The sequence below is a fragment of the Muscardinus avellanarius genome (genome assembly GCF_963383645.1).
Source record: "Muscardinus avellanarius genome assembly, chromosome: 7".
NCBI classification, from domain to species: Eukaryota; Metazoa; Chordata; class Mammalia; order Rodentia; family Gliridae; genus Muscardinus; species Muscardinus avellanarius.
In genome coordinates, this window is record NC_137793.1 from 30,548,372 (window position 1) to 30,692,550 (window position 144,179).

General features: G+C 38.6%; 1 protein-coding gene across 1 annotated transcript; it reads left to right on the forward strand.

Annotated features, from left to right (window-relative positions):
• Window positions 1–31,843: 31,843 nt before the first annotated feature.
• On the forward strand, window positions 31,844–111,049 carry SPINK5 (serine peptidase inhibitor Kazal type 5; the record flags this gene model as incomplete). Its single annotated transcript, XM_080699222.1, has 34 exons — window positions 31,844–31,898; window positions 33,151–33,176; window positions 41,861–41,988; window positions 44,312–44,387; window positions 60,019–60,149; window positions 62,358–62,421; window positions 63,778–63,905; window positions 65,780–65,846; window positions 71,077–71,204; window positions 73,650–73,737; window positions 75,052–75,179; window positions 76,931–77,012; window positions 78,054–78,181; window positions 79,135–79,216; window positions 79,571–79,698; window positions 83,127–83,175; window positions 85,626–85,753; window positions 87,746–87,839; window positions 89,876–90,003; window positions 90,654–90,717; window positions 91,632–91,759; window positions 93,314–93,392; window positions 95,047–95,174; window positions 95,824–95,890; window positions 97,007–97,134; window positions 97,335–97,413; window positions 100,202–100,329; window positions 100,892–100,964; window positions 101,654–101,743; window positions 101,852–101,979; window positions 103,979–104,078; window positions 106,084–106,214; window positions 107,637–107,727; window positions 111,019–111,049. The coding sequence occupies 34 exons, from the start codon at window positions 31,844–31,846 to the stop codon at window positions 111,037–111,039; spliced, it is 3,273 nt and encodes a 1,090-aa protein (XP_080555348.1). The 3' UTR covers window positions 111,040–111,049.
• Window positions 111,050–144,179: the final 33,130 nt, after the last annotated feature.

A 144,179-nucleotide genomic window follows, 5' to 3' on the forward strand; every position in this document is an offset into this window, starting at 1 on the left:
TATGGAATCATTTGTTTCTGATACAAGTACTATAGTATTATTATGTGGCACTTGGGATGGACTCCAGGGGCATTCTACCGCCGGGCGAGCTATCCCCAGCCCTATTTTTTATTCTTTATTTTAAAACAGAGTTTCACTGAGTTGCAAAGGGCCTCCTCACTAAGTAGCTGAGGCTGGCCGCCAACCCAGATCCTCCTGTCTCAGCCTCCCAAATACTAGCATTACAAGTGTGCACAAGATTTTTTGGAGTAGAGAAATCTTTTCAATTGTTTGTCTCTTCATTAATCAGGGTTTTAAAAAAATTTTATTAAAATTAGAAAAATTTAATGGAACCCAGGGACAGTCTACCTCCAAGCTATACCCCCAGTACTATTTTTTATTCTTTATTTTAAAACAAGGTCTCACTAAATTGCTGAGGGCTTCACTAAATAGCTGAGGCTGGCTGTAAACCTACAATTCTCCTGTCTCAGCCTCCCAAATACTAGCATTACAAGTGTGCACAAGATTTTTTGGAGTAGAGAAATCTTTTCAATTGTTTGTCTCTTCATTAATCAGGGTTTTAAAAAATTTTTATTAAAATTAGAAAAATTTAATGGAACCCAGGGACAGTCTACCTCCAAGCTATACCCCCAGTACTATTTTTTATTCTTTATTTTAAAACAAGGTCTCACTAAATTGCTGAGGGCTTCACTAAATAGCTGAGGCTGGCTGTAAACCTACAATTCTCCTGTCTCAGCCTCCCAAGTACTGGGATTACAAGTGTGTGCCACCATACTTGTCTTCATTAATCGGGATTTTCAAGCTTTCAAATAATATAATTCGGACTTCCGGGAAGATGGCGACCGAGAAAAGCGGGGCTTAAGAGCCCCGGTAACAACAAATCTCCATTACCACAAAATCAGCGCCTTTCATAGCCAGAAAACACCATCACCAGTGAAACAAAAAATCACCAGGCTCCAGAGAGAAAGCGGACTGAGAACAGAGCCACAGAGGAGATACACCGGCCTCACGCCCGAGGACACGGAAGACACGGCAGCAACGCCATACTGCCGGCGGCACCGGTGAATTCACGGGACAGCTACAGCAAGCCGAGGTGAGCCACTGCGGAACAGCCAGGCGGAATTTCTCCGTGCAGAGAGCATCTAAAGCTCCCAGTGGCCGAGCTCAGCACACGCTGCAGGTATTCAGAGTGGAAATCAAAACCAAGAAGAAAAACACCAGCCCCACAGCCGAGAGCGTAACAGCGGCGCCATATTGCCACCGGCGGCAGCAGCACCGAATTCAGCGAGGCCAGTACAGCTACATCTGCGTACTCAAGAACAGTGAGTCAAATTGCGGGACACAGAGGAGAAATCCCAGTACTGTACTCCCTGGGTCTTGACCCAGTGGGGGAGGGGCGGTGGCAGAGATATCACACCATAGGAGAACGTGCAACCTGGCACCCCCCACAGTCTAAAGCAGCCTCTATCGACTCTCTGGGTCAGAGACTCTGTGATAAAACCCAGTAAAGGAGTAGTAGGGTCTGAGATACTACTGACTCGAGATCCAGAACACCTTAAGTGAAGTCATAGTGACCCAAGGGAAGAACCCAGAGAAGGCACAAACATCCGAAATCATGGGAAAGAGGAATAATACTGGAGGAATAAATGCTCACAACCCCACAACATCAAAACCCGATAAAACGGAAAATCAGAGATTTCTAGAAGATCAAATCAGGAAAATAACTGTAGAAATAATAGAGGTGCTTCGAAAAGAACTCAGAGAGAGCCAAAAAGAGATAAAGGATGCAATTAATGAAGTAAAGGCCTCAATTCAAAGCACAAACAACCGATTAGAACATATGGAGAACAGAATCTCGCTCTTAGAAGATGAGCAATCCAAAAATGAACGCATAGTTTCTAATCTAGAAAAAAATATCCAACAGCAGGAATCTGATATTGAAGAAATATGGGCCCATTTTAAGAGAGCTAACCTAAGAATAATTGGAATAGAGGAGGGAAAAGAAAGTGAAACCAAAGGGATCAACAATCTCTTCAAGGAAGTAATAGCAGAAAATTTTCCAGACATAGAGCAAGAGGTCGATACACAGGTCCAGGAAACTTATAGAACTCCCTTTAGACAGGATCGGAGAAGAGGATCCCCATTCCACATAATTATCAAAATGACCAATGTGGAAGCCAAGCAGAGAATCTTAAAGGCAACAAAAGCAAAGGGCCAAGTGACATTCAGAGGCAAACCAATTAGAATCACTCCAGACTTCCCAAACCAAGTTATGAGAGCCAGAATGGCTTGGAGTAACATATTCCAAACTCTGAAAGAAAACAACTTCCAGCCAAAAATTTCCTACCCAGCAAAACTTTCTATCAAATTCGATGGAGAAATAAGAAGCTTCCATGACAAACAGAAACTGAAGGAATTTATGTCTTCAAAACCAGCACTAGAGAAAATACTCAAAGAGATTAACTACAAAGAAGAAATAGGTAACACACACCAGAACTAGAGAAACAAGATTTTCCATCCAATAGACAACTAAGATTGGTTATCTGTGGAGATTCATTATTTATGTTAGTCTTTTACCTATCTCTAAAGGGTATTGTTTGCCTTTATTGTTAATTTTTAGGATTTCTAGTTGGAATATTAATATACCTTCAGATATAGCAATTGGAAATATTTTATCCCATTCTATTAGTAACTGTTAACTCTGTTTACATTGTCTTTGGATATACTATTTTTTTTTTAGGGAGTCTGTATACTACTCTGTTGCCTGTACCATTGAAATCATAACCAAGAAATCACTGCCAATTTCAATGTTGTGAGGTTTAATGACCCAGATTTTCTCCTAAAAGTTTATAGTCTTAAGATTTATATTTAGGTCTTTTATCTATTTTGAGTTAATATTTGTATATGGGATTAGGTAAGGGTCCAATTTTATTCTTTTCCATGTAATTATTATTTTTTTAACAATATTTAGTTAAAAGATTAATATTTCCACCACCAAATGTTCGTGGAAACCTTGTCAAAAATAACTTGACAATATAGGGAAGAATTTAGCTCTAGGCTTTTATTTAACTTCAATGGTTTATATATCTGCCTTTAGAATAGTACTACACTGTTTCAATTATTGTAGCTTTATATGGTTTGAAATCAGAAAATATATATCTTCTAGCTTTGTTCTTTTTCAAGATCGTTTTGGGTACCTAGAGTCCATATTCCATATTAGGATAGATTTTTTTCTGAAAAATAAATATATAAATATATGATAGTTTCACCTAAAAAATAGAAAAAAATATTCTCTGGTAAGAAAGAAAGCAAAAAGAAATATTGAAATGTTATCTTTAAGTCATCAAAAGCTTGGTATCAGACAAATGAAACTGTTATGTGAGATTATCATTTTTAATTTTAGATAAATTGCCATAATACTAGATGTCAACTACTAAGCCAAGCATGGGAGGGAGGGATAGGGAGAGAATGGGGTGGGGATTGGGTGGGGGCTGACTGGGAAAAGTGTGCATGTATGTCTACAAAAGTATGTATCCTACTATGATGTATGAATACAGTGCACCAAAAAAAAAAAACAAATAATATAATTCAACATGAAATTCAACATGATTTCTATAAACCAATATTGATTTAAATTTTTGATTGGCACTAATTCTTACTAGAATATAACAGTAAAATGTCGAATTTAAATCTCTTTTTTGACCATTTTTAATCCCATTTCATCATCTTTACTTGTTCTGATTAATTTCTACTTAATATTTAAATTTTATGGTTTAAAATTTATTTATCCTACCATTGGCCCAGATATTAAACCACCCACTAACAGGATCTGTGCCACTTACTGTTTTGCTTCTGTCTCTAGGAACATAAAACATAATCTCCCTAAGACACTGACTTTCTTTCTTCATTTTCTTTTATTGATTCATTGTAATCATACATTTTGATGAAGCTCAGGGTGGTAGAGACATGCATGCACACAGCCCTCATTTAGCCCTGCTCCACCCCTGGCCCTACTTTCCAGTCCTCCTCACATTTCTGTGTTAAACACAGTGATTGGCTTTGATACGTCTGTGTGTGCATCTTGTCCAGTGAGGTGTTTTCCTCTTCAAGCCTTCCTTCCCCATCCTGTCTCCCTCAGGTCCTTCTTTCACTAACGATTTTTCTCCTTTTTCTAACATCCCTCTTGTTATGGTTTGGGGAGAGTATGGTTGTGGGGAAACCCCTGCGAGGGTCCCGGACACACTTTCCCCCAACCCATAACAAAACCCCAAAAAACCCAAACACAAAAAAAAAAAAGCGGGTTCTTGTCCTAAGCTAAGAATAAATATACATAGCTTGGACAATTGCTGAAGATATAAAGAAGTTTATTAAAAAGATAGAAATACAGAAAATAGTTACAGCCCCATGCCGAAATGGCATGAGGGGGGAGGGTGGCCCAGGCCAACTCACCACTCCCCAGATATAGCACGTGGACCAGAATTTTTATACCCATGACCTCCATCTTGTTCATGTAATTCTGACTAGTAAACCTCCCTGTAAGTTTCCTCCCCCAGCAAGGTGTGGCAAGGTGTCTCCTTTCAGGAAGGTCAACCCCTCCTACCATCCTAGCTAGATTGTATCTTTTAGAAAGAGGAAGCCCTAGCTCCCCTCTCCTATTGAGTTGTTAATTACTTTTATCTAAGTCAATTTACATTGGAATAGTTGCCTGCTTTTAGGCAGAAACCAAGTCCTTTCACAGATTTTTGAAATATAATAATCATAGCTTTCTCACATCTTCCTAGGCCATTCCCAATACTAGTACATTCCCCCCTCGGATGGCATGGCTTATGCCATTTATAACTCCCCTTCTCATCATCCTTGTCACTTTACTTTTTGGGCCATGTGTACTAAATTATATGGTGGATTTCATTTCTCATAGGCTGGAAACTTTCAGACTTCAGATGGGATTACAGACAGACCCTGACAAAAACATCTATCAAAGCCCTTTGGATGGTCATAGACACATACCACACAGACACATCTGATTCCCCCATGCCAGTTACAAACACCTGTACTCTAAGCCGGGGCCCCCTTACAGCACCCCTGTTCAGCTCAAAGAAGCTTGATGAGTCATTGCCCTTATTCCTTTGCTATGGGTACATGTATATAATAATAATAATGGGAGAAAATTGATGGAAATTGGCTCATGTTAAATGTTTGTAAAATTGTAAAATTTTTTAACTTTCATTTAAAATACATTTAAACTTTTTGAAAATGAAGGTTAGCCGGGCATGGTGGTGTATGCTTGTAATCCCCGTGCTTGGGAGGCAGAGACAGGAGAATCATGACGGTTTGAACCCAGCCTTGCTGGTTTAAGAGATCCTGTTTCCAAATAAAAAAAAAATAAAATAGGTCTGGGAATGTAGCCTGGAGGTAGAAGGGTCTCCAGGAACCCCACTACCAAAAGTTAACATGTATTTTCTGTATCTACGTTTGGCTTGACAGGCGTCAGGAAGTCATTCCCATTCTTTAGAGAATCATCTACACTGAAGTGGTTGCACTAATTTGCAACCCCACCAACAATGTATCCGAGTTCCTACTTCACATCCTCATCAGAATTTATTATTATTTGTTGTTTGTGTTTTTAATGATTGCCATTCTAATTGGGGTTAGGTGAAACCTCACGGAGGTTTTGATTTGTATCTCTCTGATTGCTAATGATGTTAAACCTTTATATATATTTATTGGTGTGTTAAGTTGGGTCCTGCACTCATGTGACTTTGTGTCACATGACCTCTGCAGGGCAAGGGAGGGGCTGAAACCCCCGCGAGAATTGGGCGTTCCCGCGAGTAAACCCTCCACTCGCAAGATGCATACCTTGAAAAGGAGACCCCGCGTCCTCAAGCTTCGGACAGGCGCGCGGGCCCCATGGTGCCTCGCCCTGATCCCCGGGAGAGCCGTGCCATTAAAACTTTACATGCCATGTGTACCGGACCTCTCTCGTGTTTTTCACACTCCGCCGTACGCACATTATTTTTTATTTTACTCGCATTTAATTTTTTATTTTACTTATCATTTGGTGCCGAACTGGGAGAACTCTTGGGTTCCTCCCCATTTTTTCTTTTTTTTTCGTTTTTTTCCTTTTTTTCTCTTTTTCTTTTTACTCTCTTTTTGAGCCCCGGACTCTCCGACCCGCCAGCAGCTCGACTGTGAGGTCCCACACCAGCACTCCGCTTGCAGGCGTTGCTCCCGCCACTGCCGCCACTGCTGCCCCGTGCCTGCCTGGACCGTAAGCCTTCTTCCCCAGCCCCGCGCTCTCCGGGAGAGCTGGCGGCCTTTTTCCCGCCCCAGGCTCTGCTGAGAGTCTGCGGCCATCTTTCCGGCCCTGAGCTCTGCTGAGAGCTCACGGCCATCTTTTCGGCCCCGCGCTCTGCTGAGAGCCGGCGGCCTTCTTCCCGCCCCGGGCTCTGCTGAGAGCTCGCGGCCATCTTTCCAGCCACGAGCTCTGCTGAGAGCTCGCGGCCATCTTTTCGGCCCCGCACTCTGCTGAGAGTCTGCGGCCATCATTCCAGCCCTGCGCTCTGCTGAGAGCCAGTGGCCATCTTTTCCTGCCCACGTGCTCTCTTCTGGAGCGCCGATGGCAATCTTCCACTGCCACTGCGGCCGCAGCCACCACCGCCGGGGCGTGCAGGCTCCGCCGGCCACCAGGCTGCCAGTTCCACCCGCCCGGAGCCAGGCTCCTTGGGTGATGCTGGCACCTGTTCTACTTGCTGACCTCCTGCACGGTCCAGGACCTCTGCCTGCCACTTGGACCTCCTAAAACCGCCGTTCCCGCCTGCCCACGCCGCCCGCCGCTGGAATGGGACCGCGCCGCCCGCGGACTGCGCCACACCGCGCGCCTATGTCTTCTCTGCGCCTGGCGTTGCTTAGACCCGCCTGCCGGGTCCGCCTGTCTCCTCCATCTAGGTGGCCGCCACTCTGCTAAACAGCCCCCAGCCCGCCAAGTCCAGCCCGCGCTCCAGCTGGTTCCTCCACTCGGACTCGCGCCCTGGCGCCCTTCACCCTGTGCCTGCCCACCCCTGCTGCCTGGGCCTGGCCATTCCGGAGTCGGCGGCCATCTTTCCGGCCCGAGCCAGGCAGCTTGGCACTTGCTCTGCCTGCCAACCGCCTGCGCGGGCCAGGACCTCTGCCTGCCGCTTGGACCTCCTAAAGCACCGTTCCAGCTTGGTTCTCCGGTCACCGCCGGGACCTCTGGCCGGTTTGCCCCACCCGCCCCGAGCCAGGCTCACTGGCGGTGCTCCTTGGGGCCCAGCCTCAGCGTCTGGCGCGTGCCTGGAAGCCATTTTGTCTCCACGCCGCGGGCCCGGCAAGCCATGCCGCCTGCGCACCCCCACTGATCCCACCTGCGCCAGCCGTCAGTGCCGTCCACACCAGCCACCGGCATCCGCGCGCCCTGGCTCCACCGCGCCCCCAGCAGCTTCTCAGCGCTTCTGTCACAGCCAGCGCTGGCCGACATCACTATACTCCGGTAAACTGCCTCCTTCCCTTGGTTAGCGGGTTCCGGACTTGGGTCTTCCGGTCCACTGGGACCTTAAAATCCAAGCGCTTGGTGACCCATTGTCCCATGGTCCACTGGGACCACGCTGCGGATGACCAGGTCATCCTCCGGTTTTGAGAAGGAATGAAGACGTTCTTCCCTATCTCTTAACCTCCGTTTCCAAACGATTGAGCAGGGAAATCGGGGACGCCCATTTCCTGTTCTTCGTTTCCGCCCGCGAACCAATTATGGGGAGTCGAACCTTTATACTAGCAGATGCCCTGAGAGCCTGTCTGCCTTGATACGAGTTGGGAAATAGGTTGCGGTGGCCCAGGAACAGTTAGGAACTTTTCTAAGTGGTCTGGTATCCCTCCAAATGCTCTCCCCCATCAGCTTCCATTTATTTTCCCGTCAGCTGCCATTTTGTGATGGCTCATAGTCGCTGCCTGGTGATGTCACAGTCGCCATCTTGGCCCGCGCCAGACTGCAATTTTGCTGGGCGGCCCGCGTGGGCGCGCCCTAGGTGCTGTGGGAAACGCCGGGGCTGGGGCGACACCCTCTGCCCATGGGGAGTCTGCGTTGCCATTCTTGCCGGACACCAGCCCCGGGACGTGCTCTTTGTGAGTATAGGTCCGTCGCAGCTGACAGAACCTTATCATGGCATCTAAGTTTTAATTCCAGAGAGAAACAGGCGGAGATGGAGTGTACACTCTTGACTTTGCCAAAAAGCAGACCCCTGGTAGCTGCCCTTTGGCTGGCGGTGGCGGCTCAGCCCCCTGGAGCGCCACCTAGGTGTGGAGGACTGCAACAACAACTACCTCCAGGAGCCTGCCTCAAGTGGGGCAAAGCCACGCCTACCAATCAGACTGCTCGGTGTGTGGCCAGGAGGGCCACTGGAACAATGCCCTTGGAAAAGGGTGAGCCCCAGGTGCCTCAACACAGGGGGAGCACCTTTCCAGATCAGGCCCCGCCACTGGCCCTACTCAGCCTGGCTGAAGACTGATGGCTCCTGGATCCCTCAACCTCCATCCTCTTTGCCAGCTCAGGGTAGCTCTCCAGGTACTGAGTAAACCAGTCTCCTTTTTGGTCGCCTGCTCAATCTCATGATTTGTTTTATATATCTGTAGGCTCTTTGTATTTCTTCTTTTGCACTCATTTTATTTCTGACCAGATTTTGCTGTGGAGAGCTGTTTCTTCCAATGCAGTCATATCTGCTTCTAATCTCAGTCAGGTTCTAGTTTTGCTTCATTGGGTTTCAAGGAGTAAAACTTTTTCCCCTGCTTGATAATAAATAATTTCAAGTCTTTTCTATGACAAAGGGCAAAATATTCTGGATTAAAATGAGTTAAAAGCAAATATAAAGAATTGTATATTTAATATAAAAATGGTTTGTTTTCATCTAACAAAATGACAAAAATAGTCTCTTAGCCAATTTTATAAACTTATTTGCCATTGGTTAGGTATAAACCATTTAGAATTGGAATGTCATCTTGATGAATCAGTTTTTTGTTATGATAGGATTCTTTTTATTCCTGGTGATATTTTTTGCTCTGAATTCTTTTTGCCATATATATTATATATGCCATATAATATATATGATATATATGATATATATATATATATATATCATATATATACATATATATATATAATATATATCATATATATCATATATATTATATGGCATATATACCCAAATATATACCAAAAATACCCAAGTGGATATATATATGATATATATATATATATATATATATATACATATATATACATATATATATATAATATATATCATATATATATCCACTTGGGTATTTTTGTTTTTACTTAATATTATCATTTATGTCTTCCCTTCCTGTTAATTTTAACCTATATCTTCATATTTAAAGGTATTTCTTATAAACAGCAAATAGGAAGTTTTATGTGTATGTGTTTTGTGTGTGTTTGTGTATGTGTGTGTTTGTGTGTTAGTAGGAATTGAATCCACAGGCATTCTAATTTTGCTTTATTGAGTTGCTATATCCCCCAGCCCTATTTTATTTTTTTATTTTGAAACAGGGTCTCCCTAAATTGTTGAGGGCTTTGCTGAGTTACTGAGGCTAGCTGTGAATCTGCGATCCCCCTATCTCAGCCTTCCAAGTACTAGGATTACAGATGTGTGCCACCATGCCTGGCTGGTAGTATTGTTTTTTTAAAAAATGCAATTTAACAATTTGTCTTCTAACTTAAAATTGCTACATATATTACACATATTTTTATGTAATACATTTGCATAAAACATGGGTTTATAGGTGATATACAAATTTATATAATAAAGATTTATGCATTATAGGGATTATCAATATAGTCAGATTTGAGTCTACCATCTTATTATTTGTACCACCTATATTCTATTTCTAACATTTGTTTTGTTGTTGTTTTATTTATCTCTTTTCTTTGTTCTTTCAGATGAGTTATTTTTTTCTATCATATGTTTTTTTATGTTTACTATCTATAAATCATTGGTTGTTATTGTTTAAACAGTCCATCATTTTAAAAGAAAATTTAATTGTGAGCTACATATATTAATCTATGCAGTTATTCTTTCTAGTTATTTTCTTTCTTTTATGAATATTTATATTTCTCTCTGGCTTAATTTTTCTTATGCCTGAAAATCCTTTTTTATATTTCTTCTCGTGCAGGTCTTCAGCAAGTGATGATTTTTTTTTTTCTTTTTTCTTTTTGGTGCTGGGAGTTGAAACCAGGGACTTTTTTTTTTTAAACAAGGACTCACTGAGTTGCAAAGGCCTAAACTAAGTAGGTGAGGCTGTCCGTGAACTGCGATTCTCCTGTCCCAGCCTCCGGAATGCTGGTATTACAAGCGTGTGCCACCATGTTTGGCATAAATTTTTAACTTTTCTTTGCAAAATAGTCTTTATTTCACCTTTTTTTTTTTTTTTTTTTTTTTTTTTTGGTGGTACTGGGGTTCCTGGAGACCCTTCTACCTCCAGGCTACATTCCCAGACCTATTTTATATTTTTTTATTTGGAAACAGGGTCTCTTAAACCAGCAAGGCTAGGTTCAAACCTTCGTGATCCTCCTGTCTCTGCCTCCCAAGCACGGGGATTACAAGCATACACCACCATGCCTGGCTCACCTTCATTTTCAAAAGATGATTTTGCTGGACATAGAATTCTAAATTGAAGCTGGGTGTGGTGGCACACACTTGTAATCCCAGTACTTGGGCAGTTCAGGCAGTGAGATCAAAGGTTCACTGCCAGTCTCAGCTACTTAGTGAGGCCCTCTGTAACTTAGTGTGACCCTGTTTAAAGAGTAAAAGATAGGTCTGGGAGTGTAGTTCAGAGGTAGAATGACCCTGGGTTCCATCCATATTTTGAAAAAAAAAAAAATCTAAGTTGACAGGTTTTTCTTTCAGTCCTTTAAAGATGTCGTTTCTGTGTCAGTATTGGGAATGGCCTAGGAAGATTTGGGAAAGCTCTGATTATTAATATATTTCAAACGAAAATAATTGATATATTTCAAAATAGTTGTGTCAAAATGGTGGCAGACATGGGTAAAGAAAGAACTTGTTTTCTGCCTAAAAGCAGGCAACTATTCCAATGTAAATTAACCTAGCTAAAAGCAATTAACCAGTCAATAGGAGAGAACTAGGCCTGTCTCTACCTAAAGACAGATCTTAGGAGAGAACTAGGCCTTTCTCTATCTAAAGACAGATCTACGTGATTGGATAAGCCAGCTAAGGTGGTAGGAGGGGTCGACCTTCATGAAAGTAGACACCTCGTCACATCTTATTGGGGGAGGTACCTTACAGGGTTAAGGGGAGGTACCTTACAGGGACGTTCACTACGTCAGAATTACATAAACAAGATGGAGGTCATGGGTATAAAAGTCCTGTCCACATGTGATCCCTTTGGTGTATTCATTTCTAGTCACCCCTCCATGCCAGTCTGGTATGGAGCTGTATTTTTATCTCCTTTATTTCTATCTTTTCCTCTTTTTCTGTTTTTTTGTTTTTTTGTTTCTTTGGGAAGTTTTTGAGAAATTATTCCCAGGGGTCTAACAAAGATCCCTGGGGACAGTTTCCCAAACAGTAACAATTTCATTGAAATGTTGTGTTACCATAATCTTTATTACTCTGTAATATAATGTCCCTACTGGTTACTTTTAACATTTTCTGTCTTACTGTTTTGATCAAATTGATATAGGTGTGGTTTGGTAGGGTTTTCTTACATTTTTTTTTTTGACCTTGAAAGTCATCGATATTTTTGTATCTGCAGTTTATAATCTGAAAGTAGTTTAGATGTTAACTTTAAATATTTTTTTCTGCTTCTCAAGGTCCAGTGTCAATAGCTCCAATTACATTTTTATTAGATGAATCTGATTATAAGTGTGCCACAGTTCACTGCTTCTTTTATCCTTTTACATTTTTCTCTGTTTTATTTTGCACAGTTTATTTTATATGTCAACACATTCATAAATTTTTTTTACAAGGTAATATTTATTGTTAGTCATATTGTTCATCACATTCAGTGTATTTTCATCTCAGACTCAAAGCTTAATTTGTGTTCCATTTTTATATCTTCCCTCTCTCTACTTATAGTTTGAACATATAAAACATTTTAATAACTTTTAATTTCCTTTCCTGATAATTTTGACATCTATAGAAATTTTGAATCAATTTGGATTGTTTTTTTTTTCCCTTGTGGCCGTATTTTCCTGCTTCTAAGCATGTGCTATAATTTTAGATTGAATTCTAGGCATTATTAATTTCCTATTATTGGCAGTGAACACTTCTGCATTTCTATTAATATTCTTAATTTTGGTTCTGGGACAGAGTTAAGTGAATTGGAAATAATATAATCATTTGGGGCCTTTCTATTAAGTTTTGTTAGCTAGAACCTGAGAAATATTTAACCTAGGGTAATTATCTCCTGTTACTGAGGCAAGACCACTTTGAGAATCCTACCCAGTGGTTTGTGAATGTTCAGATTGTCCAGTGTGGGTGGTAAGAATGCAATATTCCTGACCCTGTGTGAACACTGGATTTTCTCTAACCAATTCAGGTAAGATAGGCCTTTCCTTGGTCTCAAATTATATCCCCATATAGATATGATGATCAGTACTCTACTGGATATTTAGGAAGTATTCAGACCTCTGCGGTTCCCATTCTACTTAGCTCTCTATATGCAGTATTTGTTCTGTGAGCTCTGACTGCCTGGATCATCCTGGAATCTGAATTGTCTTCTTGGCACGATCTGTGTACCCTGTGCGACTAGACCTGGGTTTCTTCTCCATGCTCTGTGGCTAGGCAATGTTCTCAAACCAGTACACTGAAGCAATTTCAGGGTTTGGTTTGTTTGTTTCTTGTCTCTCATCTTCATTTCAAAAGACTGATGTCTGCAATTTTGAAAATCATTACTTAATATATTTTATCTGTTTTTCTCTATAATTATTATTTTTGTTTTCTTGCTGCAGGCAGGATGGTAATTTCAAACCCTGTTACTTCATGTCAGCTAAAAAGTAATTCTAGTGTGTTTCTCATGATGGTTCTTTCTTCTTCTTATGAATTCTGTTTTCTATTTCTTTGTATGTCTACTAATTTTTTTTACTGGATACTAGGCATTGTGTGTTTGCTTTGTTTGGTAATGAATAGTTTTGTATTACTGTTCATATCTTAAAGCTTTGCTTTGGGAAACAATTAAGTTACTTAAAAACAGTTAGATCCTTTGAAGTTTTTCAGTTAACTCTTGGTTGATTAATTCAAACAGTATTTGTGTTAATTTTGCTCCAGTACTAGGGCAATATCTTTCTCAGATCTCTAAATAAATGACAAGGCAGTTGTGAATATGTGGTTATGAACGTAGATACACATGCATTAGGTTGGTAGTTTGATTTCTATTCTTCAGGGTAGATACCCAGAAGTGGTACTGCTGGATCAAACTATGGAACCAGCCAAAATGTCCATCAACAGATGAATGGATTACAAAACTATGGGATATGTATATATACAATGGAATTTTACCCAGCCATAAAGAAGAACAAAATTACATCATTTGCAGGGAAATGGATGGAGCTGGTGAACATTATACTAAGTGTGACTAGTCTCACAAAGTAAAAAATCAGATGGTCTCCCTAATATGTGGATGTTAGGGAGAAAAAGGGTCATAGTGGAAACTTTAGATGAAGAAGGAAACACCATAAATGAGCAAATAAGGTGGCCTAATTGAGAGGTATGAGAGGGGAGAAGAGATAAATTCCCTAATGTGCATGATGTACATTCACAAACATATCAAAGTCAATCACTAAGCCAAACATGAGAAAAAGGGAGGAGAAAGAGAAAGGGGTGGAAATTGAGGAGGTCTAAACAAATTATGTGTGCATGTATCCTCTACCATCTGGTACCCCATTAAGATGCATGATTACAATGCACTAATAAAAATATGAATGACAAATTCATTTAACTTATATAACGTAAACTGTTTCTCCTCCTGAGTAAACTCAATTGTTTTTTCTTTTGAAAATTTTTAAAATTTTTATTTTTGTTCATCTTTTAAAACTTTTTAAAATATTTTCTATGTATGTTACACTATTTTAACTGTATGCAATAAAATAAAATCAGGAGCATAACATATTAAATGTTAAAAATATTCAGGAAATTTATGTGCCACAAATTTGACAATTTTTAAAATTTCTTCTATTTGTGCATTGTAGTCATATATCTTAATGGGATACAAGATGGTGGAGACATACATGCACATATCACCCAATTAGCCTTTACCCAATTCCCATCCTATTTCCTCCCCCTCCCTCCTCATGTTTGGCTTGGTGATTGACATTGATATGTTTGTTAAACATATCAATGTTAAAGTATATCATGTGCATTAGAGAATTTCCCTCTTTCTCCCTCCCATCCCCTCAGTTAGGTTGCCTTATTTGCTCATCTATAGAATATTCTTCATCTAGAGTTCCTCCTATGACCCATTTCTCCCTAGCTTCCACATATTTGGGAGAGTATCTGATTTTCTTATTTATTTTGTGACTGACTAATCTCACTTAGCATAATGTTCCCCAGTTCCATCCATTTCTCTGTAAATGGCGTAATTGTGTTTTTCTTTCTGGCTAAGTAAAATTCCATTGTGTACATATCCCATAGTTTTGTAATCCATTCATCTGTTGATGGACATCTTGGCTGGTTCCATACTCTGGCAATGGTGAATTTAAAGCTATGAACATAGATACCCACCCATTAGTTTGGTAATTTGGTTTTCTTTCTTTTGAGTAGATACCCAGAAGTGTTAATGCTGGATCATATGGTAAGTTTGTTCCCATTCTTCTGAGGATCCTCCATACTGTTTTCCAAAGTAGTTGCACTAAGTTGCAATCCCACCAACGATGTATTAGTTTCTACTTCTTTACATCTTCGCCAGAATTTGTTGTCTGATCCTTAGAGTGATGCTTTCTCCAGCTTTTAGTAGTTCTTTTTAACATGCATTTACTAATCCATACTCAGCTGAAGGCTTTGGGTAGGCTATTTGCTGTACATTTCTGAAGGTCTCTCTTTAAAGGTCTTTCTTACTACTTTGCCATGTGAATTGTACCTCCCTTGGTATTCCAGCTTTGTCTCTTCCTCTCAGGGACTCTTTCTGGTTGTAACTGTTTTCTCCTTGTCTGTGCTTTCATCTAGAAACTCTCTGCAAGAAGGAAGCTGTGATTAGGTAGAACTAAGTTGGTTTGTTTTACCCCTTCCAAGGATCACTGTCCTATAGGTTATGATCCACAATCTAAGAAAACTATTGTCTATTTTTGTGAGTTTTATTTATTTATTTATTTATTTATTTATTTATTTATTTATTTATTTATTTTTGCCGGTCTGGGGATGGAACCCAGGGGCATTCGACCTCTGAGCTACACCCCCTGCACCCCCTGACCTATTTTATATTTTATTTGGAAACAGGGTCTCACTAAGTTGCTGAGAGCCTCACTAAGTAGCTGAGGCTGGCTTTGAACCTGTGCGATCCTCCTTTCTCAGCCTCCCAAGTACTGGGGTTACAAGCGTGTGCCACCACACCCGGCTTTGTGAGATTTTTGGATTCTGTTTTTTATTTATTTATTTATTAGGTAGTCTTTTCTCTGTTATTGCATTTCAGCCAGAAGCAGAAATCTTATTTGCTATTTAACCTCATTTGTCATTTAAAATTAAGGTGATGTGTCCCATTATATCATATGTTACTTCCCATTTCTGTCTTCGGGATATACATTAGGTGTTTAAATGTTCTTACCTTCTTTCTGTGAGCCCTCTTATCATTACCTCCCTAATACAATTATGAAAGTTAAAACTTCAGGCATCTTTCACATTGAATGAAAACCTAAAAGGCATAGGAAAAAGACATACTCTTGATTCTATAGACTTCTAATTTCAAGTTTCTGCACTTACCATCTGTGTTTCTAAGTATTTTTCTATGAATCTCTAAATCTTAGTAAGCTAGGAAAGGTATCAAAATATATATGTATGGCTACTCAACAGCATGATATATAGAGAAAACTCTTAAGAATTTGTAATACATTTTACAAATGTTAGTGTTTAGCTTTATCATCAAGACTGGTTTATCTCTTTCAATCTCTTTGATGTTTTCACTCTCTGTGTGTTTCTGAAGGTATGCTGCTCTTTTGTACTGTCCATATTCATTATTTCATATCCTAGCATCACTGAGTTTATGTTTGTAGTTCCGTTAATATGAGAAAGTAGAAAAAATAAATCAGAATAGGAATTGGAAAGCCTTATTTTCTGTGTCAGCTCTTTCAATTACAGCTAACAGATCTGAGGCAAATCATTTAATCATACATATCTTGAATCTTCCTGATAATTTCTACTTAATTTTAAATTATTTTGAAGATCAAATACAAATACAGTCCCTATGTATTATAGTTTAACTCATGATTTTTCAACTTTACAATAGTATAAAAACAATATACATGCAGAAGTAACCATATTTTGAGTTTGGATTTTCATCTCTTTTCCACATTAGTGATATGTAGTATGACACTCTCAGTATGTAGAAGGCAAGAGCAAGCCACAGATCCAAGTTAAGCATGTGGTCATGTTGGCAAAAAGCTAATACTTTATATTATACTGTGTTTTTCAGTAAGGAAGGTGTAGTGAATAAATGTTTGATATGTGATGCTTTTTTTACTTTATTTATTTATTTACTTATTTATTTTTTAATTGGTGCATTGCAGTCATATATCAATCACAATGGAGTACAAGACTTGAGAGGACATACAAGCACACATCATCCAATTAGCCCTCATCCAGCTCCCATCCCATTCCCTCCCCTTCCCTCGATCCCATGCTTGTTTGGTGATTAACTTTGATACATTTGTTTATGTACCTCCTGCGTTTTTTTTTGGTTTTTTTTGTTTTTTGTGGTACTGGGGTTCCTGAAAGCCCTTCTACCTCTGGGCTACACTCCCAGACCTATTTTTACATTTTTATTTGGAAACAGGGTCTCCTAAGCCAGTGTGCGTGGCTGGCTTCGAACCTGCGCGATCCTCCTGTCTCTGCTTCCCAAGCGCGGGGATTACAAGCGTGCGCCACCACGCCCGGCTACCTCCTGCGTTTTAAAGAGGCTCCATCCTCCCCTATTCCATACCCTCTGATTGGTCACCTGAGTGGTTTCAATTAGGGCCCTTTCTATAGCTCGACCTCTTTCTGTTGCCCCTTTCCTCTTAGTTATTGCTGATTAGGGGAAGCATCTGATTTATATTTTCTGTGATATTTCTCTGTGCATGTGCGTTGCAAGTACTGATCCCACTCTTGACGGCCCCAGTAGTATCCTGGCTACCCTGTGGAATGATCCAGACCTCGCTGGCTCAAGCAACAGCCTTGCCTCATGGGAGGCCCTGATTCTGGTCTCGCTGGCCCCAACACCAGCCTAACCACTCAGCTGGCTCCGATCCTGGCCTCGAAGTCCCCAATACTGGCCTTGCCTCACGGCAGGCTCCAATACTGGCCATTGGCCCCGGCACCGGCCTAACCCCTCGGCTGGCTCTTATCCTGGCCTCGGAGGTCCCAGCACTGGCCTTGCCTCACGGCAGGCTCTGATGCTGACCTCGCTGGCCCCAGACCCAGTCTAACCCCTCGGCAGGCTCCGATCCAGCCTCAGAGGCCTGAGTAGTGGCCTTGCCTCATGGAAGACTCCTATGCCTACTGCTGGTCCCTGCACCGGCCTAACCCCTCGGCAGGCTCCGATCCCAGCCTCGGAGGCCTCAGCACCGGCCTTGCCTCACGGCAGGCTCTAATGCCAGCCATTGGCCCTGGCACCAACCTAACCCCTCGGCAGGCTCTTATCCCGGCCTCGGAGGCCCCAGCACCGGCCTTGCCTCACGGCAGGCTCCGAAGCTGGTTGCTGGCCGCGGCATCAGCCTAACCCCTTGGCAGGCTCTGATCCCATCCTCGGAGGCCCCAGTAGCGGCTTTGCCTCAAAGCAGGCTCCGATGCTGGCCATTGGCCCCGGCACCGGCCTAACCCCTTGGCAGGCTCTTATCCTGGCCTCGGAGGTCCCAGCACCGGCCTTGCCTCACGGCAGGCTCCAATGATGGCCTCGCTGGCCCCAGCCCCGGTCTAACCCCTCGGCAGGCTCCAATCCTGGCCTCGGAAGCCTCAGTAGTGGCCTTGCCTCATGGAAGGCTCCGATGTCAGCCATAGGCCCCGGCACCAGCCTAACCCCTTGGCAGGCTCTTATCCCGGCCTCAGAGGCCCCAGCACCGGCCTTGCCTCACGGCGAGCTCTGCTGCTGGCCGCTGGCCCCGGCATCAACCTAACCCCTTGGCAGGCTCCAATCCCAGCCTCAGAGGCCCCAGGAGCGGCCTTGCCTCATGGCAGGCTCTGATGCCAGTCTAATCCCTCAGCAGGCTCTTATCCTGGCCTTGGAGGCCCCAGCACTGGTCTTGCCTCATGGAAAACTTCGATGCCAGCCTTGCTGGCCCCAGCACTGGCCTAACCCCTTGGCAGGCTCCGATCTTGGCCTCGGAGGCCTCAGTAACAGCCTTGCCTCATGGAAGGCTCTGATGCCGGCTGCTGGCCCCGGTACCGGCCTAACCCCTCAGCAGGCTCCAATCCAGGCCTCAGAGGCCCCAGCACCAGTCTTTCCTCAAGGTGAGCTTCGATCCTGGCCTTGCTGGCCCTGGCACCGGCCTAACCCCTCGACAGGCTCCGATCCTAGCCTTGAAGGCCCCAGCACCGGCCTTGTCTCACAGCAGGCTCCAATCCTGGCCTCACTGGCCCCAGCATCAGACTAACCCCTCGGCAGGCTCCGATCTTGGCCTCGGAGGCCCCGGTAGTGGCCTTGCCTCACGGCAGGCTCCAATGTCGGCAATTGGCCCCGGCACTGGCATAACCCCTCAGCAGGCTCCAATCACTGTCTCGAAGCTCCAGCACGGCCTTGCCTCATGGCAGGCTCCGATCCCAGCCTTGCTGGCCCCGGCACTGGCCTAACCCCTCGGCAGGCTCCGATCCTGGCCTCGAAGGCCCCAGCACTGTTCTAACCCCTCGGCAGGCTCCGATCCCGGCCTCAGAGGCTCCAGCACTGGCCTTGCCTCATGGCAGGCTCCAATCCCAGCTTTGCTGTGTCCATCAACGGCCTCACCCCTTGGCAGGCTCCAATCCGAGCACCCTCTTCGCCCAACCAATTGTCCCACATTCTCGAGGGTGCGTGGTGGTAACATTCTGCCTCTGGGGTTATTATTTCAAAGGTTCCAGGTGTAATGCATCAGATCTCTGCCTCCCCTGAGTACTGGCCACTGCCATTGCCACTGCCTCCACCATTTCAAATCCTTCCCAGGCTCTTTTTCCACTCCGAATGTTGTCCATTGTTCCTAAGCATGCATGACGGTAGCATTCGACATTTGGTGTAATTTCTCCAAAAAAATAAGGTTGGTAGGATACGATTTCTGCTTTTCCTGAATACAAGTCTCCACCACCATCGCGGAGACCGCTTTCAATATCACCTTTCTTCTTGGTCTCCACTAAACTCTCTCCTTATAGGTGATGTCCAAGATTCTTAACAATATAGAGAAACAGTAGTCCTCCTTCACGGGGAATTTTTCCATAAGTTCCAGTGCATTTGGATAAGTTTTGTCTGCATCTCCAGTGTCCTGGCATCCTCCACGGCTTTCTTAACCCCTCTCCAATATTATTCCTTTTTCTTTTTCTTTTCCTTTTTTTTTTTTTTTTTTTAATAAGAGAAGACAGTATATGTGGTTTGAGGAGGTAGTGGGATCAGGCACTCAGTATCACTGTGACCTGGTCGGTTTCTCCATGGGTCCAGTGTGCTTCGCACTACTCCACCTGGGGCCCAGAGTACTGGGCCCGGTTTGTCCAGGGGTCTGGCGTGCTACGCGCTGTCTGGCCCGGGGCCCAGAGTCCCGCGACCCGGGCCCTGGTTGGGGTTCCCCATGCGACCCCTGCCCGGGACCCAGGGTACTGGGCCTGGTTTCTCCAGGGGTCTGGTGTGCTACATGCGGTCCAGCCCGGGGCCCAGAGTCCCACGACCTGGGCCCCACTAGCATGCCCTGCGCCACTCCCGCCTGGGACCTAGCGTCTTACTGTGCCCAGCTTCTCCAGGAGTCTGGGGTGCTACATGCGACCCGGGCCCCAGCTGGCATGCCCTGCGCGACCCCCGCCTGGGACCCAGGGTACTGGGCCTAGTTTCTCCAGGGGTCTGTCATGCTATGCTCGGTCTGGCCCGGGGCCCAGAGTCCCGCGACCCGGGCCCTGGTTGGCGTGCCCCACCTGACCTTCGCCCGGGACCCAGGATACTGGGCCCGGTTTCTCCAGAGGTCTGGTGTGCTATGTGCAGTCCGGCCTTGGGTCCAGAGTCCCGCGACCCAGGCCCCGGCCGGCGTGCCCCGCGCGACCCCCACCCAGAACCCAGGATACTGTGCCCGGCTTCTCCAGGAGTTTGGCGTGTTACGTGCAGTCCGGCCCGGGGCCCAGAGTCCTGCCAATATGTGATGCTTTTAATTTGATATGAGTTGTTCAGAATGTAGCCCCATCACAAGTAGAGGAACCTCTGTATAAAATATAAATGTTTCTATACATATATATTGTTTATAAGTTGGCATTTACAATCAATAAAAATGCATTGTTCTACAATAAAATATGTTATATTACTAAAATATACAGGTGGATGACTTAACTAATGCTAATAACTATAAAGAGTACATAAATAATTTCCTATCCATTTTAAAAATAATTTATTGGATACCATAATTAGAGTTTTTCTATTTAGGAGTCAAAGAAACAAATTTCTCTTTTTAAAATTATTTTTTCTTTTTTTCTTTATGTTTTTGGTGCATTGTAATCATACATCATGATGAAGTTTAGAATTATAAAGATATACATGCACCCAACACGTGGTGAGCTTCCCCTCCCCATAAGCCCCAGCTCCCACCCCACTTTCCTCCCTTCCCCATACATGAGATTTAAATTGGCAATGATAATTTTGGATGTGTACATTGTGTCAATTGAAATGATTTCTTCACTAAATTCCTCTTTTATACTGTAGGTTAAAGCTTGTTACTGCATTTTCCAAGGCCGTATATGTAGTTTTCAAATATTATGATGCATACAGTTTATTGATCAGAAATATTTAAATTATTTTCTAGAAAATCAGTCTTAAGCAGTTTTACAGTAAGGATTTAGTAATGAGATACATTAACATCACTTGGGAAATATCAAATAAACAAAATATCCAACCTAATTTCCGTATTTAATTTCCATTCCTCTCTCTGTCCCCCAAGTACTGTTAGACAACTAACTAGTGATATAGTGGGCTGAATCCTGTGTATAGTGGATGATTTACCGGGTAAACTAAAATGTCAAAAGAAATTATCAAAGCAAAACTATGGTTCTCATAATTATTTAAGGAATGTTTCACTCTAATTAACTGACGTTTTCAGGTAAATTAGGTACTTTTTAACCATCTAAAGTAATGTTCTACATGTCATATACATTGCCTACTCCATCCACTGAACTTCATCTATTAGCCCAGCAAGAAAAAAAATCTACTTGTAGGTTATATGTGTGTGTGTGTGTGTGTGTGTGTGTGTGTGTGTGTGTGGTAGTGGGGGGTGAACCCAGGGGCATTCAATCTCTGAGCTACACCCCCAGGCCTATTTTATTTTTATTTTTGAAACAGGGTCTAAGTAGATGAGAATCTCATTACTTGCTGAAACTGTCCTTGAACCTATAATCTTCCTGTCTCAGCCTCCCAAGTAAATTACAGCTTTGTGCCACCATGTCTGGCTTATTTGTAGAATATAAAGTGATATAAAGACTTAAACTAGGTTCTTGGAAAGTTGCCAGTAGGATTATTCATATTGCACACCATCCTCAAAAGAATTGTCTAGTTGCTACTAATTGCTTCAAGTTGTTTTGAAGAAGAATGTGAGATTGTTTTCATCATGGGTTGTACATTCCTCTACCTGCTTCAGAGAGGGTAACTATCATTCATTCTACCCTTTTTCTCACTCCTTGGTCAAACTACTTTAGACTTCAGTTTCTTGTAGTAAAATTCTTTCTTCATTGTAGATGTTTGGGATGCTGTCGCTTCTCTTTAAACTAAATTTTATCAACCAATAATAATTCATTTTTAAAGTAATTGAGCATTATTCAACCTTGGAGTTTGGAGATTGAACCTTTTTTGCTCACAAGTTTAACACTGGGCTCTAGCACTGTGCCAGGCCCTTAGTAAATATTGGTGGTGTTCATGCGAAGAAGTGTTCTGGAAACCATTTGGAATACCAAGAAACTTTCCTAACATTAAGCTTATGTCTTTAACTTCTAAAACCACATTTTAGTAACTTAGTACGATGCCTGAGAATTCCCTCATTTCATACTTATTATTCATTCCTTTCTTCTCCTTTTTATGTTGAGTGAGTCAAGATTGTCATATGACACAATAATTAGGGTTATTTAACTTGGTATATTCTTAATTTTTAAGTCTTAATCCCTAGATATGAGTCTCAGCTTGAGCACTCACGAGCCATGTGGCCCAGTGAGTCACCAAGCCTCCTAAAGCTTCGTGACTTTCTTTTCAGTCTAGCCTTCTTTCTTAAAGCAATTGAGATCAAATGAAACAGCAATTATGGAAGTTTGTTATAAATCATTATGATGCATTCAATTCTCAAGTATTATTTTTACTCATTCAAAAATATTATTTACCTAATTGGAGAGACAAGTCAATGGGCCATTGCAAAACTATGTCACAGTACGCTGTGTGGAAACAAGTACTGGGAACTATAGGAGCCCAGAGAAAGGAGGAGCATTGTGAGAAAGGGCAGGGAAGGAGTCCTAGAGAAGGTAAATCTAGACTGATTCTGACAAGTAAAGATATGGCCAAGTGAACAAGGAAAAGATGATTCCAACAAGGAACAGAAGCAATGTGCAAATGCTTCACATGTGGGGAAGAACACTGAGGGAAAGGCAAGTGTGGATGATGTTTGGGCTACATACAACAGGGAAAGTTTGGGCACCTGCCTGGCTCTGTTATATATCTATGACTATAGGCACTGTAACGTTGAAATTGAGCTGTGAGTCGCGAAGGAGGCAAATACCAACCAGATTATTAAAAGTGGCTTTAATCAGCCTAATCAACCAGCACCTTTGGGGAGTCTGCTGGCCATGGGGGAAGAAACCAATGAGCTACCTGTGGTCTGGAGAGTCGAGTGTAGTCCCAGTCGGCCAACAGAGTCATGTGGCAGAGCGAAAGTATCGATGTTTTAATGGGGAGGGGGGTTGGGGGGGTAGCAGTCTAGGAATGCTGATTCTCTCATGACTTCCATAATCTCGTGACCTCTAGAGTCAGCCTCGTGATGCCTGGAGTCTTGAGGCACCTGGATTCTCGCAATATCTCTCCACTTCTGGCTGCTGGGGTTTCAGAAGCTTCCTGTCCCTGCTGCAGGGTCCCGTGGGAGAAGGAGTGGTACCTGACCTATCATCCCAGCCTTTTGGTGATATTGGCGAAGACCGAGTCCATAACTACTTCCTGCAGATTTTTTTCATTAGCCATATTCATTAATGTACTAGCAGCTTTTTCCCAGAGAGACACATGCCACTCTTTTCAGCAATGAGTGGGTATTGGTCAGTCTGGTCAAATGGAAAACATGCTATTGGGTCAGGAGCATTAGTAATGTATTTTAGAGAACTTAATACTTATGGCTTTCTGACATCCAGAGAGAGAGAGAGAAAGAGAGAGAGAGAGAGAGAGAGAGAGAGAGAGCGCGCACACCATACTATGTAAACAAGTGGACCTGCTGAAATAAAAGTATTAAAGAGAATTATGCTGAGAAAACTGAGCTTAGTGGGCCCCAACACTGTACAGGAGAATTTGTCATTGAGGTTGCAGTAATGGAATCCTTTTTAACCGAGTAAGGTGATGCCAGTTGGGGTTCCCCAGTAATTTGGCTGTAGTAGGTGTGGTGAGGATCATTGTAAAAGGCCCATTCCACTGTGGTTGGAGATGTTTTGGTTAAAGTGACTTAAGGACAACTTGATCCCTTGGATTAAGGGCTTTGACTGCCCGGTGTGGAGATGCTTGTTCAGTTCCAGGTTGGGGAAGATATTGGTCAGCATGTTCCCTAAGGAAATGCTTGAGAAAAGACAAGTAAGGGAGATAGGAAGCCAAAGGAGAAGGGTCCAAAGGGAGATCGTGATAAAGCAAAAAAAGGGCAACCATACAGCAAATCAAAGGGGCTCATGAAGGTGGGACTTGAAGGTGTGGCCCTTACATGGGCCAGAGTCAGTGGTATGAGTTCAGACCACGATACCCACAACTCCAGTGAGAGTTTTGTTAAATGTAACATTGAAATTGAGTTGGAGTAGTGAGGAGAGATCCCGTGGATCAGGATCCTCAGAAAGTAGTGCCTGTAACCTAGCCACTGACATCCATGTGTCGCCACAAAATGGCGACTGTGCTAGTGTCTCAGCAAAATCGTGGGCTGCACGGGCCAAGATGGTGGCTGTGTAACATCACAAGGTGATGATCAAGATAGCGACTGTGACATCACCAGGTAGCGACTATGCACCATCACAAAACAGTGGCTGACGGGAAAATGGCAGTTGACAGGGGAGAGTGGTCGGAGAGATGGGAGTGCAAGAAAAAGAAAGCTTGGACATAAAGGACTTTCGACCATTTACCAGCCCATTTACAAAAGTTGCTGACCGTTCTTGGGCCACTGCGGCCCATTATCCAACTTGTATCAAGGCCAGACAAGTGCTCAGGGCATAAGTCCTCCACTAGTTTGGAGGTTTGACTTCCCATAATTGATCTGCGGGTGAGAACAAAGAACAGGAAACAGTAGTCTCCATTTTCCTGATCAATCGTTTGAGAATGGGGGTTCTCGGCCCAAAGAGCCCAGTGGTCACTGGGGTCTAACAGGCGAGTAGTCCCAGTGGACAGGAGGACGATGGATCACCAAGTACTTGGATTTTGGATCCCAGTGGAATGTCAGAGGACCCAAGTCTGGAGAGGCAAAGAGCGGGAAACTGCTGACAATTGAAATGGAGGGAGCTAATCCTGTGCAGGAGCATGGAACAAATTGATGGCAGCAGCTGCAGCGACAGTCTGTGCATGACAAGGCCCAGATGGCTTCAGGGAGCCGAGTGACAGAGCGTGGTGGTGGCGAGCAGAGCCACGGCTTTGGGGCTTAAGTGGCAGTGCTGGCAGCTGCAGGGTACGATCGTCGGTGCTGGGGCTGGGCCACAGGGCCTAGGCGGTGGGTGGCATGGTGGCTGTGGGTGGCGTGGTGACAGCCAGGCGTGCACCGCCCTGTGATCCTAGCGCGGGACCTCATGGGCAAGTGGCTGGTGGGTGCGTTCCGCCCAACAAGCCTGGCACAGGAACTCTGGTGCACCCAGTTTGAAAGAAAGTACTTGGTCCAATTCAGGGTCAGGTCAGAGAGTCTGGGGCTCAAGGAGGAGTATAGCAACCAAAAAAACAAAAAAAAAAAAAAAAAGAGAGAGAGAGAGAGAGAGAAAATACAAAAATCCTCCTGGATTTTGTGCACCAAATGTAACACTGAAATTGAGCTGGGAGTTGCAAAGGAAGCAAATATCAACCAGGTTATTAAAAGCGGCTTTAATCAGCCTAATCAACTGGCACCTTTGGGGAGTCTGCTGGCCAATGGGGGAAGGGACCAATGAGACACATGAGGTCCTTAGAGTCATGCCTAGTCCCAGTTGGCTGACAGAATCATGTAGTGGAGTGGAAGTACCAATATTTTAAGTGGGAGTTTGAGGTGAGGCTAGCAGTGTGGGAATGCCACTTCTCTCATGACATCTGTAATCTCATGACCTCTGGAGTCAGCCTTGCAATGCCTGGAGTCTTGAGGCACCTGGATTCTCTCTCTATCTCTGCTTCTGGCTTCTGGGGTTCTGCCTTCTGTTCCCGCTGCGGGGTCCCGTGGTGGGAGGAGAACCCAACCTATCAGGCACCAAACAATGCCTGAAATAAGTTGGCTGCAGATGCAGGTAATGTTTACTATGGTCGGTAATGTCCAAGAGCTTGGACAATATAGCTTAACTCCTTTTATTTTGTTGATGGTTGTCATGCGCAGAGATCCCTTACAAGCTGAATGACCCTGGAAAAGTTATAGGATCTCAGAAAACCTCAGTTTCTTTGACTATAAGAAAATAGTGAAATTATACATACCCTGTATTGTTAAACTTGTCACTAAGTGTAATGTTAATAAATGATATATGTTTTATAATTTTAAAATAATTTTTCTTATTTCTAATGTTATTTTTATAAACATGGAGAGATCCTTTCCTAATATTGCTTATAAATAAGTTTGTTCTTGCTTACTGTACACATATGTGTTATACATATAAAATAATGCAATGCTCTTTTGCCAAAATTCAGTATACTCTTAGCTCCTTCAGAATGAATTATTCCTCTCTTTTTTGAAAGACAATAGCTCTGAAAACCTTTGTTTTTAATTTTCAAGATAAACCTTAGGTAAGTTTAGGATGCACTAAATTTTTAGGTAATGGACAGTGTGGGACCATCAAACAGAGGATCAAGTAACATCAGCTATAGGGAGAACATGGATGGTGTATTTGAAAACCAAATACTATAATTTAATAAATTTAACATTAGACATTGTAACTCTCCTGTTTTCAAAATCCTAATCTAATAAGAGCAACAACTATATCTATAAATAGCAGAGTCTATATGCTCAGCAAACAAATGTGGCCCATCCCATTCTATTCTTAGATAAAATGAGATGCTTATCTCTACAGTTTCTTAGTCTTTCCAGACAAACAGAAAGGAATTCTCTCACAGAAGGAGTCAAGTTAGTTGTTCATGAATCATTTTGAGATAAGGAGGCCAGTAAAGGCTGTTTTCCAGTTACTATCTTTCACCAAGGAGAATAAAACAACAAAGAAAATATTAAAATTATAAGAAAAGAGATTAAAAATTAAGAAAATAAAAATTATTTTATGTTCTAGGATCTTTTAGATGATGCATAGTTCAGATGTCCCTCAGTTTGTGATAGTGTTACATCTGATGAGCCCATTATAAGTTGAAAACATCATTGAGAATATATTTAATACACCTCATCTACCAAATATCACAGCTTAGCCTTGCTGAACTTAATTGTGCTCAACACATTCTCATCAGCCTACTGTTAGGCAATATCATGCCAACCCTATTTTATACTAAAGTGTTGAGTGTCTCATGTAATTAACTGAACAATCTACTGGGAGTGAAAAACAGAATGGGGTGTGTTTGTCTATGCTTTTGCATTAAGGTCAAAAAATTTTAAGTTGAGCCTCATAAAGTGAGGACTGTCTCTATACTTTTCAGTCATGGTCACAATACACCTCGTTTTGCCCATGGGATTATGGGTGTGTGAATATATGAGCACAGGGCATCAGTCAAGAATAATCTTAGTGGTCAAGTGTTGTACCTGGTTTTGAATACCGTTATTCCTGCATTCTTAGCACTGTGTGAAAAGTCTGTGAAATAGTCCCATTCAAGGACTCAGAGAGGTTAAAAGTATAAACAGTAAGAAAGCAGCAAGGCAAAGACTGCCATCTGCACTTGCTCTAACTCCAGGGTTCTGTAATGCTAACATTTCAGGTAGGCAAGGAAAGGCCATTGATACTTGTTTTACAACCTCACAAAACAGCATAGAGTAGTGAGAGGAACAAAGGAAGAGAAGATCACTAGGAAAGCTGTGGGAATTGCTTTATTGATAAGGGGCTGCAACTATTTCTTTTTTTAAAATTTTTTATTGGTGCACTGTATTCATACATCATAGTGGTATACCTATTTCTTGATTATTATCATTATCAAAGGGACTTTTTAGAAAAGGAGAAGATGGACTGGATTTTGGAAATATACTTTGTTTTTAGTAAGATTACTGGTCTCCAAAAATCGTGTTTACTTTTATTTTTTTGTGTGTGGTACTGGGGTTCCTGGAAACCCTTCTACCTCTGTGCTATACTCCCAGACACCCATTTTTTTATATTTTTATTTGGAAACAGGGTCTCAAGCCAGTGCACACGGCTGGCTTTGAACCTGTGCGATCCTCCTGTCTCCGCCTCCCAAGTGCAGAAATTACAAGCGTGTGCCACCACACCTGGCAAAAAATTCTGTTTACTTTAAAAACTTTTGTCCTAGCCAGGTGTGGTAGAGCATGCTTTGTAATCCCTGCTTGGGAGGCGGAGACAGGAGGATCGCGCTGGTTCGAAGCCAGCCTTGTTGGCTTAAGAGATCCTATTTCCAAATTAAAAGTATAAAAAATAGGGCGGGAGTGTAGCCCAGAGGTAGAAGGGCTTCCAGGAACCCCAGTACCACCAAACAACAACAACAACAACAACAACAACAACAACAACCACAACCACCTTTTATCTTTTCTTCTCTCTGTGTCACTATCCTTCATGTGATTTCCAAGTCTCAGTCACTTGCTAAACATGACTAATGTAAAATTCAGTGCAGTATGCCTGGTGCAGTGGCACATGCCTGTAATCCCAGTACTTGAAAGCTGAGCCAGCAGGATCATAGGCTCCAGGTTAGCCTTGGCAATATAGCTGAGACTCTCAGCAACTTAGTGAGACCATTTCAAAGTAAAAAAATAATAATAAAAAAAAGAACTTGGTATATATAGTTTAGAGATAGAATGCCTCCAGGTTTAGTCCCTAGTGCCAAAAATTAATTAAATTCAATTCATAGATTTTATTATATAAATCCTTTCCTTTATAATGAGAGCAAATAGGTTCTACACGTTTGCTGCATAACCAAACAAGCTAAAAACAAATATGGAATTTTGAGTTTGAAGAAACAACTCTAGCCGGGCATGGTGGCACATGCTTGTAATCCCAGCATTTGGGAGGCTGAGACCAGAGGATTGTGAAGAAAGATAAAAGAAAAAAAGAAAATGAAACAATTCTGATAACATAACCCAGATCCAAGTTCCAATTCTCCAAAACTTCACTCAGATTTGTCATTTGAACTTAATAACTGCGGTGGTTTTCAGACTTAGGGAGTGATTGTCAGAGCATGTGACAGCCACCCACAGTTACAGCTCTCCTGAAATGAACTGGAGAAAAGCCCTGGTAACACAGGCTGGCCAGTGAGGACCGCCAATCTAGGGGGTGCTCCTTGGGTTTTCTGTTGGCCAGCTTCTCCTCTTGGAAAATATGATCAGTTCCAGCCTTCCTATTCATCCTTTAAAGACACTGGCAGTCTAGGAGTATTGGCCCATAGGAAGGAAACCAGTTCCTTCCACATTTCCTCATAGCAGAGATTCTTCAAAGAGGAAGTCACCTGCTAGTTCTTTCGTTCCTCCCTAGCAGAACTTCCATTCCTTGGAACACTATCCATTTGGGCTAGATTTGTTATAGCATATTACAGTCATGCTGATTGTGAGGCATGAAAATTTCCTACCACCCAACGCAGAGGGTAGGATGAAGATGCATTTCATGAGGTTTGACAGGGCAGATCAAAGGTAAAAAAAAAAAAAATTAGTATCGGTATGTCAAAGTTTAGAAGAGGAACCATGATCAAAATTATGAAATGAAGAAAACATATCTTTTTGTTTTAATTTTACTTTCAAATATAGTTAAGGAGGTATTCTATGCTGACTAGACTTCAACCTGTTGCTGAGATTCATATACAAGAGATGTTGACTTTTATTGGAATCATAGAAATTATATAGTACAACCACATCATTATAGAAGAAGATGGGCTATCATTAACTATAAAGCTCATCATATATACTTGCATTGTTATAAGCAGTAAATACACACACACACACACACACACACACACACACACACACACACATAGAAACACAACACCTGAATTACTTTTAAGCCTTACAACAATGGTACAATGTAGGTATTATTATCTTTGATTTACATATTAGGAAACTGAGGCTCAGAGAAAATAAAGTGACTTGCCCAAGGCAGCATAGCAATTGGTGAGTCAAGTCTAGGACCCAGAGTTAACTTTGCTCCAATGCCTGATTAGTTTCCATTATACTGTGTAGTTGCAAAGACAGGAATAAAACTAGCCTGCCTGGCTCCCATCCCATTCTCTTTCCATTAAACTCCAATGGACTTAGATTTTCCAACCTGCAAAAGCAGTTTGAATTTACTTTCTGTGGTCTCTACTTTTATTGAACCATTGCAATGTAACAAAGATAGAACAGAAGCACCAGCCTTGAAAACAATAATTATGTCTTTGTAGAAAACATTTCCTGGGAAAATAAATGAAAGAACACATTCTTACTCTGATAGGTCATGAAATATTGGCGTGTTCCTAAAGTTGATTGGCCTTAAATTTCTTGGAACAGTTATAAAAAGTCTATACTTTTCTTCTATGAATCTGGAGCCTCTGAGATATACTGGAAACATTTGGTTTATGCTTCGATAAATTTTGCATGTTCTTTGGGTTGTAATGAAAAATAAATGTGTAGACAAAATATATTACTTACAGAATGAAAGAAAGGACTATGAAGAGACTTCCTCTAGAAAAAATTAATACATTAATATATTTATCATCTTTAATATTTTATTTTTATTTCTTGTGAGATTAGATAATAGGAAAATACAATGATAAACTAAATTCAGACAAAAACTAACTAAACCATATTTTTAAAACTATTTTATTGGTTCATTGTAGTCGTACATCTTAATGGAGTAGATGGTAAAGGCATACATGCACACATTACCCAATTAGTCCTTAAACCACATTTTTTTTGCGTGTCTAAAACTAGGGATTGAATCCAGGGGCATTCTACCTCTGAGCTACACCCCAAGCCCTATTTTTTATTCTTTATTTTGAAACAGGGTCTTGCTAAGTTGTGCAGAGCCTCACTTAGTAGCTGAGTCTGTCTGCACACCTGTGATTCTCCTGTCCCAGTCTCCCAAGTACTAGGATTAAAAGCGTGTGCTACCACGCCCAGCTCTAAACCATGTTTTTTCAAATAATCATTTAAATAGTTATGGCCTGTGGAAAGCTGAACCCTGAGTCTACAATATGTATGAATATGATGTTTGATTATAAAATTAGGCTACAGGGTAGAAAAATATTATTCAGGTTGAGAAGTTTTAAAAGCAATTATGCACAAGCTTTGTTTTGATGAACTTGTGGTCTTGTGAGTGCCACCTTTCCCTCTCCCGTGTGTTCTTACCTTATCTGAGTTTGTTTCCCCAAGTTAGCATTTTTCTAGGTTCTCTCTTAGGATAATTAATCCTTAATGTATGTCTCGAATTTGTGACAATTCAGATATTTCTGAGCATCTATGAACGGAATTAACAGGAACCCTAGGTTCTCTTGGTATGAGCAACTTTCTCCAGCTGTAGAAATCTTTACATCTTTACCTAATTGGTAGGACAACCAACCTGTCTTCTTTTCCCCACCCCTCTCACTTATGAAGGGAGTTCAGTTGAAAACAGCTTCTCTATGAAACCATACGTCTACTGTTGCTGAGGAACGCAGCTCTTACCTAAGCCTATGGAACATCTGACTTTGAGTGGGTCTGTGGGTTCAGTGTCTTGCCTTCAGGGGGAGCTATCATAAAAACCCATTACCACCTTAGAAACACACATTATCTGCTCAAATCCGCCACCTTGACAGGATCCTAAAGGATGGAAGCGAGATTGGTGTGGTAGATGTTGAGTGAGCCTGAACAACTGGTTTATGTGTCACCATATTGCTGAATATAAAAGTGAGCTGCAACTCACAGGTTCAGTCTCAGAGCACCAGCTGAGCAATGCACGGAGCAGATCAGTAGCCAACCTATATCACCATTAACATGAAGACTGTCGCAGTGGCCCTGCTTCTGACCCTGGCTCTTTGCCTCATACAAGGTGAGCAATTTGCATGCAACCTAAGCCTCTTACCACACATCAAAGCCCTGGGGAGGGGACTTTCCTCCCCCACCCCCACCAAAAAATGTTTATATATATGTATATATAAATATACATATATATGCATATATGTATATCTATAAATATGGATGGATAATTCTGAAATACCTTGTCAAACACAGAGTTTTGAAGATTTAGACATATGGGTTTACAACAATGTTGTGTTTAGAAATAGCAAGTAGTACAATATCTGAATTTACCCATAAGAAATTCTCCCATTTAGTCTCTATTAGTTCTGACAAACTAATAGATTTCTCTGCATCTTCCCTTTACAAAGCCTATCAGTTCATACTACCTGTGTATCTATTTATGCATTTACAACTTATCTGTAAGTAATCTATATAGTTTAATATCATCTGTAAATATAAAATGTTGATCAAATAAAGATCTAATTATTCTTGTTTTAAAGCAGTAGTGCCTTCTGGCTTATTTTATTTTTGTATTTTCAAATTCAAAATGAATTCAAAGTCTTGTTCCTAAAGTGTGAAGGACTTTTGTAAGAACTAGAAGTTAGATTTCTGTATTGGCTTTGCTATTTGGTTGTGAAGGGACCAGAGTTGCCTATATTTATCTTACTCAGGAAATCATTAAATTTTAAAAATAGAAAATGTCAGAGAAAACCTCAGGTAAATCTTTATATGTAAATGAAGCCCACTAACCTAAACTAAATGTTGCTACAAGACAGTCCATTAATGAATGAATGTAACAGTCTGTGATTTGGGAATTTTTTACATATTTCTAATATTTGTACCTGTAACAGGGAGGCACAATTGCCCGAATTCAGAAAATAAAATTTTATGTGTATTTATAATAATAAACTTCATGCTACAGTATACTTACTTTCAAATCACATTAAACTGATATAACCTTTGGTCTGTATGTTATGTTATCATTTATTAAGTGATAGTGCCATACTTTACTCTGAGAGGACCTTAGGACCTTTTGGAAGTTAAATATTTTGAGGAGGTCAGGAAGCACATGAGTGTTATTTTTCAAAGCGATTGTTCCTTTCTGAGTGAGTGTAAGCTCTGGTCTCCTGGTATGGTATGTAAACCTTAATGTGTTCAAAAACAATTTGTGATTATAAAGAATACTGCAATGAAAGCAATCACAACCCTGCATTGAGTGAACATGTTTGTTTTGTTTGCTATTTTACGTTCTCTTAACTTTGGTTTCTGTATTTTTGTCCCAGATGCTGTCAGTGAGGATGTGAATCAGGTTAGTCTTGTTTTGTTTTTGTTTGTTTTATTTTTTTTAATTGAATCTGGTCCAAAGTGCCTAAAGAAAAATGGTTTGTGGCCAAAACCTTCCTCTTAATAATTATATTCACTGATAAGTGGCAATGGCTTTTGCTAAAAACACAGAAACAGGTCTTTATGAATCAAGACATGAATCTCTCTCTCTCTCTCTCTCTCTCTCTCTCTCTCTCTCTCTCTCTCTCTCTCTCACACACACACACACACACACACACACAATGTATTTAAGATTTAAGATGATGGACACCTACAAGAGGTAATTTATTATTCTAAAAGAATGCTTTAAAATCCCATAAACCAAGTACAAAGTACAAAGTTTTATACAAAGTACAAAATAAATCAACAACATTCTATTATTCCATGTAACCACTGAATAAGTCATTAGATACCACATAAAGTGCTATATAATGTTTTCTGTTCATCATTGTGCAAAAGGAATTGGCTGCATCTTGCATATAGTCCAGTGCTTATATTTCATCCAATAACTGTTATTGAGCATCTATTATGTGTCAGGTCCTGTTTGAAATGCTGGGAATATTCTAAAGTAAACAAAGTAGATGAAAATCCTTCCTTTCCTAAACTTAAATTTGTACGGAGGAAAATAGACAAGGAGGATGTAGGACTGGAAGTCCAAGGAGTGGAGGTGTTATCCATTCCTGCTGGGATGGCATTAGACCCAGGATCTGGAGACCAGGAGGGCCCTAGAGGATGACCAAGCAGACCAGGCAGAAGCAGAGGCCTTGGTGCAAGAGAAGGGAGCTATGCCAACCAGGAAAGGTCTTTTTTATTAAAAAAAAAAAAAAACATGATAATAATTTTCTATGAAAAATTAAAATTTTCTGTTTGGAAGACAAATAGAATAGTTCTCTCTCTCTCTTTGTCTCTGTCTCTCTCTCTCTCTTTTTCACACACACACACACACACACACACACACACACACACACTATGTCTGCCATTGACTGAGCATTTAAAGCGGTGTAATTCATATAACAAACTTTGCCATATCTCTCCAGCACCATGAACATTAAAAGAATAAAAAAGTAAAATAATTATTCTATACACTGGAATTCTTTGAACTACGGTTAAAATTCTTTTTTGTTGTTGCTGTTTTGTTTTACTGCAGCACTTGTTTTAAAAGGAAGCTTCTTACAGGAATGTCCTAGAGAATTTCATCATAATCTCAATTATTTCATCTAAGTTTGCTAGTGAAGGAGAGAAACAGAAAGTATGTTAGAGTAGGTAAAAAAAAAAAAAAAAAGGCTTGATTTTAGGAACCAGAAAGCATGCTTCCTTGGACATGTTATTCTGAAACAAAGAAGGATGTGGTATAAGTCTTACTGACCCATGAAGCCATCATTTTCCTTTTCAGAGTCCATGAAAATGGCTGATGATTGCAAATTTTGCAATGATATTTTTTTGAAGTACTGAGGATTGAACCCAGGGGCATTCTACCTCCGAATTACACCCCCAGCCCCATTTTCATTTTTTTATTTTGAAACAGGGTCTCACTAAGCTGAGGAGGGCCTCACTAAATAGTTGAGGCTGGTCACGAACCTGTGATCCTCCCAAGTACTGGGATTACAAGCATGCACCACCATGCCCAGCTTGCACTGATATTTTTATATCATTAAGTTATATTTCTTTGAACATATTTTAAAAATACATGTTTAGCCAGGCATGGTGGTACAGCCCTGTAATCTCAGTACTTGGGAGGTTGAGACAGGAGGATCAAAGATTTGAGGCAATACTCAGCAACTAGTAAAATCCTCAGCAACTTAGTGAGATCATGTTTCAAAAAATAAATAAAAAGGAGTTGGGGGTGTAGCTCAGAGGTAGGATACTCCTGGGTTAAATTTTCAGTATCATAAACAAACAAACAAACAGGCTTAATTATGTGTGTAGATATAAAAAGTAAGAACCACACAAAGAAGTAGTTCTTTCTGTGGAAAAGTTTCTAATCATACGCTTTGGATACTGTGCCAGGAAGTAAAACTATCGATGATGATAAATTTTTTGTTGTTTCCCAAATTCAGTATCTTGGGTTCTTTTTAGCCTCATTAAAGCACGTTGAATGTTAAAAACATGAGCTAGAACAGCATAGAAAAGCACTATAGTAACCTAAAAGGACCTTAATCACATCATGCTTAAATCTGTTGTCACAAAGGGGATATGACAAAACCAAAGCAAGCTCATTAGTCCTCTAATACCAACATGAAGCTGTGCCGGAGCTGAAGGACTTGATTCTGAGGCCGGTGGATGGGCAGTGTAAGACAGTATGAAGCACAACCTGCAGAGAGCCCTTAGCCCAAGAGGTACCCATGTTTCTGAGACAAGGAGAAAAAAGGACAGTAATAATAATTACAAAAAGCTAGTTTTTGTAATTATTATTAATTACAAATAAGAACAAAAATTAAATTAAAAAATAAGAACAAAAACTAGTTGAGTGCTGGGAGGTATAAGGCAAGGAATAGTTGCTGAAAAGTCATTTCCCCACCCCAGGGTGTCTTACTGGGCTAGACCTTTGCTTGCTTCAACCATCTCTCTACGGCCCTTGGAAAGATCATTCATTTTCCCAAAAAGAAACACAACTTCTGCTTTCAATCGATGTGGTCTTTCCCTATATTCCAAGAGAGTATACTAAGTCATTTCTTAACTCAAAAACATAGTATCAAACCTCATCTTAAATAATTAAATACCAAGAGCAAATTTTTTACCCTGTTCTCTAAATTTTTGATGCCCATTTGTAAAAAGTGATTCTTTCTAGGACTTAGACTCTCATCTAATTGTAGAAACTCAATTCAGAAGTTATCTGAATTGATGCTATTCTTTTATAATTAAACATTAAAGTGATTTAGATCATTGTGGTATTATCGTGAGTCTTTGCTCTATACATTTTATTCAAGAGCAACCTTACATGGGATGTGTTTTTATGGTGAAGATATCAGATATTATTTTATAAAGTTTTTAGGACTTTATAGAACCATTGCATCTGGCAAGCGAGGCAGCCATTTGCAAACTTGTCATTGAATACCATAGCATCAGAGAAGAGAGATGGATCTCAAGATGTATAGTCACTATTTTGTCTTCAGAAATGATTGCTGTGCTACTCTGACAAGATCGCTGGCCAGTGATGATAATCAGAGTGATACTTTTTATTTTTGTTTTTAGTGGTACTGGGGATTGAACCCAGGGGCATTTTACCTCCAAGCTGCAGTTCCAACCTTTTTTATTTTTTTGTTTTGAAACAGGGTCTTACTAGGTTGCCCAGGGTCTTACCACTAAGTTGCTGAGACTGTCCTCAAATTTGTGATCCTCCTATCTCAGACTTCCAAGTACTCGGATTACAGGCATATGTCACCATATCCAGCTCTGAGAGATATTTTAACAGCTCATCCTTAGCAAAATTATACAAGTGTGGTCTCTGAAATTAAAATTATTATTCTTCACCACTAAGTGAAATAAGTGCTGCCACTGTCCACCATGTTTATGAGGCTAGATTAGATGCATAGTTACCCATTAGACTGTAAGCACTGTTTAGAAGGGTACTTCTGTCTGATTTGCTATTGTATCTGCCATCTAGAGAAGAACAGTAAGATCATAATAAGTGATTGTGGATTGATTGAATTATTATAAACATATAGGAGGCTCAATAGAATCTTATAATCAATCCTTTGGTGAAAGTTGTGCTCAGCAGAGTTGGAACAAAGTCCCCCCTCTCTATCTATCTCTCTCTCTCCCTTCTTTTCTGAAACAGGTAGCTCAAAGTAAGACATTTTTTTGCAAAATAGAAACAAAACTTTATATCCCAGCAGCTTAGTTGAAAGGCCTAGTGGATATCCAAAGATAATATGAAGCATAACATTTTGACTCAGTACTTTACTAGAAAGCACAAATGGCCATTAATTTTGAAACTCCTAGAAAGAAGGGAGTGATAAATATAGCAGGCCTTCAAAAAAACATAATTAATGAATGAGAAGAAAGAACACTCAATTTCAAGAGATCATTCTACTGTTCTTTTCCCCACCAATTCTAATATTCAAAATGGTTTCTACTATCCTCTCTAAACTTGAAGTACAATCATTGATATTTACAAAAATAAGCCCAAACCAAGTATAAATGTATCTTTAATAATTTTGTGCAGAATAAGAAAATAGTAGTAGCACCGAGTATAGGAGAAAGAGAGAGAGAGAGAGAGAGAGAGAGAGAGAGAGAGAGAGAGAGAGAGAGAGAAAGAGAGAGATTCATCCCATAGATTCAAAAGCTTTCATTCAATTGGAACGATCCTGCTGATGACATGATAATATCAGTTGTTCGATGGGAGGAGAGGTAATATACTTGATCAACCTACATTCAAAAATCTTAATAAAATACTGACAATTTACATTCAAAGCAACTTTAAGAAAATTGTACATGTTGGTATCATTCCAGGCTACTTCAACATAGGCAAATCAATAAATGTAATTCACCACATAAATAAAACCAAGGACAAAAATTATGTGATCTAAATAGATGCTGAAAAAGCATTCGACAAAAACCAACACCCATTTAAGTTAAAACATGGAAGAAACTAGAATAGAAGGTATTACCTCAACACCATAAAGGCAATATACTGAATGGGAAAAGAGAATTATCTTTAAAATCAGGAATGAGAAAAGGTCGCCCACTATCACTACTCCTTTTCAATATGAAATTTGACATTTTAGCCAGAGAAATAAGGCAAGAGAGAAGAATTAAATGGATACAAATCAGGAAAGAAGAACTGAAATTATCTTTGCTGATTACATAATTATATATTTAGAAGATCCAAAAAATTCAACCAGAAGCCTTCTAGAGCTGATAAATTTAGTGAAATATTCAGATACAAAATCAATTTACACAAATAATTAGCTTTTCTATAAATCCACAAATTAACTGAAAAAGAAATTAAAAAAAAAATCCAGAGCCAGCCGGGCGTGGTGGTGCACGCTTGTAATCTCCGAGCTTGGGAGGCCGAGACAGGAGGATCGCGCAGGTTCATAGTCAGCCTTGCTGACTTGAGACCCTGTTTAAAAAAAAAAAAAAAAAGGTCTGGGAGTATAGCCCGGAAGAAGAAGGGCTTCCAGGAACCCCAGTACCACCAAAATAAATAAATAACTAAATTAATTAATTATAATAATAATAATCCAAGCTAGATATGGTGGTGCATGTCTGCAATCCGAGTACTTAGGAGGCTGAGATTGGAGGATCTCAGTTCAAGATCAGCCTCAGCAATTTAGCAAGGCTCTCAGCAATTTTGAGACTCTGTTTCAAAATAAAAAATAAAATGAGACTGAGGGTTGTAGCTCAGAGGTAGAATGCCCTAGGTTCTACGTCACCAGTACTTCCAAATAAATAAATAAATGAATAAACAAATAAGTAAATAAATCCATTCACAATAGTCTGAAAAAATTACTTAAGAATAAGTCTAACCAAGGGGGTCAAATATCTCTACAATAAAAATTATTAGCCAGGTGTGGTGGTGCACGCTTGTAATCCCAGTGCTGGGAGGCTGATACACTTAGTGAAGCTCTCAGCAACTTAGTGAGATCCTGTTTCCAAATAAAGTATAAAAAATAGGTCTGGAAGTATAGCCCTGAGATAGAAAAGCTCCTGGGTTCCATCCTTATTACTACACATGCAAAAAAAAAAAAAAAAGGAAAAAATTATTGAACACTAAAGAAATTAACGAAGACCTTAGGAGATGGAAAACCCTCACATATCCTTGGATAGGTATAATAAATGTGATCAAAATGACCATACTATCAAAAGCTATCTACATATTCAATGCAATCTCTATTATCAAAAGCCATCTACATTCAATATAATCTCTATCAAAACACCAATATCATTATTTACAGAGCTAGAAAAAACACTCCTAAATTTATGTGGAAAAACAAAAAACCCAGAATAGCCAAGCATTTCTCAGCAATAAGAGCCATGCTGTAGTTATCACAATATCTGATTTCAAATTATACTATAGAGTCATAGTAAGAAAAGCAGCATAGCACTGGAACAAAAACAGATACATAGACCAATGGAATAGAAGACATAGAAACGAATTCTGTTTATAACTAGTTGAATTTTGACAAAGAAGCCAAAATATACACTGGAGAAAATATAGCTTTTTAACAGGTATACTTAAGTGGTATTGGGAAAATGATATAAATATGTAAAAGAATAAAATTAGACTTCAGGCTCTCACTCTGCATATGAGTCAATTCAAGATGGATCAAAGACTTAGAAATTAGGCCAGAAACTTTGAAACTGTTATTACTAGAAAAAGGCAGAGGAGCAACCCTCCAACATAGAGGCACTAACTGAGACTTCTTCAACATGATCCCGGAAACCCAGGAAATAAAACTGAAAGTAATAAATTGAATGATAACAGGTTGAAAAGCTGCACAGCAAAGAAAACATCAAGAGTCTGAAGATGGAGCCTACAGAATAGAAGAAAAAATTTTCAGCTAGTCCTCTGAGAGAACTAATATCTAGACTATATGATGAAGTGAAGAAACTTAACTAAGGAAAAAAAAACCAAATAACAGAATTAAAAATGGATAATTCAACTGAAGGAACACTTCTCAAAAGAAAAAAATACAGTTGGCCAATAAATAAAAAATGTTTAATTGGCAATCAGGGAAAATCAAAAGTATACTGTGATTCTATCTAACTCCAGTTAGAATGGCAATCATAAAGAATATAAATAAAAATAAATGATGATGTAGATGTGGGGAAATAGGAACTCTTCTATATTGTTGGTGGGAGTGCAAATTAGTACAGCCACTATGGAAATCAGTAAGGAGGTTCCTGGAAAGACTATAAATAGAACCACCATGTGATCCAGCATACTACTCTACAGTACTTTTCCAAAAGAAATAAAGTCAGAATATACTATAATGATACATGCGTACCCATGTTTTTTTAGTAACACAGTTCACAATAGACAAATTATGAAACCAGTCTAGGTGTCCATCAACAGATGAATGGATAACAAAATTGTGGTATATATATACACAATGTAATTTTACTCAGCTTTAAAGAACAGCAAAGTTATGTCATTTTCAGGAATACTGATGGGTATCGAGAACATCATGCTAAGTGAGATCAGCCAGTCTCAGAAAGATAGGAGCTGATCGACAGAAAATAGGAAAGAAGAGACTTTAGGTAATTGAAGAGAGCGAGGGGGGGCAGGCTCATAGAGTAGTAGGGGAGGATGGGGGAGGTCATGTATGTATGAAGGTGTTTCATACATGTTTCATCCATGTAGGAAGGTGTCACTTCCAATCTCACTAGCATGTATGGGGAGTGGTGGGTAGATTGTTGCGGCCTTAAGGGAATCACACCAGGCCCTGTATACGTGTTTGGTTTTTTTTTTTTTAGTATGACTTTGAATTTTACTATGATGTAAATTGTAATGCACCAATAAGTGTATGAGAAGATAATAATACAAACATGAAAATGCAAATTTTCTAGGCCTCTCCCCAGACCTCGGGAGAAGGCTGTGACAGTGAAAGGCCCTGAACTTTTCAGTTTTATCAGCTTTAAAATAAGTCTTCCTGCACCCAAAAGGCAAATGGTGTATCAAAGGATCTATTTTTGTTTCTTGCTTGCTTTTGCTTTTTCAGAAAATGAATCAGAGTGGAAATGTGTTTTCCAAACATACTTGACTAAGGAGAACTCTTCTTCCTTTAACTGCTGTTAACATTTCTTGGAGCTGGTATCTTGCAGTTAATGCTTTGGGGAGTGTGGGCAGAGGCATTTTACTTTTTAATGCTCAGTGATCATGCATCTTGGCTTGGTACTCCACACCCCTTGGGTATCCCCTTCACAGCAATTACTCCTGGCTTATAGTGTGCTACGTGTTTAATGTGTCACTTCTGAATATTCCGATAATAATGATCACCACTATAATAATAATAATAATCTGCTATGTACCAGGCATTCTTTGATGACTTTATAAACTTATAACATTTATTCTTTCTACAACCTCTATAATATATAAATATATTTATACCTCCTATTTTAGGGGACCTAATTGAGCCTTTGAAAAGTTAATGCTAAGGCTATTGAGGTCATACATTAGAACTATGAAATATAAGTTCAGTCTTTAGACGCAAGATCCTTCTTATACCTATTTCAATAAATGCATCAGGTAAATGTCCATTAGGTGAATTATCTATCTCTAACTGGAAGGTCAGAGTCATTATTTTTGTTTGTGTTATTTGTATCAGTTGACTGAATGGCTTCTGTACAAGGTTGATAGTAGTTATTAAAAAAAAAATACCGTTCAGCCGGTCATGGTGGCACATGCTTGTAATCCCAGCATTTGGGAGGCTGAGACCAGAGGATCACAGTTCAGGGACAGCCTCAGCTACTTAGTGAGGTCTTTTGCAACTCAGTGAGACCCGGTTTCAAAATAAAGAATAAAAAATAGGGTTGAGGGTATAGCTTGGAGGTAGAATGCCCCTGGGTTCCATCCCCCATACCGGGGGGGGGAATATATATATATATATATATATATATATATATATATATATATATATTGTTCAAGAAAGTGTTCCTTACAGAAAGACTTATTTTGATAAAGTTACAACAAACACAACTTTTTCTTCTTTTTTTCTTCTTCAGGAAACATGCAGTGAATTTCAAGCGTTGATGAAAAATGGAAAATTATTCTGTCCACAAGATAAAAAACTTTTTCAAAGCCCTGATGAGCTTATGCTTATCAGCAGATGTGTAACATGCAAAATGATATTGTAAGTAAAGCTAATCTTTCTTTTTAGGTATTTGGGTTACACAGTCTTCTCTGAACTAGGGAATATTTTATTTTGTTTTCTTTCAAATATATTTTTTCTAAACCTGAATAGTTAAATAAAAATGCATAAAAATCATCAAAAACCATCCCACACACATACTTGGATAATTTGTACCCACCTAGAATGATTTTAATAGTCACTCAAATGGGAATCCAGAGGTGTTTCAGAGGACCCACTTTTAATATCTTACACAACACTCTATTGGTTTTCGAGGATTGAGTCCACTTTGAGTTTTCCTAATTCTAAGGGGGGAAAAGAATTTAAGACAGAAACTTAGATTCTTTGAGCCTATTAAAACTTGAATCTCTTGTAGCAGAGAGGTTGAGAAGATGCCTTTGAGAAGATGCCTTTGCTCCCTGTGGCAGCAAACTTTCAGAAGGATCAGAGCAAATACACCCTGACTCTGGAGAAGCCCTTGTCCTCAAATCTCTGGGAAGATACGAGGATGAGATGGACGAAAGGGATTGTAACTTCCAACTCCCTGTAGCCCAAGAGAGAATGAATGTCCTAGAAGGTTACCAGGATACTATCCAATGCTTCAGCATCCATTCAGTACTTCTTAACTAGAGTTTCTTCTCTCCCACAACACCCTAAATGTCTAAGAAACCTCAGTTATGAATTATGAGTCCTCAAACCAGAGTGTCCTAGAAAATGAGTCTCTAGATTTTTATTTTTAATTTTGGAGTACTAGGATTGATCACAGGCTCTTGTGCATACCAGGCAAGCACTCTACCACTGCACTGAGTCTCCAGTTCCTTAGTTTGTTTTGAGAAGGGAGGTCATGTTCATTTCTGACCATCAAAATTTCAGCACTGTTAGTAAGACAATGCTGAGCTTATCCATTTAAGATAATTACGTTATAATTGCCTTTTAAAATGCCAGGTTGGTATGTGTCAGGAACTTAATTTGCCATGTCCAATAATATTAGGATAATGAAGCTTTGATAATATACTGTCTCTAGTGAAGAAATTGTGGGATGTTGAAGGAATGCAGGGTTGTTGGGGGGCCCCGGGAAGGTTTGATACCCCTCTATCATTCTCTTAAAAACTAATGTTAACCAGCATGCATATTATTCACTCTAAAATTTCCTTTTCGTTGCATGAGACCGTTTAGTAGGAGACCAAAACTATAATTATAATAGATTTACTGAAAAATAATTTTAAACCATAAAATACCTTAAGACTTGCAAGGCACATGATCACTTTGGAGTCATTCATTCCCTTATTATTAATTATTATTATTAATAATAATTATTATTATTATTATTATTATTATTATTATTATTTGTGCGTCTGGAGATGGAACCCAGAGGCATTCGACCTTGAAACTATACCGCTGCCCAATTTTTTATTCTTTACTTTGAAACAGGGTCTCACTAAGTTGCAGGGGGCCTCACTAAATAGCTGAAGCTGTCTGTGAACCGAGATCCTCTGGTCTGAGCCTCCCACATGCTGGGATTACAAGAGTGCACCACCATGCACAGCTCATTCTATTATTTTTTTATTTTACTTTATTTTTAGTACTGGGGTTTGAACTCAGGGGTATTCTGCTTCTGAACTGGAAACCCAGCCCTATTTTTTGTTTTGTTTTCTTTAGACACAGGGTCTTATTAAGTTGCTGAGGGCCTCACTAAGTTACTGAGGCTGGTCTTGAACTTGTGATCCTCCTGTCTCAGCTACCCAACCTGGTAGTATAGGCATGAGCCCCCATGACCTACCAATTATTATTTTATTACTTATGTAAATTGTGTTGGAATAAATTTATTATCTTAACTGGAAAAAATGAGACTTTACAAGGTGTAAAAGTTTCTTCAAGTTACTGATTGAGCAGTTTGATTTGCTCTGTGAGGTTCTAGGGATGAGAAATGGGAGCAAACGGGGTGATAAGAATTTTGATTTGGTTTAAATATAGTCTTCTAATGACTGGTTTCAAATAATGTTGTAGATATCTTTTAGAATTGGTGACCTTTTAAAGTTGGTGATGGCTTTTAGATAGCTTCCAGATAGCTTTTAGACATGGATATCTGTTGAAAGTATTCAAGGGAGTTGTCACAGTTAAAGGCAGAAATTCTTGCCTATAATAGTCCATATATGATATATTTTCTTCAGGATCAAGGGAATATTTATACTATCCTTCCCATTTCCACTTCTGACATGCCAGGTGGAGTTGAGGAGAACAATAAAAATTGTTTCTCATGTAAGTTTTTATTCCTGAAAGTTGGGCAAGTGGTATCTAAATTATACTATTCCTTTTTCTCTCTCAGGGAAAAAGAAGCAAAATTCCAGAAAAGAGCCAGACATTTAGCAAGAGCCTCTAAGACTGCTGACACTCGAGCAAAGGTGAGAATGTGGAGTCAACCTGTCATCTCTGCTCTCGGGATGATGTTCGATTCTATTTAGAGCTATTTATTCATTTTAAATTACCAGGCTAAACTTACTGTGAAGCCAACTGTGTAGAAGGAAGGGAATGTGGTTTAATCCAAGGGTGGGCTAAATATCCAGTACATCTTGTCCATAGACCCAACCTATGACTCAACTTTCTGACATTTTGGGCATTGACAGATGCTCAGAGGTGGAGTAAGCCAGGGTGATGTATGCGTCCCTGGCCATTTCTTGTAATTCCCATTTTGTTTGGCTCCAATAAGAGTTATCAAGGGACTGCCAAACAAAGATCAAATTTCATAATTCTTACTGTTTATGTAACTTGGACAATTAATGTGTCTTTGAGTCTCAGTTTTTTTCAACTGTGATGAGTTGTGTGATAAATGAGAAACTCAGTTTAAAAAGCCAGCTATACTATTTAACATGTATTAGGGGCATTTGGTTCATTATGCTTCTCTTGTCTTCTTTTGCTTTCTACTACATAGCTTGTGAGTGTGTGTGTGTGTGTGTGTGTGTGTGTGTGTGTGTGTGTGCGTGTTTTAGTTACAGGGAATTTAATCCATAATATTTCTATCTTTGAGATACATCCCCAGCCCTACTTTGTTTTGAGACAGGGTCTCACTAAGTTGCAAAGGAGGTCTTCCCTAAGTTGCTGAGGCTGACTATGAACCTGCAATAATCCTGTCTCAGCCTCCTAAGTACAGGGATGACAGGCATGAACTACCATGCATGGCTTACCTATATTTTCTAATACCTGGAGAGTTCTCTGGGTTCCAGTAAAGTTATTTTGTTTATATATACTTTAAAAATCAAGATTCAGGCTAATTGTTTGAGAAAAGTGTTCAATGATAAAAAAAATTAAGGAGTAAAAGAAAAGAAATAATCAAAATTGTGTTATTTGTAAAAAAAAAAAAAAGGATGGAACATTATGTTATGTGGGATTAGCCAGTCACAAAAAATGAAGGGTTGTGTTTTCTCTCATTATGTAGAAACTTGAGATAATCAGGAAACAAGAGGGACTTAAGATAACAGAGGATAAACAACAGTGGAGTCAGGGAGATGGTCTAGAGGAGGATGGGAGGGGAGAAAACACTTCCACTGATGTTATGTCTATAAGCGAGAATACCAATGCCAATCTTAGTATCTTGTGTGGGCAGGGGAGAATGTGGGGAGGAAGCCAGGGAGAAGCTCACCAACTGCTGTGTGCATGTGTTTCTCTACCACTCTGAACTACACTGTGATGTGAGACTACACTGTACCAACAAAAGCATAAGGGAAAGATATTAAATGTGAAAAACATAAGCAGTATATATTTAGACTACCACACAACCATTTGTGTGACATACGTTCAATCTATGCATTGTTTATTTATATAAAATATAAAAATAAATTTAAAAATAAAGGAGGCTCATATTGGTGGAAGTTCCTGGCCTACGTGATCTGACAATCATGCCAACACTGAGGGTATCACCAACGGTTCTGACAACTACTCACTCACCCGTACCTCCAGGTCTTCTATGTGGCTTCTTCTCTAGTTGTTGTTGTTTTTTCTCTTTCCTTTCTCTTCCTCCTCTCCTAGCCCTGACACATAATTAAAATGAGCAGTCAGGGCGGGCACACCCTGTTCACTGATAACATCCAAGGTCTAACCAAGCTACCATCTTCCTTGGCAGCATTACTCAGGAATGTCTGAGAACCTTAGCCTCCAAGTAAACATAGTAGACTGCATTCCTGTCCTGGGTTCAATGAATCTCACTTTTAAAGCAATGACAAAGTCTCTGGGACAGAATTCCTTATCTGTCACAAAAGAGAGTTGTCTTATGGAGGCCAGAAAGGTTTGGTGGCAATTTTTAAGTCTGCCTTTCTTTGCCATATTCAGAAAGAGGGAGACTCTGAAAAATTTATTATCTTTCTATTCTCTCCTTTATTAAACAATTCAGTAGTGATCACAAATATAAAACACAGCTGGGCATGGTGGCTTGTAATCCTAGTACTTGAGAGACTGTGACAAGAGGATTGCAGGTTCTAGGACAGTCTCAGCAGTAGTGAGACTCTCATCAAATTAGTGAGACTGTTTCCAAATAAACATAAAATAGAGCTGGGGGTATAGTTCTGAGGTAGAATGCTTCTGGGTTTAATCCCCAGTGAGACACACACACACACACACACACACACACACACACACACACACTCTCTCACACACACAGAATAAATGACACACAAAAACACATTTAATTTTAACAAACCTATTTTTTTTCTTTTAAAGCTACTTTAAAAATATTATGAGTAATATGTTTATATCTATAGAAACAGATTTATTTAATTTTAATCAAGTAGAAGTTTAAACAAATTATAGAATGATATGTTTTGTGCCTGAGTTATGATTTTTGTCCTTAGATAAAATTATTATGCCTATATGATTTATTGCTTAGGAAACTACTTACTATAAATTAAGGCAGTTAATATTTGACGGTTTGCCTTGCAAGTGATTTCTGTCTAGATTTTGAATGGATACACACAGCTGAACTATGCTTTTATTAGTGATGATTTTCTTTTCACTATAAAAGAGAACAGTCTACCTATTTTCTCTGCTTCAATTCCTCTATCAAAAATCAACCCTCATTCTAAGAATGAGGTGCTACTTATTCCAGAAAGTTCCTCTTTCCAAATCTCTCTCCCTTTCTTTCATCATTGGCTTCTTCTTCATTAGCATGCAATCCTTTCATTTCCAGATTCTGATGTTCACCCCATCAACACATTGTGCTGGGTCTTCCTTCGGAGCATATCCCAAATAAGACTCTTCCTATGTCATTTCTATCTCTACTACCTCAGTCCAGTCATCCACAGTTTATGATCTGATGTCTTTGGTCCACATGGAAACCTTTGCTTTTTAATTCATGGATTTGTTTACTTAATGTTTCCCATAATTTAACTTGCTAACTTTACAGGATATTAAGTTTACTTGAGGATATTCGTGTATCTTTGTGTTTTCCGTTCTTTCCATATTGGCTCATCACTTCAGTAACTAGTAAGGAAAGTCCTATTTCTTAGTTCATGCAATTGAAAACTGACTAACCCATGCCTAATTTCCATATATATTAAAAATAAAAAATTACTGAGACATAAAAAAATCCAACTTGAATTTGGATACTAAACATGAGTAGAGTTACAAGGAATTAATAAACTGATTGAGGGAAAATTGACTTTTGTCTATTTTTAATTAATTTGTTAATTAACATATTTTTGCACTGCTGAGAATTAAATCCAGGGGAATTCTACCTCCAGGCAATACCACCAGAACTATTTTTTTTATTCTTTATTTTTAAACAGAGTCTCACTGCATTTCAGAGGGCCTCACTAAGTAGCTGAAACTAAAATTGACTTTTAAATTGTTAATTTTCAGAATTCATGAAGGTAGAATAGCTTGTCATTATTTCACATATTTTTTGGAATTTTATAAACTTTATAAAATATTCTCCATGAAGATTTTTATAATTGTTTTTAATTTGTAGAAAATTTACTATTGCATTGCTATTTTGAATATTATTCTGATTTTCATGATATTTCTATATGGTCATTATCTGTATAGACAAATTCTATTGATTAATGCAGGTTGATCTTATATCAGACCATGCTATGATAGTATCTGTTAATTCTGGTATCTTATTTGTTAGTTTTTTCTTGGTAATTAATAACTTTGGAAGCACAAAACAAGTGTTTTGTAATTTCCTTTTGATTTTAGTACTCCTCTACTTCTCTTTCTTTCCTTATATCATTGGCAAGGATCTAGGATAGAAAAGTTAAACAATAGTGATGATAGTGAACAACAATCTTCCCTCTTTCTCCCTATATTAAAGAGATATCTCTAAAGTTTCTCCAGTAAATCAAGTTTGGTGATGCATGCCTGTGATCTCAATACCTGGAAGGATTGCAGGTTCAAGTCCAGCCTTTGCAACTTACTGAGGCCCTCAGCAACTTACTGAGACTGTTTTAAAAAATTAATTTTTATTAATTGTAGTATTTATTATTTTAATTATAGCATTTATAAAGTGTTTAATATAAATTCAGCAAGTTTCAGGAAGATTTTCTATTCTTAATTTCCTGACAATGAGTTGGTCATTATAAAATGCCTTCTCTACATCTATTAAAATAACCTGATATTTCTTTTTAGGATATTAATGTAACAAATTTTTGGATAGACTTCCTAATGTTAAACTATAACTTTTTTCTTAAGGCAAATCATACTTAATAATATTATAAATGTATGTTATTAATATATATTATGTAATGATATTATATATATACATATAATTTATACTGGGCATGAACAACTGAACACAGGGACATTTTAACTCCAAGCTATAACACCGCCTTTTTTATTTTGAAACAGAGTATTCTTAAGTTACTAAGCATCTTGCTAAATTGCTGATGTTAGTCTTTAAACTATGATCCCCCTGTCTCAGCTTTCCAAGTACTGAGATTACAGGTGTGCACGATCATGCCTGATAATTATACTATATTTTTAATATTCTGTTGGATTTAGATAATAATATTTTTCTTAGAGATTTTGACATTATGTTTATCAGTAAAAGAAATCTATAACTTATATTTTTCTAGCTTTTATGTGGTTTGGAAATGCATATGAAATTTCCTTGATGAGTAGCACTTTAAGTAATAGTTGATGAGGAAGCTCACAAAAATCTCTCCTCCAAATTCAATCACAAAGCCACACAAAATTCATCAAAACAACCATCCTGGCACTCTGAAAACTGACTGACAGCCTCTGACCATTTGAAAAGCATGTGCTTAAACTTTGAATAAGAAGAATGGGAGACTGGGATGTGGTTGCTTGGATGTAGCTCTTTCTCGCCCCTGTCCTGGTTGGCTTAGAGATTTATGTTAGCCAGGCTATGAGCCGACACTACTGAAGGGGGTTACCTAACTTAGAATAGGAAACTAGCATCCCCAGAGTTAATTCTGGTAGAAGTGTGGATCTTCATCAAGAGCAAGAAGGATGGGCCGAGGTTGGAGTCATAGTTGGGGCAAATGTCAGAGACTAAAAATGTCCAAGCAATTCATGGTCAGCTCTAAGGCTGTGTCCATGCACCAAGAAGACACACAATCTCAAGATGGAAAACAAATGTTGTAGTAGATGTAAAAATGGCCTGAACTTTACCTGTTCTCACACATACACAAATGTCCATCTGCAGAGGAAATCTTATCAGCTTTAGGTATCTTAGCACAAAGTATATCAAATTATTGGCTAGCTACTAAGCTGCAAAGACATAGAAGAAAAAACCTAGAAATCAGACTTAAAAAAATAACAACATGAGTTTGGCATGGTAGAGCATGTCTGTAGTTCCAGTACTTGGGAGGCTGAAACAAGAGGATTGCAGGTTCAAAGACAGACTCAGCAATACAATGAGGCTTTCAGCAACCTAGTGGGACCATATTTCTAAACAAAAAATAAAAAATAAAAAGGGCAGGGGGTGTATATTGGAGGTAGAATGTTCCTGGGCACAATCCTCAGTACCAGACACACACACACACACACACACACACACACACACACACACGCACGCACGCACGCGCACGCGCACGCGCGCGCACACACACACACACACAGCATTTTTTTTTTTTAGCAGACATACATCAGAAGCTACAAATTATGGGAAAGCAGAGGGCATACTGGTGCATCCCTGTAATCCTGGTATTTGGGAGGCCGAGACAGGAGGTTCCCAGGTTCAAAGTTGGCCTCAGCAATTTGGCAAGATGCCCTTTCATCACTTCTTTCTGAGGGTGTAGCTCAGAGATAGAATGCCCCTGGGTTTAATCCCCAGGACCAAACACACAAATAAACAAACATAGCAAGATTGCAAAGACCTAGAACAGCCAAAGAAGAAAAGATGCAGCAAAAGTAAACTTTAGACTGTAAATCACAATCTTGAGTTCCTCCGTTAACTAATATGTCCAGTTTCAATGAAAATTATGAATGCAAAGGAACAACAACGTTTTACCCATGCTCAGGGAAGAACACCAGCAGAAACTGTATCTGAATGTCTGCAGATGTTAGATGCAGTAGACAAAGTTTTGTAGCATTTACTTAAAATGTGTTCCAAGTACTAAAAATGAAAAAACATGTTTGAAGATTTAAAGGGAAGTATCAAGAAATAGACAAATTGAGAATTTCAATTAAAATAAATCATTTTTAAAAATAAAAATTCTGTACAAGAAAGGTATAATATAAAATAAAACCTTAGTAAAGAAACTAAAACACAAAGCTTTGGTTGCATAAGAGAGAATTAGCAAATGAGGGAAAATTAATAAGTACTAGAACGTAAGAACAGAGAAAAAGTTTAAGAAAAATTAACAAAATTATGAAAGTGTTGGGACAACAGTCGGCATGCTGACAGATGTGAAATAGTTGTAACAGAAACAAAAATGAGAGAAAAAGGGAGAGAACTCTTCTTTGGAAGAATAGTGCCTGACTTATCCTAAATTTAATAAAAAAAAAAAACCTCAATCTGAACATTCAAGACACTTGACAAGAGTTAGATACAATAAATTCAGAGATCTACACAAGGCCCATTGATAAAAATGTTGAAATGTAAAAGATAAAATTTGGGTTGTGAAAACAGACAAACAACACATCCTGTATAGGGAAGAAGTGGCTATATTAACATCAGACATGATAGACTATTATTAAAAGCAAAGAGGATCACTTAAGAATTTTAAAAATGTCAATACATCAGGAGATATAACACTTATAAGTGTGTATGCACCTAGCAATAGAGACTCATAATTTATAAAACAAAATATGCTACAACTCAAAGAAGAAATGGATGATGGTACAAATTACAGATTTTAATACTTCATTCTCAAAATTTGGTAGAATAACTGGATGAAATATGGTCAAAGATACAGAACACTTGAACAACAGTATCAACTAAATCAACCTAAGCTGAAATGTAGAAGGTACTCCAATGACTGACAATGTACATGCTTTTAAAGGGCAGAGGAGTATTTGTCAAGATATATTACATAGTAAGACACAAACATTTTTCAATAAGTTTAAAGGATTAAAAGCTTACAAAGTATGTGATTTGACTGCAGCAGAATTGAATTTAAAATCAGCAGAAAAAATAAATTACAAAAATCTTTAAATATTTGAAAATTATGCAATATGCTTATAATTGATTAATAATTAATTAGTTATTTAATTAATTTGTGATGTTGGGGATTGAACCCAGGAACATTCTACCTCCAAGCTATACCCTCGACTCTATTTTATATTTTATTTGGAAACATGGTCTTACTAAGTTGATGTGAGTCTCACTGTGTTGTTGAGGCTGGTTTTGAACCTGTGATCCTCCTGTCTCAGCCTCTCAAGTACTAGGGTTACGGACATGTACCACCACACCCAGTGCAATATACCATTAAATAACTAATAGTCCAAAGAAGCAAGAATGAGTAAAGTTAGAAAATAATTTGAACTGAATGAAAATAAAAACACAACTATTCAAGACATGGAGTTTTGGTAAATATCGTTAAATATTTCCATCAGAAAAGAAGAAAAACTCAAATCAATAATTTAAAATTTTCCTTTAAGAAACTAAGAAAAAGGAGAGCAAACTAAGTTCATAGTAAGCAGAAGATAGGATATATAAAATTAAAAAAGCAGACATTTATTAAACAAAAGTTAATTAAAAAATAAGATCAAGGTTGGTTCTTTGAAAAAGTAAAGGTGAAAAATTCTTTACCTAAATTGACCAAGAAGAAAAAGAGAGAAGACAAAAATTACCAAAATAATTAAATAATAGCCATCAATATATGCTAAATCATAAGCTGCCATTTTAGAGAGTAGGAAGAATCTATGTTTATGGTTCTCAGATAGTTTATGGTTTTCAGATAGTTATAAAGATTAAAATGGAGTATTATGAACAATACTATGACAACAAATTAGACAACTTGTATAAGATGGGAATGTAGCTAGAAAGAAATTATTAAAAATAAACCAATGAAGTCAGGCATTATGTCACACACCTGTAATCACAGTTGTTGAGAGGTTGAGATAGGAGATTGCAAGTTTAAGACCAGCCTCAGCAACCTAGCAACACCTTGTTTCAAAACAAAAATAATAGGAACTGGGTTTGTAGCTCATAGGTAGACTGATTCTGGGCTTAATCTCCAGTACGAAAAGCAAATAAACAAAAACTATCCAAAAGCTGGGCATGGTGGAGCACACCTGTAATCCAAGTACCTATGAGGCTGAGACAGGAGAATCCCAGATTCCAGGCCAGCCTTAGCAACTTAGCAAGGGCCTCACTAACTTTGTGACACTCTGTTTCAAAATAAAAAATAAAGTTGGTCTAAGAGTGTAGCTCAGAGGTAGATGTCTTTGGATTCAATCCCCAATACAAAGAAAACAAAATAAAACAAAACAAAAAAACTGACCAAAAAGAAATAGAAAATCAGAATAGACCTATGTAAAGGAAGAACTTGAATTAGTGATGAATCAAAGAGAAGCCCAGCCCAGATGACTTCACTGGTAATTTCCATCAAGTACTGACAGAAGCAGTAATACCAGTGCTTTACAGAAAAGTGAAGGAAAGTACAGGAAATTAGGGAGGAGACAGTTCCCATATCATTTAGCAAAGACAGCAGTATGCAGATACAAAATTCAGATGAAGATAGCATGAGAAAAGGAAACTCTTCAAAAATATCTCTCATAAATGCAGTTGGAAAATCTTTAACAGAATTTTAGCAAAACTGAATCTCCAATATTATTATAAAATAACAACCAATTAGGAATTATTTCCAAATGCAAGTTTGGTTTAACAACAGAAAATTTGTATTGATAGAATAAAGGGGAAAACCATATGATCATGCCAGTAAATGTTGAAAAATGATCTAGAAAAATCCAACACTCATTCAAGATAAAAATTCACATAGTAAACTTTCTGCTGTAGTAAACATTCTCAATCTGATAAAGAATATCTATGAAAAATGCATCATTATCAGCATGCTTAGTTATCAGAGTGGATATTTTTGCCCTTAAGACTGAGAAGGGCAGAAAGAGTGACTTATTCTTAAGGATTTTTCAATAAACTGGAGGCTCAAACCAATATAAGTCAAAATTACTTAATTACATACATAGTAAATGAAGAGGAAGCCACCATCTCTAATTAAAGAAAAGTTATATTGCATACAGAAAGTCCTTAAGGATCCACAAAAAGAAAAAGTTACTAAAACTAACAGATTAAGTTTACTAAGGTTTCAGTGTACAAAATAATTAATACAAAGTCGGTTGCATTTTTATATAGTAGCAATGAATAATCCAAATCCTACATTAATTATTTCACTCACAATAATTAATAATTCCACCACAACGGTGTAAAATATGTAGGAATAAATTAACAAAATAAGTTCAAATCTTATACTACAAAAAAAATTCTGAGATAAATTTAAATACAGTCGTACTACATAATGATGTTCAAGTCAGTGGTGAGCTGCATAAATCACAGAGATCCTCTGTGAAGAAAGTTAGAATTTAACAATTACATATTTCTAATTCCATTCATATGATTGTTCAAAAATAAAAATTTATAGTTCTGTGGTTACCTAAGGAAAGGCTGGGAGCTAGGTTTATCTACAAATGGCACACAGGAATCTCTTTGGGAAGGAACATATTATTTTTGTTTTGGTACTTGGTATTGACTTCGGGGGCATTCTACCTCTGAGTCACATGCCTCAATATTTTTTATTCTTTATTTTGAAACAGAGTCTTACTAAGTTGTGGAGGGCCTTACTATATATAGCCAAGGCTGGCTATGAACATGCGATCTTCCTGTCTCAGCCTCCCCCAAACTGGAATTACAAGTGTGTACCACCACGCCTGACTGTGAGAAAAATATTATAAAACTGGTTTCTTGTGATGGTTGTATGACTCTATAAATGTGCTTAGAATCATTAAATTGAACACTTAGAATGTGTGACTTTCATGGTTTCTACTTTATACCTAGATAAAATTGCTTAAAATTTTATTTTTCAGTTTACATACTACTTTGACTTTTGGAATAACTTATAAATTGTTTTTATTTGACTATAAATTTTTCTAAAACTTTAGAAAAATACATTTTAAAGCTATTCAAATTTGGTCATTTTAGGGAGAAAATATCTTAAACCAGTATGTCAATTGTATTTTAATATTTATTGATCAAATTAGCTTAGTTCTTGCTTAGTGCACCAAGATGAATATGCTCTCTCTATATATAGAGAGTATGCATATATATATATTTGTAGTAGTAAATCAATTTTGATTTTCAAATACATTAGCTTGTAAACATACTATACTTGCATTGTTTTTGTCTTAATTTAATAATTATTTTTATCATTTCATTTTTTTCCATTTTATTTCCTCTCTCTTTCTCTCTTTCTATCTCTCTCTCTTCAGGGATACTCTACTACTAAGCTATATTCTTAGACCTTTATTTTTTCATTTGAGACAGGATCTTGTTATGTTACCCAGGCTGGCCTCAAATTCGAAATACTGCTTCAGCCTCTTAAGTAGCTGAGATTACAGGCATGGTGTATACCCGATTTCTAATAGTTCTACATGAAACTTATTCTCTTAGGTTTTTCATAAATTTTCTGTATTGATTTTTATTCCTATGGCTTTCATTCTTGGTTCTTTATGCTTACTGTTTCTCATTTTACAGTGGATGGAGGGATACCTAGTTCTTTGATTTTTAAAACTTTTCACATAGATGTGTTTAAAGATATTATCACCAGTCTAGGGGTTTGTACTTGAAATGTTTCCATTTATCAGTTTTTTGGCCAAGAATCTTTTTTTTCTTTGTAGTACTGGGGATAGAACTCAGGAGCATTCTATCTCTGGGCTATACCCCTAGACCTAATTTATTTTTTATTTGGAAACAGGATCTCACTAAGTTTCTGAGAGCCTTACTTAGTTGCTTGAGGTTGACTTGGGACCTGCAATCCTCCTGTTTGAGCCTGTTTGAGTGTACTATCACACCTGGGCAGCCAAACACTTTTTAATCCTCTGTCCTTCAGAGTTACTGAGTAATACAATATTTGACTTTTACATATGGAACACTTTTCATTTTTTATAGTATCTTTAAATTTTAATGAAATTTTGTTAGAAAATTTGATCATATACTATTGGTCATTTGGGATTTCTTAAAACTCACATTGTTGCTATATTCTTTTCTAAATGCTTTCTATAAACTAGAAAAATTATTATTTCTCTTTCTTAGGTATAATTTTCAGTAAAATTTTAACAGAAACAAATTATGTTTTTATTTAATATGTCAGCATCCAAGAAGTGTATCTGAAGGTCTCTAACTCTACTTCTGGATTTACCTGATGCTATTACTTACAATTAGTTATTGTTTGACATACATCAAGCCTGTGTTAGGTGAATATATAGTCATGATTGTTATACTTTTTTGTTTTCTTCTTCTTTTTACTTTATACAGTGTCCTTCTTTGCCACTTATGATACATTTTAGACCATAATCTTTTTTATTTATTTATATTTTGTTGGTACTGGGGTTCCTGGAAGCCCTTCTACCTCCGGGCTACACTCCCAGACCTATTTTTATACTTTTTTATTTTTGGAAAGAGGGTCTCTTAAGCCAGCGCAGCTGGCTTCGAACCTGCGCGATCCTCCTGTCTCCGCCTCCCAAGCGTGGGGATTACAAGCGTGTGCCACCACGCCCGACTAGACCATAATTTCTTTTAAGTGTTAATATTGCTACATTTGCTCTCCAATTAAATTTCTCCCTTATATTTTTCTTACTGCTTTCATGTATGAAAACTTTTTCATTTTCATTTTCCCTTATGATCAATACTTGGTTTGATTCTCTTTTTAAAAAAATCCATTCATTAACTTCCGACTCCTTTATTTAGTTAGTTATTTTCATGGTGCTTAGGATGTACCCAGGGCCTTGTGCATGCTATGTAAAACGTCTACTACTGAACTGCACATTAAGTCCCTAGTTGTCATTTAATTTGTCATTTAATTTGTGAGCATTTCCCACTAGCAATGTTATTTTCTGTTGTATTAAGACTTGTTTATTCTAATTTCAGCTGCTGATCTAGTTTTTAAAAATATTTTAAAAGTCATTTTTTTATTTCCAATTTTTCCTTGGTGATTATTTAAATGTAATATACTTATTATTTTTACTAAAACTATTATGAACCAAAATGTATACTTGTATTATTTATTTATTATTATTGTTAATTTATCTGGATATTGTTAGTATTTGTGTGTTCAACCCTAATATATGTTAGCTCTCTCAGTTTATTTTCTGAAAACACTATATATATATATATATATATATATATATATATATATATACACACACACACATACACATACATATGTATATACACACATATATGCCTCCACCATAACTAGATTTTAGTGTTTAGCTGCTATGGCTATTATTATTTTTGTTAATAGTTTTTATTAATTTATGAATTCCTCTATTTTGTTCAGATATTGCTGTCTACATTTGTTTCTTTCCTGGGGACTTTCTATTCCCTGTTTTTTGTTTGTATGTTTGTTGTTGGGGTTTTTTTTGTTGTTGTTTTTCTTTTCTATTTCAAATTAGTTTTCTACTCTTACTGCCTTCTGGAAAGTTTATTGACCTGACTCCCTGGTTCACAAATTTGCTATCTATGTGTACCTACTCATTTTTTATTATTTCTTTTGCTTTGTTTATTAATATTTGCTTTCTAACTGCAAATTTTCTACTTTGTTCTTCACTCTTAACTTCTGTTTTCTTTTTTCATATTGCAGATATATCTTTTGTTTCCCTAACCCATAGTTATCCTTTTGATAAATTGTTTTTCTACTCATTCCAACAGTCCTGCTTGACCTGATACATGTTATTTAGTATATCAGATTTCTTTTATGTTGTTTTAGTCCTAAGATATATAGCTATTTTTACTGTAAGATTCTAGAATGACTTCAGATATTTTCTCCTGATAAGTGAGTTAAACAAGGTTCAAAGTCAAGTTTCTGATGAGTGTAGGAATTGAACAAGAGGAAGACTCAGAACTGAAGGTTCTGGAGCCACCGCTGCCTACTCCAATCTGCTGCCACTGCGCCAGGTCAGGATCTGCCTGTGCGCTCTCAGTAATCATCCCTAAGGGGGGAATGTGTTTTCTGGAGGCTGTGATTCACCAGCTCTTGGAGTTTGGAAAGGAAGGAGGTGGCGTAGTGGAATGCCTGCGCCTCCTCTCATCTCCTCCCAGCTGGCCTTTTCATTCTCCCTGTCATCCCCCAGCCAACACCTGTGACCTAGTATGTTGCTGCTGATTTTCTGCTGAAGGGAAATAGCAGGGATTGTCTCCAAGTAATTACTTTAATCCAATCTTTCCTCATATTTCTGCAGTTTCCTGAAATGACTTTTGAGATGACACCAGCAGCGCTCCCTCTTTTTTGACTTTGGGCTCTAGCCACACTTCTTCCTACTCTGTAGGCAGAACAATCCAGCTACCTCCATAAATCCAGGGCAATTGTAGTTCTCTGTGCCTAGAATGTTCTTCCCTCAGATCTCTAGTTGTTGACTCCTTATTTTATTTTTATTTTATTTTGAGACTAGGAATTGAACCCAGGGGCATTTAAACTCTGAGCTGAAACTCCCAAGCTTTATTTTAGTTTTTTTTTTTGTTGTTTTTATTGTTGTTGTTGTTGTTGTTGTTGTTGTTATTGTTGTTGTTGTTGTTTGGTGGTACTGGGGTTTCTGGAAGCCCTTCTACCTCCAGGCTACACTCCCAGACCTATTTTATATTTTTATTTGGAAACAGGGTCTCTTAAGCCAGCACAGCTGGCTTTGAACCTGCGTGATCTTCCTGTTTTTATTTTTGAAACAGTTGCTGAGGGGCTTGCTAAGTTGCTGAGGCTGGCCTTACAACTGTGGTCTCAGCCTCTGAAGTACTGGAATCACCAGCATTTGCTACCATGCTCAGTTGGCTCCTCCTTAATCTCACTTCACTATTGCAGAAAGACCTTTTTGCCTATAGCTATTTAAAATCATCACTATTCTAGGCACCATAGTACTGTTTGTTTATGGAGCACTTAACTATCTATAATCTAGTATTGTATGTATTACCTATCTCTTCCTGTCAGAAGGTGATCTTCTGAGAACAGTATTCTGCTTGACTTATTGTTATTTGGCTGTGGTTGTCACACAATCTAGCAGAAGGCCTGAAGTCTCATAAACATATAACGAACTTTGTAGAATAAATGAAGAAATTAATGAAGAAAATAAAATATAAATAAAGCTCACCTGTTACCTGATTTTCACTCTGTAACTTTCTCCCAACCAGGTGACAGGGGTGATGGGATGTTGTTACAGCTTTTTCTTCCTTCTTTAAAATATTCTTCCTTTTTCATTGCTTTCTACGAGAGTTCTCCAATCTAATCTGATTGACATATTCACTGTATATTTGTACCAATCCTGTTTCTATTTATATATCTGCGGCATAGTAAGTCATTACAGGAATATATTCTAAGTGTTCCATATCTGCTATTAAGAATTTAATAACAATAATAACATTTAAGATTTACTTTGCCCTATGATATCTTACAGAGAAGACTCTCCACCTTTATCCATTTGGTTTTAGATAGAAGTTCAAATTGACTATCTTCTTTAGTTAGCTTATGTCACAATAATGGTTGCCAAATAATATTTCATAAGTATTTACTTGGTCCTTAACACAAATCTGGAATGTGGGTGGGGTGTGGATCCCCATTTTTTACGGGAAGAAAGTATGGTTCAAAGAGGTGAAGGGAGTGGGCGACTGACGAGCACTGAACCCTAGTCTCCAGTTATTACCTGGTGCAATGTTTGCTCACCAGACAAGTTTCACTCTGAGTCTATGCCATATGATTCAAGCAGAGGTTTTAAGGTTTCTCCTGCCATCCCTAAAGGATGCTTAGTTTTTTTGGCTGAACTGTCAGTAGAGAACACATTTAAAATATCATCATCAACAACAACAGCCGTTGATTATGATGTATTAGAACTGTTCAAATCGCCCAATACGTATTAACATGTTTAAAAGTCCTTCTGTCTTGAGGATGAGGCTGGTGAAATGATGTCCATTTTACAGGTGAGGGGACTTATTCACAGCAAGGTTATTTGCCCAAATTACACAGCTAATAAGTGGTAGAGTTAGAATTATGATCCTAGAAAACTGACTTTTAACTACTTTCCCATCTATGATAACAGAAACTTTAGTGTAGTTTCAAGTTTACAGAGAGCTTTCACATCTACTCCCTGTTGAACTTTGCTACTTCTCAATGAAGAAGGCAGGCAGGATTTGACAGGTGGTGTGACCTACCCCACCTAGATAGCACATGGCTGAAATCATAATGACAGCTTTGTTCTCAGACTCTGTTTTGCTCTCCAGGATTTTATTAGCTCACTGATTTCCCTAATATGCCCCCACCCTGTGATGAGTTACATTATTCTGGGATTAAGATGATAACTTCTTCATGTATCTAAGGAATATTTTATTTCTTATGTTTTAATATACCTTCATCACATCTCTTCCAGCTAAATTGCGATCATTTCAGAAAAGGCTTTAAAAAAGATGGGGATTTTATCTGTACTGTCGACGAAGCTGCTGTTTGTGGCACAGATGGGAAAACATACCGCAACAGATGTGAGCTGTGTGCTGAGAACGAGTGAGTAGTCTCTGGAGCAGGCAGTTCCCTAAAGTGAGTCAGTAGAGTCACACCACTCAGTTTCTCTTACAGTCTTTAACATCATTCAGTTTGCTGAAACCACCAAAGCATAAACTGTAAATATCACTTCTTTTACTACTCTTCAGAAAAAAATGGTTTGAATGGTATAACTTTATAGCTTACAAAGCACCTTTGTGCCCAGTTTATCACAGTTTCTATGAAATAAATTGGACAAGAAGATTATATATGTGGGGGGTATACGTGTATGTGCACACATGTAGACACATACACATTTAAAGACATAGGTGCATACACAGATGTTATTTATGCACAGGTATGAACTTACATCTGCCTATCTCCTATCCTCTATTAATCTTTTATTTATTTATTTATTTATTTATTTATTTATTTATTTATTTTCAGTACTGGGGATGAAACCCTGGGTCATTCTACCTTGGAGCTACATCCCCAGCCTTATTTTTTATTCTTTATTTTGAAACAGAGTCTCACTGAGTTGCAAAGGGCCTCACTAAGTAGTAACTGAGCCTGGCTGTAAACCTGCCATCCTTCTGTCTCAGCCTCCCAAATGCTGGGATTACAAGCGTATACCACCACGTCCAGCTTCAACCTATCTATCTGATATATTATTTTAAGCAGAGAGTGATTTCATAATCAAATTATATTAAAGTATTTAGTAATTTAAAATATTCGAGTAGGTCACTGGAACTTTAAATGACAAACTTCTCATCTATTCAACCTTTGCCAAACAGAAAGAAATCTTGCTGTCCTATATTTTGCTCCTGGTTTGCTCTTTCTCTGCCCTCTGTGCAAGTTTTGATTATGGATTGTCTTCTTCCAACAGTAAATGCAGACCTGCTTTTCAGGTCCTGGCCTGTCTCCTCCACCTTGACTTATCTGCTCTTTAGTTTTGCAAATACAATAACTCATATTTGAGAAGACTAGTAAGGTAGTATTCATTTCTTGAGATCCTTCAAGATTTATCTCTTCTTAAAGTATCTTTCACCAAAATAAAACTGCATTAAACTGTCTCTGATCCTTCAATTGTTCAGAAAATACTAAGATTATGCTTTCAATTTTCACCTAGAGCCAACATACAGAAACAGAAATTTTAAAAATGGACATATGAGAACGTAGAGGTTTTTATTAGCTATGTATTTTGTAACACATCTATGAACACATTGTGCATTTAATACTTATTATGTCTTAAGTGAGGAATCTCATTACATATCTCTAAGGCTCTAATCCAGGTGAAAGTTTCTGTCCCCAGATTTCTGGTATACGGTGAAAATCGTGTGTTTTACCTCTGGCCTTGAGGAGACTGCAGTAATATTGGATTTAATTTTATTCATATATTTATTTTGTGGTACTGGGGATGGAACCCAGGGGCATTCTACCTCTGAGCTACACCCCCAGCCCTATTTTTTATTCTTTATTTTGAAACAGAGTCTCACTGAGTTGCAGAGGGCCTCACTAAGTAGCTGAGGCTGTCCACAACCGTGATACTCCTGTCTCAGCCTCCCAAATGCTGGAATTACAAACATATACCACCATGCCCGGCTATTGTATTTAATTCAATAATTTTCTTCAGCTGATATTTTTGGAAAAAAAAACCTTTTCATCATTCTTACACAGTTTTTTTTTATTATATTTTGATTGTAAGTTGCTGTCTTAGAAAGTAGAAAGTATCTAATATTTATGGTTCTATGTTTTCAGATATTCTTTAAAGCTCTACTGGATTGAACAAAGTTAATTATTAGGACTTTATATCTTTCTATTAAATATAAAATACTATCAGGGTAACTCAAATAAAGAGTAGTATAATGGCATGTTACATAATAGAAACTCGAATTTTTTTATATAAAACAAGGGCAAGAACAGCAAAGTTTCCAAGGGGCATCTACTATATAGCCATGAACCTTGCTTCTACCATTTTTTAATGCGGACCCTCACCATAGACACAGGGTGAAAAAATTCCTGGACATTACATTAATCATTCAATGTTTTCAGACCTCTGACATGACTCCATTTATTTTATTTCAAGTTTTAAATTAATGGCCTGATGTTAAAGGAAGAACTGGGATGTGACATTGTTTTCGAGAAAGCAAAGAAGAGTCAAAAACAACAAAGGTTTGAACAGTAGGGAGTTCTTTGATATTAATTGCTGTGTTTACTAACTTTTGTTTTCAGGAAAACCAGGTCCCAAGTTGGTATAAAAAATGAAGGAAAATGTGAGAACAGCAATGCAGACCAGGTGAGGACAAGAGTCAGGATGGCGGGGCCTGGGACAGGTTGGGGGCTAGGGGCTGGGGGCTGACTTCAGAGGGGCAGGCACACTCCTCCTCATCCTTCTGAGACCCAGGCTTGGAAGCAGGTGATACTTTACTTGGATTGGAATGCTCTATACTGCTATTTACTACAAAAAAGCAATCATTGATAGCTCCTGAACTGGAGTCAGTTTACTTCGGTAGTTGACCTTTATGCTTTGATTTCTATGAAAGAGAGAGAGAGAGAGAGAGAGAGAGAGAGAGAGAGAGAGAGAAGAGAAGAGAAGAGAAGAGAAGAGAAGAGAAGAGAAGAGAAGAGAAGAGAAGAGAGAGATGGGGGAGGGGAAGAAGAAAAGGCAGGCAGGCAGGCAGGCAGACAAAAGGAAATAGCATGCACAATGAAAGGGCACTGAACTTGAGTCATTTAATCCAAGCGAAACCCCAGCACTGTCACTGGCTGTCAAGAGTCCTTGGGACAAGTCACTTGAGAAAAATGAGATTGAACTGAATAGGTACTTTCTCTGCTGAGATCCTGTGAGTCTGCAATGGTACCAGAAGGAAGGAAGGGTTTCATTCATGCCCTACTTGTTGAATGACCTTCCTCATCATCAAGGTTTGCTGCCTTTGCTTTGAACCCTAGAACACCTGAGGTTACAGGCATGTTCTGTTTTAAATACGTCTTTGTCTCCATCATCCAGGAGAGTGTGAAGAAGTTGAAGGCAGGGACCATTGTTAGGAAAGAATTTTAGTGAAGCTACAAAAACAAACAAACAAACAAACAAACAAAAAACAGCACATGAAACCAAAAGTAACTGGGCAAGGCAATTTACTTCTGCACAGGAGGTGCAAGCACCCTGGGCGGGCAGTCCTTTCAGCCTTTTAGCCCCTAACGCCTGGGCATGCACTGTCCCCATTGCCAGAGTAAGACTTCACAATCTAATCCAGATGACTGGTTTTCCCTGGGTAGGCTTTTACAAAGGGAGAAACATAAAACCGGTACATTCAGAGTGGAATATATAGACTCCAGTACAAAATGGATACCTAAGCTACAGCTACAAAATGGAAGCCTGCCAGTTTCTATGTGATCTCCTAACTTCAATAGAAAAGATGGTTCTCCTTTCTTACACCATGCTGTCCCTGGGTTCTAGCACAATCATTAATGTCTCCTGAATGCAGAGGGGGATCAGTAACTGAGTCCTATACTTACACATAAGAATCCTGCAATACACATCAGCTGCCTCTGCATGAGGGCAGAGGCACTGGCTTCTATAAAACTTCTATAATAGTGTCAGAAGCTTGGCTGTATGTACTGATGAATCCAAGTTCCTTTCGCTGTTCTTCAGGATGTCTGTAGCGCATTCCGGGCTTATGTGAAAGATGGAAGACTTGGATGCACCAGGGAAAATGATCCGGTCCAGGGTCCTGATGGAAGGACACATGGCAACAAGTGTGCCATGTGTGCTGAGCTCTTGTAAGTACCACCATCCCCCAAGAGCCCGAGGATGCTGAGCTGGCCCTTTGGGAACCCCACAGAGCCCTAGTCCATTCCTGGAAGTGTGCAACGTAGTCCTTTCTCTTTACAATGTAAAATAAGGCTTACTAAGAAAAGCTTTCTTTTCGTTTTCATCTCACCTACTGACGTTTCTAAAAAGGAGAGGGTAAAATGGTTACATTTTATTAAATTTAAGACATTTATTTACTTATTTATTTAGTGCTGGGGATTGAACCCAGGGGCATTCTACCTCTGAGCTATAACTCCAGTTCGATTTATATTCTTTATTTTGAGACAGGGTCTTACTAAGTTGGGGAGAGTCTCACTAAGTAGCTGAGGCTGGCTGTGAACCTGCGATTCTCCTGTCTCACCCTCCTGAGTACTGGGATTACAAGTGTGTGCTGCCGTGCCTGGCTGAGACTTCATTTAAAAGAAAATTATAATGCCTTGAAAACATCCAGCGTGATATAAGGCATAGTGTCTTAAAATTTAGAAAGCAATTTGTTGTTGTGTTGTTGTTGTTGTTAGTGGAGATTTAACCAGGGACATTTTACCTCCAAATTATAATCCCCCGGCACTTTTTATGTTTATTTTGAAGCAAGGTCTCACCAAGTTGCTAAGGGACTCATTAAATTGGTGAGGTTTCTCTCAAACCTGTGACCATCCTGTCTCAGCCTTCCAAGCACTGGGATTACAACTGTGTGCCACTACACCTGGCTTCAGAAAGCAGCGTTATAGAGAATAATATAGGTCAGCTATTGGCACGCATGGATCATTTGGGTGTCGAGATGCTTATTGAATGACAGTCTGAGCACTCATAATAATGTCACGTGTCTTGGTTCACTCTTAGTGCAGAAAGCGAAGGGTATGAAAGGGAAGAACTATTGGGTGAATTTTTCTCTGAGTGCTTGGCACCAGTTCTGTCCCTGAAGACTCGGATATGAATAAGAGACAATTAGTCTTTCAAATTCTGGCGGCTAAACTAGGGGTGTAGACTCTAGTCCTCCTAGCAGCAAGCTTTAAAGTGCTCTATTTGTATCACCGGATCTTTAAATCAGAACAGGAAAAAAAAAAAAAAAAAGATTTAACAGGTTAATAAACTCCACACCTGGTTTGAAAATTACAGTTATCTGTGTAAATTGAAGGGCATGCCCTATCCGGTTCCAGATACTCTGATTATTCCTGGCTTTCAGACAGGAAAGTGGATTTCCTCTTTCTTACCTGGGAGGCAGGTGCTTGCCATGTTCCAACCTGCCCTAGATTCTGTGGTTTTCTGCATGTTTGGAGCACTGGCTGAGAGAGTTTGAGCTTCCTAAACTGGTTTCTTTCTCTGTGGGACCGAGATAGTAATGCCTGTCTCCAGGATGAGCCCATAATTAGATAGTACATGTGAAAGGGTTTAGAAGCTCAATTTGAATTTAGCTGTTACTAACAACTAGCAAGGCAAACAAATACTTTGCAAGGCTTACCAAGTTTTAAGTGGGAGGGTGTGGATGTTAATGCTGTGGAGGCTCAGCTTGGTTTCACCTGTCACGGCACTGTTCTGGGGCTTTCTGTGCTGCCAGCTAAAGGGCATTTTCCTGACAATCTTCTGTTTGTCAGTCAAGGTGGCACACCCATCCAGTTTTACAGGACAAAGCTTCTAATTGACTGTCCTGAATCAGTTTCCACCCTTCCTTATCTTTGGCAATTCCTTGGGCTCCCACCTCCAAATCAGGGAAAAGCTTGTCTCCTGCTGGAAATCAGTCTCAACAGGTTATGGTAGAGGGCGGGAAAGTGCTTCTTCGCACAGGCCTGGACACTGGAAATACCACTGAGTCACAAACCCACCAGCTGTTTACTTTGCTTCACAGTTTAAAAGAAGCTGAAGACAATGCCAAGAGAGAAGGTGAAAACAGAGTTAGAAGAAATGCCGAAAAGGTAAAGGACTCACCAAAAGAGTTTCAATTTTCTGGCCCTAAAATATGAACCATATTATGCTTGAACCTTTGAAGGAATGCAGTCATGCCGCGGTTTCTCGTTACCACCTGAATTCTTATAAATATTAAAATTCCTCGAGTTAGCTATTCCTAGTCTATTTACCATTAGATTTGGATTTAGGCCAGCATCTCCTGCCTATGGCTCAAAATGTGAATTTTAATTCTTTTTTTGCTTTTCCCTCTTCCAAAAAGGAGAATATAAGACAGAAAGTTTATGCACACTGCACAAAATCCAGCTCCTTTCCATCAGCCTTCTTCCTGGCAATAGTTTGAACTATTTTGCTTCCAATATATTTTTAAAAAATTCTCACACAATATAAGTTGGGGGTAACTCTCAAATAATTCCTAAGTCTTTTCCATCAGCACACATTGGAGTTCTTTGCTTTCCCCTCTGGTTAATACATTCAGCCAGAGCTGTGGTGACTGAGTATTTCTTCTGTGTATCACATGTTAAGATGACAGTTTAAAAAATATTCCTAAATTTCAGCTTTTCTCCAAGTTATTTGATAATTTAAAGTTGGGGTCTAGTGCAGCAAGCTATCCCTTTTGTTAACTAGATGGTAGGCGGTGCGGCCTGGACTCCTGAAGTCACCCAGGTTAAGTTCTACTTTCAGTGAGAGAGATGGCTGTTAGCCTGCTAAGTGGTTGGCCTTTCACTGGAAGGCTGAGCACTTGAGTTTTAATCTTTTTTCTGTCATCCTGTGGGTGTGTGAGACTAAGCAAATCATCCTCTCTCTGGGCCTCAGTTGTCTTGTCAGCAAAATAAGGAGGTTGGATAAATGACCTGGATTTTGCCTTGCTCTTGGTTTGCAATTGAACCTGTGCCCTGAACTCTTTTGTACTAATGCTAATAGACTATTTTTTGTGTGTTGCTGGGCTTGTGATTTCCTATGGGAAGATGAAAGCCCAGTGTTTGGACATCAAGAGCTGACCTTTGACTTCATAATGCTATTTAATGAAAGAAAGTTTCCAACCCTAATAAAGACTTAGAGTTTTAATTGAGGAAAATGGAGTATTCAAAGCTGTTTATGGCTTATTCTATATTTGCCAAGAAGTGAATGAAGCCAGGAGTGGTGGCGCACGCTTGTGATCCCAGCATTCGGGAGGCTGAGACAGGAGGATTGCGGTTCATAGACAGCCTCAGCTACTACTTAATGAGGCCCTTTGCAACTCAATGGGACTCTGTTTCAAAATAAAGAATAAAAAATCAGGCTGGGTGTGTAGTTTGGAGGTAGAATGCCCCTGGGTTCCATCCCCAGTACCATAAAAAAAAAAAAAAAAAAGAAGTGAATGAAATTCCTCTTGGTGATTGGTAAACTTTAGCTTGAAACACTGGGTCATCCTGCATTTTAATAAATTATTCCCTAAATACAGAAGGCTGTTTCCCCTAGCTGCTCATAGGTCTACACTACCATTGCCTCTTCCACTGTGTGTCTGGGTCATTAGGCCTAATTGTGTCGAACAGGACTTCTTTAGCCTGATGTCTCAATACTGCTCCATAATTAACCTGTCAGTGGGTTGCTCACAAAAGTGTTTCTTCAGAATCTTCATAGGTGAATCACCACTTATAAACTGAAATTATCATTGTTTCTTTTGTGAGAATCATCAGGCATACTTGTATTACCATGCTGTGATTGTCAGGTGACTGTCTTTTGCATCTGTATTCCTAGATTGTTAACAACCAGGAAGTTTGGAGCACACCTATTACACAAAAACAAGTGTCTTTTTATTATAAGGAGACAATTCTCTTTTAAAGCTCTTTAATGACATTTAAATTATATTTTTAAAAAATCAGGTAATATGAGTCTAGAAAAAGCGCTAAAAAGCATCTATTCCAAAAATGTCACCATGTGAGCAGTAAGATTGAGGTCCTTACTGTGACCTTTGTTATGGTCTCCCAAGGAGTTAAAGCCATAGTCAACCGCCTAAGTCTTCCGACTCCCAGCCATTTCTTTATATTTGTATTTATTTGTTGAAAGGGAAAGCTAAGGGCTGCACAGTTGAAATGAAGGTTATACAGAACAAAAATGTTACAGTTCATGTTACAGGAACACATTAAATCAGAACCCAAGTTTATTGACATGGAAATCTCAGGTGTAGCGTAAGTGGGGCTATGTTTAGCTCTCACCAAATAGTCAAATTTTCAGAACAGAGAGAAATCTAAAACTCCTGAACCAAAGCAACAGGAAATCTGGGAACAGATTTCTCTTGAATTTTTTTAATTATTCGCAGATTTCTAAGTTATCTAAATAGATATGAGTTTTGATGATCTACCTTTTTGGGGTGGAGAAAATTAGATTCATTCTCTCTGAAGTTTTCATCTAACATGTCAGAAAGAAACATAGCTATGGAAGGAGAGTACTCATAATGCTGTTGGGTGTTATCTCGATGTTCCTTTTCCTTTGCAAATGAGGCTGGATTATTCTTGACTAGATCTGTATTAAGTAAATTTTAAGCATCTAATTTTATGAATTCTATCTTCTGACTGTTGACAACTTTTTTTTTCTTCTTGGTAGCTACATTTTGTTGAGTCTGTGTTAAAACCTTCCGAAAGGTTGTTATTTTGTCATTCTCCTGCTGCCACCACCAACTTTCTCCCTGGATTAGGCAGTTGAAAAGAACTATCTAGTTTTAGTTTCAGGAAATATGAGTTCTGCCTTATGTTTTCCTAGGCTCATTTATCCTTCAATAAACAAACCACACCACACAGAAAATCAGTCCTAAATTTCATATGGATAAAACAAAAACACAGAATTGCCAAAGTAGATATACAATAAAAACCATGCATGAGGCATCACACTGCCTGACTGTAAATTATACTATAGTTGGGCATGGTGGCACACACTTGTAATCTCAGCATTTGGGAGGCTGAGACAGAAGGACTGTGGTTCACAGACAGCCTCAGCTACTACTTAGTGAGGCACTTTGCATCTTGGTGAGACCCTGTTTCAAAATAAAGAATAAAATAGGGCTAAGGGTGTAGCTTGGAGGTAGAATGCCCCTGGGTTCCATCGCCAGTACAGCAAAAGAATAAAAATAAAAAAAAATAAATTATCCTATAGAGCTATATAGTAAAAATAACATGGCAATGGCATAAAAACAGACACATAAACCAATGAAACAGAAGAAACAGAAACAAATGCACACATTGATAGCCAACTGATTTTTCAATACAGTTGCCAAAAACATGCATTGAAAAAAAAACCAGCCTTTTTAATAAATGACGTTGAGCCGGGCATGGTGCCACATGCTTATAAGCCCAGCATTTGGGAGGTTAAGATAGGAGGATTGCAAGTTCGCGGCCAGCCTCTGCTACTTAGTGAGGCCCTTTGCAACTCAGTGAGATCCTGTTTCAAAATAAAGAATAAAAGATAAGTCTGGGGGTGTAGCTTGGAAATAGAATTCTCCCAGGTTCCATCCCCAGTACTGGAAAAAAAATTATATTGGGGAAACTGGTTATCCACATGTTAAAAAAATGAAATTAAATTCTATCATCTCATCCTGCACAAGAGTGAACTAGAGATGAATCAAAGACCTGGAAATTAGCCCAGAGACTTTGAAAGTACTAGAGGAGGGCATAGGTCCAAAACTCCAACACATAGATAGGCACAGGTAGAAACTTTCTCAATAAGACTCCAAAGTTCAGGAAGTTAAAACAATAATTAATAAATGGAATAGAATTAAACTAAAAAGTTTCTGCTTATCAAAGAAAACCATTAAGAGTCTAAAGAGAGAACCTGCAGAATGGGAGATCTATCTAGAATATAAAATACTTAAAAGACTTAACACTAAAAACATACAATAAATAAGAAATAGTCAATTGAACTAAATAGACACTTCACAAAAGAAGAAATATAAATAGCCAATAAATATATAAAAAATTGTTCGTCATTAGTAGTTAGAGAGATAGAAATCAAAACTACACTGATAGTCCATCTAACCCCAGTTAGAATAGTAATCAAGAAGTCAAACAACAATAAATGCTGGTGAGTATGTAGGGAAATAGGAACCCTTATACACCATTAATGGGAGTGCAAATTAGTGCAGCCACTATGGAAATCAGTGTGGGAATTCCCCAGAAAGCTGGGAAGGGATCCAGTATATGATCCAGCTCTACCACTCCTTGGTATCTTTCCAAAAGGACTGAAATCAGAATATTACAATAATACATGCATATCTAGGTTTATAGCAGTACAATTCATAATAGCCAGTTTGTGAAACCAACTTAGGTGTCCATCAACAGACAAATGGATCAAAATGACGGGATATAAAAACAATAGGATCCTATTCAGCAATAAAGAAGAACAAAATCATGTCATTTGCAGGAAAACGAATGAACCTGAAGGACATTATGCTAAGTGAGATTAGCCAGTCACAGAAAGTGAGGAGTCATATGTCTTCTCTCATATGTGGAAGATGGGAGCAACTGGGATACTTGACGGACATTAGGCGATGGAGGAGAAACCTCAGTGGAGCGAGGGAGGTGGTCGAGGGTGAGGTGGACGGATGGGAAGAATTAATGGACTCACTTACTGACATTCGGTACATACATGAGAATCTCAATGCCAATCTCAATATCATGTATGTATGGAGAAGGAGAGAGTAGAGAGGGAGCTGGGGGAAAGTGCTGTGGGGATGTATGTCACTATCACTCTGAACTACATTATGATATGAGATTATAATGCACCAACAAATATATTTTAAAAAGAAAAAAATAATAAAATAGGTTTCTTTTGTGTGTGTGGGGGGGGGGTCTGGGGATGGAACCCAGGGGCATTTGACCTCTGAGATATACCCCCTGCCCTATTTTTTTTTCTTTATTTTGAAACCGGGTCTCACTAAGTTGCAGGGGGCCTCACTAAGTAGCTGAGGCTGTCTGCAAACTGCAATCCTCTGGTCTCAGCCTCCCAAATGCTGGGATTACAAGCATGTGCCACCACGCCCGGCAAAAATAAAGTTTCTTAAAAAAAATTAACATACCACACAGCAAATTCAAGTGCCAAATAATTTAATAAAATAGGTTATTATTAATTCTCATCAATATGTTGTTTGTATTTTCCAACATTTCTAGACTTGGGCTTCTGTGATTATAAAAGTACCATTACAAAAGTTTAATATTTTAAGATTAAAGAATATAAAAGTGGCAAATACAATTACTTGTCTTTTTAAAGGATCTTTGCAAGGAATTTGAAAAACAAGTGAGGAGTGGAAGACTGTTTTGTACTCGGGAGAGTGACCCTGTTCGTGGCCCTGATGGCAGGATGCATGGAAACAAGTGTGCCCTGTGTGCTGAAATATTGTGAGTACAGAAGTGGTTTCTTGTGAGCCTCTTCGGCGGTGGAGGTGGAGACTGATAAGAATCACGAGGGAGAAAAAATAGGCAGCACAAGTTTTGATCATTGAGAATTCTTTGAGCAGTTTTATGTTTTCCACAAATCATGATACCATATAGCAAGTAGGCACTAATGAATTTTTTGGGGGGATTGAACCTAGGTCCATTCTACCTCCAAGTTACCCCTACCCCCAGCCCTATTTTTTATTCTTCATTTTGAAACAAGGTTTCACTGCATTTTGGAGGGCCTAAGTAGCTGAGGTTTGCTAGGAACCTGTGATCCCTCCCAAGTATGGGATTAAAGCGTGTGGCATTACACTCAGCTACGATATGTTATGGATTTCATTTTCCAGTTGAAAAGCTGGCCTACAATATTAATCCTAACATTTTTCCCTGTGACCTTCATGATTCTCTTTGTTAACTAGTCAGAGTATAGAATAGGTACGAAAGCAAATACTAAGACTTTGTTTTCCTTCTGTAATTATCTCATTGTGACAGAGTTGATGGAGTATCTTCCAAAAAATCCATGTTCAAGCTGGGCACGGTGGTGACACTTGTAATCCCAGTACTTGGGAGACTGAGACAGTAGGAAAGCAGTTCGCAGCCAGCCTCAGCTACTTAGTGAGGTCCTTTGCAACTCAGTGAGACTCTGTTTCAAAATAAAGAATAAAAAATAGGGCTGGGGGTGTAGCTCAGAGGTCAAATGCCCCTGGGTTCCATCCCCAGTAAGAAAGAAAGAAAGAAAGAAAGAAAGAAAGAAAGAAAGAAAGAAAGGGGGAAAGGAAAAGGAAAAGGAAAAGGAAAAGGAAAAGGAAAAGGAAAGGAAAGGAAAGGAAAGGAAAGGAAAGGAAAGGAAAGGAAAGGAAAGGAAGAAATGTTCAATGTTCATGCCAGGCACAATGATGCATGCCTGTAAGCCCAGTGCTTGGGAGACTGAGAAAGGAAGATCAAAGATCACAGGCTCAAGGTCAGCTTTGATCAGTAAGACCCTGTTTCAAAATAATAATAAATTAAATAAGGCTTGAGTTCTAGTTCAGAGATAGAAATTCCATGGGTTCAATTCCCCAGTATCTCCCGCATGTGTGCGCATGTGCGCACACACACACACACACACACACACACACACACACACACACACAGAGACAAATACACACATGCGCGTGCACACACACACATACAACATACACATACACACACACACACACACACACACACACACACACACACTTCATTTTCACATGTTAATTTATTGCCCTTACTTTTCATTTGGGACATGGGATCTTGGGAAAAGGGCATATCCCACAACATACTAACTGTGGCATCATTGCACTGTTTTTAGATCTTTGAGTTACATAAGTTTTTCCTTGCACACTGGTAGTAGTCAGTATCTCTAAGTCTCAGCCAGCTAATGCTCTCTACTCTGGTAGATTGCATTTTAAAATCATCTGCCTTGGATAAGACTTCCTGAAGTCCCTAATTTAAAAGCATTCCTCATAATCCTTGGTAACCATCTTTCACAACAATCATCACAGTTGGTAATTATATAATCATTTCTATGACTATCTGTTGACATGTCTCTTCTCTACTAGACTATAAAAAGAGGATGGGGGACAGGTTTGTATTGCATGCTGTTATACAATAACATACTAGATACTATTGACCTAGGCCAAATCTTGCCCCTCAAATAGTTACTAACTAAATAAATGAGTGAATGAACGGATATATAAATGAAGATTCCTTGCTTTCAAGAAGCTTACAGTTAATAGTAGAACTAATCCAGACACATGCACACACCCACCCACACATTTATATATTGCAAGACAGAATGAAAACTATTTCAGGAGGAAATATATTGAAGTATGAAAGTACAGTGATAGATGTGAGCTTATTACTATTTAGGATCTGGGATGTCTTCTTTTTTAATTTTTAATTTAATTTTATATTTTGTGGTACTGGGGGTGGACCCTGGGGCTTTTCTACCTCTGGGCTATACTCCCAGACCTATTTTATACTTTATTTGGAAACAGGGTCTCACTAAGTTGCTGAGAGCCTCACTAAGTAGCTGAGGCTGGCTTTGAACCTGTGCGATCCTCCTGTCTCAGCCTCCCAAGTGCTGGGATTACAAGCGTGCACCACCACATCCAGCTGGGATGTCTTCTTTTAAAAAAATAGAATTTAAACTGGGAAGGTTTAGAAGGAGAGATGAGAAAGAAGATCATTTCAGGGGAAAGAAACTATGTAAGAAATACAGACATGCAAAATTAAGAGAACTTTTTGGGAAATTAAGCTAATTAGAAAGTGTTCTTACAGAATCCAGGAAAACTTACCTGTTTACCACCTGAACCTAATGACTATTTTGCAACAGGGAAATCAGAAACATCCATACTTATTTATATATTTCTTTTTCTCTAGTATGCGGAACTTTTTAGAAGAAAAAAGTAAAGCAGATGAAAATCTGAAAAAGGCAGAAGAAAAAGTTAAAGTCAAAAGAGAAGCTGAGGTGAGGATTCATCTCATCCATCTGGTTATGTCTTGTGTGTATGAGGTGGGAGTATCTGGGTATATCTTGAGTATATTACTCAGGTATGCCTTTTCAACCTTGGTTAGAAGTTTCCCCGGTGCTAATAGACTAAGTAGAATAATTATGAGTTACAATTTCTAGCCCAATTTGAAGGGAAATAGTGAAGATGCATTAGTAAAAAAATAATTCCACATTCTCATATGAAAGTGATGTGTCAACAAATGATCTGAATTCAAAGTGTGACGTATCCTCTCCTATTGTGTGGCAGCTGTTAAAACAATAACAAGTTAGAACTGTATTGCATTTGCTTTCTGAATGTCTGTCAGCCTGTTTTCCCAAAGCTAGCCCTTACCCCAAGCAACTCACAATTTTCCTGTGTCTCCGCATTAGCATCCTATCTTGTCTATGTCCTTTCAGTCTCCATCTTCCTCAGTCCTCAGAATCAACTAATCCTCTGGGCTGTTTTCATAGGCATGACGAAAGTCCAGCGTTTGAAGGCACCCTAGAGTATGTCTGAACCATTGCACATGGTGTGGAAATTCTATTCAGTACTTCTCACAGTGGTCCATTCTTCTAAGATGCAGAGTTTACAGGGTGACAGAGTAGCCTCCTCCACTCTGTGTCCTCTGCCTTTAGGCAATACCACGGTATTGCTTAAACCTCATTCTCAATTTCTTCCTTTCTTCTAATCCTGGGTTACCAAGTTTACCAAGCCGTGTGTGTGTATTCTACCTCTCAGCTGCATTCCCAGCTTTTTTATTTTTTTATTTTTATTTTTTTTGTTTTGAAACAGGGTCTTATTAAGTTGCTGAGGGCTGTCCTCCAACTTGTGGCCCTCCTGTTTCAGCCTCCCAAGTAATGGTATTATAGGCATGTGCCACCATCCCCAGCCTACTAGTCAAATGTGCCTCAACTATTCTTTTATTTCCCATTTCCAATTTCTTCCTCCTTCTCTCCCTCCCTTCTTCCCTTGCTTTCTTCTATAATTCGGTTGGTTTTTCTAATTTCATTGTCTATTTAATCAACAAATTTGGCTGTCAGTCTTTTGGAAACAAACATTCCATTCTATGCTCTATGCTATAAAGATTCGTCATGTTCCATTGCCTAAGAATAAAATCCAAATTTCTTTTAAAGTCTGATTTTGGTTAATTTTCAAGTTGCATGGTCCTAAATTCTAAAAGTTGTGTGTCTTCATCCTTAACTCTTTCTTTTCCTCCCAATGTCTTTGATGAACAACTAGCACACTTTTTGAATAGGAACTTATGTCTAAACTATTGCATTTCCATTCCTCAGAAACTCTGCAGTGAGTATGAAGGTCGTGCAAGGAATGGAATGCTTTTCTGCACCAGGGAAAATGACCCTGTTCGTGGCCCGGATGGGAAAATGCACGGCAACTTGTGTTCCATGTGCCAAGCCTTCTTGTGAGTACAGAGTTTAGAATGCCAAAGGAGGAAGGATGCCCTGGTAGACACAGCTTGCTTCACAGATGGGGAAGCTGCGGTGGCTCCACGTGAGACGGGGAGTGGAGTGAGGGGCATGGAGAACAGTCGAGTGGCCCCGGGAGTGGGTGCCCACAGTCACTGTTTCAAGATGCCTTCTTTTTCTCAGACCCACTCTCACAGCACCAGAACCTCCTGATAAATATGAACATGCACAGCTATTACCTGCTGATTCATGACTGCAGTTTTCCCTATTTTAGCAGTTATAGGCATTTTACATTCTATGGGGGATAGGGTCCAGAAATTGCCCATAAAACACCCAGAAACTCCCATTAAAATTACCTTAAATGTTACTTTATATACTGATAGACTTTTTTTTTTTTTTTTTTTTTTGCGGGTCTGGGGATGGAACCCAGGGGCATTCGACCTCTGAGCTACATCCCCTGCCCTATTTTTTTTATTCTTTATTTTTTTGAAACAGGGTCTCACTAAGTTGCGGAGGAGGGCCTCACTAAGTAGTTGAGGCTGTCCGCAAACCTTGATCCTCTGGTCTCAGCCTCCCAAATGCTGGGATTAGAAGCGTGAGTTGATAGACATTTTTTTAGCAAGTTAAAACTAACAATTTTATTTCGGTACTTAGAATAGCTTTCCGGCCTGGTGACACCCGCCTGTAACCCAGTACTTGATAGACTGAGGCAGGAAGATCATAGATTTGAGGCCAGCCTCAGCAACTTAGTGAGGCCTGCTGAAACTTAGTGTGACCCTGTTTCAAAATTTAAACAAATAATAATTAAGTGAGGCTGGGGGTGTAGCTCAGAGGTAGAATGTCCCTGGGGTTCAATCTCTAGTATAAATAAATAAATAAATAAATAAATAAATAAATAAATAAATGGAAAACTCTTGCTTTATTTGGTTGAACTCATATTAAGTATCCCATACAACTGCATTATTCAAACCAAACTTAGGCTCATTTGGCTTATATCATACAATAATTATTGGCTTCTATCCTCACATTTCACCTCTTGCCTTTTAGATAAAACAATCATGCCCGGAAGCAGGGGATGGGGTTCTTGGCTGGGTCCTTCTGCTGCTCGATCTTGCTGAGGACTAAGAGAAAGGCAACATGCTCTGCTAAGGCCTTTTTCCACCCTCAAGTGTTACGGAACCTTGATTCTAATTTTGATACCTGCCTTGTGGACTTCAGTGATCTTTTTTCACCACAGACAAAAGAGAATTTTTTTGTGGAGTGAGGGGCATAGAGAACAGTCGAGTGGCCCCGGGAGTGGACGCCCACAGTCACTGTTTCAATATGCTTTCTTTTTCTCAGACCCACTCTCACAGCACCAGTACCTTGCATCCCAGTACCTGGTTTATATCCTCTTACTTTAGTGTGTTTGTTCAATATGTAAATGAACAGATTTACACGGAGAGAGATACCACGCATCTTTTGCATGGTCCTAAATTCTAAAAGTTTTGTAATATTCACAGAAAGCCAGTTTTCCAGAACCCTATTGCCATCTTTTGACTGATGTTAAGCAGAAACTATGAAAAAATCATAGTATCATGTCATGTTGAAAGCTGTTTCATTACTCCTCATTGATACACAGTGATTGATAAAGAGACAAAGATGTTCTCTCCTAAAAAAGGAGAAGAAATTAAAAGTGCAAGAGTGTGGAGAAATCCGAGCACGCGTTCATTCATAGTGGATCTCTCTTGTCTTCTTTTTCATTCAGCCAAGAAGAAGCCGAAGAGAAGAAAAAGGCTGAGGCCCAAGCAAGAAACAAGAGAGTGTCTGGAAGAGCGCCTTCCTATTCAGTGAGTGGGATAAATCTCAGAGAAAACTCTCACCCTTCACTCTTGGGCGACACTGAGACGGCCTCTCCTGGCCAGATCAGGGATTAACCCTGTGAAATGAAAAGAACTCTTGAATTCTATCTAGTGTCATCACTGACAGATGGTGTTAACTTTTGCTAACCACTTCCCAAAAAGAAACTCTGCATGTGTACATTCTATAAATGAATTACTGAAATTTCACACCTGAGTTGAGATTTTTTTTTAAATAAAAACACCTTTATTCCACAAAAAGCATGGTTTTTGTCTTTGTAATATTACAATTTTTATTTCCAAAGACTTACCCGAGTTATTGGCACCTGTTGTGTTGATGATGATAATTTTCCCCCTGGATTCTATCTTTTCCCTTATTCTACCATTTGGGCCATCCCAACGTTAGCCTAACACAGTCAAAGTGGTGTTTTAAAATGTCAGTCAATCAGCTCATAACAGCACTCTGCTCAGTACCCACAGGTCATCAACTACAACATACATTTTAATCTCCATGTTTCTCCTCTAATTCGCCTCCTTTCCTCTGTTCAAAAGTTCATGATCTGCTGTGTGCTGTGTTTCCTATCTATGTCTCAGCCTATTTTCACAATGTACCATGCATGTTTCCGAAACCAGTTTTTAACTAGGAAAATCCTATTTACTCTGGACAGTCTCACTTAAATCATTCTTGGCATCTTTCATGGATTCCACATCAGGTTTCAAGATCTCAACTTGAGTTGTCAGACATTTGTGTACATGTCTGTATATTTGCATTTATTTTATTCTGTTTGGTTTAGAGTAAGGTTTGCTTGGGTGCCTCTTCTACTATATCCTGACGTCCTATTATGTCTTATTTGTTCTCATTTCTTAGCAAATGATTTTTTTTGTTGCCATTGAATTAAATTGTGCATATAAGAAAAATATATTTAATCTCCTGGGCTCCAAAGGACATAACATTAGTTTTTGCCAGTGTAGATGTTTGAATTTTCTGCTCTGGTCAGGAATAAAGTCCATGTCCTATCTGCATCTTGGCAGGAGCTTTGCAGCGAATACCGACAGCTTGTGAGGAATGGAAAACTCCCTTGCACCCGAGAGAATGACCCCATCCAGGGCCCAGATGGGAGAATGCACGGCAACACCTGTTCCATGTGTGAGGCCTTCTTGTGAGTAGAGCAGCAGCCAGAGAACTGACAGAGGGTTTCGTCCTTTCTATTTTATGTCTACGTTCAATTATGAGAAGACCACTTTGACAGGGAAATAAAAGAACTAAAGCATATTTAGAGAAACTGCCTGATTGGAGAAAGGCATAAAAATATACCCTTTGAGAATTAAGGATAGAGGAGAGTCACAATCTTGAAATATCCATGGGGTTTATTTCTAAGTGTGGAGATAAGACTGTGTCTGGGTTACATCCATGGATAAAAGTGAGGCCCATGGGTGAAAGCTCTGGAAGACAAGTTCTAACTCAATGCCAGGAAGAACTTTCTAACAATCTGATTATTTAAAAGAAGAAATGACTTAACCAATAATATAAGTAAAGGCATGATAGATTAAAGCAAAGGTTCACTAGAGATATAACACTGAGCATTGGAAGTCTAGAAAATCACCTCTGAAATAGGGTTTAAATCCCTACTTTGAGCCAGGAATGATAGTACATGCTTGTAATCCCAGTACTTGCAAGGCCGAGACAGGGTAATCACAGCTTCAAGACCAGCCTCAGCAACTTAACAAGACTCTCAACAACCTAGTGAGACCCTGTTTCAAAACAAATAATAATAATAATAATAATAAAGTATGGGGGTATAGTTCAGAGGTAAAATGCTTCTGATTTCAATCCCTAGAACAAAAACAAAAAATCCTAATTGTTAGACAAGTTAGATATTCTGTTATCTTTTCAGCAAATTGGGGGTTATAATACTAGTTAATACTAGATTTAGATACATTTAGTTGTGAAGATTTCATAGTTTGAGCACAGGGTTAGGCACGCAGTAAGAACTGAATAAATGTTAACTGTAATCATTAAATTATATTTGAGATTACTTCCAATCTGAAAATTTTACAATTCTTTCTCATTTTTCTTTTTTTTCTTTCTCATTTTTCAATCACTCTCTTTTAGCCAAGCAGAAGAAATGGAAAGGAAAAATAATGAAAGTAATTCAAGAAATAAAAGGCAATCTGCAAATTCCACTTCTTTTGAGGTGAGGGCACCTCCTTCAGTAAGGCAGAGGCACACAGGCCTGGGGATTCGCAGATGGTAGGCAGGGAACATGTAAATTCCCCTGGATTCCAGGAAGCATTTGTGTGGTTTGTGCTTTCGTATGTGTTGGCATTTGTGCATATACACATGTACATATGAAATTATTTCTTCTTTGAGGGTCTATTGCTTTTTATCACTTAACCATATCCTTGCCAGCAAAGTGAAGAACTGTTCGAAACTAGGCCAGCTGTTGATCTCCATTGTTCAAAAAAAGAAACCTAAATTTCAGTCATTTTGCAATCCAATCAATCCAACTTGTGGTCAACCCGTCCAACGTTTCTCCTTGATTTTCTAGGAGCTGTGTAGTGAATACCGCAAATCGCAGAAAAATGGACAACTCCTTTGCACCCGAGAGAATGACCCCATCCAGGGTCCAGATGGGAAGATGCACGGCAACACCTGCTCCATGTGTGAGGCCTTTTTGTGAGTGGAGGGAGCAGCGGCCCTGAGCTTCTTGGGGCAGGGGGAGGGGGCATGGGTGCTGCAGGAAGTGTAAAAGAATAGGGATATTGTTTTCCCTCTTCAATACAGCATTCAGTTCTGTGTGTCACATTTAAAGGAACTAAAAACCAAACAACATTAACAAAAGCAAGTGGAAAGGTTTCACACTAGAGCCACGTAAGAGATTCAAAATGAGCAAGACACAGAAATGAAATAGTTCACCATCTCATTTATATGTGGAGTCTCAAAAATCCCAACTCATAGAAGTAGAGAGTAGAATGCTGATTACCAAAGGCGGGGGTCGGGTAAGGCTGGAAGTTGGACGGAGATGTTGATCAAAGGGCATACTTTCAATTAGGAGGTTAAGTTTTGAGATCGACCGCACAGCATGATGACTTGTTAATAATATGTCAGGTGATTCAAAAGAGTTAAAAAATAGAGAGTGTGTGTGTGTGTGTGTGTGTGTGTGTGTGTGAACCTGGGGGGTTGAACCCAGGGCCATTCTACCTCTGAGCTATACCCCCAGCCCTACTTTATTTTTACTTTAAAACATTATCTTGCTCGGGTTGCTGAGAGTCTTACTACTTGCTGAGGCTGTCCTCAAACCTGTGATCCATCTGTCTCAGCCTCCCAAGTACTGGGATTACAAATTTGCACCAGCACACCTGGCTAAAAGAATGGATTTTAAATGTTCTAATCACACAGAAAAGATAAGTGTGTAATGTGATTATGCTCATTAACTTGATTTAATCATTTTATCATGGTATACCTATATAAAAGTATTCCACTCTATCCCCTAAGTAGATGTAATTACTTGTCAAATAATAATTTTTGTGGTACTGGGGATGGAACCCAGGGCCTTCTATCTCTGGGCCACATCCCCAACCTATTTTGTATTTTATTTGGAAATAGGATCTCACTAAGTTACTGAGAGCCTCACTAAGTAGCTGAGGCTTATTTCAAACCTGCATGATTCTCTTGTCTCAGCCTCCAAAGTACTGGGATTACAAGCAGTGCCACCATGCTCAGCTAAAGTAATTTTAAAAAAAGATATGTAGAATAATTTCTTCTATGGCATCAAAGAGACAACCTGGAATTTTTCACCCAGGAAAGAAATATTTTATTATAATCATATTAATTGTTTTAGTTTTCTGAAAATAAGAAAATAGATAAAATTATAGGTAAAATACCATGGTTATACATAGAAATTAATGAGATTTTTCTTTCCATTTTTTTAGTTCATATTTTTTGTTCCTGCTCATTCTGTGTATATTTAAGAAATAGAACTGAAGTGGGTAAGAAGTCTAGAGAGACAGATTTGGGTATAAGAAGAATGACTATAATAAAATGGAGTCAGGAATGATTATTTTTTAGTGTGTAGGAGAGGGATGTCTACTTGTAGAGGTCTTACAATGTCACTTTAGAATAGATAAAAAGATAGGACTCCTTAAACAAAAGATACCATGCTCCAGAATCTCTTAATATTTTTAACAAAAATATTCTCCAACTTAATTTCTATGTGATAATAGTCTCTGAAAAGCCTTAATTATTTGGTTTTCTCTGATAAAGAACAATATAATTAGGCAGATTTCTCCCATAGAGTCTGAACCATGGAGCACTAAATATCTATTAGATGAAAAGTCAAAAATGATGATCAGATAATTACTGTAATTTACATGTATTGAATGGACATAATTGGATGGTCTTTTCTAAAAGCCTTGCTACTTAATCTAATTTAATTACCATTGCAGTCACATGTAATAGGTTCTGTATTACCACAAGTTACAGATTAAAATCTAAGGTCCAGAGTAGTTGAGAATTCTAGAAAAGTCAGCATAGGATTTGTGCCACGTAGGTAAAGAAAATGATATTTCTCACTATAGTCTGTAGACAAGATATAATCACTTATCAAGCCTTTTATGAACTGGTAGGCATATTTTCCTCTACTTAGGCTTGTTTCAGTCTATTTTCTTTTTAATTTTCCTCTAGAATTAATTTTCCAAGATAGTGAAGCAAATCTGCCACCTACTGGCCAGTTCCTTTCTCTCCTGATAATTTTTGATTAAGGAAAAAAAAAAAAAAACTTCTTAAATGTTCTGGTCAACTTAGACTTGTAGTAAAGTTTCGATCAGTTTTCATATAAAGAAAAATAAAAAATTAAGTATATTTCATTAGTTTCTCCCATAAATATAAAAATTCCTTATAAAAACAATCCTGTTCTCTCATAGTGTATGGGTATGTTCACCAAGGCTATTTATTGAGTTTCTCGAGAATCATTCTTCCCACCAAAGACATATTTTGTATACTTTAATACGATGTGAGAAACAGCTTTTTCAACTTTCTAACATGTCTAATTTGCTTGATAGTCAAATGTTTTCTTGATTAGAACACATTAGACATCTTCATAAATTATGTATTTTTTTTTTTTTGTCTATCCAACAGGGTTGAATGATTTATCATGTATTCAGTTATCCTATAGGTTCACACCACTGACCTCAGTTTTCAACACAATCAACCGGTTATCCAAAATTGTTAGAGGTAGCCTCACTCTGGCTTCCCCTCCATCATATTGTGTGTGTGTGTATTATTGGGGATTGAGCCTAGAGGCATTCACCTTTGAGCTACACCCCTAGCCATTTTGTGTGTGTGTGTGTGTGTGTGTGTGTGTGTGTGTGTGTGTGTCTTGAAACAAGTTCTCACTAAGTTGTTGAGTATATGGTTAAGTTGCTGAGGCTGGCTTTGAACCTGAAATCTTCCTGTCTCAGTCTCCCAAGTATGAGGATTTCAGGACCACTGTGCCTGGCAATCATTTGCATATTTTTGGAAGGTTTGCTTGAGGAAGTGACAATGTGATATCAGTCCCTTATATCACTATGTCAATCAGTTTATTTTGTACCAGATGCCATTTTAGTTGGTTTAAATATATCAACTCATCTGACATTCCTAAGAGAAAGGCATTCTTACTACTCCTCTCCTATGCCAGCACCACTCCCCATTTAAAGATGCGGGAGGCACAGATCTCAGATAGGAACTTCTTATTTTCTTTTCATAAGCCGACTCCAGGGTGCTTCCTCTTAACCATCACGTGTTACTGCCTCCCAGAAGCCAAATACTACCACTTTGTAAGTGGTGATCTCAGAAGCAGATCAGAGGGTATTACTGGAGCACACATTCAGGGATATATGCAGGCTTAGGCAGTATGAACGGATGTTCTCTTGCACAGCATTCTCTGGAGGTCAGGTGAACTAGTCTAGTTCATCATATAATAAAATGACAGCCTGCTATGGGTGGATCTTTGGGGCTGCTTGAGACTCGTCAAAGCAGAGAATGAGCAGTCTGTGTGTAAAATATCCATTCTATGGGATTAAAATATATTTATTTTTCCTCTTTTCCTCCCTTTTTTCTTATAGTAAACAACAAGAAAAAGCAAGAGCAAAGGCTAAAAGGGAAGCCGCAAAGGTAATTTTGCCAGTAAGGCTGATGCTGCATCCTGATATTATTTCCCTATAATATTCTACTTTCAGTACAGATGTGTGAGAGTAATGCAATTGTTAGCTGAGGTTAGCCTCAAACCTGTGATCCCCTTGTCTCAGCCTCTATAAGTACTGAGATTAGAGATGTGAACCACAGAGCCTGGCTTAGTCTTACTAAGCTTTTAGTCTCAAATTAGTCTCAAATTAGTATTAACTTGTGCAGTTTAATAATTTCAATTTATACCATTTATTCTGGACACCATTCTGACTGTTGTAATCCAAAACATTTTTTTTTTTTTTGAGATTTCACTGGATGTCAAGCTGGGTTTGTGGGCTCAGGACATGGTAGTAGGAAGTGGAAAAAGGGACAGAACTAGGTTCTGCTTTCATATCATGGATACCAGAAGGAGAGACAGAGGGAGAGGGAGAGGGAGAGGGAGAGGAGAGGGAGAGGGAGAGGGCAGGAGAGAGAGAGAGAGAGAGAGGGGGGGGGGAGGAAGAGGGAGAGGGAGAGGGAGAGGGAGAGGGAGAGGGAGAGGGAGAGGGAGAGGGAGAGGAGAGGGAGAGGGCAGGAGAGAGAGAGAGAGAGAGAGAGAGGGGGAGAGGGAGAGGGAGAGGGAGAGGGAGAGGGAGAGGGAGAGGGAGAGGGAGAGGGAGAAGGAGAGGGAGAGGGAGTAAGTAGAGAAGAGAAGAGGAGAGAGAGAAGAAGAAGGAGGAGGAGGAGGAGGAGGAGGAGGAGAAGAAGAAGAAGAAGAAGAAGAAGAAGAAGAAGAAGAAGAAGAAGAAGAAGAAGAAGAAGAGGAAGAAGAAGAAGAAGAAATAATCCCAAAGGCCACTCCCCCAGAAACCTCTCCCTAGCAATCAAGCCCTGCTAACAATCTTGTTTGTTGTCCCGAACAACAGCTTGTTCCACAACCCTGTGAGGCCTAGGGGGGCATTCTAAATCCAAACCATTACATCTTCATATATGTATTATTTCAAAAAAAGAAAAGGAAGTATAAGATCCCAGTTATTACAATTTAGAGAAAAAATGTGTATATTACCATATTTAATCTTTACCACCAACAAGCTATGAAAATACTTGTTTTCTTGTCCTCAATTCTCATCATTAAAAGAGTCCTTTTACTGTCCATTATTTTTATCCTACCCTCCATGCTTTTATGCTTTCCTAATGTTATCGTAGAGAGCAGAGCAGGCTCATTTTGTGCATAGATACTGCATTACTCTCACACAATAGCCGTATATACGATTTGTTCCCTTTATTCTATTTTTCTTAACAATAACTACAAAAGTCCAAAACTAATTATTATTTGGGGAAAGTTGAGATTTAAACTGACTCTTTCAAAAAATAACTATGTTTCTGTTAGATGGAATTATTTATTGGTGATTTAGTGTTGAAAATGTGTCTCATTCATTTATTTGATGAATTACCAAGTCTTCTTGATATTCCTGATGGAATATCAAGGATATTCCTTCACCCATTGTTCTTTTTCTATCATATTCTGCTGATTTAAAACCACATCACAGTCGGGCGTGGTGGCGCACGCTTGTAATCCCAGCATTCGGGAGGCTGAGACCTGAGGATTGCGGTTCACGGAGGGCCTCAGCTACTTAGTGAGGCCCTCCGCAACTCAATGAGACCTGGTTTCAAAATAAAGAATAAAAGCTGGGCGTGGTGGCGCACGCTTGTACTCCCAGCACTCAGGAGGCTGAGACTGGAGGATCGTAGACAGCCTCAGCTACCTAGTGAGGCCCTCTGCAGCTCAGTGAGACCCGCTTTCAAAATAAAGAATATAAAATAGAGCAGGGGGTGTAGCTTGAAGGTTGAATGCCCCTGGATTCCACCCCCAGACCCTCAAAAAAAAAAAAATCCACATCACCAATTCCTAGACAAGAACTTACACCCAAAAAGATGTCGATTTCTCCAAGGATCAGACCGATTCTGTCCTCCACCTCAAAAGATTAGTCTTTACTTCTTAGTTAGAGGACAGTATTTTCTCTTCTTTCTCAGCTTCGTAAAGACAAACTCCAGGCCAGCAACATTCTCAGTGCCTCCAGGAGGGCTTTTCTTCCAAGTCTATGGAATCTGCTCACCTGTGGCCTTTCGTAGCTTGTATAGACTGCATTATGCAACACAACAGGAACTTGCATGCTTGCTGTTGGTTTCTACCACTTCTGTCAGCCTCATTCTGTACCTTAACTATAAGCACCCTCAGGTGCAGGATGATGCTACCAAGTTACAGATCTTCTGTAACACCAGGACAAGTCTGAGCCCATGATGGGAGCTCTGTACCTACTTACTGATTTATTGCTTCATGTAATCACTTTTCTTTTGGGGGCTTTTCCCACATTGGTCTGTATTACTTATAATTCATAATAGATAAAGATGCAAGGATTAAAAAACTCCTCTGAGAAACCATTTTCTTCATTTTCTAGGAATCCTGCAGTGAATTTCGGGATAGAGTGAGGGATGGAGTGCTTGTGTGCACCAGGGAGAACGATCCTGTTCTTGGTCCAGATGGAAAAATGCATGGGAACAAGTGTGCCATGTGTGCGAGTGTGTTGTAAGTTTCCGTCCCTATCCCTCCTGCTGTGTGTCCTTGTCAGTATCCATCCTGAATTAGCAGATTCTTTGTCCATGTGTAGTTTCTATGCCATTGATTAGCCGGGTGTGGTGGTACACACTTGTAATCCCCACGCTTGGGAAGCTGAGGCAGGAGGACCACACAGGTTTGAAGCCAGCCTCAGCTACTTAGTGAGGCTCTCAGCAACTTAGTGAGACCTGGCTTCCAAATAAAATATTTTAAAAATAGGTATGGGAGTATAGCCCAGAGATAGAAAGCCTTGGGTTCTACTCCAGTACCATACACACAATAAATAAACAAACAAACAAACAAATAAATAAATAAACCATTGATTATACAGAACAAATTCTTAAAAACAAATGGGCAAGACATTAAGTACTATTGAACCATACAGTGCCAATGTTATTGTCTGTTCAAATTTTCTATCTTGTATTTAAGTCAAGGGGAAATATGTACATAAGTGCTAATATGTTTTTAACCTGATAAACTTCATTTATAAGAAAAAGAAGTTTCATATTGCATCCTCAACCATATATTTTATGATTCTGTGAGTACATTCAGATATGGGCTAAAGGAAATTAATTCCATGGAAGTGGGTGGGGCTGATATATAAAGATTGTTAAGATAACCTGAAGAAGAAATGGGATAGAAAGGGTTGGATCTATCCTCTCAAGGATATTACTCTGTGTAGGTGAAATGCATGCTTGTGTAAATGGCTTTGTGTGGTGTACAGTGAAACCCCTAAGAGACAGGTTCCTGCATGATATGCTTACTAAAGCATCTTCCTATTAAGCCAGGTCAGGGTTTCCCAGGCCTTTTGCTGAGAGCTGTAAATCTGCTGTGTGGGATAATGTAAGAGCTGAGTGTTACCACTTCTGTCTTTGTTGTTAGTCTCCTAATCCCCTCCTGAGCTTCACTCTAAACTAAATGTTGAGAAGAATATATTTAAATAACTGCATAAAGAAATGAAGAGTTATTGTCAAAACTTTCATAGGTCTTGGCCTAACCTTAGATATATTCATGTAATTTCTCAAAATGAGAAATTGATAGAGTAGGGCCATTAGTGTAAATAGTGGCCTGGTGTTCAAGAAATTGGGGTTTGTTGAATGGTGCTGCGATGATGAGATGTGGAAAATGCAGTGTTTGCCAGGTTTGATGTGCTAAATGTCAGGAGAAAATGCAAGAAATACCAGATCATTAGTCTAATGATCAACCTCAAAAAAGTAGCTACTGAATTTTACTGGATTTGAACCAATGAAACTCCAAACTTGACTTTCATTGTGAACACAGCCAGCTCCCTTAAAAATAATATTTAGCCAGGCGTGGTGGTGCACGATTGTAATCTCCGTGCTTGGGAGGCAGAGACAGGAGGATTGTGCAAGTTTGAAGCCAGCAGCGCTGGCTTAAGAGACCCTGTTTCCAAAAAAAAAAAAAAGTATAAAATAGGTCTAGGAGTATAGCCTGGAGGTAGAAGGGTTTCCAGGAACCCCAGTATCACCAAAATAATAATAATAATAATAATAATAATAATAATAATATTTAAAATTTTGTAACTTATGGTGAAACATGGTATATATGATGAAGGGCCCATCACCTGATTGGCATCACTCTTTGCTTTCATCATTGATATGGTATTTATTTCTATAGAGAAAGCATCACAATTTAAAACATCAAGACAATTGTGACTTCTTATAGAGCCTCGATTAAAGTCATTGATTTACTAAAAGTAACTCGATTACCACTTGCTGATAAAATATATTTCTGTCTCAATATTATTATTTTTTAGAGGGGAATGATAGACTGCCAAATTACTCTGCATGTTGGCCAAAGTCATTGCACTGCTTGGGATGGATACAATTGTTCTGAAGACTTCTGAATTTTGAACTGGAGGATCTTCAATCCTTCTTGAAACATATTCCCCAAAGTTGGTGGAGAATTTTACTCAGCCTATACCTTCTTCTTCTATTACAGCCAACTTGAAGAAGAAGAGAAGAAAAACAATAACCACGATAGAGAAGAAGCAGAGAAAGTTGAGGCTGATAAAGTTAAGAGAGAAGCAGTACAGGTAGTTGCATCAGATCATCAAAGCCACATACGTACATAGTCAATGATCATTCCTCCTAGGCAAGCCTCCTGCTCCCTCTCATCCCAAAGTCTTGGTAATTTTGCAAGCTAAGAAAATATATTTGGATCCTAATGGATGAGAAGACTCCTCCTTACTGGTTAAATTTACTCACGTTTTAGCCGGGGGTGGTGGCGCACGCTTGTAATCCCAGCATTCAGGAGGCTGAGACCCGAGGATCGCGGTTCATGGACAGCCTCAGCTACGTAGTGAGGCCCTCCGCAACTCAGTGAGACCCGGTTTCAAAATAAAGAATAAAAAATAGGGCAGGGGGTGTAGCTTGGAGGTCGAATGGCCCTGGGTTCCATCCCCAACACCTCCCCCCAAAAAAACATGTACTCACGTTTTTGCCATTTGTAATATCTCTGCAAGTGGTACCTCAGTCGCCATTGCTCCTCTCTTTATCCTTTTCTAATTTGGAAGATCTCGTTTCTATGCTTTCCATTGCTCTCTAGTAGCTACTTTTGACTACTGAGCAATAGTAATCATTTAAACATAGAAGGCAGGGCACGTCACCCAGGGCTCTTCGTCTCATTTGAGTTAGAATCAGGTGACTTATAATGGCATGTGTGTCCTCATCCCTGTCACTTTCCATTGTTCTACATACTGTTCTTCTTTTGCCAGGTATGCTGGCCACCTTCATACTTCTTGGACAGACCTAAAGTCAGCATATGGCTTCCTGTCTTCTCTACTCATCGTTATTATGATTGAAAAACTGATCTGAACTAGTACTGTCAGGGTTCAAACACTTAACCCCATAGTCTTATCAGCAAGGTCAGGTTATTAAGATCTTTGTGTTTAGTTTCCTGATATATAAAATAAGGCTATTATTAATACAGATTTTTTTATGAAGTAAGTCCCAAGAAACTTGTCTGTGTATAATAATAGTGTTTCCCATATCTTAAGTGCTCCATCTATAATATTATACCTATTATTGTCAACATTATTATTTGTCTAGTCTCATTGTCCAATGGTCTCACCACTTCTTCAACATACAATCAACTTTCTATTCTATATGGTTTGTTGAGTCACAAATTTCCCTTTCCGTCTCCTAAAACACCCAGTCCACTTTACATGGCTCAGAATAAACTTTAGCTACTCCATAGAGATTTTCCTTCTTTATTCAATATATTTAATAAGTCTATCATTTCTTATGCCAGAAATTTTTCTTTATTTTTAATTATATCATTTAATTCTAACAATTGTTTTTATATATGTTCTTCTATGAGTTTTCTATGGTTTCTGTAACAAATTATAACATGGATGCTGAAGTTTATTACCTATGATTCTGTAGGGTAGGAGAATGACAAGGATCTCCCGAGGCTAGCTTCAGTGGGTTGGCAGGGCTTCATGCCTCTCTGTAGTCTCTAAGGCACAGTCTATCTTTTTGCTCTTCCAGCTCTCTTTCATGATTCTTGGACTTTTTTCTCCATCTCCAAGACCAGGAGAATCACATCTCTCCAACTGTTTTTCTGTGGTCCCATCTCATTCTCTATTCTGCCACATTCTTTACATTTTAAAGACTGAACCTTGTGATTGCATTAAACCTCTTAGGACAATTCCAAAAAGTCTTTCCATCTCAAGGCCCTTAACCCAATCACATCTACAAAGCCCATTTTGTCATATAAGGTAATAATACTCATCGGTCCTGGATATTAGAAGTTGGGTATATTGGCAAGGGTAAAGGCTTTTATCTTGTAGACCACAAATTACTTTACAAATGTTAGAGACAGTAAGCCATTCTTATTTTGTATCTCTCACAGTGTCTATATCTATAATGTTTGAATCAGAGTTTTCTAAAGGGATTTAAAACAGTGATCTTATGCTCCAATTAGTGCATGACTTAGACTGCTGAAAAGAATCTTCACTATATTGGTCTTTTCTATGCATTTGGGGAGGATTATATTGTAGTTCTCAAAGGGGTAATGTGAAGGACTGTGTCCAAGGTTTACTTATCTGATTCTTCCTTCATTTGTAAGGAGCTATGCAGTGAATACCGTCAGTATGTGCGGGATGGTCGGCTCCCCTGCACCAGAGAGAACGACCCCATCGAGGGTCTGGATGGGAAAATCCATGGCAACACCTGCTCCATGTGTGAGGCCTTCTTGTGAGTAGAGTTGCAATCGCTGCTTCTGTTGTGTGCAGAAGGAGAAAATTCTCGGGTGGGTGAGAGGGGTGACATTAGAAATTTGCCCCAGGAGGTAGATAATGAAGCCTGAGTTTGAGGACTCATGTATCGTAAGTCAGGTACTTAGCATATTTCTTTTTAGTGTTCTGAAAGGTACTTGAAGCACCACCCATCATTTGCTTAGACTGAATTACACTAAACTTAATGGCATGAAAAGACTAGGCCTTCTGTTCTCTGCCTTTATCATAGATCACTATGATGGGTAATTCAGAAGTATAACCTTTGGGTGCTAACAAGTTAAAAATATGCCAACATATAATTAATATCCTAACTGCTTTTTTGAGGAGAAGGACAATATCTGGCTTCTCCAAAAGGAATATGGCAGTCAACATTTATTTACTCGTTTGCTATGGCATATGTGTCTTATTCTTTAAGCAACATTAAAAACCAGACTGATGGTATATAGGGCCATGAATTTACCTTTCAACTCCCAAGCTTAGTTGACAGGGGTATAAAAGCAATGTTTTTTTCCTATCTAGAGATATTTCCCTTATATCTAGAGATATTTCCCTTATAAGATAATCTGCACTGAGTACTAGGACTGATTCTCACCTACCCCTCTCTTACAGCCTGCAAGAGGCAAAAGAAAAAGAAGCTGAATCCAGAGCAATAGTGAAACGAGAATCTGAAAAAGTCGTTCTGATGGTATGTGCATACCCGGTGCAAGCAAAGGTGTCCCATTTCTCTGAAAATCCACTCATGGAATTGCTGAAGGCATGCCTGGCTGTCACGCAAACCTATTTTTAAGTTCTATGTGCTTACTAGGAATTGAGTGATACAATGGTCAGGAGAAAAAAAACAAAAAACCTTAGGCTATTTTCTTTTTTTTCTCTAACAAGTGCTTAGTTGCCGGGGTCCAGCCCTAGCAAGAGTCAAGGTTCGTGTGCTGGTGAGAGGAGAGTCAAGGTTGTGAGAGAGAAGACACTGGCATATGAGACCAGATGGCAGCTTCTCGAACTTTATTCTGATGGAAGCTTCTCCAGCTTCTCTCTTACTTTTTTCTTACTTCTTTCTTACTCCTCTCTTACTACCTTCTTACTCCTTTCTTTTCAGGATTTGTTACAATCTTTATAGTCATACAAACAGGAACTTCAAGGACAGAAAAAGTTTTTTACAGACTTCAGGGCAGGGTGCCAGACATTTAAATAATCATAGAAAGTATGCTTTGTCTCATCACAAGGCCAGCTTGAACTTAATCTTATATATTGGCCCAAATTAAGGTGAGTTTGAACTTAATATTTGGCCCAAACTTTATCCTTGGGAAAAAAATCTTTGCTGCCTGAGTCTCTCACAAGCCAATGCCCATCAATTTTAGTTATAATGCTTATACATAAAATTCCAATTATACATATTGATCCAAATAATCCTAAAATAATTTTTTGAAGAAGAGAATGCTAGACATCTTTCATGGGAAATCTATGCCTTTGCGGGTCCCCTGATCGAGCTTTCTCAAGATCTGCATGAGATGCTGTAGCACTTAGTAGAAACTCAAAAAAAAAGAATTTTCAAGAAAATGCCCAAATCATTGCCTTTTCTCCTTCTTTTAGGATACCTGCAATGAATTTCGAAGTCTTGTGCAAAATGGAAATCTTTTCTGTACACGAGAAAATGATCCTGTGCGTGGCCCAGATGGGAAGACCCATGGCAACAAGTGTGCCATGTGTAAGGCAGTCTTGTGAGTACACAAAGAAAGCTCCTACTGTGGACTTGGAGAGACTGGGATAGGGGAAGCCAGGGAGATGATATATATTGGCTTTTGCTTTTATATATAAAAGAAAGAAATGATTTTTGTGACATATTTTCAGGTGAATCTTTCTTTATAATGACCAAGATTCATAGTTTTAGGAATAGACAATACATTATTAGATTATTATATTCTCTTATTAGTTCCAGGGTATATAGGCTATCAGTATATCATTGTATCATTCTTGATACAATTTTAAGTTCTTTGAATAGTGGATCCCCTCTCTGGAAAACCGTCAAATTTATACCAGAAATAAAGCATATAGATTTGACTCTCAATCTGATTTTTCTTCATACGCTTTAAGTAATATCACATTTCAAAAACAAAAAACAGTTCTTCACAGAACGTTTGGAAGTATACCTAAAATATTTAAATCATGCAATAGCAATTTGCTAAACATCTACAATTTATACTATATATAATGATTATAAAAATGAATGACACAATCTTCTCAGAAATCATGTAGTCTATTACATATTAGACATGAATATGATCTAATATAAGCAAAGAATTGTAAAATGAAAAATGATGCCTATAATATGCTATGGTACTTCAAAGAAGGGACAAATAATAGGTTTAAGTGGGACAGAACCTTATAATTTGGATAAGATACAGATGTGATAGGAAGAAATGAAAGAAGAGGGGAATAGCTTGGGTGTACTTCTAAGTTAAGAAAACCATAGTATATAGGGAGAAAGCCATTTAGTTTAGTTAGAACTTACCACCTTCACCAACCTTGTCTATCAAAGCCAGGAGATTAAGGTCAATTCCATCTGTAGGGTTTTTTTGTTTTGTTTTGTTTTTTGTGGTTTTATTTATTTATTTATTTATTTTTAAGAAAGATTCACATCAGCAGTAAAATGGAGAAAAAGTGAGGGAAGGGACTGAGATTCAGAATGCCACTGGTGGTGGTGGTGGAGAAGGATGGGTTGTAGGAAGCCAGTAAGAGGCAACTGGAGCAAGGGAGCTGGATGAAAGATGAGTGGACCAAGGGGGAGATTTGCAAAGGCAAACTCCATGCTATGTGGCAACAGCTGGGCAAAGTAAAAGAGAGGCAGCCATCAGAGGTGACGCCAATGGCTTGTTCTTTGGAAAAAGCAAAGAATCCAGGAGGAAGCGCATGCCTGGTAGAGAAGACAAGTATTTAGAGGCCGTCCTGAATATAAGGTATTTCTGAGAAATACAACTGAAGATGCTCAGTAGATATTTAGAAAATACTAACCTAATGGCTCCCCTTGGCTGGTTTGTGATGATGTATATGTTGGTTTTCTTTTATCATGATGAGAGTTTTCTAGGCAAAGGACATCCATCACACCATGCATCTTTTTTTATTATCAGAAAAGGGGTCCTGAAACAGCATAGATGTTAAGTAAATGTTGGTGAGCTCTATATGAATCTAACTTGGTCATATGTTGAGGAGATAATAGAAATGAACTAAAATTTCTGTAAACTTTTATTCCCTATCTTCCTCTTTCTAATTTTCAGCAAGAAAGAAGATGAGGAAAGAAAGAAGAAAGAAGAGGATAATCAGAGAAATCCTGGGGGTGGAGGAGGGAAACCTCAGGTGAGAACAGATTTTAACTTCCAAATACAGAGTGCTGGATGCAGGGAGGGCAGGTCTACAACATGGCCTAAGGCAAAAGGGAAATCGAGGGAGTGGTGAGTCTGAATGGGGGCTTGGGAGATCAAGAGACTGAGGAAGTTTCCTTGAGATATCTTTGCTATTGATCCAAGGAAGCATCATAGGGCAAAAGACCACAGGATTTGGAGTGAGAGAGTTTGGGATATAATCCTGCCCTCAACCCCTCGGACCCGTGAAGCATTGAATAAATTGCTTCATCTTCCTTCTCTAATAGTACTCTTCTAGAGATAAACAGAATAATTGAGACAAGCATTTAGCACATTTCCTAAGACATCTTAAGTGTCAGCATGACAATATTGCATGCATCCCCTTGCGTTTGTGAATGTAATTTCCTTAGATTAGAGTTATCACACTTATCTTCTTATGGTCTTGGAATATCAAGACCATGTATTTGCTTCAAAGTCCATGTCTTTTACCTTTAATAAAAATATGTCCTATAGGAGACTGAATTCCCACAAGAAGTAGATTTGTTTAGACTTCTTTGTTTTTTCATAATTTGGTCAAACCATCTTCCTTGACATTTTGTGTAACTTTGTGTTCTCCCCCAGCATTTTTAATGTCTTCTATTCACACTAAGTCAGCATATTTTTTTCTTCAAAAGGACATTTAGGCTGGGCGTGCTGGCATACACTTGTAATCCCAGCATTTGGGACACTAAGACAGGAGGATCACAGTTCATGAACAGCCTCAGCTACTTAGTGAGGCCCTTTGCAACTCAGTGAGACCTTGTTTCAAAATAAAGAATAAAAAATATGGCGGGGGTATAGCTCAGAGGTAGAATGCCCCTAAATTCTATCCTCAGTAAAAAAAAAAAAAAAAAAAAAAAAAAAAACGACATTTAGCAAATACTGTGGGTCATACAGTGTCTGCTACTATTTAACTCCGCCATTGTTGTGGGAAAGGAGCCATAAATAATAAATGATACCTAAACAAACAAGGGAGGATGTGTTTCAATAAAACCTCAGTGTCAGAACAAGCAATAGAACAGATTTGGTGTGTTGGCTATAGTTGGTCCATCTTTAATCTATGATATTAATTCCTAGCCAGCTATATAATTTCCTTATGCATTCGTTATTTTGGTATTTGGAATGGAAGCGGCATCCTACCTCTGAACTGCACTTCTATTGTATATTTCATTTTGAAAAAGAGTGTTGCTAAGTTGCTAAGGGCCTCATTAAGTTGCTGAGGCTGCCCGCAACCTGCAATCCTCCCGTCTCAGCCTCCCAATTACTGGAATTATATGCATGTGCCACCATACCCAGCTCAAATATATATTCTTAAAAGCAACATTAAAAGGTATGACAACTGATCCCTTAGAACCAGAATAGTGCTGTATGCATTCATGTTTCTCTCACTCTCAACCTCATTATGATGTATAATTACAATAATAATAACAATATATTTAAAAAGAATATGAATTATTCTAGTCCATCTTGTTCTATGGGCAACAAACCAAAATGTTGAAATTCCTAGAAGGAGAGGTAGACAAGAACCTTTCTTACTCAGATTATTTAAAAAACTTGGTAACCATGCAATAAACTAAGTCCAGGTGGCCTGCTTTCTTCTCCCTAATCAGGACCCATGTGCAGAGTTTCGGGAACATATGAAAAATGGAAAACTCAGCTGTACTCGAGAAAGTGATCCTGTCCGTGGCACAGATGGGAAATCATACAACAACAAATGTGCCATGTGTAAAGACTTACTGTAAGTGTTTGTTGTAGCAGGCATATCTAAAGAAGAGCTATATATTTCTTTTGAAATAACGGCTATTTCTAATTTTTGATGGTCCTTCCATTAGAGTCATTCCTTTATTTTATAAATGTTATTTTATAAATGTTTTCTTTCTCCTGCATTTTCTAAAAAATATGAACCATAGAGGGGCAGCAGATCAAGTGACTGGTTTCTACTTTATTTTCTATTATAAATTCATGTCCTCTGAGTGCCATCATGATAGAGAATTGTCCTTCATTGTGTCTGAATCCTGTTTCAGCTGGTGGTTGGTGATGCATGTTTGTAATCCCAGCATTTGGGAGCCTGAGATAGGAGGATCGAGGTTAGCAGACAGCCTCAGCTACTTAGTGAGGCCCTCTGCAACTTACTGAAACCCAATATGAACTAAGAATAAAGGATGGAAATTATAGGGAGATAAGTTTGAACATACAGGGGACTTTGTCCTTGTGTGAGTGGATGCAACTTGTGATTATTGCACTGGGGTTTTAGTAACTCAGCTGATTATCCATCTGGATCAAGGGCAGAGAAAATGACTATGACATTTAGGATCTACAAACTCTTGAACCTCTTGCATCTCAGAGTGTGTAATAACAAGATGACCGTTGACTGTTTTCTCTTCCAGGCAAAGAGAAATAGAGGAAAAAGATAAGAATTCTGGCATAAGATCAAATGGGACAGGATCGAGAAAGGTGAGTCATTAAGGTATTGACTGAATATTCTTTCTATAAATCAACCCCTCACATTAAAAACATGGAAAGAGATTGCCTATATGATCAACTGAGTTCTTGCCCTTAGAAGATCAGGAGCTATCAATAAAATATAAGCATCACTGGCAACTCATTCAGTGTAACATCTAACGCCAGAGGGAAATCTTTCAGGCTGAAACACTTTACAGAACACTTTAGTAAGTCGTAGTTTATTTAATTTTCTTAACAGCATGGTACAGTACAGTCTTAAAACTTTAAAGAAAACAAGGTTCTACATCTGTCTTCTATCTATCAGTATTGCTGTTCTAACAATTACTACAAACAGTGCTGACAACAACACAAAGTTATCAACTTACATTTCTGGCAGTCAGAAGTGCTAAATGCTATCACCAAAACCAAGGTATTGGTAAAGAGGTGTGTGTGTGTGTGTGTAAGATCCATGGAGGATATTTTGTTTGTTTTTGTTTGGTCTTTTCTAACTTCTGGAGACTACTTACGTTCCTTGATTTGAGGCCACCTTTAAAGTGAGCATAGCAGTCCAAGCTTTTTTGTGTTTTATCATTCTGACACTGACTCCTCTGTTCCCTCCTTCATGGATAAGAACCTTTGTAATTACATTGGATTTTCTCTGGTAATTGCAAGTAAGAGCCCCCCCACACACACACCCCTTTTTGTGGTAGTGGGGATTGAACCTCTGAGCTACACTCCCAGCCTCATTGTAGTTTTTATTTTGAAACAGGGTCTCGCTAAGTTGCTGAGGGCCTCAGTAAATTGCTGAGGCTGCTGCAAATCACAATCCTCTTGTCTGTTTCCATGTACGGGTATTGGAAGCACACACCACCATGTCTGGCTAGCCTCACTTCAGATACAGCTAAATGTCAACCCTAATTTCATGTTCAACCATAAGCCCTTCTTGACAAGTAAGGCATTGTATTTACTGACCCCCAAATTAAGAGATGGACATCTTTGTGGGCCATAATTCTCCTTGAAAAAGCCAGGGTAAGCAGTTGCCTGATGCTTGGATAAAATCTTCTGGTTTTCAAATTCAGTCAAACACTATATGAATTCATCATTTATGATATATCTTCTTCTTTGCAGGATGTGTGTGATGAGTTTAGAAATCAAATGAAAAATGGAAAACTCATCTGCACTCGAGAAAGCGACCCTGTCCGGGGTCCAGATGGCAAGACACACGGCAATAAATGTGCAATGTGTAAGCAACGACTGTGAGTATATGCAGAAAATGAGGTTTTAACTGTGGGTCTTGAAAGCTTAATAATCATTTTCCAACAGTTTGAGGAAATAGCAGTGGTTTTAGAAGTAAATATTATAATTAGGATAAGATTTATAAGATATAGTTAATGATAAGATTTATTAATGATAATATCACTTTGGTCAAAATGAAATCTTTTTTCCATCCTTTTAGGGAAAGAGAAGCAGCTGAAAAAAAAAGGAAAGAAGAAGAAGACAAGAAAAATACAGGAAAAAATGGCAATGACAAGGTGGTAAAACATCGCATATACTAATACCCAAGTTTGGCTGGCTCATTGTACAGGGAATTCCTTTAACAGCCATTTGTGGAAAGTTGACTCCTGATCATGACATTTCATACAAAACAAGAAAGGCATGGCTAGATCTTACAAAGCTATCGCATGCAAGTTACTGTCCAGGAGCAGCTCTGATAGCTAGCTACCACACATATGTAGGACCAGTGACAATTGTCAAATTATTGTGGTTACACTTCCAGTAAATTTTATTTTATATATTTTAAAATAAACAAACAAATGCCAACGATTACAAACAGGAAGGCAAGTATCAAAAATTTAGAGTTTGAGATGAGAAATTCTTTAGCTGCATTTCAGTGTCACCTAGTGTTCACTCTGGGGCTTTATAAATACTACAACAGTGCACCACAACACACAACATGAACACATACAGCACCAACATGCAGCATAAGCTCCTCTAATTTGTTTATCACCTCCAATTAGAAAAGAAAAATAATACATTTTTATGAAGATTTTTCATTACCATTAGCAAGGCAACATTTTTCTTAAGCCTCCATACCAAGAAAAAGAAAATATTAGTAGTACTTGTATTTATTTTAAGATGTTTGGGGGAATATCTGTTGTACATGTCTGTAGATAAATGGCTTTGAGAATATAATTTACTGTACAACTTTAACCTCTATTGAACATTCATTTAAACTTCTGGTTAATTTTCAAGTTCATGATATTTGATATTTATTTTAGAAATTTCACACAACCCCCCCCACACACACACACGTGTGTGTGTGTGTATGTGTGTGTATGCATGTATACAGAGAAAAACTGAGATTTTGTGTGCTTTTCAAAAAAGAGCTTCAGTTTTATCTATTAATTCAAAGTTAAATAAGGTTTATAAATTTTCATATTTAAATATTCTCAGAATGTATGATGTGTGTTGTTTCAATTTTACAAATGAAAAATATTCAATAAAGAGAAGAGACAAAACCCATAAAGCAAGAGTTGGACTGTAGGCAAATGGTTGGTGTTATTCATGTATGTGGATATGATGATGTGGGTACCTAGAAAAGACAACGGTTCTAGTTACTTCTGAAAATGGTGGCTGTGAGACATTTGGTATATTCATCATGTTTTCAATCCAGAGATTTAAAAATATGCAGCAGATAAAAGTAGGCCTGGGGTTGTTTGAAAATCACAATGTAAAGAAGTAACACTAACTATAAGTAGTGTTTTTTTGTTGTTGTTTTGTTTTTTGGTGGTACGGGGATCCCTGGAAAACCTTCTACCTCCGGGCTACACTCCCAGACCTATTTTATATATTTTTTTACTTGAAAACAGAGTCTCTTAAGCCAGCGAGGCTGGCTTCAAACCTGCGCGATCCTCCTGTCTCCGCCTCCCAAGCGCGGGGATTACAAGTGTGAGCCACCACGCCCAGCAAGTAGTATTTTTTAAAGATCTTTTTTACTATTTTTTTTTTTAATCTCTACTTTGTCTCTTTGGAAAGAAAGTACCCTTCTTAAAAAAAGTTTAAGAGACATCTGTAAACTTCCACAGAACCCCACAGAGGCCAGATCTTGTGGACTAAGTTTCATTAGCTTCATTTGAAGGTACCTTTTTATGGTGAGGGGAGTAGTAGGGATTGAACCCAGGGAAATTATACCTCTGAGCTATACCCCCAGCCCTAGGGGTCTCAATAAGAGATCTCTTAAAAAAAAAGAAAAGGTCTTTTCTTAAAAGAAAGGGTCTTTCATTTTTTATTGTTTTGAAACAGGGTCTCAATAAGTTGCAGAAGGCCTCACTAAGTAGCTGAGCCTGGCCTCGAAACTATGGTCCTCCTGTTTCAACCTCCCAAGTACTAGGATTACAAGTGTGTGACACCATGCCTGGCTGGTCCTTATTTTTCAATCAACAAAATCTTAGCAAGGATGCATATGTGAGGCCCTAGATTTCATCCCAGCACTGAAGAAAAAAATATAGCTTCCTTTTTTTTGTTTTTTACAAATGGATAGTTTTATTCCCCATCATATTAAAAAAAAGAAGAAGAAGGAAAAGAAAATAGACTAATTGTTAGTTTGTTTCCGGTCAAAACCTCATCATTGCCAGGCGTGGTGGAATACACTTATAATCCCCATGCCTGGGAGGCAGAGACAGGAGGATTTTGCTGGTTCGAAGCCAGCCTCACTGGCTTAAGAGACCCTGTTTCCAAATAAAATATAAAAAATAGGTCTGAGAGTATAGCCTGGAGGTAAAAGAAAAAAAAGAAAGAAATAAAACCTCATCATAACTTCAATTACTTCATATTATTGTGTTATATTTTTCTGATCCATTGATGAAAAAAGTTATTTTATTTTAATATATTGAGAAACAAACACTGAAAGTGTGCCTGTTTGTATGTTTTGCCAGAGGAGTGTTTTCAGTCCCCTCCAGGGCTTTTGACTTAGACTTTCTGGTGTGTGAAGTAGTGAGAACAGTTTCAGAGACAGATCTGGGCCTCGGTCTCAGGAAGCTGTATTAAAATGGAACGGGCTGCCTGGGCAGTAGTGAGATTCCACTGGGGCAAGAAAGCATTTGAGAGAGATTCTGTGAAGAGGATTCAAATGCATTAGCAGAGATTGAATAAAGTGTCTTTTAGACACATTCCAACTCTGAAGTTTACCTGTCTCTATTTCTTCCCCACAGTATATATCTGACCAACCAAACATGTTTTCAGACTTTCAAGAGTAGACTATCATAGTAACATCATATTATTATTATTATTATTATTATTATTATTATTTGCTTCTATTCACAGGATCTGTGTCATGAATTCCGGAGCTTGCAGAGAGATGGAAGGCTTGTCTGCACCAGAGACAATAGCCCTGTTCGAGGCCCAGATGGCAAGATGCATGTCAACAAGTGTGCCATGTGTCAGAGCATCTTGTAAGTGAAGAGGCTTGTGGATGCATGTGGTAGATGGTGCCTGTTTGCTAGAAAATCGCTCCTGTTACTTTAAAACTTAAGACACTGGCTTCACACACGAAGTTTAAATAGCTCCTCAGTTTTGAAAAGAACAGTTAAAAAGTATAAAAATAGGTCTGGGAGTGTACCCAGGAGGTAGAAGGGTTTCCAGGAACCCCAGTACCACAAAAAAAAAAAAAACCCAAAACAAACAAACAAAAAACCAATAAAAAACAAATAAACAACAAAAAAAAGAATTACTAATATAATTAGAAAAGTATAAAGGAGAAATGAAGCAACTATCTAGATGAGAGAATAGAATACATATACTCTATTTAAGAAAATAGTGATGGTCTTTCAGCATCGTATCATTCTGAAAATGATGTGGCAAGTCCACAAATACAATATGAAATTTAGTTTATCTTTGAAAAAAATAGCGTTAGATTTGTTAATGTTTAGAATTGAAAAAGTGACTCGGCTTAAAACAATTCAGTACCAACTTAGAAATATTTCGCTATGCTTTTTTCTTATTATTATTCTGCAGTGAGCGAGAAGCTAGTGAAAGAAAAAAGAACGATGACCAAAAGCCAAGTTCCAAGCCGTCAAAGGATGCAAAGGTTATTTCTTAAGAGATACCAAAATGGCTATTTTACTTTTTGCTTCAGAATCTTCCTTCTTTCTTCTCCCGTTCTGGTATAATAAAGATACTAATATTTTACCTAAAAAAAAATTTGATGGTGCCAACATTGCCACTTTGGGTCATAATAAGATTTTGGGGGATTTGATGATACTTTTCGTGATTTGGTGGAGAATTCTCCTAGAGTGTGTGAATCAAGTATTGCTTAATCTTCCTGCTTTAGGAGAAATGCCTGTTGATAAACAGAGTACAATTCCTTACGACCTCAACCGCATGCTTGTCTCTGACACTTTTAAATGTGAAATGAGGCCTCGACTAGCTTGTTGATGTTGATTTAATAATTCATGTAATATAAACGAATCTCAAGCTTCCTGTTTAGCTTCTCTCCTTGAATGTCTTTTTCTCTGTCTCCTCCAGATGATTTGCATCAACGAATCAGTAGTGCGCATGCGTCATGCTGCCCTTTCTAATTGCTTTTCAAGACTGCAAGGAAGACACCTTCATTCAGTCCTTTAACAGTGATAATCAATTTGCAGAGTTAGATTCCTGTGAGACTTTTCCTGGGGCTAAGAGCACACCTCCAATGGCAAACGGGGGAGAGAAAAACCATGGCAGAGGGAGCTGAGGAGGGTCTGTCAAGTGCTGTTTTATGTTTCTCCACATTTCCAGGACCAGTGCAGAGAGGTTCCGAACGAAGCAGAAGATGCAAGGTTTAGACAGTCTGGGAGCTCCTTGGTCTCCATTGACAGCCTAAGTGCAGTGAGTCTGAGCTCAGAGCCGAGGGAGGACTCCCTGAAGCCAAGTTTGAGAAAACCACCGAGCAGTAAAGGAAAAGGTCACGTTCATGCCCCCTTTCTCCTTCTCCAGGATGAGTGCGGCGAATTTCGAGAGCATATAAAGGATGGAGAGCTCACTTGTACTCGCGAGCATGACCCCGTGCGTGGTGTGGACGGAAAGTTGTATAAAAACAAGTGCCAGAAGTGCAGAGATGTCTTGTGAGTAAGAAAATTTAGTTGAAAACTTTAAGGGAACTGCATTTTTAGAAACTGTTGATTGAGCTGGGCATGGTGGCACACTCTTATAATCTCAGCACTTGGGAGGCTGAGACAAGAGAATCACAGGTTTGCCACCAGCTTCAGCAACTTTGTGAGGCCCTCCACAACTTAGTGAGACTCTGTATCAAAAATAAAATAGGGCTGGAGGTGTAGCTCGGAGGTAGAATCCCCCTGGGTTCAATCCCCACTATCCTCTGTCACCAACACACACATAAAAAACAAAACAACAGACAAATCTGTTGGTTGAATAAAAATATGTGCTCACAAAGTCATGGAGTGGGTCCTTAAAACAAGTCTTTAGAATCAAGGCCCTTAAATTGAGATTTTCTTACATAATCGAAGGAGTACTTGGGCTACATGACAGAAAATCCAAATGGAAATTCTAAGCACAATGCTGACTGTCATTTAATATTTTTTAATTTTCAGCATTATAGAAGAAATTTTTTTAATCTTTATTCTATAACTAACTTAACAAATCATTTAAAGTACATATGTTTATACAATAAACTATTAAATCATAATTTCTAGGGCTGAGACTGGGGATATAGTTCAGTATTAGCATGTCTAGCATGTATGAGGCCATTGGTTTGACTCCCAGCACTCATTCCCCCCCCAAAAAAAATTCTAGATCTAAAACATTTGTGTTTTAGGCTGAGTATGGTGGTATATGCCTGTAATACCAGCTACTTGGCAGGCTGAGGAAGGAGAACCGCAAGTTTGAATCTAGTCTGGACCAGTTAGCACAAACCTGTCTCAAAATAAAAATTTAGCCAGGTGGGGTGGTGCACACTTGTAATCCCCGCACTTGGGAGGCAGAGACAGGAGGATCGTGTGGGTTCAAAGCCAGCCTCGCTGGCTTAAGAGACCCTGTTTCTAAATAAAAATATAAAATAGGTCTGGGAGTGTAGCCCCGAGGTAGAAGGGTTCCATCCCGAGTACCAAAAAATAAATAAATAAATAAATAAAAAATAAATAAAATAAATAAAAAGAAATTCCCGGCATTGTGGCGCATGCTTGTAATCCTAGCATTAGGGAGGCTGAGACCAAGGATCGTGGTTCATGGACAGCTTCAGCTACTTAGTGAGGTCCTCTGCAACTTAGTGAGACCCTGTTTCAAAAGTAAAGAATAAAAAAATAGAGCAGAGGATATAGCGTGGAGGTAGAATGCCCCTGGGTTTCATCTCCAGACCCAGAAAAATAGAAAATAAAATAAAAAATAAAATAAAAAGAGTTAGTGATGTAGTTCAGTGGTAGAACATCTCTAGGTTCCAATGGACAGTGCTAAAAATAATTGTGTTTTAATAAGAGTTTCTAGGGTATTCTCATGAATAAATGTCAAGACCAATAGACAAGATGGTGGTGGTAGTGATGGTCATAAAAACACTTAGGCCAGCCAGGCATGGTGGTGCATGCTTGTAATCCCAGCATTTGGAAGGCTGAGACCGGAGGATCGCAGTTTGCAGACAGCCTCACTACTTAACGAGGCCCTTTGCAATTCAGTGAGACCCTGTTTCAAAAAATAAAAAAGACTGAAAAATAGGACTGTGGGTATAGCTTGGAGGTAGAATACCCCTGGGTTCCATCCCCAGTACTGCAAAAAAAAAAAAAAAAAAAAAAAAAGACCACTGAGGTCAGCACTAACATTTACTTAACTTTCATAGTATATGTTCTCTGAGGTGGGAAACTGCTCCTTTTATGTTCTGAGAAATCAAAACTCAAGGACTCTATGCCACTTGTCTAAGGTCACATATCTATTAAGTGATGAGACTTTAAACTCTTCTCAGTGTGCCCTTTTCTTGACAGGGTATTATGGTTACTATCTGACTGAATGCTCTAGGGTTCTATCACATTTTACTAACATTGCTTAACTTCCACCTAGAACTTATAGAGCTGGTCTTGTAAATATAGTTTTAAGTAATTTTTTTGTTTCCTTTGTTAGCCAAAAAGAAGCATTGGAAAGGGAAAAACTGCAAAATAAGCCACCCCATGTTAGAGCTTCTGAAGAGAAAGTTGACGCAGACTCCCTCAGTGCTTCTCTGGTAAGAATGGCTACTGCCTGTAAACTACTCATATTTCATTCACTTGAATTTTCAAGCTAGCTGCCCCTCAACTTCCATAATTTCCATTTGATTTCCATTTTCGAAGGTCTTCTTCAGTTTCTTTCCTTATTGTTCTGTAATTTTAATTTTAATTGTAGAGGCCTTTCGGTCTTTTACCTGTTTGCTTAGATTTATTAGTAGGCTTTTTTTCTTTTCTTTTATTAATTAAGGATATTTTGAATGGAATTCTTTTCTATATTTCTTTTCAGTGGCTTCATGATTACAGAAAAGGGTCTAGGGAGACTGATTCAATGCAGCTTCAAATGTCTTGAGGACAAAATGCAATTCAATTCAGGCATGCTTGGCGAGAGTGCTGGGATTACTAAAGAGTGTGTTACTCTGCTCTTTGAGATCATTAACCCCGATTCAATTTAGTACCTTTTGAAATTTTAATATACAGCTGTGGAGTGTGACTAATTTCATGGGTGGTCACATATAGATGTATCCAGAAGCCTCAATTCAGTCATTTCAGCAGACTGAAGAGGTTCATCACTCAGCTTTCCCTTGCCTCTCCCTCCAACCCCATCCTTTCCCAGTAGCTTAGAGCTAGAGGAGAGGTGAATGGAAGCTGACACACCTACTGGAGATTCACCACCCAGAGGGAGGGCAGAAGCCAGGCAGCTCGTGGTTTTAAGAATTTATTATCTCCTTTCTCCTATCCTACTTCCAATAGTCCTCTTTTCCCACCAAAAGCAGGTACAGGCCTGCCAGTCATCTCTGCTGTCTGAGCCTTTCCTTTTAATCTTCTTTGTTCATCCTCACAGAGACAGACATGTCTGACATCACTGTCTGACATCACTGATCAAAAGGTGCCACTTGGTTAGCGAGGTCAGGGGGCTGCATGGTAGAAGCCTGCTTTGTCTTTGGTTTTATTTTTACTAATAAGGTTAAAGCATGTATTGTCCACCTGTATCTTTAGTGAGTTCTCTGCTTCTCCTTATTTCTATGTGCTAGAAATTACTTACTACGTTGAAAACTAGTTTTATAATAAAGAAAAATGACCCAGAAATATAGTCTTTGAAAGTATAGAGGTTTGGGCTATACCTATTTTGTGTTTTTAGTAATTAATATGGGGTTAATATAGCTTGATCTTTCATCTTTTAACTTTAGTCAAAACTGTTGTGAGAGTCTATGCTATTCTTTTTTTAAGTGTAGGCGTCTGTGTTTTAACATTCAGTGCTTAGCTTAGCTAACAAGCCAACTTTTAGCTGACCACTGTCAACCAACCCTAGCTGCATTTCTTGACTGATAGCTTAGAGATAGAAAAAAAATATTTTATTTTTTTGCCTAAATATGAAAACTTGTTCTTATAAGCAATTAATATAGCTCTTATACCAATTAATACAGGCTCAATCCCCATCACAATACATGCGGACAACTACTGTTTATTGAACCCTTAGTATGTGATAGACTCTGTGTTAACCATGCATTTAAATGAATTATATGATTTAATCCCCTAAAGTAATAATATAAGAACTACTATTATTCATGTTTTTCAAGTGAGATAATTAAGGCCAAAAAGATAATTTACTTCTTAGTGGCAGAGTTAGGACTCAAAGGACTCGAAATCATTCCTCTCAAGGTTGTATATAACCACTACTTTCATTTAAAACTCATCGTTAATGCCTAGTATGAGTATCACTCTAGTTTCCTTTCTACAGGCATGTGAAGCTTGATACCTCATACTTTGAATGGCTTCTGCTTTGTTATTCTTTTTTGTTTCCTTGTTTGGAAATTTATTTTCTGTAGCTAAAATGAAACAAATCTAGGAGGTTAAGTCCATATGATATAATGTTAAGAAATATATGAGTTTGTATAACCTATATTGCAGTCTTGTTCCCAATCGCTTACTCAAATGTGAGTAAAGAAATCAAGAGGTTCTATCAAACACATCACTTTCTTAGAATGCTCTTAAACAAGACTACTTTATATTTTGCTTGTCCAGGATTCTGAGATATGCAAAAACTATCGAGTCCTGCCAAGGATGGGTTATATTTGCCCAAAGGATTTGCAGCCTGTCTGTGGTGATGATGGCCAAACATACAGCAACCCCTGCATGCTTTGTCATGAAAACTTGTAAGTATATGAGCTGAATTGTCATATCTTCCAGTGCAGACATTCCCAACTGCATTGCTAACCTACAATAGTGAGTTGGCATTATTTGGGGGCATATTACATGTAACTTAGTGTTCATAGAAGTTGAACTCTCAGCCAGGCGTGGTGACACACACTTATAATCCCAGGATCCGAGAGACTGAGACTGGAGGATCCCAGTTCATGGACAGCCTCAGCTACTTAGGGAGGCCCTTCGCAACTCAGTGAGACCCTGTTGCAAAAATAAAAAGACTAGCCAGACGTGGTGGCGCATGCTTATAATCCCAGCATTTGAGGGGCTGAGACTGGAGGATTGTGGTTCGCGGACAGCCTCAGCTACTTAGGCCCTCCACAACTTAGTGAAACCCTGTTTCAAAATAAAAGAATAAAAAGCAGGGCAGGGGGTGTAGCTCAGAGGTCGAATGCCCCTGGGTTTCATCCCTAGACCCTCAATAAATAAATAAATAAACTAAAAAAATAGGGCTGGGGGTATAGCTCGGAGGTAGAATGCCCCTGAGTTCCATCCCTAGTATTGCAATAAATAAATAAATAAATGTTAAACATTCAAACTTTGTAAAGAATGAATGTAATTGATCAGAAATCCGGTTACTATTTATACTGTATCTTCAACCCAGAAATCCTTCAATTTCCCCTTATTATAAATATCAGGGCCTAAATTATAAATATGTCACCAAATGTTTTATTAACTATATAAGCCCATAAAAAGTAAAACTCAAATGATGAAAATGTCTATAAAACCTGTCTCAAGATAGAGTGTTTGGCAAATAAGGGTGGGGGCACATATTATAGACAAGACTTGGGCTATTCCAGGCAAGAGGGAAGCCAATATTAGGTTCTGTGGTCTTAGAGAAAGTTATCCAGGAACAATTTCACCTTAAACAATATCCAGAGACAAATGTTACTGCCTTGATAAACAAGGAGTTCCTCATTATGAGAGACAAGCAAATAGATGTTTGATTCATAAGTATTTCTTAAGTAAAAGGCATTAAAATTCCTACTTTTTAATCGTATTTCAAACTATGAGATTCACACTGTCTTGCTGTAACATCTATCCTCCAGGAAATAGATTCAGTATAGACGAACTTTTCTCTAGGACCTATTTTTCCCATTTACAAAATAATCTCTTTTGTTCTAGACAATCTCCAATATTCAGATATTCTGGGCATTTTAGAGGATAAATGTCCTGGGATATGCTCAGGACTAGAGAATAAATCTGCAGCAAGAGGGATGGAACTTGGATTATGTCTACTGGAAACTGGTTGCATGCAGATCCCCTCTTCCTAATTTTAGTTTTTGATGTTCCAACGCCACCCACATTGATCCTTATATTTTCTTATCATAATTGTGTATTTTTCAATTACTGATGTTTCTTTTTTGTCTTAGGATACATCAGACTAATACACACATACGCAGTAAAGGGAGTTGTGAGCTAAGCAGTACTCCAGAAACGATCCCTGTGGACGCACCGGCATCTGTGAGTATACTGGCCTTCACAGTTAAGGTGTTGGAAGAGGTTGGTTCTGCTTCTGTCCCCTTTCACAGGGTGCTGGAAATTCCTCAGGCCAGAAAATTGATACTAGATCAGGTGATCTCAAAATTAGTTACATTTTAACAGTGAAGAAGATAGATCGATAATTACTGAAATGTATGGGGGATGGTAATACAGTGGTTTGCATTTTAAATTGTTTACTGGACTTTAATAGATTTTTGTGAGCAATGTCTCTAACATTACTTTTTGCAGGATAGACTTCATTCTCTGGAATCTATAATAAAATGATGAGTCCAACTGGGCATGGTGGCATAAAACTGTAAATCAAGTACTTGGGAGGCTGAAACAGGAGAATCACAGGTTTAAGAAGAGCCTCAGAAATCTAGAGAGACTCTCAGCAACCTAAAGACCCTATTTTAAAACAAAATAAAATAGGGTTGGGAATGTAGCTCAGAGGTAGAGCACCCCTGGGTTCAATCCCCACAATCCCTCTTCCTCAATAAAAAGGAAAAGAAAGAGATGAGACCAAGGCCAAAAGAGGTCAGATAGAAACAGAACTATATTAAAAAAATTTCTGTGCAATACTTATATCCTTGCATATCATGCTGCACCTACATTTCTGCAAACATCAGAAGTTGGCCTATTTCTTTCAAAACCTTATAAGGATATTTCAATACACATTATTGTTTCTGATAGTCTCTCTGGTGCCAATATTTGAGGAATCTCTTCCTTAGGCAAGATGATAGGTAACTTGGAAAAAGAGAAACTTTCAAATGATAGAAAATGCTTTGTTATAAGATAAATATGGGTTCAAATTGTGATTTTTAAAGTTCACATATTAGATCTTTCATGAATCACACACATAAGTACTCTAAACCAAAGATCTAAACAACCTATTGAAAATATTCGATACACACTGACTTTAAGGTACTTGGTACAATGTCTGAAAAATTAATGGCACCTTTTTTTTACTATTATCACTGTTATTATTGTACCTAAGACCAAATTGAATTTAGAGAGAATACAAAGTATTAGCTTGAAAAAATTGACCCTGGCACAATGCTTATTTAATTTTAATCAGTAAATTAATTTAATTTAATTATAATAATTTAATATGTATAGCTAATGAAATATTAAAGTAAACTATACTTAAAATTATTTATGATCTACAACTATCTTTACTCCATTCAACAGCCACAAAAAAAATTTAGCAATAATGATATTGAAAATTTTCTTAAGCAACACTAGATCAAGTCCCATTGCCTTGATAGGGAGAGTCGGAAGTACCAGAAGTAAGAACTAGGAGAGAGTAGACTAAGCACTGAGAAAGCAAGGTTGCCCTCTCATGCAGACTTAAACTTAACAGGCAGTTACCTGCTCTGGAACTTCACTTATTCAAAAACAAAGGGTACAATCTTTTGTTCTAGCTCCCTCAACCATTTTTCTTTTTTTTTTTTTTTCTTTTTTGGTACTGGAGGTTGGGCCAATAGGCATTCTGTCTCCAAGCTAGTCCCTCAACCCTATTTTATTTACTGAGGGACCTTGCTAAGTTGCTTAGGCTGGCCTGGAACCTGCTGTCCTTCTGTCTCAGCTTCTCAAGTACGAGAATTACAGGCATGAGCCACCACATCTGACCGACCTTCCTTCCTTCCTTCCTTCCTTCCCTCCCTCCCCCATATCCTTCCTTCCTTCCTTCCATCTTTCTTTCTTCCTTCCTTCCTTCCTTCCTTCCTTCCTTCCTTCCTTCCTTCCTTTCTTTCTTTCTTTCATGTAGAGGTTTAACCCAGGGACATTCTACCTCTGAGCAACACCCCTAGCCCTTTAAAAATATAGTATATATATATATGTATGTATATGTATATATACATATATATGTGTGTGTATGTGTGTGTATATGTATGTGTATATATATATATATATATATATATATATATATATATATATATATATATGTAGTTTGAAACAGGGCCTCACTGAGCTGGCCTCTATCTCCGATAGTCCTGTCTACCTGCCTAGGCCTTCCAAGTACTGGGATTATCTGCCATGCCACTGTACCCAGATTCTATTTTATATTATTTGATAACTTATTTCCTATAAATTCTTAGTGCTTTGCTTTCTATTTTATCAATATATTATTTTCCTTTTTCATATTTCATTTATCTTAGAACAAAGAGGTCAAAATAATGTTAATGTGAGAATAATAGGCCAGTCTTAGATCACAACTCCCTGTAGTATGTCCTGTGTAGGTAAATTGACAAAAAACTACTTCATGAGAAACTTCATTTAAGGTTATACCAACAAGATCTATTTCTTCAAAGAATGAATACCATTGCTAGGAAGTCAACACACAAGTTTTATAAGGAAGTTGGCTTCTTTGATTTCTGAGTGTTTTCTTCCACAAGAGTTCTGTGTCAGAACGTTTTTAAAAATTGAAAAAATTATAATCATGAATCAGAATAAATTTTAGAGTAATATAGACTTATATCCACATAGCAATTGGTGCGCTTCCCTGGATTCCCACCCATTCCCTCCCCATCCCTTACAGATAATATTGAAATCAGATCAGTGTTGATAATTTTGTATACGTACATCCTGTCAATGGAAGTGTTTTCTTAATCAAATATCCCTCCCCCACCTGACTCTATCTCAATTTTTCTCTAGCTTCCACATATGAGGGAAAACATATAACCCTTCATTCTTGTGTGACTTGCTGATGTCACTTGGGATAATATTCTCTAGTTCCATCCATTTTCTTGCAAATGACATAATTTTGCTCTTCTTTATGACTGAGTGGAATTTCATTGTGTTTATACCCCTTAATTTTGTAATCTGTTCATCTGTTGATGGATACTTAGGCTGTGTCCATAAACAGATGGCTGCTGCATAATTTGGCTGTTGCATATTATTCTGCCATAAACCTAGATATGAAAGTACTACTATAGTATTTCATAACAGGCATTATTAGTGGGTTTATTATTATGGGTTACTTGGTTGAACAGATCATTATAACAAAGGTTATGGCAAAATTTTAAGATGGGTGAAATTTCAGTTCCCTCTGCATGATTAAGTGGTGTGATCTTGGGTACAGGTGGTTCAGATAGGCACAACTCAGCATTGCTTTGATGACTACTATGGTTGTATAACCTGGAGGTTGGAATTGTGACAGAATGCATAAATCTATAGATTTCTATCATTGAGGTGTTGCTATAAATGTACAGCCCATAGCTCAGCAGCATCCTGAGTTCTGGCATCTGACCTTTCTCTCTTTTCTTCCAGGACAACTCATTCAAGGATTGATGAAAATCATGAGGAAAAAATATACCATAATTCTGAACTGCCTATCTTCACCATCTGTATATACAACAATTGCTTCAGAATTCTTCTTATTTACTATAGAAAACAATGCAGAGCTGTTGGGATTGGACTTGCTGATTTTCAGTCTTCTCCATCTCTTTCCTCATAGACTCTGTGATCTGAGGGCATGCAGGAATTTCCTTCTGATGTGCTCTGGAAATCCCCTGATCACAAAGTTGTCTGTCCAACTGCCTGTTTAATAAATGTAGACTCAGCAGAACACCCTTTTTTGGGATTTCTTTGTCACTTCCAAGATAGTAGGAGCCTTTCTTTTTTATATAGAAGCTGGATTAAAATCTACACTTTTGTCTTGCTAATAAATCCATCAGTGGACAAAGAATGTTAATTTTCTCCTCCTTTGTTTTCAAATTGCTGTCAAGGTTGGAAAGAAGTAGCTAGAAGACTGATGGGGTGGTATGGGCTCCTAGGTAGCCAATGGCTGTATAAAGTTACCTATCACAATGGCATCTCTCCTGTCTAGCTTTTAAGTCATGAATATCATAACTGTTTGTTAGTTAGGTAAGTTCTATCCAATGACACAGCTAGTCTTTTCTCATATCCAGTCATGTTAACTTCTTGCAATTCCTTACATCAGGTCTCTGTACCCACAGCCTGGGAAAGATTAAGGCAATGTTAGCCAACATGAACAAGTCTCCAGAGAAGCCTTCTCCAACAGAGATAGTGTGAGTCACTTAGCAATTTTAAATTTTCTAGTAGCTATAATATAAATAGGTAAAATTAATTCTAATAATTTATTTTATGAAGCTCAATTCATCAAAGGTATTCATTTAATAATATAAACTTTTTGTTTGTTTTGTTTTTATATATATTTTTATTGGTGCATTGTAATCATATATCACAATGGAATACAAGACTTGTGAAAATATACAAGCACACAGCACCCAGTTAGCCCATATCCAATCTCCCTCCTATTCCCTCCCCCTCCCTCAATCCCATGCTTGATTGGTGATTAATTTTGATACATTTGTTTACATACATCATGAATTTTAAAGAGATTCCATCCTCCCCCATCCTATCACCTCTGATTGGTCACCTTAATTGCTCCTCTATAGGGCCCTTTCTTCAACTAGATCTCCTCCTATTACCTATTTCTTCCTATTTTGCTTATTAGGGAAAGCATCTGGTTTTTTATTTTCTGTGATATTTCTCTGTGTATGTCCCATTGCAAGTTCCGATCCCACTCTTGACAGCCCTGGCAATGGCCTGGCCACCTGGCAGACTCTGATCCCGGCCTAGCTGGTTCCAGCACTGGCCATGCCTCATGGCAGGCCCTGATCCTGGCCTCACTGGCCCCATCACCAGCCTCACCCCTCGGCAGGCTCCGATCCCAACCTCAGAGGTCCCAGCCCCGGCCTTGCCTCACAGCAGAGTCCTATCCCGGCTTCGCTGGCCCTCGCACCGGCTTAACCCCTCAGTAGGCTCCGATCCCGGCCTCAGAGGCCCCAGCACCAGCCTTGCCTCATGGCAGGCTCCGATCCAGCCTCACTAGCACCGGAACCAGCCTAACCCCTTGGCAGGCTCCAATCCCAGCTTCAGAAGCCCCAGCACCGGCCTTGCCTCACAGCAGGCTCAGATACCAGCCTCACTGGCCCCGGCACTGGCCTCCACTTCAGCAGGCTCCAATCCTGGCCTCTGAGGCCCCCGCACCGGCCTTGCCTCATGGCACACTCTGTTCCCAGCCTTGCTGGCCCTGACACCAGCTTAACCCCTCAGTAGGCTCCAATCCCTGCCTCGGAGGACCGAGCACTGGCCTCACCCCTCAGCAGGCTCCGATCCCAGCCGTGGAGGCTCCAGCACCAGCCTTGCCTCACAGCGGGCTCTGATCCCAGCCTCACTGGCCCCGGCACTGGCCTCCACTTCAGCAGGCTCCAATCCTGGTCTCTGAGGCCCCTGCATCGGCCTTGCCTTATGGCACACTCTGTTCCCAGCCTTGCTGGCCCTGACACCAGCTTAACCCCTCAGCAGGCTCCAATCCCTGCCTCGGAGGCCCCAGCACTGGCCTTGCCTCACAGCGGGCTCTGATCCCAGCCTCACTGGCCCTGGCACTGGCCTCACCCTTCAACAGGCTCCAATCCCGGCCTCGGAGGGCCCCGCACCAGCCTTGCCTGACAGCAGGCTCCAGTCCTGGCCTCGCTGGCCCTGGCACCGGCCTCACCCCTCGGCAGGCTTTAATCCCTGCTTCAGAGGCCCCAGCTTCAGCCTTGCCTCACGGCTGGCTCTGATCCTGGCCTCGCTGGCTCTGGCGCCAGCCTAACCCACGGCAGGCTCCGATCCCAGCCTTGCAGGTTCTAGCACTGGCCTAACCCCTCAGCAGGCTCTGATCCTGGCTGCAGAGGCCTCAGCGCCAGCCTTGCCTCATTGCAGGCTCTGATCCCAGCCTTGCTGGTTCCAGCACCAGTCTAACCCCTTGGCAGGCTCCAATCCTGGCCTTGGAGGCCCCAGCACCGGCCTTGCCTCATGGCAGTCTCCAATCCCAACCTCGCTGGCCCCGGCACTGGCCTTACCCCTTGGCAGGCTCCAATCTTGTCCTCAGAGGCCCCAGCCCTGGCCTTGCCTCACTGAAGGCTTCTATTCCAGCCTTGCTGGTTCCAGCTCTGGCCTAACCCCTCGGCAGGATCCTATCCCGGCCTCGGAGGCCCCAGAATTGGCCTAGCCTCATGGCAGGCTTTGATTCCAGCCTTGCTGGTCACTGCACAGGCCTAACCCCTCGGCAGGCTCTGATCCCAGCCTCAGAGGCCCCAGCCCTGGCTTTGCCTCATGGCAGGCTCCGATCTCAGCCTTGCTAGCCCCAGCACTGGCCTAACCCCTTGGCAGGCTCCGATCCCAGCCTCTGTGGCCCTGGCATCGGCCTCACCCCTCAGCAGGCTCCAATCCCAGCCTTGGAGGCCCCAGCATCAGCCTTGCCTCACGGCAGGCCAATATAAACTTTTTAATTTTTAATTTACTAAAATATTGGTGTGTACTTTATACTTTAAGCACATCATCTAAGTCTGAACCAGCCACATTTTAAGAGCTCTATAGCTAACTATGGATAGAGGCTACCGTTTTAGAAAGTGCTGTCTACCATGAGCTAGCAGGCATGGGCAATTTAAGAAGGAACCAAGACTTAATAGGAATCTGAGAAAGCATTTGCAAACTTCTTCTTCCATGCTACAACTCTTTATCAAATCTTGAAATCTTATTAATGATCTCTTGAGATAATACCTAGTTACCTGGTTTGCTTGAAGATTTTGAACTGCTGCTGCTGAACATTCCAGAGGAAGAGAGCATATGGAAGATCCACCCTAGTCCAAGGCATTCTCAGCCCGATGACTGACCTGTTTGGATATGGAAAGTTAATTTTATATTTGTTCCTCTGCTCTTAATAAAATAAAGGACTCTCCACTAGGCCAATTATGATAAAATATTATGATCTTAATCCTTTATAAATGAATGAAAATAAATCTTTATGTTGTGTTTTTTCTACATTATTAAGAATAAATAAAGACTGTTAATCATATTAGTTCATGAAAAATATGGGGTAATTACAGGAAAAAAGATGAGAAAACATGGTGGAGACTGTTCTCATTAGCAGTTCTGGGCTGTGTAGGACAGTTTTAGAGATTCTATGTCATATGAGATTGTAGTCCCTTTTTGTTCTTATCTAAAAAATTTAGGAACTTTTTATGACTAAGATATATAAATTTTTGAAGAAAAGATATTTTTATGCCATTTTGGGTATTTTATTGATATCTAAACAAGAAACCCTCTGTATTTTTATCATTCATATTACTATATAATGTATATGAAAATTTTTTTTATTCCATCCTGAAGACTTTCACCAACTCTCCATAGTCATCCTATGTGCCAGTGAAAGGGTCTCAGGGACACAGTAGGGTGGAGGAAATGGTGGTCTGGAATGAGACAGGCACAGGGATGGGAAGATACAGGGACTTAAAGGGTCAGGATTAGGAAGGAAGTGGGGATGAAGAGCTAGGGATGCAGGGGGTAGAGGATGAAGAAAACCAAAACTGAGGTTGGAGTGAGGCTCAAGGATAAAAGCTCAGATTATGAATGAGATGAACACATTACTTAGGATTTAAAAAGGCTGAAATTTTATTTCTTTTTGGGTACACGAACTAGCGATGTATATAAAATGTTATCTGTGTTTAGGCTTAAGATCTATCCTCATGCTATTATCTATCTATCTCAATGCAAATATTCTAAAATCTAAAAAAAATATCCTTCAAATCCAAAATCATTCCTAGCATTTTGAATAAGAGATATGTAACCTGTATTTATAGAAATAAATGACGGGATACAGATTCCCTGGTACAGATCAAGTTGTTAATGGACAAACATCTGTCTCTTTCTTTCATCTTTGTAATTTGTTTTCTTTAGCAACCTTCAATTCCTTAAACATTAAGCACACTCTTCACTTGGTCATAATGATAGGGATACTAGAAAACAGTAAGAGTTGACACAAATACTTAATATGTACTTGAAACTAAGAAAAACACACAGCAAGACTTACATTTGAACCCCAATATGATGTGTTATGTCACGGATTGAATTTTGTTCCCTCAAAAATTCATAAATTGAAACCTTAAGCCCCAATGTGACTATATTTGGAAAAAGGTACATTAGAGAAGACATTAAATGAGTGAGGTTCTAGTTTGATAGTATCGGTACCCTTATAAGAAAGTGAAAGAGATACCACATCTCTTTCATAAATATACATATGTGCACACAGCAAAGGCCATGAGAAGAGGCTGAAGTTATCTACAAGCCCCAAATTAAAGCCCTCACCAAAACCTCAAATTTTTGGCTCCCTGATCTCAAACTTTAAGTATTCACAAGTATAAGAAAGTATACTTTTATTGTTTAATCCACCCAACTGTGGCATTTTGGCATAGAAGCCCAAGCAAACTAATACATTATTCTCTTTCCACTATACTTTATGACATTCTTGGTTGATTTTAACCAAGGTGACTCTTATACCTTATTGAGATAGATTATCATCGTATGCTCAAATAACACCCCCCGTGGACTTCACCAGTGATGGATGATATACCAGTCTTTTAGAAAAGAAGCAAAGCAGGATGCCTTATCGTTTCCCTGATACTTTCCCGGCACACAAAACCCTTTTAGTTTTCAGTATTGGAATGAAAGTCCTATGTAAATAATATGTGACTATAGATCATTTTCCAAGCATGAGCAATAAACAGAGAAAGGCTGTCAATTTTAAATAGGTGTCAGGACTATAATGCTTTAAAACCTATGGGCAGCTTCTCTAGTCCACACAATGAACTTCAAACTCTGCCTGAGAGGCCAAACCTCTGCTCCCTGCAGGTTCAGCTCTTGCCTTGCCTTCCTTCCCTCCTGCAGTGCAATGGCTTTTAAACCTGTTAAAACACATCACCTTCTAATATTTGATGTGTGTGTGTGTGTGTGTGTGTGTGTGTGTGTGTGTTGCTGAGATTAAGGCCAAAGCCTTGCATACAAGTGCCCACCACTGAGCTACATTCCATGCCCTGAGGATCTTCTTTTTATACCCTTGTCCTTTTTTTCCCTTCAATCTTATGTGGTCTATCATTCCAAACTTTGGACTAATTTTCCTTACTCCAGTAAAAAATGCAGCTTTATTCTGGAAGCTTTCTATAACCTCTTTTCCCTTTGAATGTGAATTACCTATTCCTTCTTTACATTCTCATATTACCCTATCCTTACACCTCTCTTACCAGCTGTTACTGTTTAGTAGGTGCTTATTGATAAATCTCTCTCTCTCAGCACAGTGACTTTCCAAGAAAAGAGACAGCTTAATGGTGTTATTTATATCCTCAGTTACTACCGCAATGCTGAACAAGGAGCTATTTCTCACCAGTAGTTGTAGTAAACTCAGACAGTTAAGATAAGGGTTTTAAAAGAGAATCATGGTTTAGACAGACACTCTCTGTTCTAGTAAATATGTTAAAGACTACAAAGATAAGGGAGGTACATCATTTTTCAAAGAACACAGTGGTTCTATACTCTTCCTCATGCAAAATTTAAATTTCTGGAAACAAGCTAATTACATAAAATGTAAATTTATAAAATGTACTCACTTCCCCTGCTGAGAAAGTCTATGTTCATGAAGTGTTTCTCAGAAAGATTAGCAAATGTTGCAACCAAAGAAGGATGCAAAGAACAGCAGAAACCCAGACAACTAAATGGTAAGGTGTATTTTTATAATTAAAGATGTTAATTACTTTCAACTAACTAATTCCTTTGTCAGCCAAATAAATAATATGTCTTTGGTAAAGATCTTGAACAGAAAAAGTCTTGATTTTTGGTTAATATTATACTAAACTGACAGAGCTAGAGGAGAATACACAGAGATACGGAGGCTGAGTGGGAAAGTGGTTTTCTGAGCTTATCCAAGTGGTAGTAAATCAGAAATACAAATTCAACTAAATTGTGTATGAATTCATGTCCTGGCACCCCTCTGTCTACCTTCATGTACCCCAGTTTTATTTTCTTTCAAATGAGATTGCCTATCATATTTGTGTTTTCGGACAAAAAGAATAAAATTTATATTTAGTGATCCAAAAGAATTATTTACTGTCTGAATGAATAAATCACTTATTTGTATAATAATTTAATATATACAGAATATGTAGCAGGAGAAAGTACAATTGCAGATTTATTCAACATCTAGCAATGAGATTAGTGATAAAAAGTGAATTCTAATGTTTTGTCTTATATATATATATAAAATTCCAAGACAGCTATAATAAAATGATGAATTGCTAGTTGTTACATTTTAATCTCTGGCTGCTTTGCTTCTGAAGTATTAGGTGAGAAAGTTGCCACAACTATTATTGCCAAGATCTTTAAAATGACCTATTCATAGGTTGGATTCACAAAGCTATTTCTGGTGGGGTGGCTTATCCTTATAATAGCTTTTACCTGTATTTCCGTGGTAGAACAACCATGGGTTTATTCCCAACTACCAGGAAAAAAATTAAGTTTTGAGGCACATACACAGATAATTTGTGTTATGTGATAATTTATATTCTATTTCCCGTTACTGTTTTAAATACTGGTAGTACAAAATAAATTTAAATCACAGGAAAGAGTTGCAATCAAACAAACATTTTCACTCTACTATGTCGAGTTAATGCTTCTTTGTGGCAAGTATGGATGTGGGTAAATGTATGTATGCCACATCTGTGCATCAGGTAGAGCAGGAAGGAGAACAGGGATCTTCAGCTCACATTGATAGAGTTACAAAGGAGAGTGTGCTGCATTAGGTGTTGACCCTCTACAAAATTTAGACTGTCAAATCATTTTTTTCTCAGACATCCTACAAGATACAGTGGGTAGCTCCGGACGTAGTGGCATACACCTCTAATACCAGTACTTGAAAGGCTCAGACAGAAGGATCATAGGTTGTAGGCCAGTGCACCGTAACTTAGCAAAATGCTCTTTTAAAATAAAAAATATAGGACTAAGAGTGTAGCTCAAGTGTAGAATGCTCCTGAGTTCAACTCCCAGTAACACACACACACACACACACACACACACACACACACACACAATATTATGGGCAGAATTTGTTGTCCCATATAAAACTAGAGAGAAGCAAGGATTTCTTTGAAAAGAGACATAAACCTGAGGGAAGAAGTAGGTCAGACCTGGGTGATTTTACCTTGTTGGCCTCACTTTACAGACTTTAGTTATTTTCCTTTTGATCTCTGAGGAAACTATTTCTGTTATAGAATGTTAATTTTCTTTCTTGATAATTCCCTTTAAATAATTTTATCATTTATTATTTTAAGATACATTCACATTATTTTTATCATATATGCATACAAATAAATCCATGCACATTTACCTTTCTTTTCCATTTTAGTAGAGACTATATGACCTATACAGCCAGGGGTGAGAGTTTTGGGGAGTAAAGGGCTAGATAAATAAGGAGATGTGTCCTGTCTCCACTAAGCCTCTGTAATAATCCTCTTGCAGACTGGGACCAAGGAGTTACAGAGCAAGGACCAGAAAGGCAATGACTAGATAGTGCAGAGAGAATTTCGGAATGACAAAGAGTGGTAAACGAATGGATGATTGGAGACTGAAGTAAGTTAAAAAAAAGAGTTGCCATTTTATGCTAGAGAAATTTCACTTCTGAAAGGTAGGAAGGCTGATGCTTGAATTGCAAAAAGTTGACTACTGGTCTTCTAATGCAGAGGAAAGTCAAGAACAAACACGTAGTGATGATAGGTCCCAAAAGAGATGAAAAATTATCTTTATTTGGGATGTAAGGTGGTCCCTTCAAAGCAAACATTGTACTGGACAAAACTAAACGATCAGGGGAGATGTTATATAATGTTGTTGCAGTGGGAGCAAGAGCGGCCAGAACCCAATCTAGGGTCAATTTACTGAAACAAAAATTGCAGGGAGAGTACTTGAATGTTAGGGTAAGCTAGCTGAAAAACATTAGAGGATGTTACATAAGCCTTGTGTATGTGCTAATTGTATTTATCCAAGTGAGAGAAAAAATTTTTTATGTGAGGAAACCATTCATAACTTGAAATAAGATGATTACCACCCATCTCCCCCCTCCCTTCTATACTACATATACATATATGTCTTTTGTGATTCAAAATTTGTTTCACATTTATATTTGATTAGTGAGACCTTGTGTCTTTTTATTATTTTATTTTTCTATTTTCTTAAATGAATGTACATTTCTATTATAAATGCAAAACTGGTCTTTGCAGAAAGGAAAGGAGAGGCAGGAAGTTCAGGTTAAGAGGAGAAACTCAGCTATGATGTGTATCTTCCTTGTTAAAACTGCAATAGGTCAGGATTGCTACAGACAGAAGTCTGCAGCTGCTGTGCATGGCACCCATGGGTCTCAGTGCATCCCGTGAATTCCTCTTCCAGCCTTCTTTCCTTTGGGTGTTTCCACACGTTTTCTATTCTGTCTGAAAGTACTAGTCATGCTTCCGCACACTGTTGCCTCTCTTGAATTGACCACCAAGAATGGTCTTTTCCAGTGACCTGTTCTCAGCCCACCCCTCTTCCTCAACATTCCCTGCTAAGGTTTCACCTTGACTCAACCTGAACAGTGGGCCTCCTGGGGACTGCTCTGACCAGCACACAATGCCCCAGTGCTTCTCTCTCCTAAACAGCTACCCAGTCCTCTCCTGAGGGCCTAGCAAATGCATATAAAGAAGCAGCGCCCACCACATAGGGCACATTGCATCCCTTGGTGTTTCTCTCCTTTCCAAGGTGAGTCACCTGTGGCATGGGGGATGGGAAGAGGGGACTTTAGACCTCTGCTTTCTGGTTGCTGCTCATTTCCTAGGGGAATCTATGGATGGTTTCCATATGAGATGTGGGTGTGCTTAGCAAAATCAAGGTGTCCTAGACTGTCTTGGAGCAGGTAGAGTGGGCAACCCTGGACATTGTGTTGAAACCTTACAATCATTCTGGGGAGTGCAGTACTTGGGAGACACTGTAATGTCTCAAATAGCACATGTTCCACTACACCGTATCAGCAACAAGTTCATACAAGTTACATACTGATGTGCTGTAGAGCAGAAATAAAGACCTCCAAGACAGAAAGAATCTGGTCACTGTTGCAGGATTAAAAATAGAGTTAAAGCACCTTGGTCAGCCCTGGAGTCTGTAGAAGCATTGTCTAACAAATACTGCTACAAAAGAAGTCGATTCCAAGGGAAGATTTACTCAGATTTTTCCTTTTTCTATCTGGATTAAAATAGATTTGGGCCTGCATGAGATGTCCCTATACAGTCTCAGAATACCCCAAGAGAATTTAGTATTTCAAGTCAGAAGATTCTCAGCACAGCCAAGCCTGGCTGCAACATTAGAAATTGTGTTATGATACCAAGAGCCATTCTCTGTTTCATGAGAAAATACAGATTTGTTCTTTTTGTTGAAGTAATCTTGTAGCTTAGAAGTCTATTTTAGGCCCATATTTATATATTGTTTAAAAAAATGAATGTGGGTGAAACTTCAGGTAAGAAATTGCCTTTTCAAGACATCTAAAATACATCCACACTAAAATAATGCAGTTATGCACACAGAGTAACTTCTGATTTACTTCTATTTTGAAGTGTACACAGATTTTTCGCTGAGATCAATACTTTTAGACTTTATGATACGTAATCAAGGCTTTATTTTTTCTAAGCAGTTGTTCTTAAGGAAGAGTGGAATAGGCTTTTAAAATGTAATATAACTGAACATGGCTATTTATTTCAATAGTTTTAAAATTCTGATTATCTCTACTTTGGCAGTTGAATCAAAGGGCAACACCGTAGAAAATATTTCAGAACATCATTCTGAGACACACCAAGAGGAAAAATAGCTAAACCCATTGCAATACTCTGTTCAATAATATTCTTCATGGTGATACATTTTGTATTAACTTCTGTTCAGTAATTTGGCTGATCCTGGCAGGAATGTAAGGTTGATTTGTGGGCTTGGACATGGCAATCTAAAAAGAATACTTTGAATTAAAAGTTTACAGTTGATCATATATATATAATGAATATATATAAATAAAAGTATAATAAATACAATTGTTATTTATATATGCACATATATAATAAATATATAGAGATATGTATATATACACATATATAATTCATATACAAATATATATCTTCTTAAATATATGTATACATATTTATCTACACATATTTATTTGTATATGCACATGTATATACTATTATACATCTGTATAGATATGTATGTATATACATGCATATATAATACATATGTATTTATGTATTACACACTTTTGTTTTCCCATCTATTACAAACAAATTATGACTAACTCATAGGGCCAAGAAGACGGGGGTAATTCATAGCATGTACCCATGATGGACAATGTGCCTATACTAGAGCATATCACAGAGGTGCAGAACTCTTGAAAATGCTTCTCCCTGTATCGCAGTGGATGATGATCTCTGGTGACCACCTCTAGAGAAGAGGGCATCAAGAAAGTCATAGGAGGTCCAGCCTTAAGGACCGTAGATTTCAGGGTTTTTTATTTATCTAAAATTACCAAAAAATCACAATTAAAGTTCCAACATATTCTATTTATTTCCTATATTGGCTACCAGCTCTAAATCCTTTCGATTACAGGATAATTAGTATTCGTAAAATATTATTTGGAACTCTGGGCTGAAAATAATTATGGTAATGATGATCCACTGATATAATTTCTGCTGACTATTCACAGAAGTGTTATTCTACATTTTTAAAATTAATTAAAACATATATAAATAAAAAAATGTTTTCAATTATTCAAAGATTCCTTGTTGATAAGTTGGAACTATTTTGTTGTACAACAGGTTAAGCTATGCGTTACCAAGAATTATATTTTGCAACTGTATTCTGGTTTCAGGCCCTCAATACTGGTGGCCACCACAGGGAGCTACTAAGGTAATCTACCAGACTTCCAAGGACTGAAATTTCAATATGTGGGATTTATTAAATGTTACTTTAAAAAGAAAGAAATGGTGCTCTTCACTTCTTGGAAGCCTTCCCAGAAGCCATTAGTAACTCTCTTCAGTAAATCTGGTTGTCAAATCTGAGTCTCATACCCATACCTAAATAAAAAAGGATGGCCAAGGAGTAATATTTTGATGATCAATTAAGTTAGAATCCCATGTCTTCCTCTAAACTGTAGAAACTGAGACAGTTTCTCTCATACATGATTAATATTTAAAGATGTGGCGGGTCCCAATCGCTCACAGATACATGCGGAAATCCATTATAGGTGGTATGGATGCCTTTATTCGTGGGGAGAGCATGTCTCTCTGTCTCTCTCTCTCTCAGGCTTCTCTCTGAACTCGCTTCTCTCAGATCCAGAGGGGTGGTCTCCTCTGGGAATCACAGGGCTCTGCCTCCTAGCTTCCGGCCCTGCCCCTTGTGGGGCAGGGGGCTTGAACCTTTCATCCCAACCTCTTTGACTAAGGGGGGGAGGGGTTAAGGATGGTGGGGCCTAAGGGGAGGAGGGGCGATGATTGGCTCCTCTAGTTACTTCCTGCTGTGAAGGGGCTTCATCAGTCAGGGGCCCCAGGTTGGGAGAAACCGGAGTCTGAGCCGCCGGAAGGGGGGGCAGGTGGGTGTGGCCACAGCGAGAGTTGGAGGTTACCCTGGAGAGATTAGTGACGTGGTTTGCTTTGAGGAGACTAAGAGGCAAGGTGCTATTAAAGAAAAAGAAAATCGTGAGAGTAGAACCCAGGCTGGGCAGGAGCCCTTTTAGATACAAGACAGATTGTCACTAGATCTATTAATACAAATAGCACTTCCCTGAGGAAGACATGTGCTGCCCCTTTAGCAGTTTTTCATTAGACCAGAGTTATTAATAGCAGCAACTCCCGGAGAGGACCCCACACCACTCTTTTCAGCATTGAGTGGGTATGGATTTGTCTGGTCAAACAAACACCTGTTACTGCGTCAGGAGCATCAGTTACCCATTTTAGAAGTTTAATATTTATGACAATTTGGCATCCAAAGAGGGAGAGCGCCGTAGTATGTAAACAAGTGGACCTGCTAAAATATAAACATCAAAGAGTGTTATGTCGAGAGAAACAAAGTTTAGTGGGTCCCAACACCATGCAAGAGAATTTGTCCTGGAGCTGTTGTAACAGAGCCCTTTTAGATATGACCTAAGCTGTGGGCAGAGGCAGGAGAGCTTGCCGTCATCACCCTGGACCGAGATTTGGGAAGGAAACTAAGGCCTGAAAGATTGATCAGGCCACCAAAGAGGAAACTGGCTTACCCTGTACCTGTAGAGTTACCCTGGGCCAGCAAGGAAGATGGAGGAAGGAGGACGAGGGATTCCAGGATCTGTCAGACCAAATTCCAGGTCCTTGGTCAGACCAAATAGGGCCAGCGGCGGGTCCTTGTCCAGAAGGGTAGGCTCCTGTATTGAGATACCTGAGGTCCAACGCTTTTTAAAGGGCACTCGCCTTTCCAATGGCCATTTACTCCACACCTGAAACAGGCTCCTGGAGGTGGTTGTCTTTACTGTCGTCCTCCCAAGGGTGGTGCTTACCACCCGGAGGGCTGCCCTTTCTCCTCTGGCCTCAAGGCGGCTACCAGGGCTTAGGAGTGTAAGTCCGCCATCTGACGAAGATGGAGGGTACGTTCCACTTCTGCCTGTTCCTCTCTGGAATTAAAGACCTTAAATGCCATATTCTTCAAATCTCAGACAGGGGTCTGTGGGCCATCCTCAGCTTTCTTTAATTTTTTTTCGTATGTCAGGAGCCGCTTGCCCAATGAAATGGGTGGCCAGTATGATCGAGCCTGCCTCAGAGGATGGATCTAGATGGATATAGCGTGTAAGAGCCTCTTGCAACCGATTAAGAAAAACTACTAGGTTTTCATTTGGACCCTGGGTGATTTCCCTAAGCTTATCATAATTAACCGCCTTATGGGAGGCATCTAGCATACCATCAAGAAGACATTGTATCATATAATTTCTTATTTCTATTCCCTCCTTTACATTATAATTCCAGTGGGGCTCCTTGGATGGAACTGCAGCTGTGCCAATAGGAAGCCCCGGATCTGTTAAATGAGCCTGATCAGCTCTTTCCCTGGCTGCTTTCAGGATCCGATAGCGTTCGTCTGGAGTTAGAGAAGAGGTTAGAATGACATGCAAATCCCACCAAGTTAAATTATATGCTTGCACACTATGTTGGAATTCCTTGATAAAACCAGAAGAATTGGTAGAAAAGGACCCCAGTCTCTTTTCCAGTTGAGTGAGGTCCGGAAGGGAAAAAGGGACATGGACCCGGACCACCCCTTCTGCACCAGCCACCTCACAAAGTGGGGCCAGGAAAGAGGGAGATGGGGCTTGTAACCCAGCTGGGTCAGACCCCAGCACCCACGTTTCATAGCAAAATGGTGGCTGTGGGTCCACAGAATTATAAGCCTGTGACCCAGAAGGGCCACCAGGTGGCACCTGTGAGTTGCCATGTGGTGTCCAAGATGGAGGCTGTGGCTGGTGGGACTCCCCAGCCCGCATGCCTCGGGCAGTAGAGCCGGTAGAGGGAGAAAACAGAAAATGCAGTCGCCAGAAGGGCTGCATATACGTGAGGTCGAACCATTTTGCCGACTGCGTGTAAAATTCACTGAGAGCCATCAACATCCTAGGATCTAGCGTGCCCATTGCAGGCCATAGAAAATTATTAGTTAAATAAATACCATTTTTATACCTTTGCGGGATGTGTTGAGGAAGAGGGGATGAGGTGAGATCAGGACACTGGAAAGGCAGTTCCTGGTGGTCAATTCAAGAGAGGCAAGAGTGTGAGGAAGCAGGGCAGAAAATCACAGCACGAGCACGTTCTACAGCAGTATCTAATACTTCCATCCAGAATAGAAACCATGTGGAAACACCTAAAGAAAGAAAGTCTGGAATAGGAATTCACAGGATGCAATGAGACAATTGTCAAGAGTGTGATAGGATCTAAAAAGTCTACATACTTGAGTATCACCATGGATACTGCTTCAAAGGAGCTCACAGCTTAGTAGAGGAAATGTCTGTAGCAAATGCTTCTAAGCATCTTGAAATGTGTACAGAATGGTTATGTAAAGTTGTGAATAAGGAAAACAGCATCTAAGGTATGGACAGAGTACTATGTAAAGGAATAAAAAACCTCTGAACTGGCTCTCAACTTGTCTACAACTTGTATGAAGGCAAAGGGGAGATGTGTTTCCATGTTTGTCTACTGCTTTAAACATGACTTGTATTATGAGGCTGATAAGTTTGTGATGAGTGAGGAGAAAGATGAATGAAGACTTTTTATTTTGGTGTAGATTTGTATTTAAGCTTTGTATCTTAGTACACTTAAACTTTATTTCTTCTTTTAAAACAGTCAGTCATGGTGGGTGTGGTGGCACACACTTGTAATCCCCGCACTTGGGAGGTGGAGACAGGAGGATTGTGCAAGTTTGAAGCCAGCTGCGCTGGCTTAAGAGACCCTGGAGGTAGAAGGGTTTCCAGGAACCCCAGTACCACCCAAAACAAAACAAAACAAAACAAAAATCCACCACCACCACCAACAACAACAACAGAAAAAAAAACCCAACAGTCAGGAGTTGGCTGATAAGAGATATTTTGAGGGTAGCTTGGTCTTAAAGAGATACATTGATCAAAGTAGAACCTGTAAGAGACTATAGCTTCAGTTAAATAGCATGTAGAAAATGTCCAGGATTTGTACTCTGGCCTCATTCAGTTCAGTTTTAGAAATTTCTTCTCCAGAAGACTGCAGGAAGAGTTTTTCCCTTGGTCCATCTCTTCATTGACAATAATAAATGTACTCATATTTCTTGTTTTTTTCTAGAGATATTAATTGTCTGAATTGTGTCCCAAGATACAAGATTAAAGAAAACTGATTGTGAGACTGAGACAGGAGGACTGCAGTTCAAGGACTGCCTCGGCTATTACTTAGTGAGGCACTCTGCAACTCAGTGAGACCCTGTTTCAAAAATAAAAAGAGTAAAAATAGGGCTGGTGTGAAGCTAAGATGTAGAATGCCCCTGGGTTCTATTCCCAGTACCACAATAAAGAAAAGAAAGAAAGAAAACTGATATAATTCTTTAATTGTAAAGTTAAAAATTGAGATAAAAGGAAGGAAACAACTGAAAGAAATAGGATGGTACGATAGAGAATACTAACTGGAAGTAGAGGTGCCACATAAGTAATGTGATCAGTGAAAGCCTTTCTGTCAGGTGATATTGAAGCTGAGGCCTGAAGGGTAAAAGGGAGGCACCAGATAGACACAGAGAAGAAGATGCCCCGAAGTCATTGATTGGAGACCAGTGTGTCTGGAGCCCGGGGCTAGGGTGGAAGATGTTACAGTTACCATTACCTGGTGGATGCATATCCAAATCAAAATGAGAGAGAGAGTGGAAGAGAGAGAGAGAGAGAGAGAGAGAGAGAGAGAGAGAGAGAGAGAGAGAGAAAGAGAGAGAGACTGTATTTAGATATGGTGCTATATTTGATAAATCTACATCATTTAGATTAAACTTTTATATCTCATTTATTCATTTAGCATATATTTATACAGCAATACTAAAAGCCAACCTATGAGCTAGGACATACACACACACACACACACACACACACACACACACACACACAGTGGTTAGTTTAGTCAAACATCAAACATACCCTATGGACTTACATTTCTTTGGGGTTTTGCAGTTTGTTGAATAGTTATACAAATGTTTCATTACAAACTGATTAGAGACATAAAAAGAAATATGAGAATGTTTCAAAAATATCTCTGAAAAGGTAGGTCAAAATCTGAGCTCTAAAGGCAGATTTATTTTAGTTTGATGAAAAAATAATGATTGTTCAGGTGGTCATAACAATCCAGAAGACCCTGAAGTGGTCATGACAATTCAGAAGACAAGCTGTAATAAAATAAAATAAAATAAAATAAAATAAAATAAAATAAAATAAAATAAAATAAAGAGCAAGAACTAGTTAACTTACTAACTAAATCACTAACTACCTAATCTTTTTTTTTTTTTTTTTTTTTTTTTTTTTTGCGGGTTTTGGGGATGGAACCCAGGGGCATTCAACCTCTGAGCTTCAACCCCTGCCCTATTTTTTTATTCTTTTATTTTAAAACCGGGTCTCACTGAGTTGCAGAGGGCCTCACTAAGTAGCTGAGGCTGTCCACAAACCGCGATCCTCTGGTCTCAGTCTCCTGAATAAACTACCTAATCTAAAGGACAAAGAACAAAGTGGTATGAGATAACGTTGGCAGATTTGGAGCATTTCAATCACATAGGATCATTTTACTTCTAATAAGAAAGATTATTTTGTGAACAATGAAATGCAATTAAAGAATCTTAATGAGCGAAATAAAAGTATTCAATTAATGTTTAGATGGTGAAATTACAGGAAATGAAGATAGAGGAGGTGAAGGATGGTGGAGGCCATGTCATGATGATAGTGGTAGATAGTGAAAGAAGTTAGAGGAGTTTCTAAGTTCAGGCCTTAACCTCTTTTCTCCAAATTTCCAGCAATATCTTAATGCCATTGTACTCATTGTTTTCCTGCTATTATTTAAAGTCTACATTAGAATGTAATGTCATCATTCATCTTTTTGCTAAAAATGCCAAAGAACAAGACTATACTTTGTAATAATACAAATATGTTATTTGTATAATTTGTATATAAATATAGTATGCAATAAGGCACTTACTTAAATATGTTACCTGTAACAGAAAAGGGCTCCATAATATTCTTCTGTCATTTTATTGTAAAGATTTTTGAAGATAGAAAGGAGGCCAGCATATATCTAAATACAAGAATTTCTCCTCCTTCTAGTGCCTCTCCTACAGATAATTCCCACAGTTCTCTTATCACTGCTAATAAAAAAGTAGTTCTCCCTCCGTAGTCTTAGCTTTACTAGTCAATTTCTGGTTTTTCTCTCTCTCTCCCCTCCCCTTCTTCTCTCTTTCCTTCTCTCTCAATTTACATGATTCTAAGAATATGGTAGCTTCCCTCTTTCGTACCTTATTTGAAATACATTTGATTCCCCTTATTTTAATCCTTCTATTAATAGTGATAAGTTCCAGCTTTTTCTCATTGCTATCTTCTTACTCTTAATCCTCTGCTTGACAATCTCACCCACACCTTTAATTACTCTATTGCCTATAAAAGTCATAAATCAACATCATGGGACTTTAGCCATCTTCTTAGCATCAGAACTGGACATCTTAATTTCATTGTCTCATGAAATCTTTAATGACCATTTATCCAAATACAGTCCTGTTTTATTTCTTTCTAAATATGTTCCTACATGTGTTTGATGCAATTAGACTTGATGCCATTACTCTAAGTCCTTTCTTACCAAACTCAATTTTAATATATAACTTTTATATATTTCTTATGTCATCTTAAGTTAATTAAACCCACAAACATTTATTTAATATAAATTATCATGTTTCAATAGGTTATTTTGCTAGTCACCTTAACCTTAGCCTCCATTCTATTCTCCTAATCATAATCCTGTCTCCATCCTACAATCATTCAAATACAACCTGTCAAAATCCCTCTCCTTTGTGATTTATAATACAATCTAACATCTTAGTATAACTTAGAAGACTTTAACTTTGTCTGCTACAGACACTCTAAAGAGCAACTTCAGCCATAATAAACTCTTGCAGGACTTGTAACAAACCCTATCGCCCCATAAGGTGGCAGTAAAGCACTGCTGTGTAGACCAAAAACATTGACAAGCAGTTGGCCAATTTGTCTTGTACCAATAGTGTGATCTGGGGCTCATTGCTAATGCTCTATGTGCTACAGATTTTTCAACACTTCATATAATGACATCCTTTCCCCTAGGAAGGTGAAATCTAATGTGCTAACCTCAGCTCTTATGCAGGTCTCACCTTAGATGGGGGAGCTGGGAAATAGTTCTGATGAAAAGTTTCTAACTAATTATTGAACTAAACATTCTTTTTGTAATACTCTGAAGTTCATTTTTTAAATTTTTGAATTAAATTACTTTACCACCAAAATTATGTTAATTCAAAGAGACAGACTTGAGTAAAATTTTCTATGCATTTCCTAAATGGAAATTGAGAATGGCTTGGGTATAAGCCTGTGCGGCATCCACAAAGATTCATTGTTACTAAAGATTACATGCAAATAATAAGACAAACCTACACCATGGTTAACTTTATTTAATTCAAATTTATTTTAATTATCATAAGTATTAATTTGAAAAAATTAATCATACATTTATGGGATACAATGTAATGTTCTTATTTGTGTATATAATATGGAGTAGTTAAACCAAGTAATTAACATATTGATCACTACTTATTTTTAAATGTATTTTGAAATATAATATTAATAAATATGATCACACTGTTGTGCAATTGATCTCATAAACTTATTCTTCCTGTTGAACCAAAATTTTGTACCCTTTAAAAAATTTTTTTTATTAGAGCAGTGTAGCTATACGTCTTAATGGGGTACAAGATGGTAGAGGCATACATGCACACATCACTCATTTGGCCCTTCCCCAATTCCCACTCCATTTCCTCACTCCCTCCTTCTCATGTTTGACTTAGTGATTGACTTAGTGTACATGAGCGAATTTCCCTCTTCTCCCTCCCATCCCCCTCAGGTGACCATATTTGCTCATCTATAGATTCTCCTTCTCATCTAGAGTTCCTCCTATAACCCTTTTCCCCCCTAGCTTCCACATATTAGGAAAAGCATCCAATATTTTCCTTTTTGTGACTGACTAATCTCACTTTGCATAATGTTCTTCAGTATCGCATCCCTAGGGCTCCGACCTGCAGAGCCCCAGGAAAGAAGACACAAACACCGAGTCTGCTGATGATACTTCTTCTTTAATGCTTCCTCCTCCAATGCGCACAGCAGGCAAATATATATCAGTCTCATAACCCCTCCCTCATCACTCCACCAACCCCAAGCTTCCCACAGCTAGGGAATGCACATTTCTAACCCTCTCATAGGTGGGCTGGTGGTAGCACGAGGCGCTGCTGCGTCACTGATCATCCGTAGGGCGCCTGATAGGGCTCACTGCACAGGCTCAGGGCACCGCCAGCCTGTGAGCCTCGTGACTTGGCAACATGCCTCGGTGCCATCTTGAGCCACCGCCCATCCCGGTCTAGCCGAGCGGGCCCCGACACTTCAGTTCCATCCATTTCCCTGTAAATGACATAACTTTGTTCTTGTTTATGGCTGAGTAAAATTTCATTGTGTACATATCCTATAGTATTGTAATTCATTCATCTGTTGATGAACACCCATAGTTTGGCAATTGTGAATTGTATAGCTATAGACACAGAAATGCATGCGTTGGTTTGGTAGTTTGGTTTCCATTCTTTTGGGTAGATACCCAGAAGTGGTACTGCTGGATCATATGGTAGATTCCATCCTATTGTGACTTTACCCTATTCTTGCACTTACTACTTCATCACTTTCCTCTTCACTCAACCTTCACCATTGAATACAACACAACTTGCCCTTGTATATACCAGCTGTCACCTACAGACTGAGAAAAAACTAACTTTGTACCCTTTGACTTAGATCTCTTCATGTTCAATCGCAACCTTCAGTCTTTAGTAACTGACATACTACTTCTTTGTAATTTGACCTATTTAGATTCAAATATTGCATGAGATCATGCAATATTTGTCTTTCTTTGTTTAACTTATATAATTCAACAGAATGTCCTCCAAGTAAAGCCATTCATGCTAATGCAAATAAATGACAGCATTTGTTAAGGCTGAACAGTATTCCATTGCATAAATATATCACATTTGTTTATCTATTCATCTATTGATGAGCACTGAGATTCATATTGGTTTTATATCTTAGCTATTGTGAATAGTGCTTTAATGAACAGAGAAATATTTCTATCTCTTTTAACATATTTTTAAAATTCAATTAATGTATAATAATTATACATATTTATAAGATGCAGTGTATTATTTTAATATGTATATACAGTATGCACTAATCAAATCAGGATTTTTTTATTTTTTATTTTTGGTGGTACTGGGGGTTCTGGAAACTCTTCTACCTGCGGGCTACACTCCCAGACCTATTTTTATATTTTTTCTTTTCTTTCTTTTTTTTTTTTTTTTTGCATGTCTGGGGATGGAACCCAGGGGTATTCTACCTCTGAGCTACACCCCCTGCCCTATTTTTTATTCTTTATTTTGAAACCAGCTCTCAATGAGTTGCAGAGGGCCTCACTAAGTAGCTGAAGCTGTCCCCAAACCAAGATCCTCCAGTCTCAGCCTCCTGAATGCTGGAATTACGAGCGTGCGCCACCACACCCGGCTATATTTTTATTTGAAAACAGGGTCTCTTAAGCTAGTGAGACTGGCTTCGAACCTGAGCCATCCTCCTGTCTCCACCTCCCAAATGCAGGGATTACAAGTGTGCACCACCACACCCGGCCACATCAGGATATTTAACATTTCCATCTCCTTATCATTACTTTTTGTTTGGATTCTTTGAGTTATTTTCCAGTTTTGCTTTGTTGCCTTTGCTTTGAGGTTCATATAAAAAATTAATCCAGACCAATGCCATGGGGCTTTTCTCCTATTCTTCTACTGTTACAGTTTCAAGTCTTGTATGTAAGCCTTTAATCAATTTTGAGTTGGTTATCTTGTGTATGGCAGAATAAATTATGATGCCTATCTAATGTAACCACATTCCATACTATTAGTAAACGTCTTTCCCTTCCCCTCACCCCGACCTAGTCATTTTTGTAACTACTATTTGATTCTCAAATTTCATTAGGCCAATGTTTTTAGATTCTATATATGAGTGAGGTCATGTGGTTTTTGTCTTTTTGTGCCTGACTTATTTCACTTAATAATAGATTTCAGATCCATCCATGCTATTGCAAATTAAAGGATTTCATGCTTTTTATGAAGAATAATATTCCATTGTATATAACACATTTTCTTTATCTGCCATCCACTGATGAATATTTATATTGATTCCATATCCTAGTTATTGAAAATAGTACTCTAATAAATTGGAGTACAGATTTCTCTTTTCTAAGCTAATTTTGTTTCTTTTAGTTATATTGTCAATATTGAGAATATTGTATGGTCATTCTATTTTTTAACTTTTATTTATTTATTTATTTATTACATTTTTTTATTGGTGCACTGTATTCATACATCATAGTGGGATACAGACTTTTGTAGACATACATGCACACATCGCCCAGTCAGCCCCCACCCGATCCCCACCCCATTCCCTCCCCATCACTCCTTCCCATGCTTGGCTTAGTGGTTGACATCTAGTATTATAGCAATTTATCCAAAATTAAAAATGATAATCTCACATAACAGTTTCATTTGTCTGATACCAAGCTTTTGATGACTTAAAGATAACATTTCAATATTTCTTTTTGCTTTCTTTCTTACCAGAGAATTTTTTTTTCTATTTTTTTAGGTGAAACTATCATGTATTTAAATATTTATTTTTCAGAAAAAAATCTATCCTAATATGGAATATGGATTCTAGATACCCAAAACGATCTTGAAAAAGAACAAAGCTAGAAGATATATATTTTCTGATTTCAAACCATATAAAGCTACAATAATTGAAACAGTGTAGTACTTTTCTAAAGGCAGATATATAAACCATTGGAGTTAAATAAAAGCCTAGACCTAAATTCTTCCCTATATTGTCGTTATTTTTGACAAGGTTTCCACGAACATTTGGTGGTAGAAATAATAATCTTTTAACTAAATATTGTTGAAAAATAATAATTACATGGAAAAGAATAAAATTGGACCCTTACCTAATCCCATATACAAGTATTAACTCAAAATAGATAAAAGACCTAAATATAAATCTTAAGACTATAAACTTTTAGAAGAAAATCTGGGTCATAAAACCTCACAACATTGAAATTGGCAGTGATTTCTTGGATATGATTTCAATGGCACAGGCAACAGAAGAGTATACAAACTCCCTAAAAAATAAAAAAATATTGTATATCCAAAGACAATGTAAACAGAGTTAAAAGTTACTAATAGAATTGGATAAAATATTTCCAAATGCTATATCTGAAGGTATATTAATATTCCAACTAGAAATCCTAAAAATTAAAAACAATAAAGGCAAACAATACCATTTAGAGATAGGTAAAAGACTAACATAAATAATAAATCTCCACAGATAACCAATCTTAGTTGTCTGTTGAATGGAAAATCTTGTTTCTCTGGTTCTGGTGTGTGTTACCTATTTCTTCTTTGTAGTTAATCTCTTTGAGTATTTTCTCTAGCGCTTGTTTTGAAGACATAAATTCCTTCAGTTTCTGTTTGTCATGGAAGCTTCTTATTTTTCCATCTAATTTGGTAGAAAGTTTTGCTGGGTAGAAAATTTTTGGCTGGAAGTTGTTTTCTTTCAGAGTTTGGAATATGTTACTCCAAGCCCTTCTGGCTCTCATGACTTGGTTTGGGAAGTCTGGAGTGATTCTAATTGGTTTGCCTCTGAATGTCACTTGGCCCTTTGTTTTTGTTGCCTTTAAGATTCTCTGCTTGGCTTCCACATTGGTCATTTTGACAATTATGTGGCATGGGGATCCTCATCTCCGATCCTGTCTAAAGGGAGTTCTATAAGTTTCCTGGATCTGTGTATCAACTTCTTGCTTTATGTTTGGAAAATTTTCTGCTATTAATTCCTTGAAGAGATTGTTGAACCCTTTGGTATCACTTTCTTTTCCCTCCTCTATTCCAATTATTCTTAGGTTAGCTCTCTTAAAATAGGCCCATATTTCTTCCATGTCAGATTCCTGCTCTTGGATATTTTTTTCTAGATTAGAAACTATGTGTTCATTTTTGGAATGATCATCTTCTAAGAGCGAGATTCTGTTCTCCATGTGGTCTAATCGGTTGTTTGTGCTTTGAATTGAGGCCTTTACTTCATTAATTGCATCCTTTATCTCTTTTTGGCTCTCTCTGAGTTCTTTTCGAAGCACCTCTATTATTTCTACAGTTATTTTCCTGATTTGATCTTCTAGAAATCTCTGATTTTCTGTTTTATCGGGTTCTGATGTTGTGGGGTTGTGGGCATTCATTGCTCCAGTGTTATTCCTCTTTCCCATGATTTCGGAAGTTTGTGCCTTCTCTGGGTTCTTCCCTTGGGTCACTATGACTTCACTTAAGGTGCTCTGGATCTCGAGTCTGTAGTAACTCAGACCCCACTATTCCTTTACTGGGTTGTATCACAGAGTCTCCGACCCAGGGAGTCGATAGAGGCTGCTTTAAACTATGGGGGGTGCCAGGTTGCACGTTCTCCTATGGTGTGATATCTCTACCACCGCCATTCCCCCACTGGGTCAAGTCCCAGGAAGTACAGTACTGGGATTTCTCCTCTGGGGCCCACAGTTTGACTCACTGTTCTTGAGTTCACAGATGTAGCTGTACTGGACTAGTTGAACTCGCTGCTGCTGCCGCTGGTGGCAATATAGCGCCGCTGCTACACCCTCGGCCGTGAGGCTGGCTTATTTCTTCTTGGTTTTGAATTCCACTCTGAGTCCTTGCAGCGTGTGCTGAGCTCAGCCACTGGGAGCTTTAGATATTCCCTGCACTGAAAAATCCCACCTGGCTGTTCCACAGCAGCTCACCTTGACTTGCTGTAGCTGTCCGGTGAATTCGCCACTGCCGCCGGCAGTATGGCGCTGCTGCCGCGTCCTCGGGCGTGAGGCCGGTGTATCTCCTCTGTGGCTCTGAGCTCTGTTCTCAGTCCACTTTCTCTCTGGAGCCTGGTGGTTTTTTTGTTTCTCTGGTGATGGTGTTTTCTGGCTATGAAAGGCGTTGATTTTGTGGTAATGGAGATTGGTTGTTAGCAGGGCTCTTAAGCCCCGCTTTTCTTGGTCGCCATCTTCCCAGAAGTCTATTTATTTATTTATTTTTTTTTTTTGGTGGTACTGGGGTTCCTGGAAGCCCTTCTACCTCCAGGCTAAACTCCCAGACCTATTTTTATATTTTTATTTGGAAACAGGGTCTCTTAAACCAGTGCAGCTGGCTTCGAACCAGTGCAATCCTCCTGTCTCTGCCTCCCAAGTGCAGGAATTACAAGCGATTCTGTGAGGAGCAGATTCCCTGCACTTGCTCATGGATGGACCCTGCACCTGGGGCGTGGTTCTCAGCATCTGCACAGACAGAAAGAGATACTGGTCCAGGGATCTCACAAGAGGCCCCAGCACTAAGGCTGATTGACTTCTTTTTTACAGGTTTCCAAATAAACATGAATGCTTGGAATGTGTTTGGGAACCTACAGTAATAAATAGACTTTAAGTAGAACTACAAAAGCTAAGTATGAAAGTTTTTGTTATTATTTGGTTGGATTTTTTTTTTTTTGCTGCTGCTGTGTTTGCTTGTTGATAATACTTTTTATTCCTCCCTTGCATTTTTCTGTTTCCTTCCTCCTTCCTTTCCTTTTTCTTCTCTCCCTTTTTTGTAGTCCTAGGGATCAAATCTAAGACCCTTGTGAACACTGTGTGAGTATCCTGGGCTACACCTCCAATCCCCAGCCTAGAAGAGCCTCTTTCCAGCAGCCAGAAGTCATGACCAGTCCCTCTGTGTTCCTCCTCCCCTCAACACACTCTTTGCCTCATTAACAAAGTAGGAAAACCTGAAGACAGGGGAGCGTGCTTAAACCAGAGCTTTGGAGCAGCATTCACATCTCTTCGAAGCAAGACTCAACCCAAGAAGGAAGAAAAAAAATTCAAAATCACACTTTTAATTCAGCTCTCTTCCAACTAGGAAATTTTACTCACTTTCAGGTAAATAATTCTTAAGTTTCCCTTATTATTTTTTTCTTTTTCTTTTTTTATTTATTCTCCTCTCCTCTTATATGTGTTATGTGTCAGAAACTGTCTGTGCTCTGGTTTGTTTATTTTCTTGACTCTCAGTATATCTTTTTGCGTATGCCTTGTATTTTATCTATTTCTTATCACTATATCTATATATACTACACTGGTTACTAAAATTTTTCTTCATTTTAAGTAATTTTATTTTTATTATCCATATGCTAACCTTACTTAGACTCTTATTGTACTTGATTATATGCTCTACTTCATCCTATATTTATATACTTCATTCTACCCCTTCCTTTTCAAACACCCTTCACCAGTGATTACATTGCAGTTTTCCCTTGTATATACCAGCTGACTCCTCTAAACTCTGGCTTCTGAAGCTGGACAAGATAGGTGAACCAACAGGAAAGAATTCTGGGTACTAAGGACAGGTCAGTCCCAATCTTAAGATGGAACAGCCTAGCACCTCGCATATAAAAGTTTAAAAACAAACAGTATACAAACTGTACTGGCTCACACCTAGAGACAATTCCCTATTGGAAGGCAACAGGCAGGTCCCAGGTCTTAAGGGTTTTTTTTTGTTTTTGTTTTTGTTTTCAGTACTGGGAATGGAAACCAAGGACACTGTACCTCCGAGCTACCCCTCCAGCCTGATTTTTAAAGTTTTTTTAGTTTTAAAACAGATCTCACTGAGTTGCAAAGGGCCTCACTAAGTAGCTGAGGCTGTCGGTGAACTGCTATCCTCCTGCCTCTACCTCCTGAATGCTGGGATTACAAGCATGCGCCACCACACCCAGCTTTTAAAGTGTCTTAAATAAGGTGTTAATTTGGGACCCATAAATTTTTCTGTCACAGTGGCAGACAGAATCTTGGAGTAACTGCAACCCAGTCCTGGCTATCTACAGGCAGAATAAAAGGGACCATTCCCCCCCGCCCCAGTCTGTGTGATACTTTATTATGTGAAGTCTGCATTTTTGTGACTCTTCAAGCTATTGGTGAGGTGGGAATAGTGCACTTGCTTCCTGTGGCAATAAAAATTTTCTTTGCCCCCCCAAAAAAGAGGAATGATACAGGATACAGACCACAAAGACAGCATAGTAAAGTAACAAATACTCATGAGAAAGCTGCAAATATCCATGTAACTGAGACTATTCACTTTTAATTCATACCCTGAGGTAAATATTTACCTCTATAACAGAAAGTTATAAAGAGAGAGAAAAATAAAAAAAAGTTATAAAGAGAGAGAAATTAGCCACAGGAAACCCAGAGAGAGAGAGAGAGAGAGAGAGAGAGAGAGAGAGAGAGAGAGAGAGAGAGAGAATCTCAAAAGCAACAAAGAAACAAACTTAAGAAACGAGAAAACGTAAGAAGAATATCAAGGAAAAAAATGAGTCTCCACAACCCCACAAAAGCAGAAATTACCAACTCAGAGCTGCAGTGAATGACAAGAGAAAAATTAAAAAATTTATTAGTAGAAATAATCCAGGATTTAAGAAAAGAGTTTAGAGAGATCCTGAAAGAAATGAAAGATTATATCAACTGATACCCTGAACAAGAATAAAAAAGAAGCTCTGAAGGAAATGAAGGATTCAAAAAATTAATTAGCTAGTTAATTAATTAATTTATTTAGTGTTACTGGGGATGGAGCCCAGGGGCATTCTAACTCCAAGCTACACCTCCAGCCCTATTTTTTTTACTCTTTATTTTGAAACAGGGTCTCACTAAGTTGCAAAGGACCTCAGTAAGTAGTAGCTGAGGCTGTCTGCAAACTGCACTCCTTCTGTCTCAGCATCCCAAATGCTGGGATTACAAGCATGCACCACAGCCAGCTTTCAATAAATGGTGAACACTGAAAACAGAATCTCACTCTTAGAAGATGAACACTCAAAATAAATGTATAGTATATCATTGAGATAAATAAATTCAACAGCATGAGCTGGATATCCAAGAGATTTGGGGTAAATTTAAAAAAACAAACCTGGTCTAGAAGCTGAAACCAAAGGAATCTATAATTTTGTCAGAGAAATAATATCAGAATATTTCCTAAACATAGAGAGGTCAATGCACAAGAAGAGGAAACATAAAACCTCTATTAAACAAGAAAGGTTCATCACAACACACAATAATCAAATTGACTTACATAGAGGTCAAGGAGAGAATCTTAAAAGAGCCGGGCATGGTGGTGCATACTTGTAATCCCTGCGCTTGGGAGGTGGAGACAGGAGAATCGTGCAGGTTCAAAGCCAGCCACGCTGGCTTAAGACACCCTGTTTCCAAATTTAAAAAAGTATAAAAATAGGTCTGGGAGTGTAGCCCGGAGGTAGAAGGGTTTCCAGGAACCCCAGTACCACCAAAAATAATAAATAAATAAATAAATAAATAAATAAATAAATAAATAAAAAATAAATAAATAAATTACAAAGAGGAAATAAAAAATTAACACCAGAATCAGAAAAAGGATGATTTCTACTAAGTAAACAACTAAGAAGAGAATACTAACTCAAACAGAAATTACAACTCAAATGCTAGGAATTAAAAATCATCTCTCAATAATTATGCTAAAAAAGTAATTACCTCAAACCAAAATTGAGACATAAACTGGCGAATTGAAGAAAGATTATAATACATTTCTATGTTGTCTGCAAGAATGAACCTTACAGGAAAAGATGTTCATAAACTAAAGGTGAGGGGCTCTAACAAGGTAATCCATGCTAATGGAACTCAAAGATAGCAGAGGTAGTAACTCATATCAAGCAAAATAGACTTCAAGTCTAAATTTGTCAGAAGAGATAAAGCAGGTTATTTTTTACTGGACAAAGTATAATCCAACAAGAGGATATAATTACAGTCAACATTTATGCTCTGAACATAGGTGCAACCACTTTTATAAACAAACTATGACATTAAGTCTCACACAGATCCAAACAATATTACCGGGAAATTTCACAATTTCATGGAGACAGAATACCACACTGCTGAATGAGAAATGGTCTTATAAGAAATAAGGTGAGAAATAAAAAATTCTAGAAACAAATGAAAATAGATATAAAACATACCAAAATCTCTAGGACACTTTAAAGGCAGTGTTAAGAGAAAAATTCATAGCACTGAGTGTTCTTATAAGAAGAACAGAAAATTGTCAAATAAACAACCTAATAACACACGTCAAAGCCCATGAAAATCAAGAAGTCTAAACCCAAAGACAGTAGAAGACAAAAAATAATTAAAATCAGAGTAGAAACCAGTGAATTAGAGATCATAAACAATACAAAATCTAACAAAATCAAAAGCTGGTCTTTCCCTACTCCAAAAAAATAGACAAGATAGGTGAGCCATTAGCCAACCTAGCCTAAAGAAAAGGAGAGAATCAACTCAAATTATTAAAATAACAGATGAAAAAGGTAATATTGCCACAGAAAGCATGGAAATCCAGAGGATTATTAGAAACTACTTTGAAAAACTAAATGCTAATAAAATGGAACACCTAGAAAAAACTGACAAAATTTTAGACACATAAACCCTTTATAAATCGAATCAAGAAGATATATAAAACTGAAACCAATAAATGGTAATTAAAGAAATTGAAACAGTGATAAAGAAAAATTTTTTCTCAAAGAAAATTCCAGTTCCAGATGGTTTCCCAGTCAAATTCTATAAAACCTTCATAGACATTCTAATCCCTATACTTCTAAATCTATCCCATGAAATGGAGAGAAATGGGATTCTCTGAAACAATTTAATACCAAAACTGAATAAAGACAGCTCAAAAAAATAAAACTACTGATCTATATTGCTGATGAATGATATTGGTTTCGTGAAGACAAAAGGATATTGTACTTGCGATGCTGTTTTGTGATGAAACGAAACCTCTAAACAAAATACAAGCAACCCACATTCAAAATTACATCAAAAAAATTATACACCACGATCAAGTCGGGTTCATCTTAGGTATCTAGGGATGCGAGGCTGATTCAAAATATGAAAAACAACCTATGTAATTCACCATGTAAAAAGAATTAAGAGAAATGAACTCATGATCATTTCAATAGATGTTGAAAAGGCACTAGACAAAATCCAACATCCATTCATTCTTAAAACACTACAGAGAATGGGAATAGAAGGAACATCTCAGTATCATAAAGGAAATATACAATAGGCCCACAGCCAACATTGTATAGAATAGGGAAAAACTACAAGAATTCTCTTTAAAGTCAGGAACAAAACAAGGATGCTCACTTTCACCACTTCTTTTCAATATAGTCCTCAAGACTCTAGCCAGAGCAATATGGCAAGAGAAGCAAACCAAAGGAATATAAATTGAAAAAGGACTGAAACTATCTTTGCAAATGACATAGTATTACATTTGGAAGAACCAATAAACTCAACCAAAAGACTTTTGGAACTGGCTAACAAACTCAACAAAGTATCTGAGTACAAAACCAATCTAAAGAATCAGAAGATGTTCTATATGCTAACCATAAATTCCTAAATAAAATCCAGAAAACATTTCCACTCACAATAATCTAAAAATCATTAAAATTTTTAGAATAAATCTAACCAAGGAGATGAAAGACTTCTACAATGAAAATGATAAAACATGAAAGAAAGATTGAAGATTTTAGTAGATGAACGTCTCTCTCATGCTCTTAAATAGACAGAATGAGTATCATCAAAATGGCCATCCTTCAAAAGGTGTTCTACAGATTCAATACAATATCCATTAAAATACCATGGTCATTTTTTGCAGATCTAGAAAAATCAATCCTTAAGTTCATTTGAAACAGAAATATTCAAAATAGCTAAAATTTTCAGGAATAAGAACCACACAAGAGATAACATAATACATGACTTCAAACTATATTAAAAGCCATAGTAATAAAAACACCCTGGTATTGGGACAAAAGCAGACACATAGATCAAGGGAGAAGAATAGAAGATTGAAAAACAAATCCACACACTTACAGACAATTGATTTTTGACAAAGGGACCAAAAACATACACTGGAAAAATAATAACCTATAAATAAATGGTATCAGAAAAGCTGGTTGTACATATATAGAAAAATAGAAATAAATTCTTTTTTATTTTTAAGTATTTTTATTGTTATTGGTGCATTGTAGTCATACATCTTAATGGAGTACAAGATGGTAGAGGCATGCCTGCACATATATTTCACCCTGCACAAGAGTCAATTGAAAACGGATCAAAGACCTGAAAATTAGACTAGAAACTTAACAGTTATTTGAAGAGGACATAGCACCAACACTTCAACAATGAGATCCCAAAGGCACAAGAAATTAAAAAGAGGATTAATACATGGGATTGCATTAAACAGAAGAGCTTCTGTGCAGCAAAGGAAACATCAGGAACCTCAGTAGAGAGCCAGCAGAATGAGAGAAGATCTTTGCCAGATATTCCTGTAATAGAGGACTGATATCTATACAGAGAGCATACAGAGAACTCAAGAAACTCACCACCAAAAATACAAATAACCCAATCAAAAAATGGCAAGTGAACTAAATAGACACTTCACAACAGAAAAATATAAATGACCAATAAATAAATGAAAAATATGTTCAATATTATTAGCAATCAGAGAAATAAAAATCAAACTATCCTGAGATTTCGCCTAACCCCAATTAGAATGGCAATCACTAAAAATGTAAACAATAAAAATGCTGGTGAATATATAGAAAAGTAGGAACTCTGATACACTGTTGGTGGGATTGCAAATTAGTGCAACCACTTTGGAAAAGTATTTGAAGGATCCGCAGAAGAATGCAAATGAACCTACCATACGACCCAGATATACTACTCCTCAATATATATACCCAAAATAATTCAAACAAGATAACTAGAGTAATGCATGCATATCTATGTTTATAACTGCACAATTCATAATTGCCAAACTATGGATGAATGGAATACAAAATTATGTATATATATATATATATATATATATATATATATATATGTATTGGAATTCTACTCAACCATAAAGAACAAAATTATTTCATTTTCAGAAAAATAGATGGAATTGGAGAATATTATCTGAACTGGAGAATTACTATCATAGTTAGAGATAGCCAGGCATGGTAGCATATGTCTGGAATCCCTATACTTGAGAGGCTGAGATTGGAAGGTCACAGAATTAAGGCCAGCCTCAGCAACTTAGGGAGACCCTGTTTCCAACTAAAAAATAAAATAGGACTGCAGGCATACTTTGGAGTTAGAACATCTCTGAATTTAATCACCAGCTCAAACAAAAAAAAGATTATAAATAAATCGCTGTTGCTAAAATTAATGATCAATTCCTTTTATACTTTCATTGATGCATGTTAGTGAGGTTCAGTGTGATACAAGCATACAACCACACACCATTTCTGAAAATCTTTATTTCTTTTTACCACTTAACAGCACTAATACAATTTAACACTCCCTTCAACACCCCCTTCTTTCTAAAATATCCCTTACACACACACACACACACACACACACTTGGCTTCTAGGACACCTTCCTTCTGTAGTTCTTCTCAGTCTCTTTGTAGATTGCTCTTCCTAGGCCTCTCTCTATATGATAAAGTGTTAGAGGATTTTAGTTTTTGAATGTATCCTGAAGTTTATCCACACTAATTAGTTTTCTCATCATCCATCCAAATTTATATCACCAATCTCTATTTCTTACTTGAAATCTAAATTCTATACTATGTTCTATGCAGCATTTTTGTGGTTGTTGACTATCTAATAAAAATTTCTAACTTGTGTTCTTTTGGAATGACTACCACAGAATAGTTCCTCCCTCATTTCTTCCCAAACCATGAAATGGAAACTCCAGATTTTCCACTTGCTAAACTAAAAACCTCCTAATCCTTCTTGATTTCATTCTTTCACTCACACCTAACATTAATTATTTTGATCATATCTTCAGAATATTCCCCAATGCTAATCACTTTTCATCCCCTCCTCTGCTAATTCCTTAGTGCAAGTCACTGCCTTACCCCACTTGAATTTTTATAATAGTCTCATAATTCCCATCCATTCTTACTTCTAGTCTTTCAGTATACATTTCAACATTGTTTATCAACAGTATATGCCAGAGTAATTCTTCATAAATACAATTTTACTACAACATTTCTTTCGTCATAAATCTTTAATGATAAGGCACAAATTGTTAGTTATTTAAGACTCAGTGTTGCTACCTGGGAGTAATTCTCTGATGCTTTGGTTCTGCCCTCTGGTTTCTTGGTTTCTTGGTTCTTCCCTCTGAGTCACCTTTTATTTTTCCCCATTCAAAATGATTTGTCTTTGCAGATGAGTGGTTTCCTTAGCATGTCCCACACCCAAAGTTGTTTTGTATGTTCTGTATCAAATTGCACAAAGCACCTGCACCCTTCAATTTTTACTATTTGTTACATTTAATCTTGGCTTGTTTTATTTCTTCAAAAATGTTTTGGGTTCTTTTTGCATTACTTAATATATAATTTATTAGATAAAAGCCATAACTCAAAACTTTCCAAGACAAACCCTTCTTGACTTTTGGTTTTTGTAAGAAAATATCATTTGCAGGGCCTACTGATTTACAAAGACAGTTTTAGGATTTAATCAAAGGATGTTTAGAGGGTTTAGCTGTCTAGTTAAAAGGGCCCAAGGGGACAGACCATCCTAAGTCTGACTGAGGTTTAAAGGGGTTTTAAAAGTTAACAT